The following is a 143,643-nucleotide window of genomic DNA, read 5'->3' on the forward strand; positions in this document are numbered from 1 at the left end:
AATGATTTGGTTGATCTCGTTGCTGAGGATGGCCTGATCCATCAGAACTGGGCCTCATATAGTATTGTTGTTGAAATATATAATGATCTCCTGCTCCTGCTCATTTCACTCAGCATCAGTTCGTGTAAGTCTCTCCAAGCCTCTCTGTATTCATCCTGCTGGTCATTTCTTACAGAACAGTAATATTCCATAATATTCATATACCACAATTTATTCAGCCATTCTCCAACTGATGGACATCCATTCAGTTTCCAGTTTCTAGCCACTACAAAAAGGGCTGCCACAAACATTCGTGCACATACAGGTCCCTTTCCCTTCTTTATAATCTCTTTGGGATATAATCCCAGTAGTAACACTGCTGGATCAAAGGGTATGCACAGTTTGATAACTTTTTGAGCATAGTTCCAAACTACTCTCCAAAATGGTTGGACCCGTTCACAACTCCACCAACAATGCATCAATGTCCCAGCCAAAGAGATCTTAAAGAAGGGAAAGGGACCTACCTGTATGTGCTAAAATATTTGTGACAGCCCTCTTTGTAGTGGCTAGAAACTGAAAACTGAGTGGGTGCCCATCAATTGGAAAATGGCTGAATAAATTGTGGTATATGAATGTTATGGAATATTATTATTCTGTAAGAAATGACCAACAGGATGATTTCAGAAAGGCCTGTAGAGACTTACATGAACTGATGCTGAGGGAAATGAACAGGATCAGGAGATCATTATATATTTCAACAACAATATTATATGATGATCAATTCTGATGGATGTGGCCCTCTTCACCAATGAGATGAACCAAATCAGTTCCAATAGGAGCAGTAATGAACTGAATCAGCTACACCCAGCAAAAGAACTTTGGGAGATGACTATGGACCACGACATAGAATTCCCAATCTCTCTATTTTTGTCCGCCTGCATTTTTGATTTCCTTCACAGGCTAACAGTACACTATTTCAAAGTCCAATTCTTTTTGTACCGCAAAATAACTGTATGGACATGTAGACATATATTGTATTTAACTTATACTTTAACATATTTAACACGTTTTGGTCTACCTGCCATCTCGGGGAGGGGGTGGGAAGGAGGGGAAAAATTGGAACAGAAGGTTTTGCAATTGTCAATGCTGAGAAATTACCCACATATATATCTTGTAAATAAAAAGCTATAATTTAAAAAAAAAAAAAAACCTCTTTTATATTTTACAACTGTCAATGCTGAAAAATTATCTTGTAAATAAAAAGCTATTTAAAAAAAATAACCTCTTTTACTTCCACCCTCTTGGGAGATCTCTAGACTTATAAGCGTTACCTAATTTACTAGAATTAGAAATTATCCCTGGGTGTCTGGTAATTTAATACACCAAAAGGAAAAAGGAGAATCCTCTGTCACCAGAAGTGAGAATTTCCTGGGGCTAAGAGATCAATGACTAGGTGTGGTTGGGCACAGGACCAAGGGAGGAGTGTGCCCTTGCCCAAAGGAACCCAGCCAAATGGTCTATTTTAGAGTCTGTTGAAATAGTAACACTTCCTTGTCAAAAAGGAGGAAGAGGATTGATAGAAGTTCCCAGATTACATCACGTAAGGATAATAAATTACAGATAGACTTCCTGTACTAATAGATATCACTTCTCAGAGGAGTATCACTACTGATGATGAGTAGATGTTACTAGATTTATTGAATGTAAATGATGCTTGTTTTTTTCTGGACAGACCATGTGTAATGGCTAAGGTCCAAAAGTGGAACCAAAACATCTTCCATGGAGAGCAGTTCATATGAACTCAACTGATAATAGGAAGCCAAGAAAGCATTAAACCACTGAGTCATTCATATTTGACTATAGAAACTGGAGGCTTTATGATTATGATTAGAAACCAGGTTATTGTTACCAGAAATTACTGGGAGGTTATCTTCAAAAACCTGGATTTATTATCAGTGCAGATTAAACAAGGAAATAGTAGAAACTATTGTTTTTGTAGGTTACATTTAGCACCTCCCAAATACATAAAAAAGACGCAATCTGGTAGCTAGAATTATACACTAGAAAATCACTATTCCTTGTAAACTAGCAGACAACAAATTCACAAACTACCAATAGAGACGAGATATTTTGAGAATTCAACAAATTAATCCTATTTGACCTGGAGAGTTATAACAGATAAAACTGATTTATATCCTCCCTGGGACAGCTAGGTAGTACAGTAGATAGAGTGCTGGACCTGCAAGCAAGAAGACCTAAGTTCAAATTCAGCCTCAGACACTTAGCTGTGTGACCCTGAATAAGTAATTTAACCTTGTGTGCCTCAGTTTCCTCATCTGTCAAGTCAGTTGAAAAGGGAAATGACAAATCACTCCAGTATCTTTGCTAAGAAAACCCCAAATGTGTCACAAAGAGTCAGACATGATTAAAATTCTGAACAACTATATCATCCCTATTCTGCTTTGGGAGTTAGTTATACAGAAGTTACTTTCTGTGAACAGAGAAAAAGATGAGTTTGCATCCTGATAGTGTTATTCAGTTATGAAAAGCAGTCATTTTACCTGCCTTTTCAATAGTCGTGAGAACATTAAAAATAAAATAATAATTGCAGGTAGTCTCTACTAGGTTTGTATCTGAAAGAGATCATAAAAAAGGGAAAAGGATTCCCATATCTGCAAAAATGTTTGTAGCAGTCCTTTTTATAGCAAAGAACTGGAAACCAGGTCGATGCCCATCAGTTGGGAACAGGCTGAATAAGTTAGGATATATGAATGTAATGGAATATTATTATTCTATTAGAAATATTCAACAGAATTATATGAATGTAATGGAATATTATTATTCTATTAGAAATATTCAACAGAATGATTTCAGAAAGGCCTGGAAAGACTTACATGAACTGATGTTGAGTGAAGTGAGTAGAACAAGAGAACATTGTACATAGCAGCAACAAGATTATACAATGATCAATTCTGATGGATGTGGCTCTTTTCAACAGCAAGGTGATTCAGGCCAGTTCCAAAGGTCTTGTGATAAAAAGAGCCATCTGCATCCAGAGAGAGCTCTGTATCACAACATAGTATTTTCAGGGTTTTTTTGTTGTTGTTATTTGCTTGCATTTTGTTTTCTTTCCCATTTATTCCTTTTTGATCTGATTTTTCTTATGCAGCATGATAATTGTGGAAATATATATAGAAGAATTGCATGTATTTAACATATATTGGATTACTTGCCATCTAGGGAAAGGGAGAAAAAAAAATTTGGAACACAAGGTTTTGCAAGGGTGAATGCTGAAAACTATCTAGGCGTATGCTTTGAAAATAAAAATCTTTAAAAATTTTTAAAAAGAATAATTGCAGGATAATGACATATCAAAAACCTATCTATCAGAACTCCATTAAAGAAGTTAAGAAGATATGATAATTGTTATAACAATAATATTCATTATTATAATTAACATAGTGACTTCAATACTTAACACAACTTGGTAACACAACATAGTAAGCACTTATTAAATGTTTATTGACTTTTAAAATTTTTAAATTTTGTCTCTGACTACACATGTATATTAATTTTTAAATATACATTTCTTTATGAATTATGTTGGGAGAGAAAAAACAGAACAAAAGGGAAAAATCACGACAGAAGAAAAAAAAAACAAAAAAGTGAACATCGTGTGTGTTGATTTATATTCAATCTTTATAGTTTTCTTTCTGGATGCAAATGACGTTTTCTACCCAAAGTTTATTGGAATTGCCTTGGATTATTTATTGACATTTAATAATAACACACCTGCGTTTAGTTCTATAGCAGTTTTCAATTTCCCCTTACCCAAAAATCCCTGTCACCTACATAGGGTAGTTTATTACCCTCCCCATTTTTTAAGAGTAGAAAACCAAATCCCATTTAAGGGATGTGACTTGTCTTTGTCACTAGCTAGTGAGTGTTTGACTCCTGGATTTTGTACCAGAAAGTAGAGTATCCAGTGCTTAGAGGGATGTTTCCTCTGATAGGGAACTCATCTCGCCCTTTCATTCCACTTTTGAATCACTCTAAGGTGACAAAAGGATTTTGTTTTCTAAAATCTGCTCTCTTGTAGTTCCTAATTGGTCTAAGTTTTGCCCTCTGGACCAAAGGAAAGAAGTTGAATCTCCATTCCACATGACAAACTTTCAGCTGTTTGAAGAACTCTGAAAGCCATTCCCAAACTACCCACTTCCTTCTTGCCTCCTCTACCCCCATCTTCTTTTTTCTTGTTGGCAATGTGATGGTGACAGATAATAACCGGGGTAGAGCAGAAGTTCTTAAACTTTTTCCACTTGTGACCCCTTTCCGACCAAGACATTTTTACATGATCCTGGGCATATGGGTGTAAGGGATGTAGAAGACCCTTACCCAAAATGACTACTCAGAGATCACTCAGTAGAAAGCAGAAAGGTTGTTTATTAAAACCTCCGGAGGGTTCCATCATGAGATAAGAAAGAGAAAGCTTGTGGTAGGAGAGCTAAAGAATTAGTAAAGATATACAGCTTTTATAGGTTCTGTTACAAAGGATTACATTATAAATTGGGGAACATTGAAAAATAGGTGCCCTCTTCCCTAATTGAATGTTAAACATTGGTACCAAAGGCAGATTAGAATGGAATGCTTTGTTTCCCTGATTCTGAAATGAATCATCAATCAGACCTTCAAACTTCAGATTACTGAGCTGACATCATTTAAATTAATAGTCTAAATATTGATAACATTGAACACGGATAAATGTCACCATTTCTAGTTAAGTGAATATATCTAAAGTTTTAAGTAAATATTGGCTTGCACACACCGTACTTATGTAGGTCAGAGACATAGAAATAATAAAAAATAAAATAGAGAAAAAGAATTCATACATTCCTATAAATTCTTCACCTTATCGCTGTATATAAAATAAGTATAAAAATCAAACATTTACTAATAATAGTTTATTTCAGAACAATTCTTTTGTATACATATAATTATTGCCATTTACTAAATCCAAAAGCAAATTTGTATACTAATGACATAGATGTGCTTGTTTATTTTTACATAAAGAATTAGATCTTGGTGGAATATTTGATACCTTTTACCGTTGTCAAGTTTTTCTAATCCTCCACATTCAGTTATTTGACCCCATATGGGTACTAGACCCACATCTTAAGACACTTTGAGAGGACATGGGCATGCTTGTAGTATATGTAATAGGGACCCAAACAATATGTAATCCTTGGCACTGAGGTTCTTTATTGATTACTTTCAGAAGGATAGAAGAGCAAAACTGTCTTAAGACTTATCCCAACTACTAAAGGAACTCCAGCTTTAAGACTTTGAAGGTAATTCTGTTATATAAGGGAACTTCCTATGTCAAGTTTTTTACAAGTGCTTCTAGTCCAGCCAGACCCTATTTCTGCTGACCAAAGAACCCTAGGGAAGCAAGAAGGAAAAGATGGATATCATTCTGAACATATGCAATCACAAAAAAAAACCAAAAACCCTATTGATTATACTGTGTGTTTTTAACAGGAAAAGAACACATGTGTGCAAAAATTTTTGTAGCAACATTCTTTCTAGTGGCAAGAAACTGGAAATGGAATGGATGCTCACCAACTGGGGAATTGCTGAATAAGTTATGTATATGAATGTAATGGGATATTATTCTTCCATAAGAAATGATGAGCAACCTGATTTCAGAAAAGCCTGGAAAAACTTACATGAACTAATGCTGAGTGAAGTGAGCGGAACCAAGAGAACATTGCACACAGTAACTGAAATTGTGTGACAATCAACTGTGATGGACTTGGATCTTTTCAGCAATGCAGTGATTTAAGACAATTCCAACAGACTTGGGATAGAAAATGCCATCCTCATCCAGAGAGAGAACTATGGAGATTGAATGTGGATCGAAGCATACTATTTTCACCTTTTTTCATTTGTTTTTTCTTTCTTGTGCTTTTCTCCCTTTTTTGTTTGATTTTTCTTGCACAACATAACAAATACAGAAATCTGTTAAAAAGGGAAAAATTTGCATTTCAACTACAGAGTATGCAAGTCTGTGTGCATCTCTAATAATTATAATGATGATGATAATGGCTTACATTTACATAGCATATACTATGTACCAGACACCATGTTTTTATAGTTAATATCATTTTTTGATCCTCAAAACAATTCTGGGAGACAGATGCTATTATTATCCCCATTTTAAAGATGAGCAAATTGAGACAAACCTAGAGTAAGTGATTTGTCCAAAGCTAGGTTTGCACTTAAGTATTCCTGATTCCAGGTCCAGTGTTCTAATCACTTCCCCATTTAACTACCTTATGCTTCACTATATTCTTGTATGTATCTGTGTGTATTCTTCTATATTTGTATGTCTGTATACCTCTCTGTGTTTATGCTTGGATCAGTGTCTCTGGATCAAGAGTAACCATATCAAGACTTCTTCCTCTGTTGGCTTCCTGACAAAGGGCCATTCTGGGAGGAAGAAGGCAAATGTTTGAGGACTAGAGAGCAAATATTTAAGCTCTCCTGCTACTTCCTTGTGTGACAAAAGTCATGTGGGGATAACTTCTGGGCTTCTACCTCTTCCAGGGAAGAACCTGAGCACACATGGTCAAAGCTGAAATAGGAGGTTCTCATCCTGGTACAGCAGGCCCAGGCAGGCTAGTATTCCTGTAAAACAGGAGAGAAGGCTGCCATCTCCCACCCTCTGTTCCCTGCTGAGATAGGGCCAAATGGCCCTTCTCCTGTCATCTCTTCAGGTTCAAGGCTGTAGGAAGCACCCTTGCATGCTATCAAGGGACCCTAGTCATGGGTCATGCAAGAAAGGGGGTATGAACAGGGTGTGGCTATCCTGAATCCTACTGTATTTACAGTGGGCCAAGGGACCTTAGAGAGGCCACAGCCAACCAGTTAGGAGCAGAGTTGAGACTAGAACCCAGCTTTCCTAACTCAGTAAAGATCTTTCCTGCACACATTTGCCTTACTAGCTGTTAGTCACTGAATGGCTGTGACTCAGACAAACTGAGACCTTACTTGGGAGAGATCACCACTGCATCCTGGACTTCTTGACCTCCCGCTGACCACTGGACTCGAGGAGATTAAGGTTGCTTAAGCTCTAGCCAGTTCACAGACAGGTCATCACACTAGTGCTATCATTGGGCTTCTTTGTAAACAAAGGAGGAAAGGGAATCCCCACAACAAGAACTACTCATCCCAAAGGAGGCAGGGATAATTACAGAGATTGCCAGAGCTATTCCTCATTTATCTTACTATTACCTTCACAAGTGCAGGACCCTGGTCAGCGACTCTAGTTTCCCCCAGACTCTGATATCCCCAGGCCTGAACTAGAATTTACTCCTTTTCTGGGTCCAAAGCACTAGAAGCTCAGAGGTAACAGAACCAAGGCCTGGTTCTTCACCCTGTCCAAACTCCCCTAAGCCCCAGAATTCCCTCCTCCTCAAACAGGGGCCAAGATACCTTCTGAGCCTCCCCTGGCTGAGCTCCAGGAATGTGTTTCAATCTTCCCAAGCAAAGGGGCTTTGTGTGGCTTTTGGCGGCTTCCTCTGAAGTCCCAGCCTGCCATTAGAAACGCCCATCTGTCACTGAGTTCAGGCTCCAACCCAACCCCACCAAACCCAACAGGGGGTTATAAGGAGCTGTTGACACAAGAGCTGAGTCAGCTCCCCCTGAATGGGATCCTCTTTTCTATTCTCCCACACCCTTCTGTGTAATCTAGGAGGTGGGGGGTGATGAAAAGGTCCTTAAACATCTTCTGGAAGGAGTACAGCATGTACTGACCGAGGCAGCACAATATGCTAGAGTGGATAGGGCTTCTTAGTTTGGAGTTAGAAGGCCTCCGTTTAAATCCTGCCCTTGGGGATTCAAGGCAATTCCGATATACTTGGGTTGGAAAATACCAATCGCATCTAGAAAGAGAACTCTGGAACCTGAATATGGATCAAAGCATAGTATGTTCCTTTTTTTGTTTGTTTCTTTCTTTTTGTGTCCTTTTTTTTTTTTCTTTTGGTCTTATTTTTCTTGCACAACATGACAAATATGGAAATATGTTTAAAAGAATCACATATATTTAATCTATATCAGATTGCTTGTTGTCTTGGGGGCAGGGAGGTAAGTAAAGGAAGGAGAAAAATTGGGAAAAGAAAGTCTTATAAAAATGAAAGCTGATATGCACAAAGGGCTATCAAATTGTGCATACCCTTTGATCCAGTAGTCTCACTACCCAAAGAAATCATAAAAGAGGGGAAAGGATCCACATGTGCAAAAAATGTTTGTGGCAGCCCTTTTTGTAGTGGCCAGAAACTGGAAATTGAATGGATGCCCATCAGTTGGAGAATGGCTGAATAAGTTATGGTATATGAATGTTATGGAATATTATTTTTCTATAAGAAACAACCAGCAGGATGATTTCAGAAAAGTCTGGAAAGACTTATGTGAACTGATACTAAGTGAAAGGAGCAGAATTTAAAAAAACATTGTACAACAATGATAAAGTGATGATCAACTCTAATGGACTTGGCTCTTTTCAATAATGAGGTGATTCAAAGCAGTTCCAATAGACTTATGATGGAAAGTGCCATCCACATCCAGAGGGAGGAAGATGGAGATGGAATGTGGATCAAAGCATAGTATTTTCAGTTTGTTGTTTTTGTTTGTTTGCTTTTTTGTGTGTTTTTTTTTCTTTTATCTTTTGATCTAATTTTTCTTGCACAGTATCACTATGGAAATATGTTTAGAAAAATTGCACATGGTTTACCTATATTGGATTGCTTGTTGTCTAGGGGAGAGGGAAAAAGGGGAGGAGAGGGAGAAAAATTTTGACGCAAGATTTTGTGAGGGTGGATGTTGAAAATTATCCTTGCATATAGTGGGGAAAATAAAAAGCTATTATTCCTCATTTCCCTCATCTGTAAAAATGAAAGGGTCCTCCAATTGTCTCCAAGTTTCTTTCTAGATTTAAATCCTGTGCACCTGTGATCTCCATTCTCCCTTTTTGTCAGGGAAAGGAGAGGCAAGGGAGAAGGAGCTCTCCTTCTTCTACATACTTCTCTGAAGCACATAGCTCTGACCCAACAAAACTATGAGCAGTCAGAGCAGGTAAAGACTGTCTCTCATTCCCTCACCCCAGCTGGAGCAATCAAGGATGCTTTCTGAAGGAAAATAACTCGATGTATATTTATTAGCTATGTGACCCTGGGCATTCATTTAACCACTGTCTACCTCAGTTTCTGAAACTGTAAAATGGAGATCATAATAGCACCTTCCTCTCAGGGTTGTTCTGAAGATCAAATGAGATGGTATTTGTAAAGGGGTTAGCCCAAGCCTGGCACATAGTAGGCAATAAACATATTGTTTCCTTCTTTTCTTGATTTAGGTCCTGAAGGTTTGTCAGGATCTGGCTGGAGAAGAAAAGAAGAGAAAAGAGACTGCTCACAGATAGAGGAATATTGCTAGCAAAAGCTTATAGAAAGACTGGTTTATCTGGTCATTGAGGAACAGATAATGCTAGTGCTCCGGGAGGAAGGGAAAAAAGATTTTCCCTCAGTGGTAGTAACCAGAAGCTGCTGCCCTTGGTATTATCAAGTTGTTGTGGTAGGAGCTAGAGCTGGAGCTGTCCCTGACTCATATCAAAGATGCAAATCCAAGAGAGGCTAATGGAGACAGGATCTTATTAGAAGTGGGCAAAGATGAGGAGGAGATTTGAAAATTTGCCCAAAGGGCTATCAAATTGTGCATATCCTTTGATCCAGCAGTGTTTCTGCTGGGTCTGAATCTCAAAGAGATCTTAAAGGAGGGAAGGGGACCCACATGTGAAAAAATGTTTGTAACAGTCCTTTTTGTAATGGCAAGAAACTGAAAACTGAGTGAATGCCCATCAGATGGGAAATGGCTGAATAAATTATGGTATATGAAAGTAATGGAATATTATTGTTCTATAAAAAACGATGAACAAGCATGACAGATTTGGTTCTTCCCAGCGATTCAGTGATCTAAGGCAATTCCAATAAACTTTGGATGGAAAAATGCCATCCACATCCAGAAAGAGAACTGTGGAGACTGAATGTAAATCAACACATGCTATGTCACTTTTTTTCTTTTTCTTCTGTTTTCTTTTTATCTCATGCTTTTTCCCTTTTGTTCTGATTTTTCTCTCCAAACATGATTCATAAGGAAATATGTAATAACAATAACAAAAAATGATTGTACATGTATACCCCCCAAAATACTGTTTTGTGAAAATAAATTTTTTTTAATGAGGACAAAAAAAAAGTCAAGACCCATTCTTTTGCCACCCCTCCTCGAAAAAAAGATGAGGAAGAGAGAGAGAGAGAGAGAGAGAGAGAGAGAGAGAGAGAGAGAGAGGAAAATCTGTCACATTTTTTGTTTCCCCACTGCAACTCTGTTTCTGGACTTTATTCAACTTCAAGTACCATCTCCTTTTCTTTCCCTCAAGAAAATCCCATGAATCATCTGGCGAGTTATGTATGGGGGTCACAAACAACTGAACAACCACTATCATTTCACTCTCTTCCCTTCAGGAGTGAAGGCTATGGCTGTGCATATTCCTAAGGAACATTCCAGATTTCTTTTTTCTTCCTGTGAGGAGAATCTACTCACTATATTAATTTATGTAACCACAAAAGGCTTGTAATGTAATCAGCTAGAGGGAGTTTCCCCACTTCAATTGATATAGTCATAGAATCAATCAATCAACAGGTAACATAATGAAGTCACAAAGTTTATAAAGCAAGTATTGATGAATAGTTCTATAACCCCACCTCAAGCCTTTAATCACTTTGAGAGAATTCTTGACTTTGGGCTACTGAATAAAGACATATTAATGTTATACTGGAAGTAGCTTATGATTGAAGAAGAGGCTCAAGGACAAGAGTTTATCAATTCAGAAAATTGACACAGAATAGGAGGAAAAACAAGATTTGAGAAATTGCTCTGGGAGAGGAGGGGAAGGATGGAATTTTCTCTCCATCAGTCTATATCCTCACAACTGCAAAGAGGCCAAAAAAGAGATCACACTCCTTTTCCCACCAGATTCTCAGCTCACAATAATTCATATGCTATACAGTCAGAGAAAAAGAAAACTGAAGACCCTAATTGTTTGCTTTAGTATATAATAATAATAATGATGATGATGATGATGATGATTTATATAGTACCCTAGGGCTTGTAAAACACTTTATAAATAATAATTTCATCATATATTTACAATTATCCAGAAAGATAGGTGCACTTGACATCTTCCATGACGGGTCTGTTGAACATCTGAATGGCTGACTGTTTTGATATTTAGATCCAAGGAATATGACTGATTCAGACAACCACAAGATATTTACAATGTGACATTATCCCCATTTTACAGAGTGGGGAACTGAGGCAAACAGAAGTTAAGGGACTCCCATACAGCTAGTAAGTATCTGCATTTGAACTGAGATCTTCATGATGCCAGGTTCAATACTCTATCCATTCCACCCACCTAGCTGCTATATCCCCCTGGGTTATCAATTCTGTTCCAGCAACTAGTAATGGAGTCTTCATTATCACATAATGCAGGTCTCTACTCGAAAAGAGTAGGACATCCCCTCCAAACTCCCAACCCCTCTAAGCTTCCATGAAATAGAACTAGCAGAGAATATCTACCCATTTTCTAAGGAATAGTTCCTATAAACCAGCTGAACCACTTCACATACTAAAGTACAAACAAGACTTGAGCAGCCCAGGGGCCAGATCCTATGTTCAGGATCCCACAGAGTTGGGAGAAAGCTCCCACCATGTCCTATGACAGTAATAGGAGGGGTTGTGAAAGAGTGCAGGGACCCTGGGATTCTTTACTTTGGGCAAATAATCAACTTGCATGGATTTGATTATTATCTTTATGCTAATGACTCCCAAATCTCAATATCCGGTCTCAATCTCTTCTCTTTCCTTTTTTTAATTAATTAATTTTTAATACACATTGCTTTATGAATCATGTTGGGAGAGAAAAATCAGAACAAAAGGGAAAAACCATGAAAGAGGAAAAAAAAAATAGACAAAAAGAAGTGAACATAGCATGTGTTGATTTATATTCCGTTTCTTTAGTTCTTTTTCTGGATGCATATGGCATTTTCTGTCCAATGTCTATTGGGACTGCCTTCGATCACTGAATCACTGAGAAGAACCAAGTCTTTCATAATTGATCATTGCACATTCTTGCTGTTACTGTGTATAATGTATTCCTGTTTTTGCTTGTTTCCCTCAGCATCAGTTTGTGTATCTCTTTCCAAGGCTTTCTAAAATCAGCTTGTTCATCATTTTTTATAGAACAATAATATCCTATTACCTTCATATAACAACTTCTTCAGCCATTCCCCAACTGATTATCCTCTAAATTTTCAGTCCTGCTTTTTATTGTTATTGTTTAGCAGGTTTTCAGTTGTGGAAAAATGCAATTTGGGGTTTTCTTGGAATGATACTGGATACTGGAATGATTTTGCCATTTTCAGTTCATTTTACAGATGAGAAAACTGAGGCAAATAACATTAAATGTCTTGCCCAGGGTCACATGGTTAGGAAGTGTGTGGGACTAGATCTGAACTTCCTGACTCCAGGTCCTGTGCTCTACCCATTGTGTCCATCAGTCCTGCTTTGCCAATTGTGTATTAAACATTTCAAACTGTTTATGTGGAAAATATATCTCACTCAACATAGCCAAAACAGAATCAGTGATCTTCCTCTCAAACACAACCACTTCCAAACTTCCTTATTTCTATGGAAGGTCCACCATTCTTGAGGTCTCTCAGGTTCATAACCTTGGTTGTCCCCCTTACTATTCAACTGATTTTTAGTGATTCCATATTGTCTTTTTAATCAAATATAAATTCATGTAGTTAATTTTAAAACACTCCTTACTTTAAAATTGGAGCCTTGATCCAAACTATATTTTCTTTTTAAAAAAATTCTCTACATTTTAAATTTTCTTTTTATTATTATTAGAATTTTTTATTTTCAAAACATATGCAAGGATAATTTTTCAACATTGATCCTTGCATAGCCTTGTGTTCCAAATTTTTCCCTCTGTCCCCCCACCCTCTTCCCAGATGGCAAGTAATCTAATATATGTTATACATGTTAAAATATATGTTAAATCCAATATATGTAAAAGTATTTGTACAATTATCTTGCTACACAAGAAAGATCAGATCAAAAAGGAAAGAAAATGGATAAGAAAACAAAATGCAAATGAACAACAACAAAAAGAGTGAAAATGCTATGTTGTGATGCACATTCAGTTCCCACAGTTCTCTCTCTGGGTGTAGATGATTCTCTTCATCACAAGATCATTGAAACTGTCCTCAATCATCTCATTGTCCAACCTATATTTTCAACTTTGTGCATTGCTTCTCCCAACACATCCATACATGCATAAAATACCCACACACACCCACAGACTCCCATCTCCACCTATGCTACATAGAATCCTTCTCAAGGGACTCGACATAATTGAAGCATCTTTCTACCCCCTCCCCTTTTTTTTTTTTACATGAATCTTTTCTAACTTTTTCTTCCTCTAAATGTTACTGTTCTTCCCAAACTATATTGTGATTAGCTACTTTGTATTTATTTGTATTGATTCTGCATGTCCCAGTACAGTGTCTCAAAAGTTTTAATGCAGTTTAAACTTTTAATAACCTTCAAAAGTATAAATGCTATAGACTTACCTAAAAATTATTTGAAAATTTAGTTATTCACAATAATACCATAGCTAACTATATCAATAACAAAAGCAACAGAAATCATATGATTATCTCAATAGGTATAAAAAAAGTTTTGACAAAATATATCACCCATTCCTATTAAAAACATTAAAAAGCATAGGAATAAAGGGAGCTTTCCTTAAAATAATAAGCAGTATCTATCAAAACCAAAAGCAAGCATTATTTGTAATGGAGAGAAGTTGGACACATTCCCATTAAGATCAGGGGTGAAACAAGGATGCCCATTATTGCAATAAGATGTTTCAGCCCAATTTCAATAGACTTGTGATAGAGAGAGCCATGTGCATGCAGAGTAGGGACCGAGTATGGATCACAAAATAGTATTTTCACCTTTTTTTGTTATTGTTGTTGTTGTTTGCTTGCTTTTTTTTCCTTTCTCATTTTCTTTCCTTTTTGATCTGATTTTTCTTGTGCAGCATGATAGATATGGCAATATATAGAAGAATTGCACATGTTTAACATATATCAGATTACTTGCTGCCTAGGGAGGAAGAAGGAGGAAAGAAGGGAGAAAAAAATTTGGAACATAAGGTTTTGCAAGGGTGAATGTTGAAAACTATCTTTGCAAATATTTTGAAAATAAAAAGCTATTATTTCTTTTAAAAAAACTTAGCTATTCAAAATTTTATACCTATTTAACTTTTGGAAATTTAAATAACATTTTTTTTTATTTTTATTTCAAAAGGAAAGGGTATCTTGTCATTATACACTGAATTCATGTCATTTTCTGAGTGACACTTGTCCAGACTTCTTGATATGTTGGGAAGGTTCTCTTGTTTCATCACTTTGGTCACCAGATCTTTCTCTATTAGACTTTTTCTTCTTGGGCCTCAAAACTGTTATGTAAGCACCAACACCTCATTTTCTGCACGATTTTAAGGTTAAGGCTACAAATGCCATCCTTTTAGCTATCAAATAGCAATTAATGAAAATTTTTTTCAAAGTTCAAAAATCAAGTAGAGCAATGGTATGTCAAATTTTTATTGTGAAAAATACCTATATTTTTAAAATGTGAAGAATCAATCTTCCAAATTTTGTTTTTTGCAAGTATGTAGCATTTATGCTTATGAAGTTATTAAAACTTAAAAACTGCACTGAGACTTTTGGAACACCCCATATTGTCTCCCATCATAATGTAAGTTCCTTGTGGGCAGAGCTTATTTCATTTATGTATCTCCAGTGCCTGGCATGGTACTCGGCACACATTAGGGATTTAATAAATACTTGGTGAAATTCCAATAAATTTGGATGGAAATTGTAATCCTCATCCAGAGAGAAAATTATGGAGATTAAATGTAGTTCAAAGCATACTTTTTTCACCTTTTTTTCTTCTGTTTTTTTTTTCTCATAGTTTTTCCCTTTTGTTGTGATTTTTCTGTCCCATCATCACTCAAATGGAAATATGTATAAAAAATGAATATATATGTATAACTTTAAAAAATAGTTGCTGCAAGAGAACTGTATGAATATGTACACATATGTTGTATTTAAGATACTTTAACATGTTTAACATATAAGAGACTACCTGCTATCTAGAGGAGGGGGTGGAGGGAAGGAAGGGAAAAGTTGGAACAGAAGTGTTTGCAAGGGTCAGTGTTGAAAAATTACCCATGTATATGTTCTGTCAATAAAAAACTATAATAAAAAAATTCCTTCTAAACAAATAGTTGCTGGTTAATAAATATTATTGCTATATTCCTAAAGAGACTTCCCTCTCCTTCCTTCCCACTGGTCCTTTGCCCAGATTCCTGATTTGTGAGCAGAGAAGTAGAATGACCTCTCCAGAAAGTATCCATAGAAAAGAAGTGGCCTCCTCTGCCTCTGGTGGCATTGTATAGCATAAGAAAAGAGTATTTTTTTAAACAAGTTGGAGATTCTGAGTTCAAATCTTAACTCCATTACTTGCAATTTTTATGCCAGGGTAGGCAGTTTGCTTCCTCTCCTTATCTTTGAGATTTGATAAGTATAAAATAAAAGCATTAGATCAAATGATCTCTAACTCTTCTAGGTCCAAAATCTATGATATACCCCAATTTCTATTTAAACCAACATTCACATTGATGTCCCTTCAAGTACCCTGATCTTCTAGTTTATCAACATCTTCAAATCCCATGACCTATGTAGATAGAGCTCTACTCTGTCTATAAGGATGGTCAAGCATGCCCTAGAATCTAATCAATCAAAAATTTTCTACTTCTAGGGTCTTGAATTCTGAAATTCCTGTTCTTATCACAATGTTCTATATTTCCACCTCTTTTTCTGATTCATTACTCCTAAACCTATTCTTCACCTTCATCATGTCTCTCTACTGCTTCTTCTACTCCTAACTTATTACCTCTGCTTGGATTTCATTTTACCCCTTTCAGAATCTTAACCCCATAGCTCAAGAATTCAACAATATACTGCTCCTCACCTTTGAATCCCTGTTTCTCTTTCCCATTGCATTTCATGCCCTTCTAAATCCCCATGTCTTCTCTGCATTCCATTCTTCTATCATCCATCTTGTCTTCTCTGCTTTTACTCTGAGGCCCTTGTCAGAAATGTTAAAGCTCATAATGAGTTGAGCTTACTGATGCTTCCTTCAAGAATGATAAAATGGGATTTTCTTTTTTTTCTTTATTTTTAAGCTATGTTGGGAGAGAAAATAAAGGTCCCAGAAGGAATAGGACTTTTACTTGGGGTGGCTGGCACCATGATAATTGACAACAGAGAGAAAACAGAGTTGCTCCATCATTACTCTGCTTTTTTTTTCTCTGCCAACGAGAATTATTGTTGTCCTGAAGATCACAGAATAAAATTACTATTAGGAAATTCATACCCCAGAGAAGTAAAGAAATAGTAGGGGAGCAGTTAGCTTCCCTTGAATCCAAGTTAGCTGACTCAGATGAAATATCCTTAAATACTGAAAAAAAAAATGGCCAAGATGATTGGCTGAACCATATCAGTGATATCTGATATACAAGATTGGAGAAAGTGCAAATGTTGTCCATATTTTCAAAAAAACGAGGATACTCTGCAAACCATAGGCCTGTGAACTTGATTTCAATGCTTGGTAAAATTCTAGAACCAATCATTAAAGAGATAGTTAGCAAATATGTAGAAAGAGAAATCAGGATAACAAAGATACAATGGCTTCATCAAGAATAGCTCATGGTAGATGAACCACATTTTCTTTTTTTACAATTGACCTAGATTTTAGTAAACTTTTTGACAAAGTATTACATAGTATTCTTGTGGAGAAGATGAAGAGATATGGATTAGATGAGAATACAGTTAAAATAGATTAAGCAGTGAGTAGTTAATGATTTAGTGTTAACCTAATGTGAAAGGGAGTGTTTAGGAAATAACCCAGGGATCTGTGTTGGACCTTGTGCTGTTTTATGTTTTTATGAATGATATGGATAAATTCGTAGGTGACCTGAATAATTGTATTACATTTGACACAAATCTGGAAGAGAGAGCCACCATACTGAATGACAGTCAGGTTCCAAAAAGATCTTGATAGGTTAAAGTACTGAGCTGATTCTAATAAGATAAAATTCATTAGGAGTAAATATGAAGGGTTATTTACACTTGGTTAAACTAAAATCAAATTCAGAAGTACAAAATAGGGAAGGTAGAGTCATACAGTAATGGTTCTAAAAAATATCAGGTTTTTAAGGACTATTACAAGCTCAATATGAGTCAGCATCATGAAGTGGCATCCAAATAAGCTAATGTAATTAGCTGCATTAAGAAGAGCAGAGCTTCCTGGAATATGGAATAAGTCTTACTATACTCTGACCTCATGAGTTCTCATCTGATTCATCATGAGTTCTGTTTTCAGTTATGGATGTCACAATTTTGAATGGATTTTGATGATCTGGGGAATACAGAGGAGGGAAATGGGGTTGTAAAGAACTTTTGGTCCATAGAATATGAGATTCATCTGAAGGAATTGGGGATTTTTAGTTTGGAGAAGAGAAGATTCATGGAAGAATATGAGAGTTATCTTCTTTTTTTATTTACAAAACATATGCCTAGATGGCAAGTAGTCCAATACATGTTAAATATGTTTAAAATATGTGTTAATTTCAATATATATATATATATATACACACACATATTTATACAGTTATATGATAGCTATCTTCAAGGATTATAAAAGCTATCGAGTGAATGAAGGATTAGTTTTGTTCTTTTTGATTTCCACGAACTGATGCTGAGTGAAATGAGCAGGGCCAGGAGATCATTATATACTTCAACAATACTACATGATGACCAATTCTGATGGATCTGGCCATCTTCAGCAATGAGATGAACTAAATCACTTCCAATGGAGAAGTAATGAACTGAACCAGCTATACCCAGCGAAAGAATTCTGGGAGATGACTAAAAAACCATTACATTGAATTCCCAATCCCTATATTTTTGCCCACCTGCATTTTGGATTTCCTTCACAGGCTAATTGTACAATATTTCAGAGTCTGATTCTTTTTGTACAGCAAAATAACAGTTTGGTCATGTATACTTATTGTGTATTAATTTATATTTTAATATATTTAACATCTACTGGCCATCCTGCCATCTGGGGGAGGGGGTGAGGGGAAGGAGGGGAAAAATTGGAAGAAGAGGTTTGGCAATTGTCAATGCTGTAAAGTTACCCATACATATAACCTGTAAATAAAAGGCTATTAAAAATAATAATAATAATAATAATAAAGTTTTGTTCTCTTTGACCTCAGAGGGTAGAACTAGAAGCAATCAGTGGAAGTTGTAAAGAAACTAGTTTGTGTTTGCTGTCAAAAAGAAGATCCTAATGTTTATGAGTTTTCATAAAATGAACTAGGCTACTAGAGAGGTGATAGGTTTACCTTCAAACAGAGTCTGGGTGATCTTTTATCGGGTATATTATAATGGGAATTCATTTATGGATTGAACTAAATAACTACTAAGTACCTTTCTAACTGTTAAATTCTATGATACCATCAAAGATATTTAATTTACAATATCAATCAAGTATGGGATGAATATTTATTTCATAAAGTGTCAAGATATTAAAAAATTCACAAATTCACATTGACAGAAATATAAACATCATTCAAGAACTTATAATTACTATCACAATATCTACTGGAAGGTTAAATCATAAACATCAGAATAATAAGCAATTTGTAGGACTGTTGAATACCACTTTTCACCTCAATTCTACCAAAAAAATTCTACAAAAAAAAAAAATAAGGCTTATAGAAGAAAGGTGATAAAATTAACTTGTAAGGAAACACAACTCTCAGATAAACTATTGAGGGAGAAACAAAAACTATTCTAAGAGCGGGGGGAAATATCTCAGACGAATGTACTGAAAACATTGTTTGAAGGCAGAGCAATAACTGAAGTCATAGTGGCAACAATGTTTTGAAGTCCATCAGTTCATTTGAATGTGACTGTTCTTAGATTTTTAAAAGTTGTATCTAATAGACAAAATTGTAAATCAGATAAATAAGAACTCTTAGAAGATTATATTAGAATTATTGCGTTCATTCATGTCCAAGTCAATGAGTCACTGACTACTAAGATGCCCTGATTTGAGACATGGGAAATCTGGTCTTACATGAGAAGCCAAAGGAATTTTAAGAACAAGCTGCAGGAAGAAGTAAACAAAAGGAATATAAGTAGAGTAAAAGAGGAATTGTAAGAATCCAGAGACAAAGAACATAGATTTCTTTTTAAAATTTATTTTTCTTAATAGTATTTTAGTTTTCCAATGTAAACAATATTCATTTTTGTAAGACTTTGTGTTGCAACTTTTTTCTCCCTCCCTCCCTTACCACCCCCTTCTTCAAGAGAGCAAGCAATCTGATACAGATTAAACATATATAATTCTTTTTTTTTTTTTTTTTTTTAATTTAATAGCCTTTTATTTACAGGATTTATACATGGGTAACTTTACAGCATTAACAATTGCCAAACCTCTTGTTCCAATTTTTCACCTCTTACCCCCCCCACCCCCTCCCCTAGATGGCAGGATGACCAGTAGATGTTAAATATATTAAAATATAACTTAGATACACAATAAGTATACATGACCAAAACATTATTTTGCTGTACAAAAAGAATCAGACTCTGAATTATTGTACAACATATATAATTCTTTTAAACATGTTTCCATATTTGTACAAGAAAAATCAGACCTAAATTAAAAAAAAACACACAAGAAAAAGCAAACAAAAAAAAGATGAAAATATTATGCTTTAGTCCACATTCAGTCTCTATAGTTCTCTCTCTAGATGCAGATGACATTTTCCATTCCAAGTCCATTAGAATTTTCTTGGACCCCCTCACTACTCAGAAAAGCCAAGTCCATCACAGTCGATTATCATACAATATTGCTATTATTGTGTACAATGGTTCTGCACTTCACTCAGCATCAGTTCACGTGAGTCTTTCCAGGCTTTTCTTAAGTCATCCTGTTCAACATTTCTTACAGAACAACAATATTTCATTGCATTCATATACCACAATTTATTCAGCCATTCTCCAACTGATAGTCATCCACCCCATTTTCAGTTCCTTGCCACTACAAAAAAAAGGTTATTATAAACATTTTTGCACATATGAGTAATTTTCCCTCTCATATCATCTTTTTAGGATACAGAGCCAGTAGTGCCACTGCTGGATCAATGAGTATGCACAATTTTAATATCCTTTGGACATAGTTCCAAATTGTTCTCCAAAATGGTTGGATCATTTCACAACTCTACCAACAATGCATCAGTGCCCCAGTTTCCCCGCTATCCCCTCCAACATTTATCATTATCTTTTCCAGTCATCTTAGCCAATCTGAGAGGATTGAAGTGGTACATCAGAGTTGTCTTTGTTTGCATTTCTAATGATTTAAAGCATTTTTCATATGACTATGAATTATTTTAATGGAAGACATAGATTTTTCAACTGAGATGACTGTAGGCACTTGCTAATTGGAAGAATCATTGCTTTATTGATCACCTGAAAAAGTTGCTGGAAGCTTCTTGGAAGATCTTGATCCTGCAGATGTATGCTAGGGTTTATTGCTCACCAGAGCCCTCTATTGCTCTCTCTAGTTTGAGAAGGAAAAACAGGAGAAAGACAGACTTTGCAATTGTTTTGCTGTAAGCTGTACATGACTCTGAGAGGAGGCATGGAGTTGATTGAACAAAACAAAATCCCTTAATATTTGCCATTATAACTTTGTAATTTCCAGCTTCAGGGAACTTATCAGTGAAAGAGCATGACATTTTATTCAGAGTCCTGTTAAGGGTAGCTGCAATGTAGCCCTATGGAGATGATCCACTTTTGGCTTCAAGAAGCCAGCAAGAACAAGGAAGTTCGTCTTCCCCAACAACAAACTCTCTTTAGTTATTTACATGATCTCACCCTTCCCTTCCTTTCTACCCAAAGGGCCTGTTGGCATATTCCCTCACAACAAAAACGAGGTCCTGTATGACTGTTACATGTATATTTCATAGTTAATTTTCTGTTAATTATAATTTCCTTCTAAAATAAGTAAGCCCCAAAGGGCTTCTATGTCCCCAGAATCTAGAATAGCATCTGGCACTTAACAGTAGTAGGCTCTTAATATAATTTGTTGAATGAACAAGTGAATGAATGAATGAATGACAGCCATTTGCCCAATCTAGTAAACTCTTTAATGACCATCACCAGGGCTGATGATTTCTTTGCTTTCTCCTCCCCTCCCTTCCTCCTCACCCTGCACTCAGTGTCAGTCCTAAATCTCTCTAGGACTATTATGGGAGAACTATTACTTCTTTGCAAACACCCCATTCTAATATTGTCCCACCCTGCTGCCTGAGGGCAGATCAGCTAGGCTGAAATAGTCAAGAGTACATCAACTATCCAGGCAATCTGAACCTTTTGAGGAGGGAGGGAAGCATGGGAGGGAGAAAAATCTGAAACTTGAAATCCTAAAAGTGAATGTTTAAAACTATCTTTATATGTAATTAGGAAAAAAAATTATTTAAAAAAGAATTGTTACTTCCACTTTTTCTTTCCATTCCTTTTATCATTCAGCCATCTAAAATACTAAAGCTATAAAGGAACTAGCAGGCAGTATAAATTTTGCTTCAACAACCTATTCTACGCAACTAGTAATAATAGTTAACTTTTATATTGTATTTTACATACATAATCTCACTTGAGCATCACAATAATCCTGTTATGTTATCATTACCTCCATTTTACAAATGAAGAAGCAGATTCAGAGACATATGCAGGATCATGCAGTAATATTTGAAGTGGGATTTTAACCCAAATTTCATAAATCCAGTCCCAGAAATACACTTATATTATGAGGACTACTACTTCAGGGAGACAGAAGATATTATATACTCAATAAATGCCCAGGCTAGAGACCTAGTGCTTGACCTGGAATAAGAGTGACCTGATTAAAACTACTGACACAGAGCAATTAGGAAGAGGAGAATGACTGGTAATTCTGAAAACCTGCTCACATTAGGAAATGGGTTAAAGAGGGAACAACATACACACATGTATATGTATGTGTGTATATATGTATGTGTGTATGTGCATACATACACATGCATGTATACATAGATGTATATATGTACTAGGAAGAGTGTGTAGATTAGTGGGGATGGGATAAAGAAGGAGGGAAAGAGTGAGGGGAGAAGATAAGGAAGGGATGAGGGAGTGGTGGGGAGGCTACATAATGGCAAAGCAAGTTAATAGATAGTAGAAGACTTAGCAGAGACAGAAAGTAAAAGAAATACACAAACATAATAACAATGATTAGAATTAGAATTTATTAGAAAAAAAAACTAGGGGTAGTAATCTTTGATCTCAAAATCAACCTTAAAAAAAGATTCAATCAGGGGCAGCTAGGTGGCTCAGTGGTTAGAGCACCAGCCCTGAAGTCAGGAGGACTCTCTCAGACACTTAACACTTCTTAGCTGTGTGACCCTGGGCAGGTCACTTAACCCCAATTGCCTTGGCCAAAAAAAAAATTAATTAATTAATTAAAAGATTTAATCAAGAGAAATCTTCATTACATGTTATATTGTTTAGATGTATGTATATGTACATGTCTATATATATGTATATGTATGTAAGTGAATGTATATGTGTATGTATGCTCAGGTGTGTATATGTATGTATACATAAATATATCTGTGCTTAATGTAGTCTGTTTTGGGGAGATGGGGGTGGGGGAGAAAAGGAGAAAAATAAAGTAAAAAATGCATAGCAGAGAACAAAAAATCTACAAAGAAGCAAAGAAAAGATGGATTGTAAAGGGCTGAAACTCTGAATAGGTACATTGGAATCAGACAACCAAGCCCTTAAGGCTAATTACCTATTGGACAATACTCTATTAGCATATGCTTGGGAAATGGCCCTTCCCACTATTCTGTGAAGGATCAATCTTTTGGTGTATACAGATAATTGTAGGTGGGGATTAGGGGGTGGAGGAAGACAAGCCAGAGGGACTTTGGAGGAGAAGGAGGAGAAGGGAGGTTGGTAGGTGGAGAGCTTCTGACAGTTTTGTTCATCTCCTTTACTTCTCCCCGTAAAGACCAAGGACTTTTGCTTATCCTGACTCTGGCTGATCCTGAGGTCAACAGGGAGCTGATCTGGACTTCACAATGGATAATTATAAATACAATGTCTTCTATTACTATATATGCTTTCTTAAAATGGAAATTTGTTACATATTTTGAATCATTCCTGATGTTCTACTGGACACATGACAATTTTTTATTTTTCTATCTTTTTTTTTCCTACTTTGTTTTTTTCTTATTTTGCATTTAAATTTAAATAAATAAAAAAAATTTAATAACTCAAAAGAAAAAGTAAAGGGGGGGAGCTAGATGGCACAGTGGATACAGCACCAGCCCTGGAGTCAGGAGGACCTGATTTCAAATCTGGCCTCAGACATTTAACACCTCCTGGCTGTGTTTCCTGGATAAGTCACTTAACCCTAATTGCTTCACCAAAGAAAAGGAAGGAATGTTTTAATAAGGTAAAAAAAAAAAAAAAAAAAAAAAAAAATTAACATGATATTAATTGGACTTGGAAAATCTATCCTAAATTTGAATGTGTGAAGATATTATTTCAAGTCCAAAAGGAGAAAAGACTAATGTGATCAACTTTTTGTAAGGTTTCAGGGATGGACAAAATACCCAGTGATGGGTGAGCAAGAACTACTGTATCTGTCACACGGGAATCTCAACTTTAGTTAGCAATATCCTTCTGATCAGTTCCTCCATTACAACCTCCCATTACATACATCCTTTTTGTAAAAAAGAGTTTAGAAAGCAAAATGACTTTAGGCTAAGCCATTTTCTCACCTGAGGATGATCTGAGGCATCAGCCAGTACAGTACTGTTGCAATGGTGATTGCAGTGGTGATTCAAGGAATCTTTGATTTTTGGTTGTGAATCCTCCATGGTCAATCTCTAGAAGGTCAGTGTCTAGAAGGTCAATCTCTAAACAGATGCCTTCCCCTTTGTTCTGAGTTGGCAAGTCCTCACAGAAGAATTGCTAGTCCTCCTCGAATATCCATTACATCCCAAGAGGAAAACCTAACCATCTCTGATTGCACAGAGAGGTAAAAAGTTTCTTATGTCAGTGTTTACAGACAACCAGATGTCACAAGTTAAATTGGTTTGAGGCATAATGACAAACAGATGCCTGAAATATAGCAACCTTTCCTTTCAACCACTCCTTTATACCAATTGAGAAGAGCTCAAACCAAATTTTGGGGCAAGTACAGGCAGTTACCATTATTAAAATCAATACAGTAGAAATCAGAGGTAATATTAATTTTAATCTTTTTACAATATCAGGATATAGGTAAAATATGTCATTAAGAATTTTCAGAACAATTCTTGGCTAACTATAATGCTAATTCTCTAGACTAACTACATTACTAACTTTCCTGAGACAGTTCTTAAACCTTGTTACAAATGAATAAAGAATGAATGAATAAAAAATCAATGATCAAAAACAATTTGTGTAAAGCATTATATTAAGTGTTGGGGATATAAATAGAAAAGCAAGACAATCCCTGTTCTCAAGGAGCTCACATTCTTATTTTTAATATTATTTATTTTTGTTTTTTAATTTTCAATCATATTTAATTTTTCCAAATATTTGTAAAGCTAGTTTTTGACATTCATTTTTGTAAGACTTTGTGTTCCAAATTTTTCTCCCTCCTCTTACCTACCCCCTCCTCAAGATAGCAAATAATCTGATATAGGTTCAATAGATATAATTCTTTTAAACATATTTCCATATTTGTCACCTAGTACAAGAAAAATCAGACCAAGAGGAAAAATCTTTGAGAAAGAAAAAAACAAAAAGGTGAAAATACTATGCTTCAATCCATATTCAGTCTTCATAGTTCTCTCTCTGGATGTGGATGGCACTTTCCATCACAAGTCTCTTGGAATTGCCTTGAAGCACCTTATTGTTGCAAAAAGCTAAGTCCATCACATTTGATCATCAAATAATCTTCTTGTGCTATGTATAGTGATCTCTTGGTTCTGCTCACTTCATTCAGCATCAGTTCATGTAAGTCTTTCTAGGCTTTTCTGAAATCATCCTGCTCATCATTTCTTATGGAACAATAATATTCCATTGCCTTCATATGCCATAACTCATTTTAATCTAATTCCCTAGCTGATGGGCATCCACTTAATTTCCAAGAACTCTCTCTCTAATGGGGGAAACAACATGCAGAGAAAGTTTCAGCTACAAGTGGAATGGAATGGTTCCATTATCTTTAGGGTATAGTAGCAAAGCAGAAGAGAATATTACCATCTCCATTTTTAAAAATGTACCATTTGACAGTGCCAGGGATTTTGGTGGTAAGAACATTCTTTTTCACATCTTTAGTAGCTATGGCTGCTAAGGATATGAGAACTGTAATACCTGCAAAGGAAATTACTCTATTGAATCTCTACAAAGAATGCTTTCCTGGACTATGACTATGTAAGGCAAGTTGTAAGCAGACTGCTGTTGTTCCCAGAGACCTTGGACTTACCTGCCCATGGACTACAGCTGGTCCATATTTAGTGATGGTGATATCAGGCTCTTCCACAAATGGTATAGAAATTGGAATCATGGCTATTGAACTGAAGAGTATTGCTATCGCATATGCTCTTAGGTACAGCGGACAGCTATCAGACCCCAGGTTCTTTGTCATCTTACCTGTTTTATTTACTTTTTCTGAGCAAATGTAAAATTCTAGAGAGTTCACTGTGCACTTTCCCAACCCAAGAGATAAAAGTAGTATCCAGATAGCAAAAGAACATCAAAAATTCCTGTTGGGCAACAAGGTGAAAAGAAAAAGAGAACTGCAACTTTCTTGGGAGTCATCTTTATCAAACCAAACCCTCAGGCAGGAAAAGAAGTGAAGGCAAGTGAGGTTCAGGATTGGGCAAACTGGAAATAGATATTTTCTTTTTCTTCTCTTTCCTCTTCAGTCCTTTCCTCTCACTTTCCTTATTTTTCCTTCTATTTCTTTTTCCCCTTTTCTTTTTCATATCTTCCAATTCATAGTTCTAATAACACATCTGTGCTTGCCTTTCCACAATTCTTCCCATATGTACTATTTCCATCTTTTGTCATTTTTAACAATTTGCTGGGTGTAAGGCAAAACTTCAGAGTTGTTTTGATGTGCTTTTCTCTAATCAGTGATGTTTTTAATTTTTTTTCTTTTGAACATGAAATACCAATTTTTCCTCATATACACAGTGGTTCTCTTCTTACATGTCTAATCTCTCTTCAATTTCTTTTGAATCTTTATCCAGGTCATACCCATTAACTGTTTTTTATTATTTTTTTTTCTTTTTCTTTTTTCCTCACTAACTGTTAATGTCTCCTGGGGTGTGCTGAAATCAGCTTTTGACCAAGTGTTAAATTTTCAATCTAGCAAACACTATAAATCAGGGCTTGACTTATTGCTTTGTCTAGATTTAAGAATGTAATGGAGATAACATTAATAGTGCATATTAAACTTAAAAGCATTTTGATTTTTCAGAGAGTTAGTGGTTAAACATTTGCCACCACACTTCTGGTGACTTCCCAACAATCTGTGTTGGGCCTTTTCTCTTCTCCCTCTATTCTATAGCTTGGTGATTTCATCAGCTCCCTTAGGATTGATTCAATTATCACCTCTCTGCTGATGATTCTCAGATCTACTTATCCAGTCCTAATATCTTTCTTGACCTCTACTCTCAAATCTCTAACTTCCTATTAGATATCCAGAACTGGATATCCAATTTTAAACTCAGCATGCCCCAAACTGAACTCATTCTCTTTCCCTCAAACTTTGTCCCACTTCTAAGTTTCCTTTTGCTGCTAGATGGATGGATGGATGAATAATACGAGCAAAGTAATTCTGAACAATAATATGAGCAAAGTATTTCTGAACAATAATATGAGTACAGTCTTCCATCACTTAAATCCAATTCACTTGCATGTCATGGCATCACCTTCCTGTTGTGATGGTCCTCTGAGAATGCAGGACAAGTAAAACAATAATACTACTATTAATGACACTATAACAACTGCTTATACAATTCACTCACCTTAGACATTCTGCTAACTCCCCCAGAGACAAATTACTATTGAGGGTACCACTGTTTTCCCAGCCACTCAGGCTAAGTTAACTTAGATGTCCCCCTCTATTCTTCACTCTCTCACCACCTTGACCCCTCACATCCAATTTGCTGCCAAGCCTTATCGAGTCTATTTCTAATGTCTCAAAATCTTCTCTCCTCTGGCTCTGCTACTGCCCTAGTACAAATATTATCCCTTCATTCCTGGACTATTGTCCTAGGTTCATCTTCCTTTCTCAAAGCATTCCTTACTCCAATTACTCCTCCACTCTGCTGTCGAATTGATCATTCTAAATTGAAGGACTGATCATGTCAGAGCCCTATTTAATAAACTCCAGTGGCTCCCTATTACCTCCAAGATCAAATATGAAAATCCTCTATTTGCCTTTTCAAGCCCTTTATAATCTGGACCCGCTCTACCTTTCCAGTTTTCTACTTGAAAGTCTACTTGACTCCCATTGATATTCTTCTATTTAGTAGCACTGGCCTCCTTATTGCTCCTCATACTGGACTCCCATTTCCTAGCTCAGATTATTTTCACTAGTTATCCCCCATATCTGGGGGGATTTTCAAGTATTTCTATACGTGAAATTCTTTTGCTCCTCTTTTAAGTATCCTGGCTTCCTTGGCTTCTTTCAGGTCTCAGAAAATCCCACCTTCTACAAAAAGTCTTTTCTAATCTTCCTCAATGCCAAAGTCTTCCCCCTTTCGAATATCTCCAATTTATCCTGAATGTATCTTGTTTTTACATTGCTCTTTGCTTGCTAAGTAACTGTGAGCTCCTTAAGATCAGAGATTTTTTGTTGTTGTTGTTGTTGTTTTGCATTTCTTTTAATCCCCAATGCTTACCCCAGTACCTAACACATAGTAGGAACTTCAAAAAAAAAGTTGGGAGGGAGTAGATTTTTTTTTTAATTTTACACTTAAATACAAAATGAGAAAAGAAAAAAAAAAATTGCCGTATACATAGTAGACCATAAAAGAGAATTCGATATTGACATATTTCCATTTCAAGACAACCTATATAATCAAATCAGTCAATACTTAAAGAAATTAATTTAGACTATTTATGAGGACAAATACTGAAGCTGAAGCTTAAATAGTTTTGCCTATAAATTGAGAAGATGGAACTCACCGGAAAAAAACCCTAATGTTGGAAAGGATTGAAAACAAATGGAAAAGGGTTTTGCAGAGGATGAGATGGATACATAGTATCATGGAAACAACAAACATGGACTTAGACAGAAATTGGGATTTCTCATAGCTGGAGTTTTTGTTACTTTTTTAAAAAACATGTTTATTTAAAACAAATACAAAATGAGAAAAAAAACAAAATAGAAAAAGAAAAAAAACATTGTCATGTGCCTAGCAGAACACAAAGGATTCAAAATATATAACAATAAATTTCCATTTCAAGAAAGAATAGGTAGTAATAGAAGACATTGTATTCATATCTATCCATTTTTAATTTGCTTCTTTGTAGATTTTCTTTTGTTCTCTGCTGTGCACATTTTACTTTATTCTTTTTTTCCCCTTTCCTCCTCCCCAAGCAGGCTACAGTTAAGTACAGATATATTTATGCACACATACACACACACATATATGTGCACATATATACATGCATACACATACATCTAAAACAATATTAGTGTAATTGAGATATAGATTTCTCTGTTTATTCAATCTTTTAAAAGTATAACTTTGAGATCAAGAATTATTACTGCTTTTTTTCTAATGAATTCTACTGCTGATAATTGTTACTGTGTTTATATATATATCTCTTATTTCCTATTCCTGTTAACTATTCTACTTTACTTCTGCCTAGTTAAGTCACCTTGCTATTTAACTTAACCCACACCCACCTTCATGGATCTCTCCCTTGTTTGGGACAAAAAGACCTACCCAAATTGACTACTACAGAAATCACTCATAGAAAGCAGAATTATTTATTAGAATCTCAAGAAGCAGACCCCATCCTGGCCTGTGAGCCAAATTTCACAGCAAGATAGGGCCACTACCTTGAAAATGTTCACGCTTTTACATATTTCAGACAAAGAACCCCCCAAATCCCACCCTCTATATATTGTAATTGGTCACATAAACCTTTATTCCCTACTTGGTCAGTGGAATGCAGTGGACAAGGTGATGTACAGCTTCTTTGGCCTGTAATCCCTTCTTTGGACAATGGAATGTAGTCCAGACCTTATCTAAAATCACATGACTCCAGAGAAGCCGAAACTGAGGCCTATAGGTTTGATCTACTTTAGCTAATAGTCTCAGATCAATATATGCTTAATCTGTACATTCTTCACCTTTCCACACACCCTTATCTTCTTTCCCCACCATTTCCCTCTTTTTTTTATTCCATTTCCATAAATCAACACATCTTGTCCAACTCCCATTCATCTATGTACCTTTCTGTAACCCCACTTATCTGTTGCCACCTTCATCCCTTAAAAAAAAAAAAAAAAATTATGTCAGTTTGGTATTATATGCATTTCTAGTCCTGGGTATGGGGGAATGGTACCTCTGGCCTCAGGTTTTCCTTCAGCTTTTCCCTCTGATCTGAAACCAGAAACCAAGAACTCTAGTTTACCTCCTGCCCCACTTTACCTCTGACTGACTCAGTTTTCTCAACTGTTAATGTTAGGATGATCTTCTACTTCCCAGGACTGTTGTAAGGATGAAATAATATTTGTAAAGTTCTATGTAAATTACTTTTATATTTGTTTTATATATACTATTAATAATAAGTAGAACATATTTATTTATATATACTATTAATAATAAGTAGAAGCCCATGGTAATAAAGTGAATACCTACTACACATCTACTTCATGATTTGACATGAGGGAAGCTCTGTGTTAGCATTTAACAATACCAGAGAAATGGAAAGATCATTTGAAGAAGAAACTTACCTTTAGGATTGATACACCCTCACAGCAAGAGTGGGATGTGGGTTGTGCCCCTATAACAAGAGAATCCTCCTCAGTGACCACTGAACTTTTTGACAGTGGTCACAAAAGATTGCATGATTGGAGATGAAAAACCTCAGAAACCATTTTAAGGAACTGTTAATCAATGGCATCATCATGGAGTTCCACAGCAATAGTGGGGTATGAAAGATTAGGAAAATCTTGTGTTTTGACTTCTGCCCATATAACAAAAGAACTAAAGTGGATCAGTGCATCATGGCATGAGTCCAGGATGCTCTTGTTTGTTTGCAAGTCAGTGGTTTTCAGCAAGAGACTTCTAGAGGGGATATTATCAGATTTCCGTGGTAGAGAAAAAAATATGGAGATAGACAATCTGACCAGCATGAAGCTACCAGTATGAATGTGTGCCCTCAGAGAATTTGATGGTTCCTGTCACTTTGCAATGAGGTATGCAGAAGAGTATGTGAACTCTCTGAATGGGGCCCCATGTACCTCAAAAACCTTATTGTTTTGGAGAAGTTGGAAGATCTCAAGAAAAAGACTGATCTGATTATCTAGAAAACATTGCTTTCAAGCTCTTAACAGTTTAATAAAACTGACAAGTGACAGTTTAATAAAACCCTCTTATTATATGTAACTTTTACGATGTTATATGTTACATATTACATAAGATTTATGTCTTTGTTCTAATACATATAATACTGTCATATATTTTTATATACTATGCATTATGTTTTTCCACATGTACTGCATGTTCACAGCACACAAATATAATTTGAATGCCATATATTACACAATGAGGTGGAGGGTGTCTCAGTTCTGGACTCAAGCAAACTAGGTTCAGTCTATGGAAGAAAAAACTCATGTACTGTGAATTTATTTAAACAATGACTGTCAGAGAAAATTTATTAGATATTTATGAGCATTGCTGCTTGGAAGGAGATCAAACCAGCAAAGTTTCCTATGCTAATTAGAATTCTCCTTGCCCAAAGCAAAATTACATTTTATAGTACCACATTAGACTTACATGTTAATAGTGTTCAAGAAACAAAAGAAATTTCTTCAGCAAGATAAAGATATATAGTGTAAATTCAGGGCTTTTAATTTGCCTAAATGGAACAACAACAAGGTGTGTCCTAAAAGAAATATTTTCCTCAAAGGATTATCTCTTTCACTTTTAAGCTTTCCCTTCCATTTTGGTCAAGGTAAATTCAAGAGATACTGCTCTCAAATTTTATGAAACAAAGACATTCTTACTTTCAAACTGCTCATTACCCTAATCTTAAATTTAAGGAATTAGGATTTTTTCTAAAGTTAATTGATCTTCTTAATATAAGAAACGATTGGGGTTTTGATAAAAATGAAATCAATGAATTTAGAATTTGTTATAGTTTCTATTCAAGGAAGAGATCTAAAATATTTTCTATTCAGGAGAAACCAAACTTTTCAGACATTGTCTTTTATTTTTGTCTATTATTTCTTAATGTTTCCTAGAAAAAAAAAATGTCTCAATGAACATGGTTCCAAAGTCCAAGGAGAACTTTAAGACTCTTTTTCTAATGAGAATGGTCAGGCTTTCTCATTGTTCCTGGCTCATGTCTAGAGTCTCCCCAAAGGGCACCACAAAGGTACTAAATGTACAATATATACATCATGTATAAAAATTTCCTGCACATAAAAATATTTAAAATACAAACGGCTTATGAGAAAGTGTTGACTGACAAAGACAAACTATGAAATCATCAATCATGACTCCTATATTTTCCCAAAAGGTCTATATTTAAACAAACATGAAGCAACTTCTTTAAGGTTCAGATCTTCCTGTAAGACAGGGCTGATGGTCAATTTATCTGAGAAGGGTATATAGTTGCAGAAAATTCCCCATGCTATCAGAATGAGGAACCTAAGGACTCTCCAACACCTGATTGTGCCACTCCCTAGCAATCTCTCTTTTACTCTTAGGTCACTTATGCACAAGGAAAGAAACTTGAATAATAGGGGTATCATTGGCCTAAAGTCTAGGTCCAGACTCCCCTAGGCAATAGACATGCCCACTGCCATCTGTGAACAGACATCCTAGCTGGTGGGAAGGAAAAGGACCGATACCTCCTCTCTCCAACCTGAAGTCCAAGAAAGAGGCGCTTTGAGTCCTCACACAATGAACAGACAAGGAATGAGAGTCCTAAAAGTCTCACTCACTAGTAGTCTCTAAGATCTGCATGGGCTGCTCTTCTCAGCATAGAGTCCAGTCCTCTTGCCATCACTGGGTCTAAGGACCAATATGGGGATTCTTCTTGTTCACGAAGCTCTTCAGCACTAAGCCACCTACTATCACCTGAACTGACCAACTTAGCTGCGTGCATGTTCCATAGAATTAGCTTCCGTATACACATCCCCAGCCATGTTACTCCAACCTAATTTCCTTCTCAATTAGATACTTGTTTATGAACTGTACTATACAGCTCGAGTTATTATATGTGATTGCATTATATATCAATTAATGATACTTATATGTGTTTAATTTTCAGGCTTTGCAAATTCTTCATTGGGAACAGAATGTAAAAAGGAATTACATCCTGCCCCCAGGACATAGACATGGACTAGTTTGCATCTTTATCTGTTGAACTGTTTTAATTGTTTTCCCAATCTCTATTACCCCATTTGGGTTTTTCTCAGCAAAGATACTGCAGTGGTTTGTCATTTCCTTCTCCAGCTTTGCAGATGAGGAACCCAAGCAAACAGAGTTAAGTGACCTGCTCAGATTCACTAGTGTTTGAGACTGGATTTTAACTCGGGGTCTCTGGTGTCCTAGCCATTGTGCCACTTAGCATCTCCAGAGACATTTCATTGAAAGATTTGGGAGATGGAGGCCAGTAACATTAGAGGCAGAATGACTTGCTTTGAAGTTAAGAGAAAAGGAACTTAATATAGCCAAAAAATATAGCAGTTCTCTAGTCTTTATGGATGCTAGTTTGGGGCCTGTCAGATTAGTTATGACCTATCACTCACTTCAGTCCTGTGTGGGGGTTTCAGGGACAGATCAAGGTCCAGCAAAACTGATCCTAAACAAAATGTATGGACTACACCCAAGGGAAAACCCTAGGAAGGAGGGAATCCAGATTCCAACTGCTTCCAGAGCAGGGCTTCTTAAACTTTTTCCACTTATGATCACTTTCTACCCAAGAAATTTTTACACAATCCTGATTATATGGGTATATAAAAAGTATACAAATTTACTGATGATAAGTCATAATTTTGCACTCCCACATTATGTGACCCCATATGGGATCATGAATCAATTTAAGAAACTTTGCTCCAGAGTAGGGGTTTTTAGTCTGGGGTCTTTGAGCTTTGTTTTTAATATTTTGATAAATCCATTTCAATAGGGAATTCCTCTGTAATACTATGCATTCATCCTATTCATTTAAAAACATTAATTGAAAAAGGGATCTGGGTATTCAGCAGAGGCCAGAGACACCAAGAAGCTTGAAAATCCCTGTTTCAGAATAACTAGCAACTTTAGCTGACAGCCGGTGCTGGGATAGGAAACAACTGACACGAATACTTTCCTTCTCCTTTTACTAAAGACAAGAGTGTCAATCAGTAGAGACTGATCCCAGCTGATTCATGTATACCCTGAAACTGAGAGAGAAGAGGATGTTGACTTCAGCTAACAAAGAGTCTCAGCCTTTTAGGTAGGTTGCGACTAGGGGCCACAAAATCATGGCTCTAGAGCTCGCAGGGACTTCATGCACCATCTAGTCCACCTCATTTTACAAATGAAGAAACTGAGGCCCTTGATTTGTAGGTAGTATTCAGTCAATAAGCATTTATTAAGTGCTTACTATATGCCAGGCACTATACTAAATGCTGAGGATACAGACAAAGGTAACAGATGGTCCCTGCTCAGCATGGGAACTTAACGGTCTAATGTAAGTAGTGAGCATTAGAAACAGTATTTGGGGGAACTGCTAAAGAACTATTTCACCTTTAATTTTATCTAGAATTTGAACCTCTGACTTTAGAGCTAGTGTACTTTCCATGATACTATACATTCTCTTAAGCAGAGTATATGTTTGCTAGAATCTGAGAAAAGTTTTTGTTTCTGTTACCATTTTTCTAAATCCATTAAAGATTTATTACAGTATGTTCTTGAATTAGAAGTATCAATGGGAAACAACCAGTGATGTAATGAAGGAAAGCTGCCAAGAGGATGAAGCCTATTCCATTATTCTGATGAGTGGAAACACTAACCTACACCTTACACAGAACAGAATGTTAACTGACAAGAGATGGATCCAAGGAGTGACCAGCTCTCTGACTGTTACAAAGGAGCCTCAGAAGCTTGGCAGTTACCTCACAGCAAAGATTCTTAAACTATGGGCCTTGCCCCCATGTGGGATAAGATAGCTGAATGTGGGGGTTGCAAAAAATTTGGCAACAATAAAAGTTATCAAATATTCCACCAAGATTTAATTCTTTGTGTATTCATTAGTACTAGTAATTCTATTGCATGCAAATTTGCTTTTGTCTTTAATAAATGATAAAATTATATGTATATCAAAGAATCATTTTAATTTCTTTATTCTTATCAATAAATGTTTGATTTGTATACCTATTGTATATATTGCCTATATATCTGGGGTTGAATAAAAGTTTCTTGGGTGAAAAGGGGTTGAGAGTAGATAAGATTTTAGCCCTGTCTTGGGACATCCTCTATTGTTGGGTGGCATGTAAGACAGGTAAAATCAAGTCAAATTTATTTTCTAAGTATTGTTCTAAGTAGTCCCTATCCTTGAGAAGCTCAAAATCTAACAGGGGAGAATGGGGTAGAAGGGTGAGCCCTTGACTGACAAGGCTCTGGTCACAGTTCTAAGATTCTGCATTTATCACTTCCCACTCAACTGGAAGCTGGTTCTTATACTAGTTGTGAAGTCACATTGTCTCTCCTTCCCAAGGTCCCTGGTGATTATTCAAACAAGATTCCGGTAGGTGTTGATATAACAGTCCAGAATTCTTTGGTCATCCAGGTCTCTAGCATTGATTCACTTTGGAATCTAAGATCAATTAAAATCATTTCTGCTTCAATTTTCTCATCTATTAAGTTGGTAAAATTACTACCTGCTTCCTTCCCTGGCTCCCTAGGCTATCCATTCATTTGAATATCCACTGAAGAAGACATTTATGGGCCACACTATGTTTGGCACGAGAGATGAAGATAACAGATTTAAAAAAAAAAAATGACAGGTCCTATCATTCCCACTAATGCTATAAAAAGAACAAAATAGGATGAGCTAGGATCAAAAGAAGGATCTACTCTCTTGAACAGGATGGGAACATCTAGCCTGCAGGTCCTAGAAGGCTTCGGAATCATCTGCCAAGGCAACCGCAGGGATGAGCTGAAAGCCAGGAACAACAACCTCCCACTGATTGAGTTGTATAAGTTGATAATTTTGTATGACCTGCAAATACATACATACAAAACTATCCAAATGGCACATACATGTATACACATCTCCAAATGGCCCTTGGCAGAAAAGATTCCCCATGCCTGCTCTAAGAAAAGATAGATTTTCTTTCTTTTCTTTCTTTCTTTTTTTTTTTTTTTGATGAAGCAATTGGGTTTAAGGGACTTGCCCAGAGTCACACAGCCAGGAAATGTTAAGTGTCTGAGGGCACTGGTTCTCTATCTACTGCGTCACCTAGCTGCCCCAAGAGAAGTTTCGGTGGAAGAATTCAGGAATAATTTTGTATCCAGTGGTGTTTCCTACGTTCTCCTTTGCTTTGTAAGACTTCAAGGAGATGGCACCTGAATGACACTCTAAAGGATAATAATTTTAGACATGAGAAATATTATTCATGCAGGGGAATGGTCCTTACAAATACTCACAGAGAAATACATAAGATCAAGGAACAAAACTAGTTCATTATGACTGGTGTATAGTTTGTGAAATGTAATAATGTACATTAAGGAGGGGAAAAATCGGAAAGAATCAGACAGAGGAGGATCTTAAAAATGTCAGGAAAAGGAACATTCATTTAATCTTACAAGTTAGCCCAAAAGATGGACGGAAGAATGAGATCCGACCTCCGCTCTGGTTTGGATGCTCTCCCTTCTCATCTGGTTTCTTTTAAAACTTAGCTTAAGCACCATCTTATACATGAAGCCTTTCTGATTCCTCCCAGCTGCTAGTATCCTTCCTCAAAATGACTTTATGTTGTCCATATTCCACATATATTTTCATGTGCGCATGTCATCTCTGGTTAAAATGAAAGTTCTGTTAGGGCAGAGGCACTTTGACTTCTGTCATATCTCTAGCACAATGTCAGGCATTCAGGAGTTTAATAGGCTTATTGATTAAGATGACTTTGGCACAAGTGTGAAGGATAGGAGAGGTGAGATCAGGGAACATATTAGGAAACTATTACAATAATTCAGGGATTGAATTAGGGAGGTGATAACGGGTGAAAGAAAAGAGATATGGAAGGTATCAAAGAGGGAAAGTGGACAAGCTTTGACATTTGAGTTGACATGGAGGATGAGGGAAAAGGAAAAGTCAAAGATAGTATCTTGGTTTTGAGCATAGATGACTGGGGGGAATGGCAGAATCAACAAGAGAAACAGGGTAGTTGAAAGGAAGATAGGGTTTAGAGGAGAATATGGCCAGTTCAGCTTGGGATACGGTGGAGTTTGAGGCATCAATTAGAGCCTTCAGGAAGAGACTTCCAGCAAGTGGTGAGATATATGTGGCTCTAGAGCTTAGAGGAGAAATTAGAGTTGACTATACAAATAATGAAGGCAACCAAAGAGAGGTGATCATTGAAACCACATACTGGGAGAAGAAATGCAAGGATGTCGGTCACACTTAGGGACCAGGGAAAGACCATGAACTAGCAAGAACTGACTGCCTCCTCAGAGATTTGATAAGAGCATACTCCTAGAAGGCAGAGGCTCTGTCAATTTTCATCTTTATAATGTCTGAATGCCTCAATTATAGTAATAACAAATGACTAATAAATACTAATAAATAAATATAGTAATAATTACTAACTAAAAAAGTAAAAATAAATAATAAAAAAGTAGCTAATGAATTCAATGCTTTGTGATTTGCAAAGTATTTAAATACATTTTCTCATTTATCTTAATAAATGTTTGCTGAGCTGTGCCCTACTATCAATCAACCAATCAGCAAGCACTTAACAAGCGCCTACAAACTTGCCAGGGATGCAAGGCCTGGGGGATACAAAGATAAAAATAAAGAGGTCCTGCCCGCGAGGAGATTTCCTTCTCTCAGGGGTGACGGAAATAAAAGGTAGTTTGGGGGAAGGGTACCACTTCCGCCTTCTAAGAGCTGGTGGTAGATGTGGGTGGATGGCGAACAAGAAGATGGTGGGATACGGAGTGGGAAAGACTCTTTGAGATCAAATTTAGTCTAGGCCCTAAGGACCTCGAGGCCCCGGATGCAAAAGTGCCAGTCACGTGGCCACTCAAGGGCGGGCTTGAGGTTTTTGCTCCCACTCATAGGCCCCTGGAAACATGGGCAGCCAGGGAGGAGAACTAGGGGAGAACGGGAGGAGCACGCACGCCAGGCCGGCGTTCTGCCCCGCCCCCAGCCGGCCTCCCGACGTCACAGCCCCGCCGCCAGGCCGGCGTTCTGCCCCGCCCCCAGCCGGCCTCCCGACGTCACAGCCCCGCCCCATTGTCACGGCGGCGTTGCCCGGCGCCCGGGTGGCCTGGCGAAGGCCCTCGGCCTGCCGAGGGCGCGAGAAGCCTCGCTCCCGGGTGCCGCGATCAGCTTCCTGCCTCTCGCCCCGACCATGTGGAGGCTGGTTTCCGGAGGAGAGAAGGTCTGAGGGAGGGAGGAGGAACAGGCGGGCTGATTTGCCCTAGGGATGAAGGTGGCTCGGTGGCGGCCGGCGAGAGGCAGGTTTCGACGCCCCAAGTTCCGGCGCTACAGGTCCCCACGCGCCAGGTTCCCGCGCTCCAGGTTCCCGCGCTCCAGGTTCCCGCGCTCCAGGTTCCCGCGCTCCAGGTCCCCGTACAGGCGCTACGCCAAGGAGCGGGCCAAGGTCCCGCCCAAAACCCGAGCCAAAGCACGCCATAAAGGCAAGAATGGCCACCGTTCCACGCTTCTCTTCTACTGGAGGAAGCACAAGCGGGAAGCCGGGACGGGCCACTTGGAGAATGGCGTGTCGGCGGCCCGCTCCGAGAATACCAAGGCGGGGGCGGGGCTGTGTCCGGAGCCCGGGGCGGTCTCGAAGGCGGGGCTGGGGCTGCGGCTGGGGCTGCGGCTGGCGAGGAGGCTGAGGGAGGCTGCCCGCCTGCGCTCCTACAAGGCCTCCTATCCCAGCATTCCTTGGGTGAGCAAGATGGCGGCGCCCGGCGAAGGTCGGCGTTTCTCGCCCGCCAGCCTCTTCTCCTTCCTGCCGGGCGGCGCGCGGACCCAGGAGTCCAAGGAGGCGGCGGCGACGGAGACGGCTGGGGCGGCCGGGGAACCCGCCGCGCAGAAGCGGCCCTGTCGGGCCTGCGTCGACTTCAAGACGTGGATGAAGACGCAGCAGGCGCGGGAGACCTCGGAAAACAAGACCCAGGTCGCGGTGAGGCCCGGTCGCTTGCGGGGGAGCGGGGCATGGCTGGAGGAGGGAAAAGCCCTCCCCGAAAGCCCCGGCTTCTCGGCCCCCACAAGCGGGGGACCCCCGTTTCCCCCTCCCCCATCCATCTCCAAACTGCTGTCACGCTCCTCTCTCCCCGGGACACACACCTACCCCACCTCGAACCTCCGCTCCGAGCACGTGGGCATCCCCACGCCCCCTTGTAGGCTCGGGCTTCTCTCTAGCCGCTGCGCCTCTTCTCCCGATGGGGCTTGAGCCTCTTAGCTCCTTCCCCTCCAGCCCGGAAAACCCAGGTGTTCTAGGTTCCCATTGCCCTGGTTCTCCGTGGAATCCCCACCGAAGCAGGAAACGGGAGCCGGCTGAATAAATGGAATTTTTTTTTTATCCCGGCCCACCCACCCCTGTTTTTTAGTCTGAAGTAAAAAAAAACGTAGGAGTTACAGCTTGAAGGATCCACTGACGTCACTTAGACGCTGACACAGAAAGAGCCGAATTCAAATCCAGCTGTGGTCAGGTCATTTTCTGTTGGTCTGATTTTTCTCCACTATGCCTGGAAGGGTGGTTGTAAGGATGTTTTTTGTAAAGGCATGACGCCTGGCAGCGTAGATTTCCTTTATGTGATTATTTCCCTCTTCCCCTCACTGTATAGTGCGGTGTGGTGAAAGTTGTGGGACCAATTCTGTCTCAGACATGTGCAGACTCCGCAAGTCACATAACTCTCAGAGCCTCCATTTCCTGTTTTGTAAGATGGAAATAATGCTTTTACCGTCATATAACTCAGAATATTATTACAGGAGAAAAATTGAGCTCTGGAGAGGTGAAATGACTTGCCCTAGTGGCTAGCTTGTTTGATAGGAAGAATGCTAGAATTAGTGCTTCGAGAAGTGCAGGTTTAAATCTTGCCTTTCTACTCTTAAAATAGCTTGAGGCCTTTAACACCTGCAGGCCCTGCTGCCTCCCCTCCTTTTCCCTTATCCTTCTCAAAACGACAAAACACTTTTTTTTTTTTTTTAAAAACATTGCTTCTTGTTCTTTGAGACAATTTTCCAAAAAACACTCTTATTCTTTTTCTTTTGCTGAGCCTATGGGTGAGTTTGCCTAAAACAAAGTAGAATCCTCTTGCCTGCGATTTTTTTCAAGTAATTTAGAACTTTCTGCTGGTTGCTCAAAGGAGTTTGTTGTTAAACAATTGGGTCTAGGGAATTAGTCTGAAATCTGATTTCTAAGCCTTCATCTCCCTTCCTTCTTTCCCAGTTGGAAAACAAGTTGCCAGCTGATTGCCCCCTGGATCGGGAAGAGCTGGGGCGAAACAGTTGGGCTTTCTTACACACAATGGCTGCCTATTATCCCGACTGCCCTACCTTGGACCAGCAGGAAGAAATGGCCCAGTTTGTACATCTATTTTCCAAGTTTTTCCCATGTCATGAGTGTGCTGAAGATATAAGGAGAAGGCAAGTCATATATGAATGTGCCACCATACTGATTTCCCATGTTTCATAAGCTGAGGGGAGGTGAGGGAAGGGCCCTGTGAATTTTAGATGAGGTCTTAGTGCTACATCTTGGGCCCTAATAAGATATCTTTAGCCTAAGAAAGGGTAGAAGTTTATGAGGCCCAGGTTGATTCCTAGTGGTAGAATTTAGGTCATCTATTTTGCCCAGGCTCTCTTTTTTGAGCTTGTGTACTATGTAGGTAGGCTGATAGGGGAGATGAGGTGCCTGACTTTTGGATTCACCTTTATCAAAGTTTGGCTTCTTCAACTTTGAGGTCTGTTTGCCTTCTTACTCTTAACTCAGAAGGCAGTGCAGAGAAAACATTTTCTAAGAGTTGTTCAGCAGAAGTGAAATGGGCTACCCTGGAAAAATAGTGAGTTCCTCCCTCATTAAAGATCTGAAGATCCTTGTATCAGCAGTGCTGTAAGGGTCAAATAAACCTCTCTTCACCCTCATTACTAGTGACTGTTCCAAAGAATTTCCCAGAGAGGGCTTCCTTATTCATGCCCACTTTGAAAAACAGTGTATCAGGGGACCAGAGTCTTTTCATATATACTATAATCCCAGACCTTTTATTTAAGGAATTAAAGGGTTAAGGGCTAACCTGTTTCATGGTTTTAGCAGGAACTGAAGCTGTTTCCCGTAGTTTACCTATTTTCCTAACTTGGGTATGACTCAGTAGTGGCAGTAGAAGCCAGAAGGGGATTTTGCTCAGTTCCCATGATCCTAACGTGTTAGAAGCCCTGGCTACCAGAAATGATTAGACTACTATAGTAGGCTCAATTTATAGCTGCTATTTATCCTTTTTGTAAAAGGGAATATAGTTGGCATAGATGTGCTGGGGCAAAAGAGAGTTCAAAGAAGTTCTGAAAACAGACCTTTGTTCAAGGATGTATGTTAATTTGCCCCACCCTTTTTATTCTCTGCCTGAAGCCTCAGGGTGAGAGTTTGAGAGACGGGCCTTCCCGAGGTTAGGAGCTTGTAAAGTTTTATAATAAGGGGTAATGCCCTTCCTGAGGCTTCATAGTTCTCTTTCCAAGAGTTTTATAAGATACATGCCAGAAAGGTTTATTGGATGAAAGTGTTTGGAGAAAATACAGGTTTCCTAAGAGCACACTCTGCTTTTAAAGGTTTAAGGGGATATCGAATGGTGTTTTCCCAATAAATCTGCCTGATTGTTTTGTCTATGTCTGAGGCACCTTTCCCACTCTATTCTTGTTAAAGTGCCTTCAGGGGAACTGAACAAATATGTGCAGGGGTTCCTCTGTGAAGTTCAAGGACTTCTGCAGGGGTGGCAGAAGAATCCTTGAGGGTCAGGATTACTTACAAGATTCAAGGAGAATTTCAAGAGTGCCAGAGGGCTGGGACCTAGCCATGGGCTGATCCTGCTCTCTTAAGTAAAAGATGCTATTCCATCTTTTAGAATAGCAAAGTCTCAGTAATAGTGAGGGCAAAAAGTTGTTGCTGTCAGCCAGAGCGAGCATTTCAGTCTGTCCTCTCTGTCTCTGTGCAGAGAAAGGGCAAACACTATAGCTCCAAGTACCATTTAGGCTTCATTTTTTTAAGCTAGATTATAAAGTACAGGATCCCATGAAAAATGGATGTCTGAAGTGCTATATGAAGACCAAGAATTAGGACTTTCTTAGAGAATCACATGGTCTAGATCACGGAAGGCCCAGTGTCTCCTGGGGGGGGAGGGGTTCATATTCAACCTGCTTCAGGGATAACATGATAGGATCCAGGCTTCCCTCACATGCACTCTTTCTTGATCCTCCCTGTGCTGCCCCGTTCTCCTGCAGGTTGAGCAGAAACCAGCCAGACACCAGCAGTCGGAGCAGGTTCACCCAGTGGCTCTGCCGCCTACACAACGAGGTGAATTTGAAGCTAGGGAAGCCTGCGTTTGACTGTGCTCGTGTGGACGAGCGATGGCGGGATGGCTGGAAGGACGGCTCTTGTGATTAGAGGGGTAGGCCCCAGGGGGAGGAAGGCATAAACCAGATTGTAGCATCCTCCCTCAGGGCTTGCTCAGTGTGAGATTATTAAAGGGCAATGCAGCCAGTGTTGCTGTCAGTGCCTTGGCTGACCATGTCTGTGAGCTTCATGGGCTGACAAGTTTCTGAGGAACCTCATTCTCCAAGTTATTTCTTCATTTTTAGTTCAGGAATGAATCAGTCCTTTGTTTCCCCCTTTACTGAGTCTGGTCTTTTGCTACCAGAGATCAGTGGCAGCCCATAGCAAAGGTCTGGCTGGGGTTTGTGATAACTTTTAATCAGCACAGCCTCTTCCCTCAAAGCTCAGCCCTCTCCTGTTCTCATCGACTGCCCATCCCTGATAGGGGCTGCTACAGATATCTATGGCCTTTTTGCCCTTGTGTCTCCTGTCCATGTCTGCAGCAAGGCCCTGGGGGGTCTGGGTTGGGGGGAGTGTGGCTAATCAGGGTCCTCATCAAAGTCCTCAGCTTCCAGCCCCTGTAAATGAACGCCCTGGCTGAGCTCATACACAGCCTTCCTCAATTTTTGTGTATCCACAACACAGGATGATCTTAGGAGGGGCCTGAAATACAGCTCTGTTGCAGTTTGCTTTTTTGGAGAGAAGCCTCAGGTGGAAATGTCTCCATTCTATGGGTTTTTTTTCCTTTAAACCATTTCATATTCACGTCATGATTCTCCTAATAAGGTTCTCATTGCCAAAGAGAGTCTGGCTGTCATGGAACTGAATGAACATGATTTATTTTCTGTAATTTGATTAAGGTCTTTGTGATTTGTATAGACTGGTGGGTGCCAGGCACAACCTAGATGTGCCTCCCAGGGCATTCTCTCACTCTGTGGCAGAGTCAAGAATAAAACCAAAAGTTACTCTGATTGAGGTGTCTGAAGCAGCTGTGTTATATGACAGCCTGGATCAAGAGCTTTTTGCTGGGGGGACACATATAGAGTTCCTTCCTGGTCTGCAGACACATATCTATGTGTGGGAGGAACTGAAGTTTTAGATCAGTCTGGTGAGTGGGTCCTGAATCATAAGAGTTAACCTGAACAGTTCTTCCCCAGGAATTGTCTGTTATCTTAAGCAGAAAGTGATTGCTGTCATTGATTACAAGAACTTTAGTCTTCCATGATTGTTTTAACCTCCCAGCTCTGATAAAGCCAATCTGGTAAGGTCCTGAGCTGTGGCTAAGGTTGGGGTGAGAGTAAGACTACTTCAGGCAGCAAGGGGTCAGTAGTCCCAGCCCCAGCTGCATGCCTGAAATCTGAGAAATTAGGGTAGTATCTCAAGTCCCTTAATCTGCTGTCATCTCTCTTGACTAAATAAATTAAATGTTTTATGCTCTTTAGTTCAGCCTGAATGATGTTGGGATTTTTCAAAAAAACTTAAAGAAGGCTTGCCAAGAAATAGGAACCGATGACTGTTAAAGGTCAGAGAGAAAGAGAGAGATCCGGTGTTTGAGAGTTGGGCTGCTTAGGCTACCCTCTCCACCCCCCCCCCCCCCCCCCCCCCCCCCCCCCCCCCCCCCCCCACTGAAGTGTGGTGATTGATTTTGTTTTGTTTTTCAAACAGAATTTGGCTAGAAAATCATAGGAATATCAAAAATCCCAAAAGCCTGGAAACAGCCAAGGTCTAGGACAAAGAGTCTTGATTCTGGGGTTGCTATAGATTGGTTACAGATGGATCTTGGGTGGGGACACTTTATGGCTTCTGTTTCTATCCCCAAAGATCCTCCCAGCTAGCTTGAGAATGTCCAGGTGAGGACATATCATCTCCTTCACCTCTCCTGTGTGTGCCCACCTCCATGCCCTGCATCTGCATTCTGCTTTACCAACCACTTAATCACAGAGTCACAGACACTCCAAGTGATAGGAAACCTTAAAAAATATCTAATCATAATGTCACGTTCTCTGAGGTTCTCTAGAGCTCTTTCCTCATGGTGGCCACATTAGGAGATACTTTGAGTTTGTTAGGGCCAAGAGGAAGAGTCTGAATTCTTGTTTCAATGGTTTGGGGGCTTGGTACAAGGTCAAAGATAGCACTACCAGCATTGCTTTTGGGGAGGTAGGAAATGAGTTTTCACTGTTTTACAGGTGGAGGAATTAAGCAGAGAAGTTGTGATTTACCTGTAGACGTAGTTATTTTTTAGAGCTGTGATTCAAAAACAGATTTCTTGACTATAAATCCAACGCTTCTCTTACATCCCAATGTCATCCTCTAATTTGCAAAGGAGATAAGCACAGAGAGGAAAAAGCACTTGCCTAAGGTTACCCAGTAAGTTAAAACTTAGCTGCTTTGCCTCCAGACCTAAGAGAAGCAGAAGCTCTATGCTAGTAGTAATCATCAGTAAGTAAATCCATTTCCCTTTCCTTAGTCTGACAGACTACTGTGCGTTCTACTTTAAAAGCCCAGAGCATTCCCACTATATTGCTTTTGATTGCTGGGAATGCCTTGAGCTCTTAGATAATTTTCAGTAAGTAGATAAGAGACTCTTTGAGTCCAGTAGTAGCTCAGACCTCCCTAGTTCAGGTTTTCTCTTAACTCGATCTGGCATAGACCCTTCTCTCTGAGCTCCCACCACCACATACACAGAAGTTATGACTGTTCAGAGTCCTCTTGCCACAGAGAACACTAGATTTGATGGTAGAAGTCTTAGGGTTGAATTGCTGCCAATTCCTGCCTGTTTTTGACCTTGAGCTAGTCACTTTATTATTTTCTTTTTCGTGCTTAAAATTAGAGAATTAGAGTAGGTAATATTTAAGTTCCCTTCCATTTTTCATATCTAATGATGTGATGAAAAAAACATTTTTATGCATAAGATAATAATGGAGAATTTCCATCCACAGAGAATGGTTATTAGGAGGTGGCAGTGAAATTGTCCTTTTTCCATTAAGAAGAAGGCAGTGTTATGTGCTAGAAACAATGCTGACAAGATTCTAGAAGCCTTAGTTCTTATCTAGACTTTCCTACTGTTAGCAGTAATTAACTTGCTCCCTTTTTTCTTTTTTAAATCAGTTTTTGTTAGTTTCTGTTCCTTACATCACCATTGGCATGACAAATAGTGGGTTTTTTTGAGAAGGGGGAGAAATCAATGACTGATGGAAACATTAAAAAAGTCTGAGAACATTTGATGAATAACACCTGTGGACCTTGCACCTCCACAAAGGTTGAGCTGAGTGTGTCTTCTAATATCTCTTCATTAGCATCTTTCATTTTGAGACTTTTGTTGTTTTGGTATGTTGTTCTTTCCACTTAACACTGTTAGTTATTGTGTATATTATTTTCTTGGTTCTGCCTTACTCTGCATCGGTTGATGGATATGTTCTATGTTTTTCTGTATTCATCACACATCATTTCTTACAGCATAGTAATATATTCTGTTACATGAATGGACCACTATTTGATTACCGGTGGAGTATATGGGGACTTTTTCTTATCAATGGCTTCTTTGGTATATAAGCCCAGCAATGGAGTCTCTAGTTCAAAAGATATGTACCTTTTAGTCACTCACCTTTCTCTTATTCCTCAGTTTTCTTCTTTTTTAAAATGAAGAGGTTGGAATAGGTAACCTCAGGACTTTTTCAACTTTTGACATTCTATAATTATCTAGGTCGATCTCCATCCCTATTCTGAGGGCTGAAAAAGGAACTTGGCCTTCATCTATCTACTCCTGATGGAACAGTGTGGGAAGACTGGCCCTATGTGACCCATATGTGCATCTGATATTTGCATCATGCAACTCATTGGGGCTAGGCTTGGGCCCTGCAGAAAACATTGGGAGATTTTTTTTTTTTTTTCTGTAGCTGGAGGAAGAGGGGAAAATTATCTCCACCCAATTGAATGCCAGATCCCTGTGGAGTCCTGGATATGAGCAGTGTGGCATACAGGAAAACACACAACTTAGGAGTCAGGAAGACATGAGAGTTGATCTCAGCCCTGATTTCTAGCTTTGGATAAATATTTTTACATTTGAGCCTGTATTCTCATTGGAAAGATTATAAATCTTATCCTACCTTTCTCATAGGCTATATAAAGGATCAATTAAGATAATGGATAACAAAATCACTTTGTAAATTTGAGCCCTATGCTCAAAGTAGGCTTCAACTTCTGGCTGATCCTACCAAAGGTAGGAACTTCTTTTTTTTTTTTTTTTTTTTTTGTATAAAAGGGCACTTTTATCTTGCGAAGGCTACTTTGAAGGAAACATTCTGACTGTCAATGTTGGGGTTGGAAAACATTCTTTTAAACTCATTTTTTTTTTCCTTCCCCAACTTTCCCTTTACTAAATCTCCCTATTAGTGTTAAGAGCATCACTATTCTCCCAGTCCTCCAGGGTCTCCCAGTGAAATTCTTGACCCCTTACCATCTCTCAACCTTATGTCCAAGCTGTTACCCACACTTATCAATTTCACCTTTGCAAAATCTCTCAAATAGGCCCCTTTCACTTTTTTATGACACTGCTACCACCTTGGTACAGGCCCTCATCACTTCACATCTCTACCATTGCAGTAACCCGTTGGTGGGTCTCACTGCCTCAGGTCTCTCCCCACTCCAATCTGACAACCACCAAGTGATTTTCCTGAAGGATAGTCTGAGTATGCCCTACCCCTATTCAATAGATCCCAGTGATTCCTTAACTCCTCCAAGATTGTGCTTCCACTTTTCTGGTGGTCCTATACACCTTGCACTTTTATATGTATTCTATCTGGTCACACTGGCCTCCTTGCTGTGCCTTGCACAAGATAGTCCATTCCTGAAAGGGCAATTTTACCGGTCATCTCCCATACCTGGTATGTTCTACCTCATATCTACTTCCTGGTTTCCTTCAGATCTCAGCTAAAAATCCTGCTTTTTATAGGAAGCACCTCCTAATCTCTCAACTCTAGTCCTGTCCCTCTGTTGATTATCTCCAATTTATTTGTATGTAGCTTGTTTGTACATATTTGCTTGTCTTTTCCCACTAGAGTGTAAGCTCCATGAGGGCAGGGACTGTTTTCAGCCTTTCTTTTTATCTCTAACATTTAGCAACAGTGACTGACACATAGGTGCTCAATAAATGTTTGTTGACTGACTGACTCTTGGCAACAGCCCTGTCTAAATTCAAATTCACAGAATAGAGTTTGTCTTTGTGTAAAGAACATAGAAAACAATAATAACAGACATTTATATAGCACTTTAGGGTTTGCAGAGCAACACATCATGTGATGAAAGACTTGTTTCCCATAGCAGGGAATGGGGTCTTGGGTCACCTTGACTCAGTAGTCATCCCTTTCCCTACAGTGCATAGATCAGCCCAGCTGTCCATATCCTTAACCTGTATTTGATCGCCTCTCAGACTTAGCCTTCCTACTCCAAAAACATTCTAACCCCCCTTGACCAAAGTCAGTTGGGGATGTGTGTTTGGGGTTTAATTTATATAGAATACATGAAGTTCAAGACTTAATCATTTAAAATCAGTCAACAAAGTTTAAGTACTTATTACATGACAGGCTCTTAGACTTTGGGGGTACAAAGAAGAAAACATTCCCTGCCCTTTGGGAGTTTACATTGTGTTGGTGGGAGGTGAGGAGAAATTGGGAGGATACAACTTGATTGTAGGTAAGTAAATGTAAGATAATTTGAGGGAAAGAACACTTACTACCCAGATGGTTCTGGAAAGGCATTGAGTTAAAATGAGCCTTCTTTTGGAGAGGAGTTCTTTGAGGTGGTGGAGGGGCTGAGCATCCAGGCCATGAGTGCAGCACCATTTGGAATGTTTAGGAAATAGCAAGCAGGTCAGTTTGGCTGAAATGTCAGGAAAGTTCATAGGAGTTAGGCTATAAATATTTTAGAGACTAGAGAGTCACTGAAGAATTCAAGTAACATAGTCTGGTGCATCTTGGAAATAGTCATCTGGCAGCTATGTAGAGATTAAGTTGGAAAGGAGAGACAGATTGGAAGTAGATGCATTGAGGGTATTAAAATGATCTAGGGGTGAGATGAGAGCCTGAATTGAATAGTGTAGTCTTAAGCTTTGAGATTGAAGGGAAAAGCCTATGGATGCAAGAGAGGTGGTGAGAACTGACGAATGTTGGCAACTAATTGGATAAAGGGATGAGCAGGAAAGGGAAAATGGACAATTACCCATCTCTCCAGAAAGCTCTTTGTAAGTCTTAATATAAAAACTCTTAGTAGAATCAGGGGAGAGCAAGGATGGTAGTGATTTGTCCAGATTACTTGAGTAATAAACAGCTATAAAACTGAATTTATAAATCCATGCTCTCTCCCCCATATTGTTATTAAGGACAGAATCTGCCCTTTTGCAATTACCCCTAGAAGTGGACAGCATAGTCACCTATCTCTGCAAGTATGGAGTTTCCATCCAGAAAAGAATCAAGGTTTGGGAACACCAGGACAACCAACTCAGGGACAGTCAAGAGGAATCAAATAGCATGAAATGTTTCCAGTAGAAACTCATTGGCTAGGGTCAGTGGATAACTTCTTCAAGAACTGGTAAAAATGTCATTGGGTCAACTCCAACTTATTTTTAACATAGAGGAATAAAAATGCTGTTTGGCTTCAAGTGCCAAAAGGATTTTATGGCATGGTGGATCCGGTAGAGTACCAGCAGGTCCCTATCTTATAAAACATGCTGTGGAATTCAAGAAACCAGGAATAGCTTCTCTTGGCCAGGATCAATGAAGGTCATATTGATACCTGCCTTCGTTCTCAGATTTGCAGACTTCTTTGCTTTTGCTATGCTCTCTCTGCCCCATAGCCTCAGGCTACAAGGGGAAAAAGAAAGGGGGGGGAGCTCTGGTAGTAACAAGGGTTAAGGATGTAAAATTTGCCAAATGACTGATTTGTGATTAGTCAGTTTGCAGTGTCCACTTAGCCCCCAGGCTCTAAATCTCTGAAATCCCCACCCCAAGGGTTGCCTGTCTCAGATGATGCCCCCATTCCTTCCAGTGTATCCATTGTTCTGTTTGATCTTACTCAGATCTACTCCAGAAACTTCCTTTGTAGAACTGGCATTGGGGTTATCCATGTCCCTTCTACATATGTGTGTGAGGGCAACAGTGTGTATTTAGCCTAGCCATCCTGCATCATCTGAATTTTTTCCTATCCTCAGAAATGTGAAAAGTGAAAGAAGAACTGAGAGAAAACTTGGAAACCACAACTCCAACCTCTGTCATTGCAGTTCTTATCCCTGAGACTCTGGTGGTCTCTCTGTTCCCCTGCCTCTTTCTCCCCTGGGGAGGGGGCTAGTTTCACATCCTTCTTTATTGGGTGGTTACTGAATTGGGAGAGAACACCACCTGGCCTCCGATGAGCTAAAAACTGATGAGTCACTCGGGCTATTTAAGGAAGCTGGTCTGCCTTTGGAATCCCAATACACAGCTAGGGCCCACTAGAAATTGCCTCAAAAGTCCAAAAAGGTTTCCATTTTGTGGAATGAGATACTGGATTCAAGACAGCCCTTAAGTCAGCGGAAACTTCCTCCATGGGACTGACTTGTCCCATCTCTGCAACGCTCTAGATGTTTCCCACAGACCTCCCACCTTATTAGGTGCCATTTCTCTATTGTTACCCACCCTCCCAGAGCCCCCTTTGAAAAGTGGAGCCACAAAAAGAGAATGGAGATCACCCAGGACTTTCTCCTGTGTAACTAAGAGACACCAAAATTATCTTTTCTGGACTCCCACAAACCATACTAGATGAGTCAACCATGGCTAAGAAATCAGCCCAAACTCATTTGCAGATGAGGAAACTGGATCTTAAATCAAATGATATACCCGAGGTCACACAATCAAGGTTAGAATTTAAGCCGTCCAGCTGTCAGCTGCAAATTGGGAGTCCAGGTTCTGTTCTGAATGAAAGACAAAGATTTCCAGATTTGGGGGGCGGGGCTCCAGAGTGATTTGTCTGATCCCAAATAGACCAAGTGGTTCGGTGCCATTTTGGAGAGTGCCCAGTAGTTAGGAGCGTGAACTCCCGGAGGCTTTGCCTTGGCTCCCGGGTTCTAAAAATGTCACTTCCCGTATGAATGAAACGAGTGGGACTTGAGCTCTCATTATTCCTGATGTCCTCTTTCCTCACTGCAGATTTTTGCTTCTGATTTCCCACCTCCCCCTTTAAATATAGAAAGGTCTCTGTCTCACTTTTATCCCTTACTCTCCATTTGGAAAGTGACCAATACTGGATAGGGAGAAGGGAGCTGAGCGCCTTCACCTCGGAGAAATAGGCAAACAACTGTAGCTATGAATTGGGGAGCTAGGGATCTTCAGTGGGGAACGACGAGTAGGGGATATCCAAGTAGTAGGTCAGTGGGGAATGATTAATGGGCAATAGTAAAGGGCAACAAAGTATAGATGACTAGTGGGGGATGGTCAGCAGACGCGGTTAGAGGATAGAAAGGGTGACCAATGAAGTATTGGGGGAGGGGGAGCGGTGAAATTGGTTAGGGCTTAGTGGGGGATGGTTAAGGGAACGATGGAAGTGGAGAGCTCGGTGGGAATGACTCTCAGTGAACAGAGCTTGAAGGACCTCTGCTGTGCAGTGGGATGGGGAGCAGACTGGGGAGGGGGGGTGGTTCTCCCTCGCACGCTCCCGTGGTCTTTGTGCGCACGCCCGCGGGAGGGGGCGCGCGTCAGGTTAGAGACTCGCGCTGCTCGGGTGGCGGCGGCGGCAGCAACAGCAGCAGTGGCAGTGGCAGTGGCAGTGTCGGCTGCATCCTTGGGGGCTCTGTCCGGGGCCAGCAAGACTGACTGACTGACGTACGAAGATGGAGGGGGCGTCTTTCGGAGCCGGCCGGGCTGGAGCCGCCCTGGACCCCATAAGCTTCATCAAACGCCCCCAGACCATCTTGCGGATCACGGCCTGGGTAAGGGCGCTCGCTGTCAAGCCGGAGGGTCCCCTGGAAGGAGGGGGGGCGATAAATGGGCCTAGGCAGGGGCGAGGGGAGCGGTGAGCCCAGGATCTGACTTCGCCTGGGTTAGTGCTGTCCTTCCCCGAGAAGACCTGGGGATGGGGGGTGGGGTGTCGGGGAGACAGACCAGCGTTCACTTTGCCTCGTAATGCGTAGGTGGGGTGGGGGTCATGGATCCTCTAAATAGTCCGGTGGGAACAGGTCCCGAATCCCTGAATCTGGGGTGGGAGGACACTGAGCACCGCACCCCCTATGTCCCTGCCCCCCCCCCCCCTATATATTTTTCAGCCAACCTGGCTGTCCCTCCCCGCCCAAGCTCTCCTGTTTTCTGGATTCTGGGGACTGGCGGGGGGGGGGGGGGGGGGGGGGGGGAAGTGCAGGACCGGCAGACATTTTTCTTTCCTTCCCCATCCTAGTTCATGCACATATAACGCTGAGGTTTGGGGGTGGGGTGCACTGCATACATGGGTCCTTCTAACACCTGGTGACTCCCACTACCTACCACCACCACCACTACACCGAGCAAGAAATGATCTACCTTTCCCCTCTTCCATATAGAACCAGGGATGTCCTCACTCAGATCTCAGATCCCTTCTGAGACCCTTTGGGAGGGGCCCTCAGAGGTTCCGATGACGTCACCCAAGGACTAGACCCAGGACTTGGGGGTGGGGGCAGCTGCTGCTCCTAGGGTGAGCTGTCCACCAGCTTCAGGAACAGGGAGAAGAAAGGAGGAGGAAAGGATGGGATTTGAGATTCCTTAGTAAATTCCCTACAACGCTGAGGAGGTGTCTCATTCACCTAATTACCTCTCTCTTAAAACCTTTAGTTTCCCCTTCCTGGTGGATAGTAGGCATTTTATCACCTTTCCCCTTCCACTCCCACCCCCCAGCTGTACCTATATTGGTAAACTTCAGGGGGCTCCAAATTCATGTGTTTGAATCATCCCTTCACCCCAGCTCTGCTTTAAGTCTCTCCCTCTGGACAATAGGCAGACTTCATTTCTCTGACAAGTGAGCAGCCTTCTCCCTCAGGTAAGCCAGAAATGACCTCACTGAGCATTCCAGGATGAGCCAGAGGAATATTTAATTTTTCATCCTCCCCTCAGTGTTGAGATGGGGGGGGGGGGGGTTCTGATGCTCCCTTTCCCCAAGGAACAGACAATTCACAATATAGCTCATTCCCACCCTTCCCTGTTCCCAGACCATGTGTTAAACATGTGTCCATGAGTTGCATATGTAAATTCATGCTTAAAAGAAACTTGATATTGAGATCCAGAGTAAATTAGGAAGTGGGTAGTTCATTTAGCCCCTTCCCTTTCTCTCAGGTTCCTATTTTCTGAGAGCCTTTATGGGAAGTAGAAACTGGAGGAATATTGTAGAGTCCTTGAGCTACTGGGGAGGTAAAGGGGAGAAGATGATTGAACCTACCAATTCGGTAAGTTATTTCTGTTGAGCTGCCCAGGTCGGGGCTGGATAGGAAGTGATTGATAACATGTATGCCACCTCTTCCCTAAAAGGGGGTCATCCCTGAGGGGTAGGGCCATGTTAACCCATCAAAAAGAGGACTCTCAAATCTTTTCCTTTTTCTATCTTCCCACCTCCAATAAGATGATTCCCATTGAAGTGGACTTGTATACAAAGTAAAAACACAATTCCTTTGAAAATTCCATTATTTATGAAATAATGGGTGTAATGTCCTAGACTAGATGCTGGGAGGAATACCAAGAGAAAACACTACATAGTCTATTCTTAAGGAGTTTACAATTTAGGAGGAGACATGAGATACCCAGTTTATCCAAAACTTAACAGTAACAGGGATATGAGAGTACAAATGGAAAAGGACGAGTCATTTATGTATGAATGCAATGAGTTCTCATAGCTGGTGGAATCGGAGAAGGCCTCTTGGAGGAAGGTGGAGCCTTGAAAGAAGGGATAGGAGAACAGTGTGTACAGGGGCATAGAAAGAGAATAAAATTGGAGAGCAGCCTGGTTTGATTGATATGTGTGAAGAGAAGTAGATGGGCCTCCAAGTTAAGTTGGGATCTTGAACAAAAGTCTAAAGAGCTGGTACATAATCTTGTAAGCAGTAAGGATCCATTGAAGAATTTTGAACAGGGCAGTGATCAGCCCTCTGGGCCTTTGGAAGATTATCCTGGTATCTGTGTTTTAAAAAAAAATGGAGAGGAGTAAACTATTAGTAAACATCACAACAGTACAAGCAAGAGATAATTCAGGTTTGATTTAGGGTGGGGTCAGTAGGAGTGAAAAGGAAGGGAAAGATGAAAGGACATTGCCAGCTTGGATGCCCCAGGACCTTGGGAGCTGCTGGAAAGTGATCAGAGGATTTAGAGGAAGGACCAGAAATATAAATGACTTTCCCAGGCAGGGATTTAAGAGAATGGGGATAGCACTAAACCTTTTGAGAGAAGCTGTTGTTTGATCTGAAGAAAGGGAAAATCCATTGAGGTTTTGAATTTTGTTCGGCTCCAGGTAGTCCAGGGCCAAATGCTGGCATTCCTTTCTATACTTGCTCCTTGACCACTGATTACCAAGGCTGAATCTGCCTCAGAACTACCTCTAGTGTCTTTGATTTTTAACATCTTGTGATTTTTGACAGCCATTTTTCTCAGTCTCAGGGACTTACCCCTCACCGCTGAGAAGCTTCTAAGGAAGACTGTTTCCCCATCCTGTTCTAGTCAGCTAGCATCAGCTGAAGGCTTATTCCAAAGGTCAGGGACTAGGTGTTTTGGTAGGTCTGGACTGCGGATTTGTATCAGAAGTTGAGATTTTTAGAAATTTCTGGTTTAAGGAATATAAAAGAAGAGGGGGGGAAAGGTCCTAGTTGGCAAAGGGCCTGATGACATAGCTTTTTTCCTGTAATAGATGATAAAATGAGGGCATGAAATTCATGTCAGAACCTAGCGCAATTTGGTGAACAAGGTCCTGGGAGTAGATGCTTAGCTCTTTATTGAGGCAAAGGAAAGGAATAAAGTTCTGAGTTCTACTAGAATGGGACTATTTGATGGAGGAGAAATGAGAAAAGGAGCTCCCAGGGGAAGGAGATTAGGTGAGATATCTTTTGTGTCAGATAGCAAGAGCTGCTCCAAGTCTGGAACATAGGGGGGGAAGAACAGGGTCTGAGTTCTTTAGAATCAGTTTTCCTGGGTTTGTTTCCCCCAAAACTGTTCTTGGTTCTGGTCCAGGCAGAGATGCTATCTTACACTGCCTGGGCAACAGGAATAGGTAGGACCTTTTGCATAGGGAAGCTCTGTTTGAGATAAACCTAACCTTAACTTCTTCCAGGAAGCCCTCTCAGATTGGAAGTAGGGCTGACAGAGGCTGAAACACTTGGGTGCAAGTTTTTGCATAAACCAAAAAGTGTCTTTGCAAGGGCTCAAGGGTAGGGTTGTCTAATCCAGTCCTACTCCCCTCAATATAATTGCTTCGGATGTTAGAATGAGCCATGAGAAATTAAGAGGGTAAGCACACACACACACACACACACACACACATTTTTTCAAGGGGAAAAGTCGAGGACCAGGAGTCAGAAGAAAGACCTGGTTTCTAATACCAATTCTTCCATCTTTAGATAAGTCACTTTCCCCTCCCCACATCTCAGTTTACCTGTTTGTAAAATGAGGGATATCCTTTCTAACTCAAATATTCTGTTTCTATAACCATTAATAGGGGCAAGTTTTAAACAAGGAAATGAACATAGAGGGAAGGATCACTATATTATCCATTGGAGCTTTCTGGTTTGGATAAGGAACACTATTTCCCATCTTACTACATACCTAAATACTATTCTAGAAACATCTTGTGGTTTCATTCTCCTCCCTATCAAGCAACAGGCACATATTCAGATGTCAGATATTACAAATACAGATTATAGGACTAGTAAATTCAAATATTGGAGATGAAGAATCCTTATGACAGAAATAGTGAAATGAAATATTAGAGATGAAGAATCCCGGGGTCCAAGAGAGTTCATCCAGATGGCAGAGCAGTTAGGTGGTCAGAGTCAGACACTTAAAGATCAGAAGTCTGAGATTAGCAATTCATGTTAGGGACAATTCAAAAGTCATTCTCAGCTTCGGGGGAAGGCTGTGTGTGTGTGTGTGTGTGTGTGTGTGTGTGAGAGAGAGAGAGAGAGAGAGAGAGAGAGACAGAGACAGAGAGAGAGAGAGAGCGCATCACAGAATTAGGAGGAACTTCAGAGACATCTAATGCAAACTGCACCTAAAAATGGATCTTTCCTATACCATATTCAACAAGTGTTCATATTTTGGTTAGAGACTTTTAGTGAGGAGGTAAACCCACTCCATCCTATGGAGGGAGTTCTACATTCTACTTTTGAATAGCTTCAGTGGATAGGAAGTTTTCTCTTATAATCAGCCTAATACCTTTTCCCACAACCATCCATTTTCCTTAATTCTGTTCTCCAAGACCAAGTAAAATAAATTTAATATCTTGTTTCCACATAAAAGTCTTCAACATATTTCAAGACATATTTTTTACTTAATAGTATTTTCTAATTACATGTAAAGATACTTTTCAATATTCATCTTTGTTCCAAATTTCCTTCCCCTCCCTTTTTTATGTATCTCCCTCCCCAAGACAAGCAATCTGATAGGTTATACGTATGTACTCATTTTAAATGTTTCCATATTAGACATGATATGAAAGAAAAATCAGAACAAAAGGGAAAAACTATGAGAGAAAAAAGTGAGAATAGTATGTTTCAATCCACATTCAGTCTTTGATAGTTCTCTCTCTGGATGTGGATGGCATTTTCCATCCCAAGTCTATTGCAATTGCTTCAGATATTGCTGAGAAGAGTTAGGTCTAGATGGATATATTGATTTCAATTCAATAAATACTTATATCACCACTGTGATATAAAGACAAAACTATTCCTGCCTTCAAAAAGGTTTTTACATTTGTTGTATATGTTGCTCAGTTGAATTAGATTCTTTGTGACCTCATTTGGGATTTTCTTGACAGAGACACTGGAGAGGTTTGTTATTTCAGCTCATTTTATAGATGAGGAACCTGAGGCAAACAGGATTAAGTGACTTACCCAGGGTCACCTAGCAAGTAAATGTCTGAGCCCAGATTTGAATTCAGGAAGATGTATCCTCCTGACTCCAGCCTCGGCACTCTATCCACTTTGCCATTTAGCTGCTCCCAAAGTGTGCTTACCAAATAGTAAATGTTAAATAATTTCCACAGGTTGACAGTGCTAAGAAGTGGTAGGAGGAAGGGAAAAGGGAAGGGAAGATAAGGAAATCATAGAAGGCACTTGAATCTGTGCTTTGAAGAAAGCAGAGAAGTGCATCCCTTGTATTAAAGAGGGAGAATGACCAATGTTCCATATTGATCAGAAAGAGAAAGTGTATACAGGGAAGTCAAATGAAACAGCTAGAAAGGTATGATATGATATGGCTGAGTGTAGAAGGTATTGAATGTCAGGTTGAGAGTTTTCTGTTTTCTCTTGAGAGGCAAAGGGGAGCCATTGAAGATGTTTTAAGTGGAGGAATGAGTATCAATTTGGCAGCTGTGTAGGAGATATTCCCATTAACTCATATTTTTTTCAAGCTAAGCTTCATGAGGCTCTTCATTATTCTGGTTATCTTACTCTTTGTGCCATCTAACTCCTCATTTCTAAAATTCAGTACCCACATTTGGACTAAATTCTAGAGGTATAGCATGACTAGGGTGGAATAGAATTATCCCCTCCTTTCTGACTGTCAGTGCAGCCCAAGATTGCATTAGTTTGACCACCTCCTTTTGCTTGTGTCACTATTGATTGATCAGACATTAAACTTTTTTTTTTTTTAAATTTAATAGCCTTTGATTTACAGGATATATACATGGGCAACTTTACAATTGCCAAACCTCTTGTTCCAATTTTTCACCTCTTCCCCCCCCCCCCACCCCCTCCCCTAAATGGCAGGATGACCAGTAGATGTTAAATATATTAAAATGATCAGACATTAAACTTGAAGACCACTAAAATCTCCAGATATTTTTTCAGATGAGCAGCTATCTAGCCATGCTGTTCTCTTATTCTTATGAAACTGATTTTTTTTTTTAAAATTCAAAGGATTTGTCCTTACTAAAGTTCATCTTATTTGAACTAACCTATTGAGATTAAAAAAAACAAACAAACAAAAAAAAACTTCGGACTCATCTGCTATGTTATTGTTCCTTCTAAGTTTTGTGTTACTGGAAAATCTAATACACATTTAGCCAAGTCATTGATAAAAACGTTAACAAGTCAGAATTTTAGGGGCACCCTACTAGATACCACTTTGATATAAGTATATTCAACCAGCTCTTCTTACACCCAATTCTACCCTAGCCCATATAATTCCATCTTACCCATTGATAATAGCAGAAGACCTTTTTTCAAATACTTTGCTAAAATCTGGGCAAACTATGCTTCCTATAATCCAACTGATACATAGACTGGGGTCTAGTATTCCTGCTCTCCCCCCCCCAAAAAAAAGGGGATAGCGTAATATAAATTTTTTTCTTGAAGCCTTGAAAGCTCTTTATTAGTATCTCCTCCAGATAGATGTTCAGTAATCATGCTCTTGAGAAGTGCATTCTAAAATCTTGCCAGGAATTCATCTCAAGTTTCCTGACTCATAGTTTGTGATTCCCTAACCCCCTCTCCCTAACCTTTCTTTTTATCTTTCCCCCTCCCCTTCTTTCCTTGCCTTTTCTTCCCTTCCCTTCCTTTCTGTCTCTGTCTCTCATTCTTAAATTGGAGCAACATTTGCCCTTCATTCTACTGGCACTTCTCCCATACTCCCATGATTTTTCCTTTTTTATTTTAATTAGATAGATTTTTCTCTTCTCTCCAGCCTACTCCCACCATTGAAAAAAAGGAGAAAAGACAAGACCCTCGTCATACGCCTAATCATGAAAAACACATTTTTGTATTGCTTGTTTCCTATAAGTCTGTCTTATTGTGTAGTCATCACTCCTCCATCAAGAGGTAGGTAGCATGCTTCATTATTAAGCTTCTGGAATCATGGATGGTATTGTGTTGGATCAGGAGTCTTCTAGTTTTCAGAGTGGTTTATTACTATATAATTTGTCCTGGTCCTGCTCCCTTTACTCTGCCTCACTTTATGCAGTCTCCCCAGAGTTCTCTTGAAACCAACCCCTTCTCCATTTCTTGTGAAACAGTAGTATTTCATTGTGTTCATATGCCATAATTTGTTCAGCCCCTTTCCTTCTTGATGGGACGAGTTCCCAGTTCTTCTGTACTACAGAAATTGTGACTAGAAATAATTGCTTTCCATAATGGCTTCCACTCATAGACTGACTGGTGGTGCATTGGTGTGTGGCTCCAACATTTATCATTCCCATCGCCACCCCCCAAGATGTTTTAGAGATCACTGGCTGCTGCCAGCAACCCCCTACAAATTCGCCTTGGCTTCTTGAACTCACTGAGGACAGTCGCCCTCTCCTCACCCGTCTGGGACTTCCTATTAGTCATTTTTGTTCTATCCTTCCAGTGTGTATATTAATTTCCTTGATGGAGAAAGCAAACAAGAGTCCACAAGGGAGGAGAGTGAAGTTGACAGAATATTGTCATGGCGGGCTTGGCAGGCAGTCGGGTAGATCAGGCAGCAGAGAGAGGGAATAAGGCAGGAAAGAAAGGAGATGGGCCTCCTGCCTTCTCACCAAATCATTAGCAGGTAGGGGGCCCAGGGGGCAGAGCACTGGGCCTGGGGTCAGAGAGACTCGGATTCAACTGTGATCTCAGATACTCGCTAGGTGACCCTGGGCAAGTCACTTACCTGTTGGATAATGATAGCACCTGTCTCCCAGGGTGGTTATGGAAGCAAATGAGACAGTCATTGTAAAGCACTTAGGACAGCGTCCCATAAATGCTGGTTATTATTATTAATCTGGAACCAGTAGCTTTTCCATGTCATGAAGACAGCATAAATGTTAAAGAAATTCACGGCCCTGTCTTCCTCAGCATTGAAAGTGTTACCACTACAAAGGTCTAACAGGTGAGCGTGTTAACACATCTAACATCTGGACCAGGCCTCCTGCCGTGACTTCTTTGCTTCTCTCCTCTTTGATCCTGGGCCTCAAGAGGGCGGTCTGGGGGCAGGAGAGACAGGGTCTCCCCGCTGAGGGAGCCTCTGAGCCCTAGGTGGATGTGGGTCAGCATCGGGGGGTTCCCCATGTCGCATGTTCCCAGGGCAGGGCTGCAAGCAAGGCAGGACTCAGAGCCTGGCTGGGCCAGGGATGAGGGAGCTGGGCTGTCCTCAGCATTAAGAACAGAGCCCACCCAGCTTTGCACCCATAATACACACACACACACACACACAGGAGCTCTGGCTATTGTCAGCACTGACCAGGTGCTTCTGCTGCTTTTTCCTCAGAGGCTTCAGGGGCCAAAGAGAGGAGCCCCGTCAATATTCCTGTTTCTTGATTTAAGGTTCTTGAGTCAGGAAGCCATAGAGGGGCAGCAGGTAGCCCAAAGAGAAGGCCCAGCCCGCCTTAATCACCCCAAGCTCCCTCTGTGCCTATGGCTCTGAGGGTGCCCTTTTTGGTGTCTTTGGGCCCCTGTGGGCCCAGCTTGTTGGGCCGGAGAGAGCCTCCCCCTCCACTGGGCCCTGCTCTTCCCCCAGGTGTTCTCCATCGTGGTGTTTGGCTCTATCGTGAACGAGGGCTACGTGAACAGTGAGAGCAGCCCGGAGCTGCACTGCATCTACAACAAGAACGAGGGTGCCTGTAACTACGGCATCGCCATCGGCATCATCGCCTTCTTTGCCTGCATCTTCTTCCTGGTCCTTGACCTCAACTTCCAGGAGATCAGCAGTGTCAAGGACCGGCGGCGGGCCGTGCTCCTGGATCTGGCCTTCTCAGGTGGGAGGCTGAAGGACTCATGAATAGGCACCAAAAGAATATAAGGGGATCTTGGGGTTCAGGAATCAACATGTGGGACTTTGGGATCATGGAAATCAAGATAAGGACTTGGGAGAGGCCAGGAAAAGTGTCCTGGGCCTGTATGGTCAGGGAGAATTTGAATTGGGAGTTTAAGATGGTTGTTTGGGGTTGGGGGGGGGGTGTCAGAATGAAGGCCTTGGGGGATCAGATTGGGGGTGTGAGGACTTCTGAGAGGGAGGCATTTAGGTTTTGAATTCAGGGTAGAGGACTTGGGGTCGTGGTAGGAATTGAAGGCAGCTGGGGGATGTTTGGAAGGGGCGGGGGTTTGGAATGGTCCCAGTAAGGAAGGGAAACATGGGGGTATCTGGAGAGGACAGGAAAGGGCATTGCTTATGGAGGGGGCAACATCTGAGGTATTTCCCCTTTGGCTTCAGGGCTCTGGTCCTTCCTGTGGTTTGTGTGTTTCTGTTTCCTGGCAAACCAGTGGCAGCAGACCAAGAAGAGTGAAGAAGTGAACCAGGGGGCAGATGCAGCCCGGGCCGGCATTGCCTTCTCTTTTTTCTCCATCATCACCTGGGTGAGTAGGGGCCCAGCATCCCCCAGCTCTGCCTCACTGAGAAGCCAAGGTTGGAGATGGCTCTCCATGCAGTGTCAGGGGCAGGAGCTGGGGGCCCTCCTCACCAGGGCCCTGAGGCACAACGACCTTGCCCCCTCTTTTTTCTGTCCTCTCCCTCTGGTTCTTGCCACGGTGTTGTTCTCTGGATGTTTCTTACAGCTTCTAGGCCTTAGAGAGGACCCAATGTAACCCATTTTACAGAGAAAAGCAGAGCCAGGACTAAATTGCAGGTGTCATGACCACTACTCATCCAACAATACTACACACTGCCCAATTTCTATCTTTTACTCTCCACCTCTTTTTTATCTCCTTTCTCTCCATTTTCCCTTATCATATACCTGACAGCTGCAGTTCCTTTTGCTCCTGAGGGAGCTGACCTTTGGAATCCTTTGTGGCCCCTTTAGGGGTTTTGGCCGCCGCCGCTACATTAACCATCTTCATTCTGGACCTCCCACCAGGTGGCCCTCGTGGTGAAGGCACTGCAGAGATACCGGATGGGCACCGATATGTCACTCTTTGCCACAGACCAGCTTAGTGCAGCCCCTGGCACCAGCTACCCTGGATACCCGACAGGCAGTGGCGTCGAAGGCACCGAGACCTACCAGAGCCCCCCATTCACCGAAACGCTAGACACCAGCCCCAAGGGCTACCAGGTGCCAGCCTATTAGTAGAGCTGCCCACCTCGTGCCAGGGCCTCGGGGTACTGCGAGCATGTTTGGGCTACAGCTATGGCCTGTCCCTGTGGGCCAGTCTTGTGGACTCTGTACAGTGGTCTCGGTTCTTGTCTCACCTCTTAAGGGTTAAGCAAACAAAAATAATTACACAGTGTTCCCTCTAAGTCTGAAAAGGAAGGAAAGAAGGGAGTTGGGGAAGAAAGGAGGCCAGTGGGTGGGAGGGAGGGAAAGGAGAAAAGAATAAAAATGCATTTGGGAAGGAACGAGGCAGGGAAAAGAAGGCTGAGAAAGGAGCAGAAAGGTAGAAAATCAAGTGGGGAAAGGAGAGTTAGGTGCATGCTGGAAGGGAAGTAGGCAATCAAGTATATTCCAAGAGGTAAGAGAAGGTGATAAAGAGGGAGAAATGAAGAACCATATCTGAACACAGATTGGCCTTAAAAAGTTAGAAAATAAGGGAGATTTTGTGATTGTGTTGAAGGAAACAAGGAGTGGAATTAAGTAAGCATGAAATCACGAACTCTGATTAGGACTTGCTGAGCCCAAAGCTTCTGATCTTTGTAGGATGGGTGCTACTAGCCTCCTAACCCCACCCACAGCTGTGCCCCTCTTGAGGGGCAGGCCTCTGAGTCTTCAGTACCTTCTGCTCAGTCAGGGCCAGCTCCCACCCACAGGCTCTGAATCAGGACCACCTAAGTTGGACATTCTGAATTTCCCCAGCTTCAGTCCCTGGCTAGAAGAGGCCGATCCCTCTTCCTCCCACCTCAATCCTATCTCTTTTGGCCTTCTCTAGTAAAATTCCAGAATGAGCCAAACCCACCTGGGTGCCCAAACCCTGCTCTGCTGGAGAGAAGACCCAGGGTTTGCAGGGTGCTCTGTCCCACCCCTCCCTCACAGGCTGAGGTGCCTGTTCCCCCATCCTGTGCCAGGCCCCACGGATTCTCATTCCCAAGTCTGAAAGAAAAGGACCAGCTGAGGAAGGGGAGCCCCATGACCCCTAACCAGGGAAAACCAAATGCAGCAATATTTTCCTTAGAGGGAACACTGACCCATTTTAGCAGCACAAAAGGTACGTGTGTCAATATTTTAGCTAATAATTTAAACGGTTCCTTAAATTGATTGTGTGTGTATGAGAGATACTGTCCATTGGGTATACTGTATTTTTCTATCTTCCTCTGTGTATTACCGTGATCGCAATGGGCTTTCCATGGATGGCAGGGCTATTCTCAGTGCCCCCAAACCCTTGGTGGCTCATTCCCCCAGGTCACTTGGTAGTGACATAGAAGTTGGGGCTGCTGCAGAAGTCTGGGCGTGCCCCTAGAAAAGGCAGGAGTCCAGGTTCCTGGGAGAATATCCCTGTTAGTGCCTCAGGGATACTTTTCCCATATCCTTTTTTGCTGGGCCAGAGGTTCTGCCCCTCCCCCCAAACTAGCTGCCACAGACAGAACTGGGGAACGGGAGGTGGGAGGAGACCACGAGACAACACTGAACGTGTGGTTGAGCACTCTGCCTTCTATCAAGGCCAGCTTGGCTGGGGTGGCACTGCCCTGCCACCCGCCTCCTTTGGCCTGCCTCCGGCTTTCCAGAAGGGGGAACTCCTTGAGGGCTGTCGTCCTGCCTGAAGGTAACACTCTGGACCTGTGCAGATTGAGGGGGGCTGAGCCAAGAACTCAGCAAGATGTACCAAAGGTGGTAGCGTGCCCCGAGGCCTGGCCCAATCCCTACTGCATGACCTGGACAACTCCCAGCCCTGGAGTGCCCAAATTTCCACCCAGGGGATCCTTATAGCAATTTTGGGTGTGGGTAGTACTGTTAAAATAGTGTCTGTTATAGTCTGTCTTATGTGCCAGTGGTGTGTCAGGTAGGGTTGTACGCCCGGCGATGCGGAATGTAACTTATTATATTCTTATGGACTCGTAGAAATCCTAGAGTTGTTGGTGTTATAGCTATAGAACATGCTAAGCCTTCCTGTATTAGCTCCCCAGATCTTACCCTCCTTCCCCTCCTCCCCACCTCAACCATTGTCCCATTTTCCCTTGGTCAGTAGGGGCCAGTGTTCGCCTTTGGTTGGGGCCCTGCTCTACCAACTGAAGCAAAACATGTCCCGTACTGCTGCAACTCTGAGCATCCCACCGACATCCCCATCACTGGCTTCTGCTCTCACAGGCTGGCCTAGAGCCTTTAGGGGAGCCTTCTCTCAAAGGATCAAGGAGTCAAACATGGATACCAACACTCCTCTTGCCTCCCTTGACAGCTAAAAATATGTCCAGGCTCTGTGGGAGTTCTCTATCACTTTACAGAGAGGACACAAAAGGGACCAGAGACCCCTTGGGCAACAACACGTGCCCCCTGCCTGACCTGGGTAGGGAAAAGTGTTGAGTGTTTGTTGAGGGTGGGAGAAAATGAAAGGGAGACAAGAAGTCTAGAACTCTGCCTCTTTTCCAGATTTAAGTAATTAATGTGAATGCATTTGATACATCATCGATAGTATAGAAGCTACAGGATGTCCAAGGCAGGCCCCTGTCCTTTTCTGATTTCCAGTTCTGAAAACAATGCATGCACATGGTAACCGTGCCCACCCTCCTCTCAGGTTGATAACTGTCCCTGGCTCAGCAATGTCTCTTCCCCAGAGAGAAGCAAGCACTCAGACATTTTCTCAACAGCAGGTGCACAACAGGTTCAGGTGATGAACTTTGTTTACAGGAGAATGATTTTCAGGCTGTCATGTCATCATCATCTCGAAGAACCCATCTCTCCCTATAACTTCTGCCAACTCCTCCCCACATCAGGTGGGCTGGTTGGTCACTGGCAAGCAACCAGGGGGTGCTCCCTCCCAGCCCACCCTCCTGGCCTCTTCCCTCCCTATTACACAGAGTTCATTAGAGGGACCACTCACTCCTTGCTGGAGCTCAGCAGCCTGGACTCTGTTGCATTTAACCCTTCAATTCTGTACTAGTTTTTAATATCAAATGGATACCAAATGTGGTTTGCCCATTTTAAGTTTTGCAGATACCTCTCTTTAAAGGCAGGCCGCTTCCCAAAGCTGCTGTTCTAAGTAAAACTATGTACATTGTAGTCTAGGGTGGTCTGTGTATGGAACCGTCAGTTAAAAAAAAAAAAAAAAAAAAGTTTACATTTTTTGGTATATCTCTTCTGAAAGAACAATCTGTGATTGATTGTGTATTTTCAGTGTCTGTGTCCCAACTGCAACTTATTTTCAATAAAGAGAGTGCAAATGAACTCAAGAGTGTGGTCTGGAGACAACAGGAATGCATTTTTTTCAGCAAGGGGATCAACAAGGTTAAGTAGCCAAGAGCTACGGACTGGAGTTCTGGTTCTATCACAGTTAGCTATCCTGACCTTCATTTAGCAAGACCCTAAAATCAGGGAGGTTGGGCAAATGAGGACCAAAATCCCCTGAACTACCGATAGGGACTTGAGTTGGGGGGCATGCAGTGGTTCTGCAGAGCCCTTCCCCCTCTTTCTTGCCTCTGAATCATCTTCCTGAAAGAAGGTTCCTCATGGGCTGAGGCTAGGATAATTTCTGAGGGGACAGCAGGAACCTATTTTTAGTAAATAGGAAGAGATAAAAAAAAAGTATTGCAGTAACTTCAAGGGAGAAATTAGTTTTTAAAATGAAGTTGGGCTTTTATAATCAAGAAGCAGGCTAAGAAAAACTAGTGTTGTGCTAGAAAATCTAAAATGGAAGAAAAACCACCAAAAAATGTGTCCACTTCATGGGAATAATAATAAAAAGACTGTTCAGGTTGGCCACATTATCCAGAGCCAAGCTAGAGGAATCTACTTTACTCATCCTTCCTTCCCAGTTACTTGAGGGATTATTTAATACCCAAGGGCCAAGTGAAAAAACAAAGTCTTGGCAAAGTAATGATCATTAGTGGATCCGATGAGCAACCCACCCTCAGAAAACGGCCCAGCCCCACAACATATCTGTAGCCAACAGTATAATATTTGCACCAAAAGGCCGGGGCTAGAGCTGGAGAGGTTACCAAGGCCCTTTAACAGCACACATGACCACTTTTGTTTTCAAATGGATGGGGATTGCCTATTGTCTGTGCAGAAGGAAGACAACTTCTTATCTCGACCATCTCTAAGCAAAGATCTGGTACAGAGTGCGGCCTAACAAAATTTGCTACAAATGCTACAGTTCTATCTCAGGATGGGCAGTCCTATGTCCTGGCCCAGAAGTATTAGAGGAGAATGGGTCGGTAATCATCACCCTACGTTGAAGGTTCAGACCTTGGTCTTCCCCAGCCAGGAAGCTATGACCTGACCTAGACACCCACCAGCTCTAGCCAACCAGGCCTCTTCATTCTAAAACAGATTTTGTGACTTGGGAATATCCACCCTCTTCTAGTGAGAAGCAGAGACTAGGACCATCAAGCAACAATGTGCAGCAGTTTTTAATGTTCCAACTCAACCTCATCGATACATCCAATAATCAGAAAGACGGCTGTTTTTAAATACAAATTAAAATAATCGCGACCACTGCTTAAAGAGAAAGCTTAGAACAATATTCTACATGCTGTACTGCAAAATAAATGTATTTGAAGATAAATTGTCTTATTATAAAAGGTCAAAGATTTTTCAATTCCCACATTCGGCTAATCCTGTAAAGATTATCCTAATTCAAGTAGCACAATTTTATTTCTGCTTTCCATTCTGAATGCTCTTTAATCACAAAAATACCGTTTTACACACTGAACAGCCTCACTCCCTCAAACATCAACCCCATTTCTTTCTCCTCATGGAAGCTCCTCTGATCTGTGTGACTGCAGGCTGTTCTGGGTCTGCCCCAGCGTGGCTCTGACACTGGCTTCAACCCCAGGGAAAGGCCCCCCAGGCTACAAGAACTATCCCCCCTCCCCCCCAAGTCACTTGATAAAAAGTAAAAGAATAAAGAGCAAGATCATCCCCATTCTGGGAGGAAGGCAGTCTTTTACTTGGCTCCGGAAGAAACCCAACTGTATTCCTGAACGGCGGGTGGTGGCGGTGTACTGAGTGGGGCAAAGTAAACCTGGCAGATGACCCCATCTGGCTCTCCCTCCCCTGCCCAACCTACTAGCCACCCTGGGTGGCCTGGTCTACTTCTCCTGAGGCATTTGGTGCTCTGGCGTTTTGGTTTCTGCAAAGGGGAGGAGAGTGTGGTGTGTAGGAGGTGTGCGTTGGCCCTGTGTGGGGCTGTCCCCGGAGGGACAGCCAGGTGGCCACACTCCTGGCAGCTGTGGCTTATCAGACCTTATTTCAAAAAAGTGCAAATAGAAGGTGTGGAGACTGTTCCGCTGGTCTTGGTGAAAGCTAACTGATAATTCTGCTGATGGCTTGCAAGGAAGGGAACTCTTCATCTTCGATATGCAGGGCTCTGTGGGTGCCCAGGTCATCCTGGGTTAGCACCTGCTGGCAAATGGGGCAGATGCAACAGTCCAGTTCAGAAGGTGTGCTAGCTGGCCAAGCACTCTTCTTCTTTCTTGATTTAGGTGCCCCCTGCTTCTCTTGGACCCGGAAATCATTGTGTGCCGACAGCAGCTCCTGCTGCTTGGCTGTGTCAGGCAGGAGCACCAGGAGCTCGCTGAAGATTTTTTTGAAGTTCTCCCCAAGGAGTTCCCGGCAGCTCTTATAATACTGTGCTGCAGAAATACGACCCTAAAGTCCAGGAAAACAAAACAAAACCATATGAAACCCCCAGCACCATTTCATTTCATTTTGTTCCCAGATACCCCATCAGCTTCTCTCCTCTCCCATCCCAATAGCCTCACTACCCACCGACCTGTCGGAATTGCCCCGAATGGCTTTTAAATTTGTTGAATTTGGACTCGTCACTCTGAAGGAACTCCTTTATGGATTGGATGAGCTGGATGTTCCTTTGTTGGAAATTCTCAGGTATCAAATAAGTTCCTTGGCAGGGACCTTGCCTGATATAAAAAGGGAAGAGGAGGAAAGAAGGGAGAGAAGAGAAATGTAGAAGGGTGGAAAAGAAAGGAAGAAGTAGGGGGAAAAAGAGTAAAAGTTAATCTCTGCCTATTACTCCCGGCCTCACCCTGGAAAATAAATGAAAAGAATCATTTTTTTTTTTTTTAAAAGAGCTGGAAGACCATCTCCTTCATTTTAAGGAGGAGAAGAGAGGCGCAGAGACACTAGGTGACGGACTCCCCAAGCTCTCAACCAGTGAGTTGGTGGCAAAACTGGGACTAGAACCCAGGTCTCCTGCTTCCCAGTGCGGGCTCTTCCCCTGCCATGCCATGGCCCTGCTGTGGGGCCCCTGCTCCTCCCAAGGCAGCTGCATCTGTGTCCAGCACATGTGTGTCACAGCCTTCCCACCCCACAGTGGTCGGGTGACGACTGAGGGCCTGTGTCCTCTGCTAATGGGAGCAGCTGGTGAGCATTTCACTGCAGAGCATGCGGGAGGGAGGGCCCGAGGGGTACTATCCGGAGAGTGACAGCACCTGAGCACACAGCTGCTGCAGCTACTTCTGGGGCATGTCCTTCATCCGCAGGGCGGACCGAGGAGCCAGAAGTAGGAATGTACATCCGGGGCTTCCTCTGAGTCACACAGACCCCACACCAAGAATCACTGAGCAAAATGAAATCGGTCCTCTCCAGGAGAGCTTCCAGCGACAGGGCTGGGGACGGCAACATCCCAAATGAAAAGCTTTAGTGGAAGCTGCGTTCTGACAGAGCACAAGTCTGTTACAAATGACAGCGGGGGAAGGAAACAGGACCTGTTTGGCAGAGCTGCTGGGACTGCACCTCCCCAGCCCCTATGGGTGGGCCAGCCCTGCCTGGATGACCAGGACAACACTTCAGGGACATTCAGAGATGAGATATGTTCCCACGGACAGTGGTGCTCCCTGCCCTAAGGTGACCCCATGGTCTCGGTTCCCTACCCACCTCCTCCCTCCCTTGAAACACAGATTTGGCTGAATCTGGTGTGAACAAGATGGAGCACTCCCAACACCTGTTAACTTACTCTTTAATGGAGGTGGAGATGGGCTCTGAGATGCTGTTGGGTGGGATGACGGTAAAGCCCGGAGGGGGCTTACTAATGGGTGGCGACAGTCCTGGAGGTGGCGGGGGGCTCTTTAATAGCACCACAGAGTTAAAGCCTAAAAAAACCACAAGAGAATAGGAAGACAATATGAAGGGACTATAGGCCACCACTAGGTGGGAGTGGGAAGGACACTTGCTTCTCCTTTCCCCTACTTGCTGCTACTAGAGCAGGAAAGGCCAGATTTTTGGGAATGACAGAATAAAGCAGGTAGCAAATACTGAAACCCAGAGGAAGGGTCCCACAGGAGCAAAATGACTACTGCTATGAAAAAGCCAACAAATGGCACCAGATAGTCACAAGAGAACTCCGTGGATGTTTCCAAAGAACCAGTGGCAACCACTGGTTAAAGCTACCGCTTCTAACCAAGGTACTGGGTAGTGGGACCATCCTAGTTCTGAGTTACTAGGGAATGGTAGTCAGGCCTCTCTCAGACTCCACAGGCCATCCCCATCCCATCAAGATATCACAAGAGCCTCTGCTGTGGAGAAACAAAGGGAACTTCTCTTAAAGCCATTCTGAGGACAGTCCAGACCTCTTTGGCACACACAGAACGAACCCATCCTACTGGTCGAGGGACACCAGCATCTCCTTAACAAATACCAACTTGCTGTTCCGAGCTGTAGCATGTCCTCAAGTACATGATGTTTTAGTACCAAGCTCGTAAGCTGTTAGGCAATGTTTATGCCCACCTTCCATGCCATGTGAGAGAGCTGCCTCCCTCTAAAAGTGAAACCAGCAACAGACTCACCAGAGCCTGACCTTTCACTACCAGAGACTCTGTACTGAAAAGTACAATCCTGGTGGGGACCTGGCTACTTCTGTCCTGATTCCTCTCACTTAGTGAAGGTTTTGTAAGAGACAGAGAAACTCGCATAACTCCCCCTCCCCCCAACACACACACACACACACACACACACACACACACCATTTCCATCAAACAGTACTTCTTTTAAAAATCCCTCTAACTCCCAGATTTCTTCCTGCACATTTTCAGAATTCTACCTACCAGAAAAATTCAATTTCCAAAGCTTTAACTCCATACAAAGGGATCTAATATCTCACACATGCGCATGCACACAGGACCATGGAGATGGGGGTGTATAACATATCTCCCTGTTCCCTCCTGGGCACACAGTGCTTCATGCTGAATATTAAAATGAAGGGTTTGGACCCCACTGGGTTTCGGTAGCCTTGAGATGATTATAAATGAGAGATGACCCAATGTCAGCATCGAGGCCACAGGAGGGGCATGCTATGGTATGCCTGTGGGGTCCTAGGACCATAGCTTTAAAGATAGCAAGGACATCAAGAGTCACCTGGTCTCCCTCTTCCTCTTCAACTGAGGAAACTGTGAACCTCAGAGAAGTGACTCCCCAGCTCAGACTCATTGCTAAACTATCAAGCAGGACTTGAGAGATCAGGACTTGTCAATTCTTAGCTGGGACATAAAGGAATTCTCCGTTCAGATAGAACAAACCTGCTAGACTGCCGGGAACTCACCCAGCAGGTCCCAAAGTTCCCAGTCTCAAACACGTTACAAGGCACTGACTGATAAACAACATTTCTTGATCCTAAAGGCCTTTAGGACTACTAAGCCAACACTCTGGAACCTGAGGGCTGGCCTCCTCTTCTTCCTCCCACCCCCTTGTGCCCAGGCAGGACACTGCCTGACTGCTGTTACCTGGTGGAGGCTGCATTCGGGGAGGCCCCGCGCTGCAGAGAGCTGGGAAATCTTCCTGAGGTAAAGGACACTGGTTAGTCATTGGTGGCTTTGTGAGCCCCGGAGGCTCTTTGGGGACACTGCCAACGGCTGCCTTTTCCGAATGTCCATTCACAATGGCCGTAGGCTTCTCTGACCCATTAGCGGTGGCCACAGGAGCCATTCCGTGTTCAGGACTGGGAGCTTTTTCTCGCCAAGCTGGCTTGGCAGCCACCTCCGACACCAGCGGCTGGGGTGGGGGTGAGGCCGAGCTCTGCTTTTCTGCCCCCATCTTCTTCTTCTTGCTCACTTTTATAAAAGCCTGAGAGGAAGACGCGGCCAGCAAGGAGGAGACATCAAACATGGTGGGTGCGTTGCGGAACTCCTGGGGGGTGAGCCCGACGCTGTCATCCTCATCGTCAGAGACCACGGGTTTGTTATTCTTCTTGCTGGCTTTGCCGCCTCCTTTGGTGACCAAAGGGGGTTTCTTTGGGAGCTGGCTGCAACTAGCCTGGACGGGCGCCGTCGGGCGGACGACGCTCTTACCGGAGCTATTGTTCCAGGCCGAAGTGATGCTGGACACAGCTTTGCTGGGCCTCATTTTTGACACCAGAGCTGGGAAGTCCTCCTCTTGGAAGGCTGAGGTCTTCTTGGCAGTGACTGTATAGGTGAGTGACATCCCCGAGGAGACAGTGGGAGCTGAGGAAGAGGAAAGGCTTGGGAAGTCTTCTTCTTTAAGTTTGACTGAAGCTGGCTGGAGGGAACTGGGGCAGAGCAAAAGATAAGATGTCACATGACCTACCAAGGTCATCAGAGAGCAGGGAGTTGGGAGATAGCCTGAACTTGGTGCTCCAGAGGGGAGGAGACCCACCACACATCCCTTTTTATGCACGGCAGGAGGCAGCAGAGGGCGTCACTCCTCAGATGGGCCCGTGTGGAGAGAAGAGATTCCAAAGCAAAGACCCTCTGGATGGGACTCAGGTGGGAAAGGAATGGGTGGCTATTTAGAAAAGGCTTAAGGGAGAACCAAAGGAGTCACTCGCAGCTCAGACTTCACAACTCCTTTAAAAACTCTGTAGGAATCTTAGTCATCAAAAAGAGCCCATGTTTGGGCCCCATTCCCCCACTTCCCTGTGGACTAGAAGATCCGAAAACCCTTAAAGGATCCAACCCATCCCTCTGTGCCCACAGGATCTTAACCAATGCTTCTGACCAGAGAACAGCTCAGTTGCCCCACATACCTCTGCAGAGCTCCCCCAGCTGCCGAACTAAACGACACAAAATCCTCTTGGCTTGCAGGACCATTAGCAGTGGCCTCTTTGGGAGCTAGGATCAAGGACAATAACTTGTAACATGAAATGATGGCAAGTGCTAAAAACCAGGAAATGTTCCTACAAAAATCTCTGAAATTGCATGTACTAGTCTTAGGACCTTAAAACATGTTCTCATCAAAAACTGTCCTGCAGCAGATGTCAGATACATCAGGAATCATGACTCAGAAAGGTTTTTGAAGAACTTATTCTAAACTTATTTCAGTTAAAAAGATTAAATATATAATCTAATCTATATTTCACACATTGCATTGATCTTAAAAATAAAGGATGGCCCATATATCAGAGTATATGCAACTTAATATTACTTTCTTCAAAGGAATACAATCCCTTAGCTGAGACTTTTTAAAAAGCCAAAAATTCAGCTTTCCCATACTTGATCAAGCCAACTTGACTGCATTTAAAATCCATTTTCTGCTACAGAGTAGGAAAGTTGTCCCTGCCTGTGGAAAACATTCCCAAACCAAGTGACAATGGCATGAGTTCTCCTCTTTAGGTTGAGATTCGAAGACAAAGAAGGGTGAGGTGCAGGAGCTGCCTGCTAACCACCATTGGTCACCTGAGGTCTCAGCAGAAGGCTTGGAGGCTCTCCTTGAGCTCCGAGTTTCTTCCAAGTCCTTCCCCTCGTCTTTCTTCGCTCTGCTGCCATCCTCTTTATCTTCAACCCATTTCTTTTCTTCTTGCCTACGTGCAGCTACTGATGCCCTCACTGCAGCTGCTACATCTCTGTCTTCTTCTTCCCTGAGGTGCAGGAGAAGGAAAAGGGGAGTCCTTTAGGATCAGCAAAAGAACCTAAGGATCTCCTATGAAACATGTGCCACGTTCTCCAAACAAGGCCTGATTCACAGCACCACCTGCTGGAAAAGCCTGGGAACTGAGATGCTAACCAACTTCTCAGCTGTTCCCCAACCCCCTTCCTTCAAGAACATGGGAGGGGAGGGGGGGGATGAGGTTGGAGTGATTATGAGCAAACAGGACCCCAGACAGCAAAGGGATGGAACTCAAGAGTCCTACTTGAGATTCAAGACCAGACCTCCTAGTGGGTTCTGGGCTACTTTACCCCTTCTCTCTGCCTCATTACATCCTTTAGTCAATAATCCCCTAAGTTCTATGGCTCTACCGATGTCACCACTTCTTGACCAGATCCTCCTGAGCTCACACTAAGACAAAGACAGGATTTTTCTCAAAAGGGTTTTTGTTGTCCTTTTGAGAAAAAGTAACACCAGCTCCAAATGCAAGGAACCTATAAAAATATACAAATATCCAGAGCCCAGAAGTGCCAAATTACAAAGGCCCGAGTCCATTATCCTAAACCCCAAGAGCTGGGCCCAATGGTCTGCACAGATTTCTCAGACGTGAGAGAATGCCACCAACCCCTGCTTTCCCTAGATGCGCCAACTCTCAAGCTCCAGGTACATCTTTCCTTTCAAAGTTGATGATTTTTCTGCTCCACCCTCAGATCTAAGGTGTAGGGTTTTTTTTTCACCCACTGTTAACAGTATATGTACAAGCTTTATCCACACTTCAGGGACTTCTTACTTACATTCCCACCCTACCTCTCGACACCTAGAGGTATTCAGCTGAAAAATCTCTACTGTGCATTTGTTCACATAGGCCCATAAACATTCTCATCAATAGTAAAGAAAAAGTCATGTGCACAGACCCATTTCACTCTCTGCTCTGACTGTGCCTATCCAATCAACAGTCAAAGTCAAGAGTCTCTTGGAGTAGGTTTGGAGTCAGCCTGTGAATGGTGGTGTTCTTTTTGCCTAGAGCATTTCTTTAGGATATTAGGGGAAAAGGAAGCAGAAATTTGGATTCTTCTCATAAAAAACACACTTTCTATGGAAGGATCAATGAGGCTCTAGGGTAAACAAGAAGTACCCAGAAACCTTCCTGGTGGCTATGCCCACAGGGTCTGCATCAGCACTAACAGCAACTTATCCCAAGGATGAAGTATGGACAAAGAAAGACTCTTAAGGCAACATGATACAGTGGACCAAGAAATAGTTTTGTAGTTAAAAGTAACCAGGTTCAAATCCTGGCTCCTTTGCTTACTAGCTGAGTTCACTTGGGCAAGTCACAACCTCATCTGTAAAATGAAGGGGAAAGACTAGATGAGATCCTCTCCAGCTCTATGGTCCTATGGCTTGAATTCAAATCTTCTTCTGTCACAAGCTGTAATGACACCGGGTAAGTCATTTAATCTCTTTGGGTGTGTTTTTCTATATGAAAAACGATGGGGCTGGACTATAGATAACTCCTATGATCAAAAGTAAAGACAGTGTTCTTGCTTTCTTTAACAAAAGGGAAGTTTCAATTGGGAAGAAGAAAAGGCATTTTCCAAAAAATTAATGCTGTAAAAACAAAAGGAAACAATAAAACAGTATTTTTTTTTTTAAAGGCAGGGACTCAGCTAGAAACAGAAATTCATCTATATGGGGGTGGCTATGAAACTTCACAAAAACAATAATGTCTCTGGTCTCTTTCCAGGTGCTAACTTGATGTATAACCATGGATCAAATCATCTTGCTTCTGTGAGTCTTTTCACTCTACAAAAGGAAGGGCTAGACCCAGTCTCTATATATCTCCTGTGAGTCTAGGATTCTCCCAGTCTGTACAGAATGGTGTTTTAGAGTCAGAGCACCTCAGCCAGCCCCCACTTCTAGCAGCTCCCCAACAAGACACCCATTGGGTTGCCGAGAGAGGAACTTCAACAGCAAGCAAAAGCCTCCCACCTCTTATACCTCCAGCTTCCTCGGCGGTTCTGCTGAGCTCCACGGCCCCCTGGCCTGTTGCCCCGACTCTGTCTGTTATGCCTGTCCACTTCTTCATAGTCATCCCCACCAACGACACCTAAAAGAAGGCAAAGGTCCTCTCATTCCATCTCTTCATTCTGCCCACAACTGGCACCTTCCCAACTCCCACTTGTTCCCCATCACTCCCCTCCCAGAGAATAGCCCAGCAAACTCTGAGGGCTTGTTTGCCAAGTTTCCTCTCCATACCCTCCCATACGGTGGATAGCAGCTGGTCCTTTACAACAACTCCAGGAAAGCAAGAATATGAAACCCACCCATTCCCCAAATAGACACTATGGACATTTTGAATCACTGCTTTAGTCTGAGATTGCATTCTACTGCTGCAAAAGGCCATGATAAGAGAAATGATTGCATTGTTTCTTCCAGTTCATTTTAAAGGCTTATAATAAAGGCACTAAATTAAATCCAATTTTCTTCCTATGAACATAGCATGAAAACTTAGGTTTTAAGTAACTATCATGCTAGAAAAATATAGAGGCAGCTAGGTGTTGCAGTGGATAAAGCACCAGTCCTGAAGTCAGGAGGACCCGAGCGAGTTCAAATGGAAGTCAGACACTTAATACTTCCTAATTGTGTGACCCTGGGCAAGTTTTTGCCTCAGGAAAAAAAAGTAGAACTATATAGTCTCCATACAATGAAACTCTGATCTTGTAAGCCATGACCCTCAGTGGATCTCAAGCTCTAGGACCCTCCCAAGAACAGACCCAGGTTCACTCACCCTCACCCCTCCGAGTGTGTCTCGGAGCATAGCTAAACTGCAGGTCAATCTGCCGGTTCTGCCTGGCCTCTGCTCTGCTCCTGCTGTGGCATGAAGTCTTATGCGCCTTGTAGTCGATTTCTGTACGGAAGGCGTGAGTGAACTGCTCAGTATTGCACCTTCCCTCCTCACAGAGAAAGTGCTTCTCACGGAAATGTTCCCGAAGGTATTCATAGTCACTGAAGGAAAGGGAAAGGGGGGTGGAGGTGGTGATATGGTTACTAGATCAACCCCCAACAGCACAACACAGCACCAATTAAGGCAACAAGGTAGACCTCAAGCAGCATTAGCTATTAATCCCAAGGTGGGAGTTCTACTCAATTTATCCCAATTGGGGGGGAGGGGAGAAGGGGCAGATATCACTATCCCAAAACATTGCTTAGGAAGTAAGAATAATGGTAGGGAACTTATTCTATCTTCAACACATCACAAAACTTTAAATGTTCTTGCAATAGACCAGATGGGACTAGCTAGATCTCCTCTTCTCATCTTCACTGCAAAAGTTAACACTAAATATTTATATAGCTTTTACCCCCCTACCTATAAACACAGAAATGTTTTATAAATACAAACTTGTTATTTTTCACAGACTTTTCACAAAAACAATGCTAAAAACATATCCCCATGCATCTTCAGGGGCAAAAAAACTTTCCCCTAATCCTCAAAGCTCCTATGCTGGAGAGTCAGTCCAATTATATGAATTAATGGATCTATGTTTAATTCTTATCAGTCCTTATTTTTAAAAATTCTTATCGGTCTTACTCATAAATCTAAGAAATCTGTTTTTTTTTTTTAAAAACACAAAGTAATTCTGTTCTCAACTTTTAACTTAGTTGCAAAAAGCAGCTTTAGTCTTAAAACATTTTATATTTCCAACAGAAACAAACATCAAAGGATTCTGCCATGACTAAAGTGGAATCAGCCAGGGATAACTTGACTTAGCCAATCCCTAAAGACAGAGATTTCAGGAACCATTAAAGCCACCCATCCTGAGAACCAAACCATAAGTTCTGCACCAAGCAGGAAAGAAAATACAAGGGAGGCCAATTTCTCATTAGTTTTCAACACAGAGCCTTGCATAATTTTCATATTCATGCTCTCCTTTCCCCCTCAATCCTGTATGTTCAGTCAGTCTCTGCTGGGGAATGACTTAAAGGCTTGCTTTCTCATCTACCTGTAATACTCTTGAGCGCCATCAGAGTCACAGAAATGGCAGAAATAGTGGTCTCTCCTCAGGTGTTTCAGGAGCTCATCATTGTCCAAATAACGCTCATCACAAAATTTACATAGAGGATGTCCCCGGTGGGATGTGTCATCTGGGTCTCCATGGATCCGATGGCGGGCAAGGTCCTTGCGGGAATACCATTTGCGTTCATAGGTAAAGATCTTAGGGAAGAAGCATGAAGGCATGTAAGCAGAAAAAATTACAGGGAATACCTTGCAGTATTACCTGCTAAAAGGAGCCAAACACCAGAAAGTGGAAACTGAGTGGATGCCCATCAATTGGAGAATGGCTGAATAAATTATGGTATATGAATATTATGAAATATTATTGTTCGGTAAGAAATGACCAGCAGGAGGATTTCAGAAAGGCCTGGAGAGACTTACATGAATTGATGCTGAGTGAAATGAGCAGGACCAGGAGATCATTATATACTTCAACAACAATACTATATGATGATCAAATCTGATGGACATGGCCATCTTCAGTAATGAGATGATGAATTAAATCAGCTCCAATAGAGCAATAATGAACTAAACCAGCTACACCCAGCAAAAGAACTCTGGGAGATGACTATGAACCACTACATAGAATTCTCAATCCCTCTATTTTTGTCTGCCTGCATCTTTTATTTCTTTCACAGGCTAATTGTACACTATTTCAAAGTCCAACTCTTTATGTACAGCAAAATAACTGTTAGGACATATATGCTTTAACATAACTTAACATGTATTGGTCAACCTGCCATCGGGGGGAGGGGATGGGGGGAAGGAGGGGAAAAATTAGAACAAAAGGTTTGGCAATTGTCAATGCTATAAAAATTACCTATGCATATAACTTGTAAATAAAAAGCTATAATAAAAAAAATTAAAAAAAAAAAAAAAAAAGGAGCCAAACAGCCTCCCATCTTCATCACTGATTCCTCAAAGACATTTTTGAAGACTCTACCCTTCTATCTCTGCTCATTAAAGAACTCAAAAGGAACACATGGCTGAATATTAGATATAATTTTCTCCAAGAAATAACTTAGAAATGCTCCCCACATGCTCCCAGTGTCTGATGTGGCAACTCAAATGGTCCAGGCCTTGGTGACATTCATTTAGATAGAGCTTTGTAATACAAAAGATCTGCTAGAGGAGCCAAGAAATCATTCACTGCCCAGTAGATGGCCTGTGCTCTCAATGATCTGTTAGAAATAAGAAATAATTCAGTAGAGGTGATGGATGGAGAAAGGGCTTTCTTTGGTCCAAATCTGCCTATTTAATGGGAAATGGCCAGAGGTAAGTCTGAAGATTATTATAATATTAATTATAAATGAAGATTATAGCAGTTAATGAGTTATAATGAGGCTTACACATATTCTCTTTTTAAAATGTATAAGTTATAAGTATAATGAGTTATAAGTATAAGTTATAAGTTAATGAGTTATAATGTAATAAGTTATAAGTTAGAATAGTATTTATGTGAATGGAAAGAAGAAAATAAATAAGAAATGTCATGGAGGCAAAACTGAAAGGACCTGGCAAATGGGGCAGAGAGAGAGACAGAATTATGGAAGAAGGAAGAACCTAGGTTGATTAAATTTGTGAACCTGGATGATTGGGAGAATCCTCAACAAAGAAACTGGGAAAAAGAAGTTGATGAAAATTTCAATTTGGGAATAGCTAATGAAAGATGTCAGTGGTACAGTTAGGTGAAGATATGCAGAACCCAATAGGAGATTCAGGGCAGAGATAAAAACTTAACATGTAGATCTGAAGTTTTGCTTTTTTAGCAGGTGTCTTATTTATGCTTTAACTCTCCTATAGAAGTACCAATACATGAAAGAGACAAGGTAAATTTTTTTTTTTGGGGGGGGAGGGAAGGAATCACTGTAGTCCAAGTCTTTAGGTCTATTGCCTACCCTGACCATATTCTTGAGGCCAAAATTTCTGGACCTACATTTCAGTAACTGGGGTGGGGGGGGGGGGTAGGGGTAAGGGTGAGAATGCAGTATTTTCCAAAAATATCCATTCCCCTTCCAAAACAATTATCATGAAGCCAGACTCCTTAGCTCTGCCATAAAAGCCTATGTCAAAGACATTGTTTCTCTTTTAGGGAAAAGAACACCTCTCCCGTTCATTAGCCCATCCCTCTTCCTTCTGTTCTCATTCTACTTTCCCCTTACAAGCTTTCTATACTTCTAAAATGGGTTTTGTTCTCTCACAAGACTGGTAATGCAGTGACCATTTGGAAGCCCAATACTGACTAATATGGACACTTTAGCCTGCATTTTTTCCTAACTGGCCTGGTCTGAACTTCCTTGAGTAACCTGATGTTCCTCTCCTTCTAAGGATTTACCATATTGATGACAGTGTACTTTAGCCCCACTGAAGCTCACTAATCCACCAGCTTTAGCTGCTGCTTCTGGCTATTTCTGCAGCAGAGGCTTACACATATTCTCTCTTTTTAAAATGTATTTATTTTTTAATTAAGGCTTTTTATTTACAAAACATATGCATGGATAATTTTTCAACATTAACCTTGCAAAAACCTTGTGTTCCAATTTCCCTCCCCTAGATGGTAAGTAATCCAATATATTACACATATTCTCAAAGCTAAGCTATAATACAATAGATGGTCCAGCTAAAAAACTTGCAAAGAGGAGCCACAATCAACCTGGGTTAAACTCAGGGCAAGCTCTCTCACTTTAGCTCCTTGGCAAATTGTGCCAGTTCTTCTGGGGAAGTGAGACTCTATGAGAACTCGTCTCTACTCTCCATAAGGTCAATCTTACTGACTTCTGCACAGATGTGAGGCTTTGGGAAGCTGCTCTTAGAAGAGCTATCTATCCTAGTCCTCCAAAGACTTTAGGGACCCTAATTTGACTGAGCTGAGCCATCATTCCCACACTGTAGTGAGGTTCATGGTAAGAAACCATTTCAAAGGTAGTAGAAGATACATCGTCCACTCATTAAGGCCTGATCTGCTAGGGCCCCACAGGTGAACTCTGAAGGGAGGGCCAGTTCCAACCTAGGCTTGGTTCAGTTTTCTTCACTACCCCTCATCCACTGCCCTGCCATCACATTGGGGTGGTGACAAATTGGAAGCCAGGTATCCAGTCATCTGGAGGGAGAGGAGTTTTAAAAATTTCTTTTAACCCTAAATTTTTTTTTAATAGCTTTATCTTGACTTAGGGTTAGGGTTTAGGGTTAGGTTTGTTCTTGATAATTATTTCTTGTTTAGTTTTTTTTTTTTTTTTGCTAATTATGACTTTTTGTCTATTATTCAATATTGAACTAGAAATGCTAGCTCGACAGCAATAAGACAAGAAAAAGAAATTGGGAAGAATAAAAACAGCCAATGAGGAAATAAAACTATCAGTCTTTGCAGATGATATGATGGTACAGAGAACCCCTAAAGAATCAAGTAAATAAAACTACTTGAAACAATGAACAACTTTAGCTGTTTATTACATAAAATAAACACACAAGTCATCAGTATTATAAAAGATTTTTCACACAAATCTAAATAAGTAGAAAAATATTAATTATTCGTGGGTATGCCTAGCTAATGCAATATGACAATTTTACTTAATTTATTCAGTATTATGCCAATAAAACTACCAAAGAATTATTTTATCAAGCTAGAAAATAAAAGATCAAAAATATCACAAAATCAAAGAAAAATGTGAAGAAAGATGGGGCTTTAGCAGTACCAAATTTCAAACCACATATAAAGCAGTAATCATCAAAATAATCTTGTACTGGTTAAGAAATAATGATGGATCAGTGGAAGAGATTATGTATACAACACAGTAGCAAATAACTATAATAATCTAGTGTTTAATAAACCCCAAAATCCGAAATTTTGCAACAAAAATTCACTATTTGACCAAAATTGCTGGGAGAGCAATTTGGCAGCAATTAGGCATTGATTCAGCACCTTAAAAAAATATATATATACACACACACAGGTCAAAATGGCAAATGATTTAGGAATATGTATATCATATATCATTAGTAAATTAGGGAAGCACGAAAAATTTGCCTATTAGAACAATGGATAAGAGAAGAGTTTATTACCAAACCAAAAAAAAAAAAAAAAAAAAAAAAAAAAAAAGAGAGATGATGACAGGAAGTCTAGTTAATTTTGATTATATATATATATATATATATAAATAAAAAGGCTTTTGCCTTTTTTTATATAAAAAACCAATACAGCCAAAATCAATAGAAAAGCAGGACACAAGGGAAATCTTTTATAGCAAGTTTCTTTGATAAAGGCCTCGTTTCTTAAATATGTAAGGAACGAAGCCAAATTTGTAAAAATTAAAGTCATTTTCCAAATGATAAATGGTCAAAGGCTATGAACAGGCAGAAGAAATCAAATCAGTAGTCAGATGAAAAGGAAAATGATAAATTCTGAAAAGAGAGTGGGGGGAAAATGTACAAAAATGTTTAAAGTAGCGCTCTTTGTGGTAGCAAAGATTTGGAAATTGAGGGACATCTATAAACTAGGGACTGAACAAGGTGTGGTTTATGGTTATGATGGAATATTAGCATGCTCTAAAAAGTGAGAAGTAGAGTCATATGAAAAGATTATATAAATCATTAAGAGAAATGCAAATTAAAATGCAAAAAAAAAAAAAGTTACTACTTCATACCTATCAAACTGACTAATATGACAGGAAAGGAAAATGATAAATATTGGAGACGATATGGGAAAATATGAACACTAATGCATTATGGGCCAATCTCACTATTCTGGAGAACAATTTAAAACTATGTCCAAAGGGCAATCAAACTGTACATATCCCTTTGATCCAGCAATACCACTATTAGGCTTGCGTTCCAAAGAGATCATAAAAAATGTACAAAAATATTTATAGCAGCTCTTTTTGTGATGGCAGAGAACTGGAATTTGAGGATGCCCATCAACTGGGAAATGGCTTGAACAAGTTGTGGTATATGAATATAATGTAATATATTGTTCTACAAGAAATGATCAACAGGTTGATTTCAAAAAATCCTGTAAAGATTAACATGAACTGATGCTGAGTGAAGTGAGCAGAACCAAGAGAACATTGTACATAGTAATAAGATTATATGATGATCAACTGATGAACTTGACTCTTCTATTCTAACAATATGATGAGTCAAGGCAATTCTAACAGACTTGGGATGGAAAATATCATCTACACTCAGAGAGAAAACTATGAAGACTAAATGTGGATCAAAGCATGGTATTTTCACCTTTTTTTGTTTTGTGCTTTTTTCTTTCTCATAGTTTTTTCCCCGTTTGGTCTGATTTTTTCTGTACAACATGACATATATCAAAATATAAAATAATTGTTTATATTTAACCTATATCAGATTGCTTGGAGAGGTGGAAAAATAGGGGGGAGAAAGGAGAAAAATTTGGACACAAAGTCTTACAAAAATGAATGTAAAAAACTATTTTTACATATATTTAGAAAAAATACTATTCTAAGATGAAAAAAAAGGAAATGAAGAATCAAATGATTTCAGAAAAGCCTGGAAAGACTACATGAACTGATGCTGAATGAAGGGAACAGAAAATAGAACACTGTACATAGTAACAAAGATTATGTGATGATCAACTAAGATGGCTTTAGCTCTTCTCAGCAATATAGTGATCCAAGACAATTCCAATACACTTCGGACAGAAAAATGTCATTTACATCCCAAGAAAGAACTATGGAGATTGAATGTGGATTGAAGCATATTTTCACCTTTTTTGATTTGCATTTTCTTTTTCATAGTTTTTCTCTCTTGTTCTGATTTTTCATTCACAATATGACTCATGTGGAAATATGTTTGAAAACTTTACATGTAATCGAAAAAACAAAGTAGTATTGAGGGAGAAAAAAAAGAAAACATGGAAACACATATAAATTGATGCTTAGTGAAGTAAACAGAACCAGGAGAATACTGGACATATTATGTCCAGTAGTCAGCAACATTATATAATGATAGAGGGAAGGAGAAAAAATCAGAACTCACAATCTTATAAAAATGAATACTGAAAACTATTTTTATTTGTAATTGGAAAAATACTATAAGACATTAAAATATTATTAAGTGGGGGAAAATTAGTTGGGGGGGGGAAGAAATTACAAGCTGAATAGTTTCATAAATATCTGGGTCAACTTAATTGAACCAATGGAAAGGGAGGTGAATAGAAGCAGAACAACATTATAAACAGAAACAGCAATATTGTAATCGTGATATGCACTCTGAAAGATTTATCAACTCTAATCAATACAATTATCCAATTTCAAAGGACCCATGATGAAAAATGCTCTGTACCTGAAGAAATTTTGATGAACTGAGCACAAATTGAAACACATTTTTTTTTTCACTTTATGCCTTTGCTTTTTAGGTTGTTTCCCCCTCACTCCCAAGATGGTTAAAGGGTAATAATATGTTTTGCATGGCTTCACACGTATTATATCAATGCTTACTTTCTCAATGGGTAGAAGGAGGGAATGGGATAGGGAGAATTTGGAACTCAAAATTAAAATAATAAAAAAAGAGAGAGAAAAATTAAAAACAAAATAAAAAAACTAAACAAGAAAGTTCTAGTTTTCAACTTAATTTTCATTCATGGTATCATTAAAAATTTTCTTTCTTTTCTAAACCATTCCAAGATTTTTGCTATCTTTCTAGGATTTATTGTCTTGTTTTCTTTTTTGTTGAGAATTCTGGCTCAAATTACTTTTAAAGCAAATGCTTTTAATCCAGAGTCTTTGAACTATTCATTTCTTATTTTATACATTTAAGAATATCATTCTGAGAAGGGATTCGTAGGCTTCACCAGATTGCTGGAAGGGTTCAGAACATGATTCCTTTCATGGGGAAATTCTTATTTTCCCTTGTCTTTTTTAAGTTATGAGGGTAGGCTAATGACAAGCCTTTTTTGGATCCTTTTTCTTTTCAATAATTCAATTAATTTTTTTCCCTAGCCTTTTTGAATTGGGGATTCAATAGGCATTCAGCTGGGGTCCCTGCACTGTACAAATTCTACCAGGAAAATTTTCCCCTTTAACCAGGTCTGAACTAAAGCCATTTCTATTCCTAATGAAATCAGTATTGCACACCCCACCCTCCATCCTATGGCTGAGCACAGAATAGATGTAGAAGGGCTCTCTTCTACTTCTTTTTTTTAATAGATTATTACAGCTTTTTATTTACAAGTTATATGCATGGGTAATTTTACAGCATTGACAATTGCCAAACCAGTACATGTTAAATATATTAATCTCTTCTACGTCTTTTGGAGCTTTGGTGAAGGTGGGAATACCTCTGGGGAAGGAAGGGAAGGAATTCAGACAGTTACTGTTCTATGCCAACAGACTAAAGGCTATCACAACCCATAGCTTGATACACAAGGTTCAGGAGGCTATTTAACTCTAGGTGCACCCAGAATGCAAAGTAAGCCTGGGGTGAAAAGGAGCTCTAAAAAATTTAATTCTCTGCAATATTGTAACAATGGTCAACTATGAAAGATTCAGTTACTCTAATAGAGACAAATATCCAAGAAAATTCCAAAGAACCTATGATGAAAAATGCTATTTACTCTAACAAGAACTGAATATGTATACTGAAGCATACTTTTTTTCATGTTATATTTCTTATGGTTTTGTGTTTTTTTTGCAACACGTCTAATATGGAAATGTTTTCACTACCTGAAACATAACTGATAGCATATTGTCTTCTCAAAGAATTTGGAACTTAAGTTTTTTTTTTTAAATGAATACTTTTTAAAGAGTATAACTGGAGAATGTCTAGCAAATTAAAAAATACATTAAAAAATTACTAGGCCAATTTGCTCATTGGGTGGCCTCTAAATACAGAGAAATTTGGAAGTCTTCCAATGAGAGAGGACTGAAATTGTGGGAAGGAATGAGCTCACCAATGGAGAAAATATTTAGCAGAACCTAGGACAGATACTTGGGGAACACTATTAATTAGGGAGCAGAAGGAAATAAAAAGAAGGAAGAATGATGAAACAGGAAAGAGGAAGATCCAGGAGAGAAGAAAACTGTGTCTAAGAATTGAGAAGACAAGATCTAAGAGGACAGAGTAACTTTTAGGACTAAATATGACATATAGAAAGATCAAAGATAAGGTTTGAGAAAAGGCTACCAGGGTTAATTACTAAACACTAATTACTAGTTCAGTTTTAACCCTGAAGAGACTATTTTAGTAATAGAGTGACCAGGCTAAGGAGTTGATAAGTAAAAAGATAGGGAAGTGGATGTGGAGAGAGCAGACTACTTTTTCTATAAGCATGAAAAGGACTCAAAATATTGATCAATGGTATAAGGGGATGCACTGAGTCAAGGGAAAAGATTTTTTTCATTTTTCAAATTTATTAAAAAAAAAAAAAAAAAAAGAATTAAGAAAAAAGACAAAGAGAAAAGAGATACCAAACAAAATGAAACAAAAGAGAACATTGTCATGTACCCAGCAGAACATCAGAGAGGATTCATAATATATAATGACAAAGACCGGTTCAAGAAACTGTATGTATTAGTATATTTTTAACATATTTAAGATATTAGACTACCTGCCATCTAGGGGAGAGGGTGAGGAGAAGGAGGGGAAAATTTGGAACAGAAGGCTTTGCAAGGGTCAATTTTGAAAAATTACACAGGCATATGTTTTGTAAATAAAAAGCTTTAATTAATAAAAAAGATAAAGTATATGTATTAGTAAAAGAAATTATATTCATAAGTGTCCATCTTTCCTTTACTCCTTGTAAATTGTTCTTTTGTTCTCTGCTGCGCACCATTTTTACTTTATTTCCCTCCTTCTTTCATTCCCTCCCAACATCCTCCAGGGAGGATGTAGTTAAGAAAGGATGTATTAATTTATGTAGATATATACATACATATGAATTTTTTATAGAAAAACACGAGGAATTTTATAGAAAGAAAGAAGCCTGAAAACAATGAGCCTGAAAATGAGAGATAATACTCAATAAAGCAAATTCCTAAAGGATTGTAAGGTGTGGGAAAGTCAAGAGCTAAAGCAAAGGGTTCAGTTTCTAATAAGAACTTTCTCTTCTGAGACTAGAGTAAAATAGGGAAAAAAATGAAAAAGAAATTTTGAGGTACAGAAGAGGGAAACAGATAGCACTAGAACTAAAGGCAAGAAGACCTGAGTTCAAATCTAATCTCACTCATTAGCTGTGTGACTCCCACCAAGTTACTTAACCTGTTTGCCTCCGTTTCATTTGTAAAATGGGGATAATAATAGTACCCACTTCCCAGGGGTGTTGTAAGGACAAAATATGTGCACATTGCTAAACAAATATGCTAGTTCCTATTGTTATCATGGAAGATAAGGGAGATGAGAGAAAGCCTAAATTTCAGAAGTAATAAACAAAGGGACCTCCTAAAATGGGTGAGTATATGTGTGCAGAAACTAAGATCTTAATGAGAGAGAAGGTTTGAACCAATTACAGTGGATCAAAGATGAAAAAAAGGGTTCTCTGCAGTCACAAGTGGTCAGCTAGATGGTATACAGATAAGAGCTAAGCCTGGAGTCAGAAAAATATGGATTCAAATTCAGCCTCAGATATTTGCTATGTGTGATCCTGGGCAAGTCACTGAATTGTCTGCCTCAGGATCTTCATCTGTAAAATAGGGATAATAATAGTACCTATCTCTCATCATTAATGTGAAAATTAAATGAGATAATTATAAAGCACTCAGCAAAGTACCTGACAAATATATGACATAAATATTTGCTATTATTAGGATGATAATGACTACTACTATATTATTCAGTACATTCCCTCGACAGGGTTCAATGATTCAGGAATAGGAACAGAGAAGTAGACAACATGGGGGAGGGTTACAGGAATTAAAGTTGATAAGATGTCAGGGTGCTCAAAGTTAACAGATATTCAATCACCAAGAATGAAGGCAAATGTTAAGATAAAGAAGGAATAATGTAAGAAGATAGATACTGAACTCAAAGGAAGAAGGGAAAATATCTCAAAGATTAGTAGACAACATCAGTAAGGATCTGGATAAAGTGATAAAGTTAGAATACTTTGCTTTAGTTTTTTTTTTTTAAATGTCTTTTTATTATTCTTTTAGACCTAACAAATGTTTTTGCTGAAGATTAAGTTCACAATAAGAAAAAATTTAAACTCTGATCCTATACATTTGTCCTTGTTGAAATTCAATGCATCCTACAAGTTCAGATGAACCTTTTCTCAACTCCCATAGTTGGAAATGATTTTCAGAGTACTTCTGACATTACTGTTAGCACTTCCCTAAAGCACTTAAGATCTATTTTGTATTACATTTGTGATAGTCTACTCAAGTATAAACCAAATCAATAACAATTATTTAAGAGCCTACAGAAGTAACGTTAACTTAACATAGGGGTCAGAGACACAAAGACAGAAATTAAAACAAATCCTTGACCTTCACAAACTAACATTCCATCAGGGAAGACAAGACACACATTATATATAGATGTAAACAAAATAAATATGGCCAGCAGCCAAAATAAAGAAGAAAAGTCTTATAAAAGAGAGAGTATTTGTACCAAGATTAGAAGAAAATTAAGGATAACTTAAACCTAATTTTTATGGATAACTTTCATCTTTATATAACTCATTTCTGAATATATTTCTTCTTACTGTTAACACAGAGAAAGTCAATCCTTTTAACAAACATAAAAAAAAAATCCCAACTAACACATCAAAAAGTTATAACCATAATCTCCCACCTCTGCAAAGAAAATAGAGAGATTCACATTCTCAACTCTTCTGCAAGGTCAAGTTTGGACATTAGTCACAAAGCATCCAGTCCCGCTTAATACTTTGTATCAACGTAGGTAAATCTACTTCCTCCGGTCTTAGCTTCTCAAAAGCAAAATGATGCCACTGTAGACTCTTTGCCAGCCACATCAGGTGGCTTTTGAAGCCAAGTTCAACCATACTACTTTTTTGCAGTCATCAAGGGAGAATTCCCTTGACTTTCTTTCAAGGGCATTCTCTTCTTTTCCCTCCAGGCCCAGCCTATATTGTCCCTACTCACCTTTAGGTGTTTCACACACAGCTTACAGCAGAAAAGCTCATGCTGCTTCCTCATGTGCTGCTCTAAGTCAACAAAGAGGCTGAAAGGTCGCTGTTCTGGACATAGGGGACATTCATGTTGGAGCAACTTCCTAAAAGGAAAACCAGCACCTCTGTCACTAGTTTTACTAACCCTAAATAAGAAATGGGGGGTGAAGAGAAGGACTAAGAGGAAAGAAGGGAAAGTTGCTTTATACAGGTCACCATAACAATGTCATAATAATTTTAGACTGAAGTCAACAGAACTAGAAGAGACCTTAAAGATCATCTAATCTAGTCCTCTTGCTTTTAGAAATGGGGAATTTTAAATGATGTCTGCACAGATGTAAAGTCCTCATTGTGTTCAAGACAAGAGGGCATCCAGAATAGGCTTGGAAATCGCCCTTTATTATTTGAGGACATGATCTGGGTTTTAGTTAAGTGAAGATAATTTTTTTTTTTAAAAAACAACTTTTTGCTTTCCTTAATACAGATGAAAGAGTTAGGAATCAGGAAGCATGGATTTTAGCCCCAACTCTGTCACTGTCACTTTGGGAAAGCTGCATATCCTATCAATTCCTCAGTTCTCTTATCTGTGCAATGTTATACAATCTTTCTACCTCACGAGATAATAGATTAAGAGAAAGTGAAAGTAATGTAGATATGATTCAAAAATTATAAAATGTCATAAAATAGGAAGGACTTTAGAAATTCTAAAGGAGCAAGGAATTTTTGTCTCACCTGTATAAAGCATAAACCTTTCCATCAGCAAAATAGATGTCATATTTTTTTTCGTACTGCAACTGGTGAATCGGAATTGTTGCAAATGCTGGAAGCTTCTTTCCAAAGACCACCTGAAAACCACACAACATCAAGATTACAAAAAAGGATTTGTATGTAATTGCTCTATGAAGTGAGTTTTAATTCCGAACCAAATTTAATTCATTTTAAGTCAGAGAGTGAGACTGAACCCTAACATAGATCTCCTTACCTAGAGTGGTGCAAGTTGTACAACTATTCCTCCATGACAGTGAGGGGGGAAGGATCAGCAGATCTTGCCAAAGGAACTTCCTCTTGGCATAAAAAAACTGACAATGCCACTCCTGAGTCCTCCCTTTTCTCTTCCAAGCTCAGCCATTCAATAATGCCTCCTCTCAAAGCACCACCTCCCATCTGCCTTGAAGAAGGCGCCTTAAAGGCCATGTTAACAAATCTGAACAATTTCCTACAGACACCGAAACCAGAAAGCTGGTTTGAAAATCCACCTCAGACGCTTACTAGCTTTATCACTTTCAGCAAGTAATTTAACTTCCCAAAGCTCTCAAATTTCTTCAATCTGTAATCGGTCAACTATCATTTATTAAGCACTTCTGTGCCAGGCACTGTATTAGACATGGAAGATAGGCAAAAATGAAACAATCAGGGAATTTATCTGGGGAGACAATATGTCTTACATGTATGTAAGTACATATGTATTCTGTATATAAAATGCATACATAATAATACAAAGTAATTGAGAGATAGAAGCACTAAAGGCAGAGGAATCAGTAAAGGGTTCAGAAAAAAAGTGGTCTCAGAGTAGCTAGATGGTATAGTAGATAGGTCCTCCTGACTCCAGAGCCTGCACTCTAACTTCAAATCCAGCCACATCCACTTACTAGCTGTAGGTTCTTGTGCAAATCACTTAACCTGGCTTGCCAAGGAAGAAAGAGCTGGTTTATTTTGAAAGAAAAGGTAGAGAATATATTTTCAGGCCTGAGGAACAGGACAGACAATGCAAAAGGCAAAATGGCAGGCAATGGCAGGAGTAGGAAGCAGGCCAGTCCAAGAAGAGGAATAACACCTAATAAAGCTAGAACCACACTATCAAGGGCTTTAAAAATGCCAAACAGAGTAATTTAAATCTGACTCTGAAGGAGTAACAAGTAAGAATAAGGAAGTGAACAGGTCAGATTTATGCCTTAAGACATGAGAACCATGGATCAGGGAGGGTACAATAATCCAGGAGAGAGGAAGTCAGGACCTGAATTAGAAGTAACCATGTAACTTAACCATGTTAAGCTGAAAGAGAATAGATATAAGAGATTTTATGGAGCTAAATATAAAGGAAGACTAAGAAAGGCTATGTAGGAGAAAAAAGTGGAGTTCAAGGTTGTGAGACAGGACAAATGGAAGGATGAGGATAGTCTTAACAGAAAATAGAAGGCTAGATAAAGTGTGTGTTTGGAGATAAAGGGAAAAAACTCTTTGTCTTAGATGTACTGAGTTTGAGAAGCTGTTAAGCCAGTTCAAAATGTTCAACAAAGCTATTCAGTTGGTGAGGCAGGGACTGGAGCTAAGAAAAACAGGTGGAGCACTTAGATGTGAGTCATTTGCCCAAAGAAGGTAACTGAATGGATTATCCTTCATTCTTGAGGACCACCTCAAAAAGGGAGGTAGGTGTCATACTCTGCAGGTAAATTGGACTGGAGTGAGGGATGGCTGGGCAAAGTCACTAGCCCCCCTCTCTCCTGCAGAGCCATCTGGATCCAATAGCCAGATGTCGACCAGGACGCCTGAAGATGGCCCTCAACTGAACTGATAAGAGCTGGTCATTGAGAGGGTAGTGAGAATCTGGAAGAGGGCCTGGGATAAGATCTTAGGATATGCTCGGAGTTCTTCAAGAAAGAGACAGTTGATAAGCTAGCAAAGAGATCAGAAAAGTAGAAAGTGAATCAAGAGGCAACTATGTCTCTTAGACTCAGAGGTGTTCCACAGAACACTGTAGAAAGGTCAAGAAGGATGAGGCCTGGTAATGGATCATCAGAATTTGCTGATAACTTGGAAGAGTCCAATTTTGAGTTGAGTGACAGTCAAAAGAAAAGGCTAAGAGGAGAAAGGAAAGGAAATGTATACTACTATTATAACTATTAGTATTTTAATCTATAGAATGGAAATAGCATACCTAAATCAGAGTTGTTTTAAGGATTAAACAAAACAATACACAGAATTCCTAGCAAATCTTAAAAGGATTCTCTAATTCTTAGCTGGTATAGGCAAAAGTGAAGCCCCCAGGTTTCTGGGCCTGAGAATGTATGGAACAGAAATGGTTCAATAGTAAAATTAATCTGGCAACAGAGTTAACAAGATGATGGGATGAGTGGAGCAAGCGATGAAATAAACCTCAGAAAGTGAGGGGTTTTTCATTCATTATGCCTCAGGTGATGCTATACTCAAAAACTATTTGCATTTGAATTGTTAGAGAAGCCAATGAAAACAATGACCAAAATTAATTCGATTACAAATCCCATTTCTTACCCCCTTCCCTCCCCCAATCTGTGAAGGTTTCCCATTTCTCCTTCCCACAGGAATCCCCAACTCAGTGGCTCACCAATCCATGAGATGCCTCAAGACTGACCTCCAAAGAGCAGTCGGATAGAAACACACTTTTGGTTTTTCCCTTGAATCTCAAAGTAGGTATTTTACTTTCTTGTAAAGCAGGGGTCCTCAAACTACGACCCGCGGGCCAGATGCAGCAGCTGAGGATGTTTATTCCCCTCACCCAGGGCTATGAAGTTTCTTTATTTAAAGGCCCACAAAACAAAGTTTTTGTTTTTACTATAGTCCGGCCCTCCAACAGTCTGAGGGACAGTGAACTGGCCCCCTATTTAAAAAGTTTGAGAACACCTGTTGTAAAGGATAATATCACAAAAGGATAAACACACCAATTCCATTGGTCTTTTAAATTAACAATTACCAAATTTACCAATTGAAGAAACTGAAAACTAATCACTTTCCAGCAATTCCCTAATCATGCACATTCTTTACATTCTTATTCCAGTTCCCCAGGGGGCACCCTTCCACTCACCTCCCGAGGCCCTAGATTCCTAGGAACTAAAGTTCACACTAATTTTTATTCAAATGTAGGGATTCACAAGTCTTCACTATCCCAGAGTGCAACAACCCCAGTACATACAGAATAGAGATCTTCAGGAGGTGGTATCTTACTCAGCTAAGATACTTTACCAAGGCCCTGCCAGGCACAGCACAGCCTCTTACCTTGTACCTTACTGATTACTGCCCTATTTCTTACCCTCTTCATTCCTAATCTTGAGTTTCCCAAGAGTTCAGGCCTGGATCCTCTGCCCTTCTTTCTGTATCTTCAGTTGATTCCCGGGGCTATCACCAGCTGCCTCCAACTTCTAGATAGATACTTCTGCCTCTGAAGTATCTTTCTAGTTCCAACATCACCTCTGGACTCTGGACTCTTGATATATATTTTTTTCTCTGTCAAAACTTTTAACATTTGGGTGTCCTGTTATATCTCAAATTAGGCATATTAAAGTCTGAAGAATTGACTAAATGACCTTTAAGGTCCCTTTCAATTCTTACTCATATGATTTTTGTTCTCATATTTTCCTCTCCCTCAAAGCCATCTATGAGCTAAAGGAATGTAGATTAATCTTAATAGCAGTAAAACAAAATCAGGAGACTGAATATTTTAAAGGGTAAAATCACAGACCATATTCCAAAATTAAAAATGCACCTTTGTCATAGAATAAGCTACAACTTCCTTCAACTAGCATGTAAAATGGAGATGTGACTGTTTGTGGTAGACTTAACTATAGACCACGAATCACATCTTTCTTAAGTCAATCAATACTTACTACAAGCACCTAGGTTAAGGGGAAGAACAAAAGTGAAGGCTTAGAAGCTTTGCTCAATGAATGGTGATGGACTACTGATGCCTTTACCATCACAAAAAAAAAAAAAAAAAGACATCCTCTTCCGCCTAATTTCTGGTCCCTAATTTAACCATTTCCTCGCCCCTACCCACCAGCCATTGTCAATTCAGTCACCAGAAAAAGAAGGAATCTTCTACTTGCTCTTCAGAATTGCCATCATTCAATTCAAATGGCATTTCTCCCCCAAAATGTGTCCAGTATGCTTTAGTCTTATATAGCTCCTATCTCCTCAAGATACTTAGCCTAGGGCTGGACCATAGTAGACATTCAGTACATATTTGTTGGTTGAAATGATGACACAGTTTAAAAATAGGGCTCTCACACCATATGCACCAAAATATTTATAGCACAACTGTTTGTGGTAATAAAGAATTGGAAATACAGTAGATGCCTATCAACTAGGTAAAGGAAATATGGTAACTTAAAAAAAAAAAAAACAACACTGACAATAATCAAAGAAAAATTGTCCGTCTTGGAGTGATAGAACGAGAGGAAAGTACAAGAGATCCTACAAAGAAAATACACTGTAATATTAGCGCTCAATTTCAAAACACACAGGTCAAAGAGAAAATTTTACAATAAAAAAAATTCCTAATTCAAATATGTTGAAGCTACAATTAGAATTGTACAGAATCAGAATTTACCAATAGTTACAATATATATATAGACAATCTAAAGAACTAGGCCTGTGGCCAAAAATACCACATCTAGCAAAACTAACCATAATATTGAACCAAAAAAAAGAAAAGAAAAGAAAAATGGAAATTTAAAAAATTTACAGATTTTCAGAACTTTTAACTTAATTTTACATAGAAAAGCCAACATCAAAAACTAATTTCAAGGGACTCAACAAGGAAAAATTGTTTTAAGTTTTTTATATGGAAATGTAAACCATATGTTTAAGACTGACAGCAGTAACTGAGTAATTCAAAAGAAAGACTGGGGCAGAGCTGAGCATGATCTGACTAAAAAGAAAAACTGCCTAGGAAAAAGTAAAAATAGTAATTATACTATAAGAATGAAGTACAGAGGAAGAAATGATACAGAGGCATTATCCAGTGGAGGAAGACTGGCAATTCTGAAAAGCCACTCACATCGGGAATGGGTTAAATAGGGAACAATACTATAAAGAAATGAGGGGGGTAGGACATAGGATAAGGTGAGCTAAAAGGGAGTGTAGATTTATGACAGTGGGACAAGATAGGTAGATTAATGGAAAAGGAATAAAGAGGGAGGGAAAAAATAGGTATAAAATAGGATGGGGAAGAGAAGGGTGTTTTAAATTAACATAAATTGACAAATATGCCTACATTTAAAATGTAGTCAGCTGGGGATGGAAGTGGGGAATAAAAAGGGAAAAAAGAATAAAGTAAAAACTGCACAGCAGAGAACAAAAGAATAATCTACAAAGAAGCAAAGAAAATATGGGACAGTCATGAATATAATCTCTTCTATTATTACAAATGCTTTCTTGAAATGTAAGTTTATTCTTACATATTTGGAATCCTCCTTGATGTTCTGCTGGGCACAAGACAATATGTTCTTTTTTATTTTCTCCTTTTGTGTCTTTCTTTTTCTATTGTTTTTTTCTTCTTCTGCATTTAATTTTAAATAAATAGTTTAAAAAAAAAAAAAAAAAAAGGAAGGATCGTACATGTGCTACAAGAAACAAATATAAAGGGAGCAGCTGGGTGGTGCAGTGGATAGAGCACCAGCCCTGAAGTCAGGAGGACCTGATTTCAAATGTAGTCTCAGACACTTAACACTTCTAGCTGTGTGACTCTGGGCAATCACTTAACTCCACTTGCCTCAGGGGAAAAAAAAAAAAGAAAGAAATATGATGAATAAAGAAAAACATGGAAAATTATATAAAGAACTTTGAAATGAAACAAAACTTGAAAAACAATATAAATGATAGCAACAATGTAAATAGAATAAAAACAAGATGCTATGAAAATAATGAACAAGCCTGGCCCCAAAAGAACTATCTGAAGACACTTATCCTGACTTCTTTGCAGACATGGAAAGCTATGGATGGTGAACACTGCATAACAGACTTTTTCAATGTTCTGGTTTTGCTCAACATTTTTATTGTTATTTGCTATAAAGAACTGCTCTCTGGGAGGGATTGGGGAGAAGGAAATAGGAAAAATTAAAGAGATGTAAACATAAGAGGAATAGAGAAGCACTCAAAATTCTGATTTGGAACTAGAACTTTAATAAAGAAAAACAAGATTACATTCTCATGGCTAACGCTTATATTCACTAGAAAAATAATATAAATAACAGATTTTTGGCTTATCACAAAGCCTGCCTCACAAAGATCATCATATTATAAAATTTAATATAACCACAAAAAGAGCATGCAAACAGATTTTATATGTAAGGAATTCTTTCACTGGAAAAAAACTACAATAGGGAAAAAACACTCTTTTCTTACAACTTTCAATTCTCATCCAGATATATTTAGACCTTGTAAACAATACTGAGACCACTAGTCTCACCTTTAGTCTTTAAGACAAATACCACCAAAGAGTTCTTCATTCCAATCTCCCTAATTAATGTAGAAGCAGAGAGGAGGGTCAAGAAAAATATTTGAAATTCTTAGCTCCTGAATTGTGGTCTATAACTTCTAAGATTCTATTCTTTCTCTCTGCATTCTAATACTGTCTACTGGAGACTGAGAAGCTTAATTATTCAATAAAGGCATTTTTAGACCATTTTCTCTCCTGTGGTCATCTCAGTAACAAATTCTTCTCTCCCCCCCCTCTCTCCCCCTTTAAACTTGTAAGCGGCTTACCTAAGAAAGTAGCTGAGGTGGTTAAAAATAACTGATTTAAATTTAACTCTGTCCTGGTCATCATGAATAAAAGAACCTACTTTATACTGAAACCTCAGAAATGCTGAAGATGCTGACCAAAAATCATGTTGAAATCTGACCATTCTTTCAAATAAATTAACATCTGGTGCCATTAGTATCCTTTGCCTAGAGATCGAAAAGGCCCAGGCCCAATGGGGTGGCATGGACAACAACAAAAGAAACTTCACTAATACAGGAGTGCTCACATGATATTCCTATATTTTATATAGGAAAATGGCCCAGAGAGTGTTCATCAAAGCTGCAATTTGGATAAGTAAAAACCTAGCCAACTAAAGAACAGAGAGGGCAGAAGTAGAACAGAGATCAAAAACTAAACCAAAATGACAAGCACAAACAACTGCAGTGTTTGGGGGTGGGGTGAGGGAAGGGAGAAAGCAGAGAGTTTCACATAAAGCACAAAATGGGTAGGTTCTTTTGAAAGTTGAGGATTAAAATGAAGCTACTTAGTGGTAGCTAAGGCTATATTGAAGCACTATTATTCAAACATCTACCTGCTACAAAGATTGGAAGATCCAATAAAAATTAGGAAAACTTCTCAAGTTAATTGCATACTTTGTGTCCATCCTCCCCCACCCCCAACCTCACATGCTGACACACAAGTTTGTACAATACAGTAACATGAACAATTATTGGATACAACAAACAGAACAAGAAAATACAAATTTTCTGTGATACCATCCCCCAAATATGGAAAATTCCGCATTTGAAAATCCTGGCCTTTGCCAGCCAGCAAAGCCTGTACTCTCCTACATTCTTGCCCCCCACCCCCCCAAACATCCATCTTAGTTCTTGTCTCAAATGGACTTCCTTAGTCAAAAATCCCTTTCTTCCTATAAGATCCAACTCAGGTCCCATCTCTCTCTTCCATCTTCCTAAAAGTTCTCTCTCCTGCCTCAAATTTCTCCTAGCTCTTTGTCTGTTCCTATCCTTTCTTTGTATCTAACCCTCTCCCTCACAACATAATTATTTGTGTCTATATCTTACAATTCTATAAGACTATAAGCTTCTTGAGACAAGGTCTATAGTATACTTATCTATCATAACCTGAACACAGCAGAAAACTGTGCACACAGCAGAAACTAATATGTTGTTTTACCAAGAAGTAGAGCCAGATTAGAAAAGGAAGAAATGATAATTCTATCCTAGTAAATACTGTTCTTTGCTATCTCCTCATAGGACAGCTTCTAAAGTTCCCAAAGATTCAACTATCTTTATACTATCTGTATAAAATTATTTATTCCCACATTAGATATTCAGATCCTACCTCTCCTGAGCTCTAGATTTCATATTTCCCAATAGCTGCTGGACATCTCTATCTAGATACCCCATAGTCAACTCAAAATTTTGAATGCCCCAAAGAGAACTCTTATCTTACCCCCTAAATATCTTCCCTCCTAACTCCTCCATTTCTGAAGAGGGCACCATCTTTCTTTCTGAAATCCAATTTCACAGCCTTGGAGACATCTTCAAACACTCAGCCCCCACATCCAAGTGCTAAGTATTGTATATCCCACCTCCTCAATTTCTCTGAAATCAGTTTCTTCCTCTAGTCCCGTAACTACTATCTTACCCCAAAGCTTTTATCACTTCACCTGAACTACTATCTGGTTTCCCTGAATCTTCTCTCTTTAATCCATCCTCATCCAACAGCCAAATTTATATCCCTAAAGTACAAGTGTGACTATATCATTCCTCTCTGTTAAAGAAAACAGCAGTATTCTTTTGATATTTAGGATAAAATACAAACTCTTTATCCCATCATAAAGCCCTTCTGATTCGTTCTGGCTCATTTTTCTAGAAAGGCTGATAGATACATAGACACAAAACTTCAGCCAAATTAGCCTTCTTGCTATTCGCTAGTTAGTACATTCTACCTTCCTACTTCTTCCCCCATGATTTATGGACTCCTAGCTCCCCAAAAAGAGCATTTCCCTGGCTCCCCGAGTTGTTAAATGATAGCTCTATTCTTCATTTATCTTGGAAATATCTTGTATTTACTTATCTGTGAACAGGCTGTAGCCTAATAATATAATGAAAGCTCCTAGAGGGCATCGAGTGTTTCACTTCTATTTTTGTACCCCAGAGCCCGCACAGATCCTGATACATAGAGTGGGGCTGGTTTACCGCTGGGGATAGATAGTCTTAGTGAAAGACTAACACACAAGACTTCCTCTTTTGATTCTCCTTCAATGAGTTCCCACGTTAAAACACTCACGCCCCATCTCTGAGAGAAAGATCCGTCTGACCTGCTAGAACTCACCCAAAGCATCCCATTAAAAACTGGGAGGGGATTTCACCACACTAGAAGTATTTTAAGAACAGTAAACGAGGGAGATCAAATAAGTTTTTTTTTTCCCTCTTAGAACCTGCACATCACAGTCACGCTGTAAAAAAATTGGCTGAGAAACTGAAACTCGTCATCACCCTCTATCTCTGTACCGTGCTGTCCAAGCAAGTCCGGACAAAGTAAATAATGTCTCTACTGAACTCGGAAACCGAGCGAGGGAGCAAAAAAACTTACAATACTTTGCGTTTATACAGTACCTTTCATCACGACCCTCAAAGCATTTCCACCCCTCAATTATTCTTTCAACACCTCCTTTGGATAGATCAGATTAACAACTCTCACTCCACCCCACTTTATGGTAGGGGAAAAAAACACCCGAATCTCCGAGAAGTTGAGTAATTTAATTTGCCCAAGGTCACACCCGATGACCTAGAAGTGGGAGCAGACTAGAAATTCACAAATTCTAAACCCGGTCCCCACATCAAGATGACTTTGGACCGGGTCCTCCTCCTCCTCCTCCACTTCTCCGCCGTCAGTACCGCCACGGAGGAAAAGGAAGCTCTTAGCAGGGGGGTCCATTTCTTTTTCTGCATTCATTTTCCCTTCTCCCTTGCACAACCGGGATGCTGCCCCCCCCCCCCCCTCCTCCTCCAGGGAGCGGCGAACTCGCTGCTCGCTCACTCTCTCGCTCGCTCGCTCGCTCACACCCAGCGAGTCTATTCTTCTCGTCCCCTCCCCGAAGCAGAAAGAAAAGACCACTCGCTGCTCGTTCCCTTCTCACCCTTCTTTAACTTTTCCATCGGTCCCTTTGCCCTAAGCCCGCCCACCAAACTTGGAGCCCGCGGCCAGCGCGGGCCCCCGGCCCCGCCCGGCTCTCCCCCGCCGACGCCGGCCGGGGCCACAGACTCTGCTCGGCCCGGGGCTCAGCGGGAGCCCACGCCGCCGGCGCGGCCCCGACAAGGGAAAATGGGGAGGAGAGTGCGCCCCCGCCCGGGCCGGGCCCCCGCCCCGGCCGGGCCCCCGCTCACCTGGCGCAGCTCCTCGCGGCACACGGCGCAGTAGCGCTGCTCGCACAGGACCCGCATCTTGGTGGAGCAGCGGAAGCACACCGGGTGGTCGCACTTGCCCAGCGCCGTGGCCTCCAGTTCTCCGCAGCACAGAACGCAACTCCCGCCGCCCCGCTCCGGAGGGGCGGCCGCCGCCGCGGCCCGAGACCTCCCGGGCCTCCCCGGCGCCGCGCTGCCCGCCGAGGCCGCCATGGTCCCGGAACGGGCGCGTCGGGCGGCGCCGCGCGGCCTCCGTCCCTGTTCCGTTCTGTCCCGTCCCGTCCCGCCCCGCCTGGTCCCGCCTTCTCCGCGCCGACGTCACCTCCCTCCTAGCAACCACGCCGCCCGGCGGAACTGTGCACTGCCCCTTCCGGCTGCCAGCGAGGCGCCGACTAGAGCGGCTCCGAAGCCACGAAATACTGAGGCTCCGTCTCCACCCCTCCCTCCAGCCGCCTGAAGCCCCGCCCCTCGCACGTGTCCCCGCCCCGCCCGGGGGACTGCGGGGCAGGGGAGCTGCTGCGCGTGACCTCAGCCTCTGTGACTCTCGCCCGCATGACCTCAGGCCCCATGTCCCCAGACCCCACGTCCTCAGTCCCCAACAATCCTAATCGCCACACCTCTAGTCCCCGTGCCGTACAACCCCAACCCCCATGTCACCAAACTCCCATTGTCCTTGTCTAAACAGCCAGAGTCCCCGCGTCGCTGTGATCCCCTAGTCCTGGTCTGTGCAGCCCCCCAGCCCCTGGTCCCTACGTCTCCAGTCCCTCACAGTCCGATCCCGGGCCTTACATCACCAGCCTCAGCCCGGCCTGATCCCGGTCCCGGATCCCCCACGGCCAGTCTTTCCGCTGCTCACACTCCCAGTCTCCCCAAAGCTCAGTCCCCAGCCCCAGTCCCGTTATTCCGGCCTCTACAGTCCTAGCTCCCAAACCCCGCTTCTAGAAAGCCACACTCTCTCACAACTGGCATTCCCCACAGCCGGTGGCCCTCCTAAACCGGCATTTATGAAGCGTCATCACCGTGCCCCGGCACCGTGTTGCGTGGTCCGGGTATAAGCCCAAGCAGAAAGGCAGGCGGATCTCCCAGCGAAAGCGTCAACCTTAAAAAACTTACACCCAAATGCTGAAGTCGCATAAAAGGAAAATAGAAAGGGATGGGAGAGGCGAGAGAGGAAAGTAGCCCCGCGTAACATTGTAGAGAATGTGCCGAAGGGATAGCAATGAGCCCTGGGGAGGAATGGAGAGGTGGGTCACCTAGGCATCTTCCTTAAAATGGAGGCGCTGGGAGGACCAGCCAAGCATGGTGGTGTGGGGCCATCTCCAGTGTGTCAGGTCCTGGGCTGGCGGGAGTTTTTAGGATGGAGAGATGTCAGGGGCATTGTAGAGAGTCAGGGGGGAAGGAGAGAGAGAGAGACAGACAGAGAGAGAGAGACAGAGAGAGAGAGAGAGAGAGAGAGAGAGAGAGAAAGAGAAACAGAGAGAAATAGAGGCGAGAGAAAGAGAAACAGAGAGAGAAATAGAGAGAAAGAGAGACAGAAAGAAAGAGAAACAAATAGAGAGAAAGAAAGAGAGAAAAAAGAGAGAAATAGAAGAGACGAGAGAAAGAAAAAGAGAGAAATAGAAGAGACAAGAGAAAGAGAGACAGAGAGAGAGAAAGAGAGAAACAAATAGAGAGAAAGAAAGAAACAGAAAAAAGAGAGAACTAGAAGAGACGAGAGAAAGAGAAACAGAGAAAAAAGAGAAAAATAGAAGCGACGAGAGAAAGAGAAATAGAGAGAAAAAGACAGAGAGAGAGAAAGAGAGAGAGAAAGAAAGAGAAAAGAGAGAGAGAGACAGAAAGAGAGACAGAGAGAGAGAAAGAAACAAATAAAGAGAGAGAAAGAAAGAGAAACAGAGAAAAAAGAGAACTAGAAGAGACAAGAGAAAGAAAAACAGAGAAAAAAGAGAAATAGAAGCGACGAGAGAAAGAGAAAAGAGAAAAAGAGAGAGAAAGAGAGAGAGAGACAGAGAGAAAGAAAGAGAAAGAGAGAGAGACAGAAAGAGAGACAGAGAGAGAGAGAGAAAGAGAAACAGAGAAAAAAGAGAACTAGAAGAGACAAGAGAAAAGAAAACAGAGAAAAAGAGAAAAGAAGCGACGAGAGAAAGAGAAATAGAAAAAGAGAGAGAGAGACAGAGAGAAAGAAAGAGAAAGAGAGAGAGAGAGACAGAAAGAGAGAGAGAGAGAGAAACAAAGAGAGAGAAAGAAAGAGAAACAGAAAAAAGAGAAAAATAGAAGAGACAAGAAAGAGAAAGAGAGAAATAGAAGAGACAAGAGAAAGAAAGAAATAGAGAGAAAGAGAGAGAGAGACAGAGAGAGAGAAAGAAACAAATAAAGAGAGAGAAAGAAAGAGAAACAGAGAAAAAAGAGAGAACTAGAAGAGACAAGAGAAAGAAAGAGAAACAGAGAAAAAAGAGAGAAATAGAAGCGACGAGAGAAAGAGAAAAGAGAGAAAAGAGAGAGAGAGAAAGAGAGAGAGAGACAGAGAGAAAGAAAGAGAAAGAGAGAGAGAGAGAGAAAGAAAAAGAGAAACAAATAGAGAGAAAGAAAGAGAAACAGAAAAAAGAGAGAACTAGAAGAGACGAGAGAAAGAAAAACAGAGAAAAAAGAGAAAATAGAAGCGACGAGAGAAAGAGAAAGAGAGAGAGACAGAAAGAAAGAGAAAGAGAAAGAAAGAGAGAAATAGAAGAGACAAGAGAAAGAAAGAAAAAGAGAGAGAGAAAGAGAGAGAGAGACAAAGAGAAAGAAAGAGAAACAAATAAAGAGAGAAAGAAAAAAGAGAAATAGAAGAGACGAGAGAAAGAAAGAGAGAAATAGAAGAGACAAGAGAAAGAAAGAGAAATAGAGAGAGAGAGAGAGAGAGAGAGAGAGAGAGAACTAAAATCCTCTGGCTCCAAATTGGCTATTTCTAATACTATTAAGTTTACAATTCAAAACTCAAATTCTCAGGGGTCCCAACTTCATTAATCTTAGGCAAACATTAACGAGGACTTCTGAGTAAGGGAATGAAGGAACTGTCCTGAAAACAAGTGTGACAGCTGATGTTAGCTGGATTCCAGAATTTGTAAGAAAGTGACCAAGGTATTCTTGGACCATCCTGAGAACAGTGGAAAAGACCATCTGGGAGAAGGAAGAAGGAGGAAAAGAAATGGAAAGGCCTACTCTTTGGGAGCAGCTGGACAGGGCTGGGTCATCTTTGTTTTCTGGGCACTGATGTGACTTCTTGGCTCTGCTGTCCTGAGAATCCACAGCTTCTTCCAGCCTTGATCATTATCCTTCAAGAAGGAATGATCCAGATTGATTTTTTCCAGTAGGATATGTTGATCTCTTCCTGAGATGAAATGGAAATTAATCCCTTCCCCCAGGTTCTGTCTTGTAGCTAGTGCAAAGGAATTATACAGTTTTACTTTGGTTTTACAAATTAGCAGGAGATAAAAATCCGAAGCCAGAGCCTCCTTTCAGAAACAGGGACAATCTCCGGACTAGCAAGAAAAAAGATACATTTTCTTCATGTATTCTGGAAGCTCTAAGAAGAATTACCATCTTGGGTCTAAGATCAAAGTTCCTCATCTGAATTCACATCTTTTTGAATGAGGTCCTAAGACCTCAGATTTGGCAAATTCAAATAACTCTAGCCTTGGGAAGTATGGGAAGGGTTTTGAGTTTAGGAGAAGTGGGATCAAAGCAGCATTTGGAAAGAGACACTTCAGTGTACAATGGGGAAAAGAAGGGAATCAAGGACAAATCTTTTTAATGATTTTTTTTTTTCAAGGAGCTTTTCAAAGAGATGAATCTTATTTTCTTCCAATGCTCAGAGCCTAAGATTAGGCCTTGAAGTTTTCTCAAACCAGTACCAGAGCAAGACCTGGTCAGAATTGAGAAATCAACCTGATTTATTTTGGATCTCTCAGTTTCCCCTTTCTTCATCTTCCTTCTTCATACACACACCTGGGGTACCTGATTGAGCAGTTCACCCTGTGTAGATATGATAGGATAGGACTATGCTTCCTTTTTTCCACATCTTGGAGGACTTGAATAACCTTATTCCTTCTACCATAGGATCTCCCTAGGAAATTCAATTTAACTAACTAATAATTAAGGCATTCAAGATAGAAGAGGCAATCAGGTGGCACAGTGAATAGAACACCAGGTCTGGAGTCAGGATAGGCTCCAGCATTAAGTACTTGTTAATCATATGACTCTGAGCAAGTCACTTAACCCTATTTGCTTCAGTTTCCTCATTTGTAAAATGATTTGGAAAAGGAAATGGCAAACCACTCCAGTAACTTTGCCAAGAAGATTCCAAATAAGGTGATGAAGGATCAGATACACCTAAAAAAATAACTAAACAACTAAGACAAATAGATGTGGGAGGTTCTATTCTCCTCCCTCCACCTTTCCAGATTGTTTACACCTTATACCTCACTCCCCTACTTTGTGACACTGCCTTTTTGGTTATTTCCTGCATAAGACTCCACCCACCCAACATTTTCACTGGCTATTCCCCATGCCTGGAATGTTTGCCCTTATTGCTATGTCCTGTCTTCACTGACTTACTTCAAGTCCTATCTAAAATCCTACCTTCTACAGAAAGTCCCTCCCTTTCCCCTTTAATTCGAGGATCTTCCTTTTGTTGATTATTTTCCTATTATCCTGTATGTAACTGTTTGCATGTTGTATCCCCATCAAACTGTGAGCATCTTGATTGTTTTCTACCTTTCTTTGCACCCTCAGTACTTAACACATAGTATCAGGCACATTGTAAATGCTTAATAAATGTTTATTGACTGACTTAATAAATGCTTATTGGTAGCTTAGGTGTTAGGAACTTTTCCCAACTTGTGTCTCAAAAGGCTTATGATTTAATTTAAAACTTTTCTTCTAAAAATAAACTCCCTAAAATGAAGAAAAGGAAACCACTAGGACTTTAGGATTATTACTCCTAGACTTAAAATAGGCTAATTATTTAATGGAGTCAGTCAACAGAACTCACAGTCTAATGGGGGAGATAACATGAAAATTAATATGTACAAAGAAGCTAAACATAGGGTAAATAGGAATAACCAACGTAGGTAAGAGACCTATACTGGTATTATGTTTAATGTAATGAATCTGGAATCACTAGTTTGCTACTATTTAGTAGAAATGTTCACATATCATTTCTTTTGCATTTAAACTGACTTTGCTTGCCTATAGGAAATGTGTTAAGCTATTTGTATATTTGTTTTATACCTTTGAAATGAATATGTCTTTGTAAAAGCTAAAAAAAAAAGGGGGGGGGGTGAAAGAGGAGAATCTTGAAAGACTTCCTGTAGAAGACTAGAATCTAGAACTTGAAGGAAACTGGAGAAGTCATATGACAGAGATATAAGGAGGACAGAGCTCCAAATGATGCCAATGACAATTCTGGAATATGGAGTATCTTGTGCAAAGAATAGCCAGGCCATTGTTACTGGATCACAGAATATATGGCAGAATTTAAGATATAAAAAGATTGACAAGTTGGGAGGAGGCAAGTGATTTGATCCTGGAGGTGATAGGGAGTTATTGAAATTTCTTGAATAGGACAGGTGACATGATCAGATCTGTGAATAAGGAAGACCACTTTGACCACTGAGTGGAAGATGAATTGAAGTAGGGAGAGACTTAAGAAAGACAAATCCATCAATAGGCTATTGTAAGTCTAATGTGAAATGATAAGGGCCTTCATCTTAATGTTAGTTATTTCATATCTGTCCTATGTATAGCTTCTTTGTACATATTTATTTTCACATTATCTCCTCTATTAGATTGTGAGCCTCTCTTGACTGACTCCATTAAATAATTAGTTTATGCTAGCCTAGAAGTAATACAATGACCCCTAACGGTGACAGTTTTGCAGGAGAGAAGGTATGTATTGGAGAGATGCTATGAAAATAAAATCAATATACCTTAGCAACAGATTGGATGCTCGGCGTAAGAGACAATGAGAAGTAAAAAATGATACCTAATTTTGCAAGCTTAGAAGATTTAAGAAGAAGGTGATGTCTTAGAAAATAATGGGGAAGTAAGGAAGAGAAAAGCATGTGAAGAGAAAGATGTATTCTGTTAGGATTCTTACAAAGTGCTAAGTAAGTGGAATTGAGGAGACAGTAGTTAAATCTAGTTTAGCATTGATTTAATCCTACAACAAATAATGGTTTCCGAGTTATGTAATGATTGATGTATACTCAGTGTACAACATATAATATATATGTATAATGGATTCATCCATTCCCTTTCCTTTAACTCTGTCCTTGACTTTTTAAAATCCTGGCTTCCATCCTCATTATTATACATATATAACTTATATATACTTATATATAACTAAAACTGATCTCTCCAAAGTTATCTCTAGATCAGGGCCAGACAAGCCCACTAGAAGCTCATTCGGAGGGAGCTAGCGGCAGAAGCTGGAAGAGACAAAAGACTAGCAGCAAGAGCCCTTAGAACCAAGGAGAGAGATAGGCCTTAAGAAAGCTAACTGGGCTATTTTGAAGGAAACAGATTTTAATTCCTGGCTGCATTTGAGGTGATTATTACACTGAACTGAAACAAAGGCTGCTCCCAGAAGCCCCCCAAGAAACCTGCTCCCAGAGAACATATTTTAGAGAAGAACATTACAGTATTCAGCCTGGTCATTTTGAGTTTAAGATGTCTACAGGACATCCAGTGTAATGGGCAACTGGAGATTCCAGACTAAAGATCTACAAAGAGGCTATGGCTGAACAAGTGACCTGAGAATATCTGCAGAAAGATAATAATTGAATCCATGAGAGCTGATGAAATCACTAAGTGAAGAAGTATATGAAAAAGGGACTCAGGTCAAAGCTTAAAGGACTATGGGTAGTGAATATGACCTGCATGAAGATCATGCAAAAGAGAATAAGGAGTGATTATATAGACAGGAGGAAAACCAAGAGAAAGCAGTGGCACAAAAATCTAGAGAGAAAAGGGCATCAAGGAGAAGAGTATTGTCAACATTGTCAAAGGCTGCAGAGAGGTTAAGGAGAAGGAGGATTAAGAAAAGGCCATTGGATCTCACAATTTAAAAAGAAAGATTTGACAATTAGGAGATCTTTGGTAACTTTGGAGAGATCAGTTTTAGTTGAATAATGAGGATGGAAGCCAGGATTTTAAAAAGTCAAGGACAGAGTTAAAGGAAAGGGAATGGAGGAATCCATTATAAAGAATCTTTTCAAAGAGTTTAAAGAGAAGAGATATGGGATGACAATGGGAATAGATGGATCAAGTGAGGCTTTTTTGAGAGTGAAGAAGATATGGGCATGTTTGTAGACAGTAGAGAACAGAAGATACTGTAGACAGTATCTAGAAGACCTAGATAAAGACTGAAGATAAGTGAGGAAGTAGAGTTCATAGAGTGAGCAATTTACTAGAGAAGAAGTAATGGAATGGTATCACTTGTGTGTGTAGAGAGGTTAGACTTGACAAGAAAAAGGACTACTTCTTCATGTACCACAGGAAATATGTGAGGGGATGGTGACAGAAGGTATATGGATGATATGAAATAAAGAGAAAGGAAAAAGAGGAAACTCTCAGAGAACAGACCCAATTTTTTTTTCATTAAAATATGAGGCATGGTTCTTAGCTAAGAGAAATGGGAAAGAGTAGTCATAGAAGATCCGAAGGATGAAAGGTTTGGAAGATATACTGTAGTAAGATGAGTTAATTAGGGAAGTAGAAAAGTTTTGCCTTGCATCAGTAAGGGCTCATTTGAAGTTAAATGACATAAATTTGTATTGGACTCAATCAGCAGTTTCATGACTTTCTTTACCTTCAGTTAGCAGCACAGCTGTGGGAATGACTCAATCACTAAACATTAAGTACTTCCTATGTTCCAAGTACTGTGCTAAGTACTCTAAAGTAAGGATAATGGAAGTGCTCTATGTCTAAGGCTTGGCAGGGCAAGAATAGTGATATTATAAAGGGTCAAGTGATTCAAGAGAAGAAGTAGTGTAGAGTTGTACTGGTTCATCAAGGGGTTGAGATTGATAAAAGAGGAGAGAATATATATAGTTCAGGGATGATGGCATAAGACAGAAGTGAGGGATCAGGGGAATGTGATTTGAACAAAGAAGCGTTTGACTTTGGAAGGAAGAGGGAGAGGTAGAACAACAATAGATGATAGTGATCAGGTAAAAAAGTTTTAGGGTTCATGATCTTGAAGTGGTACATTTTTGCATGATGGTAAAATCAAGGGCATATGTATCTTTGTATATCTTACTGAGGTAAGGTAGAAGAGTAAGTCAGGAGAAATTAATAAGATATGATGAACTTGGAGGATAGTTGTTAGGAGAATCAAAATGTATATTGAAGTTCCTAGTATGTGGATAGAATTTGGGGAGGAGAGAAAAATAGCGATCTAGGCTCTAGAATTCATTGAGGAAGGAATGATAGTATCTTGGAGATCAGAAGGCAATAGTTACCAGAATTTTGAATAGGTTGTGGATATGTATTAAGTGAACATCAAAATAAGAAATCTTACTAAATAATCATTTTGGAAGAGAGAGAATCTAAAAGTAGTAATAGAGGGCAAGAAGTATTCTAACTGCTTCTCCCAACCAATGAGTTGGAAAAATAAATGAAAGTGCAGTCAGTTCTGGAAAAGGTAGCAAGGGAGAGTATAGGATAGAAGTGAGGTCTTAGAGCCCTAAAATGTAAGGAGTGGAAAAGAAAAAGAATAGGCATTCTCAAGGGCACAGTGGATAGCTTTAGGGAGGATTGAAGGGAAGGGGGTAAATAATTAAAGGAATAAGAATAAAGGATCATGCAGTGGAGAATGTGTTTTGAATGATGATGTATAGGGGTTCAGAACTGTTGAGATAGAGAAGGCATGATTGGAAAATTTGGTAAGGGAAAATTTTAGATACTCAATGTTCATTGGGTTGTGGTCTCAGGGTAGAGACTCATAAAGCTTTGGGCAGTTCAGATAAGGTAAACCAGTACTTGGAACAGAAGAAATTGTTTCTTTCCTTTAAAGAAAGGAGATTAGGCTGAAAACTTGATGGAAAGATGCTTCTTCCCACACCACAAGGGTAAGATACTGGCATAATAGAATGATGAAGAAAATATATTAGACGTTATGATGGAATGAGTAGAACTGTGCTTTCTTCTCACCATAGCAGCAGGGGACTGGTACATTGGAATGACACTTCTCTTCTGGAGGATGCTGGACACCAGACAGGAGTTGTACCAAGTGTTACACTTGTACACAGCAAGTTATATTAATAAGGGAGATGATATATACAAGAAAAATGGTAGCACAATGACAAATGTGTAATTGCAAAGATGCCCAGACAAACTGCTATGAGAAATGGAGGAGCCAGTGTTTCACTAGTATCTTGGAAGATAGGAAGGATTTCAAATTCCTTATCTTTAAAATGAGAGGGCTAAACAAGGTGATTGCTAATGTTCCCTTTCCTCACCTCAACTTTTAAGTCTGATATATAATGGATCTCTACTCTGGTGATAAATGACTTGTAGGTATGGGCATAAGGGAAGACTTCAGGAAAAAGTAGCACCAGAGATGGGCCTTGATGGGGCAGGGGAATTTCAATAGACTGAAATGAGAAGTGGGTGAGTCTTTTCCAAATGTGGGTGCTGTCATGAGAGATACTGTGAACAAAGGTATGAATTAGGATGAAATTAAGGGATAATGAGAAGTTCAGTTTGACTGCAAGAGAGAGCAACTAAAAAAGTAACATTTTGGAATGATAGATCGGAGCCAGATTATAGAGAGCTTCCAAAGCAAGATAAAATAGTCTGGGCAGAATAGGTCCTTTTTTCATTACGGATGGGAAGATATATAGATAAGATTAGTGAAAATGATTGGTGTAATTTTGGGTATAGCTCCTTAACACCAAAGGAATTGTATCATCTTCTATATCCATTCTTATGCAGCTTACTAATGATTAGTGTATTCAAAGTTTCCCAGGATCTGCTTGTCCTTATTTGATCCATTTGTGAAGAGCTCTAAATCTCTTTGTTCACCTAGATGTGAAAAAAGAACTAGCCCAGGCTACTGTGAACCACTTAGAATCAGCATTTATAAATGAAACTGGAAGGAAAACAAACAAAACAGAATGGAAAAGGTCAGTCAACATTTCTATAATAAATTATTGTCTTCATTAATGACAGTTAAACCTATCACATCTGTACTCTAACATCTAAGCCCCAATGTACTGCATGAAGAAGTGAAAATGATTTTAAATCAAAGACAGATTAGATGGACCAGATCAAACACAAGCGAAAGAAGAAATAATATCAGATTCTAGCAAGGCCCTTCACAAACTATCTTTGATCTACCATTCCAGTCTTATGTTATACCACACCCTTTTAGAAATTCTATTATGGGCAGGACTAGTTTCCTGGGACCAGAATGTGTATTGCTTCATACCTCAGGATCAAAACAAAGTTTGAGAAATGAGTTAATACACATCTCCTTGAATCCTTTTTATGTACACATATACATTTGGAATAATATCAATAAAGATGTGAAGTCTTGAAATACCAAAGTACACTCGAACACTGATTGGGATAAGAAGTTTGTTAGACAACAGAAAGTCACTGAAGATTTTTTTTTTTTGAGCAGGTTGGTGACATAGTCAGATCCTGGCATTAGGAAGATGTTTTGGCAATTTGTGTGTGAAGGATAGCTAGAAGAAGGTGGAGACTGGAGACAAGGAAACTAATTAGAAAATTATTATAGTAGCCTAGGAGAGAGGTGAGAAGGTACTGAATTTGGTGGTTTTAGTGGCGTAGGAATGAGGGCATGGATGAAAGAGGTGTCTGGCAGGCAAAAAGGATAGAATTTGACAATTGATTATATGTGAGAAATGAGGAAAGAGGAGAAGTCAAGAATGACTCTGAAGTTTTAGGTTTGAATAAAGGAAAAAATGCCTGGGCCTACAGAAATACAACAGTTTGGAAGGAGCCACAGGTTTTTGGAAGATCATGAATTTGATTTTTTAAATAGCTTTTTATGTTTCAAAATACATGCAAAGATAGTTTTCAACATCCATCCTTGTAAAACCTAGTGTTCCAAATTTTTCTCTCCTTCCCCTTCATCTCCCTCTTCCCTAGACAACAAATAATCCAATATAGGTTACACATGTGAAATGAATTTGATTTTAAACATAGTTTAAGGTGCCTGGTGGGGATATCCAGCAGACAAAATGTAAATTTGATAATGGATATCAGGGTACAGGTCAGAACTAAAGACATGGATTTAGGAATCATCTACATAGATTGATTATTCACCTTATTTGGACTAGAGACCATCCCTTGAGAATTTAATCATTTCAATTTCAGAAGTCCTACCTTGTCCTTCTGTTCCTCCAGATTTGAGAGGAATGTCTCACATGGCCCACTAAATCAGTTTGACCTTAGCCATGCTTCACTTCCCTCTCTAGTAATCTTCATACCAAGTAATTTATTGCTACATAATTATTCCCTCATCCCCCTCCATTTTTTATCACATATTACCTTTGCAACTGTAAAAGATCTGTCATTTTACTCATTATCCCTCTATTCCTTATCCCTACAACTTCCCATGACAAAACACTCTTCTCTAGCCACTTCTTCTCTATATGTATTGTCTCTTTCTAATTGAATATAAGCTCTTTGAGGAAAAGGACTTTTTTACTTTGTATTTGTATCCTCAAAACTCAGAATAATGCTTAGTGCATAGTAAGAAAAACAATCTTTTTCATTCATTTATTTGACAATTAAATTAAAGGGTAAGGATAAATAAGAACATCAAGGTTAAATGTGTAAAAACAAGAAAGCTAGGGACAGTGTCTTAGTAAACATCTATATGTACAGACTTGAAGGAAGATGAAGAGTCAATGAGGAAAACCAAGAAAATTCTGGTCCCTGGAAATGGCACAGGAACCAAGAGACAAAGATTTAGTGATTCTAACTATGTGTCTGCTTAAGGACATAATGTTCAGAACTGGAAAGGCTATGCCTTAGATGGGAAGATTGAATGCACAAAATATTTTGTAGAGAAGTAATTGTATATATGTGTTTTTCTTTTAGCCGTTTGTTATCTTCCCTCTTTTCAGATATTTTGAGAATGTCTCACTCAAAACTCCCAAAATTGTGTGGTATCTAGTGTAGATTTCTCATGCATGTACGTGGTTTGCCTGGATATTCCCCTCTTGGCTTTCTTTAATGTTATGTTCACTTGCTTGTGGACACTAAGGACTAAGATGTTAAGAGTTCAAGTTTGGTGGCTTCACTGTCATCTACAAAGGAAATGGTTTGATACACCATAGTGATATATCTTTTGCATTTTTTGTTATTGTCCTCCTGGTTTCATCTTTAAGTACTCTTGAGATGATCTGACTTGATTGAATCAAGCTTTCTAAAAACCTATATTTCTCATAGCTACCTCTCATAGTTATCATGTTCTTTCTCCATTAGGTTTCCCCATAATATTCTTGGATTGATTCAAAATGGAAATCTTTTCCCTATTCATTACAGATTCTACTTATGCACTAGACAAATCACTAGAAATCAAATACAAATCATTTAATTAAACTACCCTAACAACAATAACAACAAAAAATTAATGGGAAAACCCATGCCAAAAAATATTTCTTAATCCTTCTTAAATCAATGGGAAACAATTCCACGCACAGTCACCTACTTTAGGAGGGACAAAAAAACAAAGTTCTGAGAAAAAGGAAATACAAGTATCCAGATAGTGTCTTGCTTCCATAACTCATATCCCAAACCTAAGGGAATATGCCAGGATTCCCACAAGTATACCATTATCTTCTTTATTCTACTTTAGCTGGCAATATTGCTTATAATATTTTATCCTCATCTTATTCTATGAAATTTTGCAAATAAATTCATGTGCTATCATGTCTTTCTACTTGACAAAGAAATCGAGTATTTATTTGATGTGTGATTTGAGTTCTATATTTCCTCATTATGGCAATTGCTTCATATTAACTAAATATCTGTGAAGAAATAATAGTCCTCCATTGCTTAGAAAAATGCAAATTAAAACAACTTTGAGATACCATCTCATATGTGTCAGATTGACTAATGGAACAGAAAAGGAAAATGCTAATGCTAAATTTTGGAAAAGATGTAGTAAAATTGGAACACTAATGCATTGTTGGTGGGGTTTTGAACTGATCCAACCATCAACCATTCTGGAAAACAATTTGGAACTATGCCCAAAGGGCAAACTGTGCATACCCTTTGATCCAGCAATATCACTGCTGGTCTATATCTCAAAGATATCATAAAAAAGGGAAAAGGACCCATCCATACAAAAATATTGATAGCAGATCTCTTTGTGCTGCCAAAGAATTGAAAACTGAGGGGATGTCCATCAACTGAGGAATAGCTAAACAAATTGTGGTATATGAATGTAATGGAATAGTATTGTTCTATAAGAAATAATGCACAAGTGGATTTTAGAAAAATCCGGAAAGGCATGAACTGAGGCTGAATGACATGAGCAGAATCAAGAGAACATTATACAGAGTAACAACAACATTGATGATCAACTTTAATAGCAATATAATGACCCAAGATTATTCAAAAGAGTCATGATGGAAAATGCTATCCACATCCAGAATAAGAATTATGGAATCTGAATGCAAAATGAAGCATACTATTTTTCACTATTTTTTTTCTTTCTTCTGGTTGGGAGGAAAGGGAGGAAAAATGGAAATCAAAATATTATAAAAGTAAATCTTGAAAATAATAAAAAAATAAATCTAAGCTAACTAAATTAATAAATAAATGAAAAATTGGACCTAGAATCACATCCTGCCTTAAACACTTATTACCCATGTAATATTGCCCAAGCTCTCCATCTGCTTCAGTTTCTTCATCTGCAAAATGGATTTAATAATAACCCTACCTACACCCCCCCCCCCAAAAAAAGAAGAAATGATGATAGTCTCTATCTGTCTCTTTATCCCTTTATGGGCAAAAATAGTCTGTTTGAATTTATCCAGTTGAAGCTGCTTTAACTATATGTCATAAAGTCTTCCTTTATCTTCTTTTCTAATTCAGTTCTAATTTTCATTTTTGCTCTAACAAGTCAATGATTTTACTACATATACAGCTGATTGAAAAAATTCTTTATCAGTACTTGGACATTTCCTTTCTGTTTCCTATCAGAATTTAATTCATTCTCACTCCTTTTTTTTTTTTTATTTTTATTAAAGCTTTTTATTTACAAAATATATACATTGGTAATTTTTCAACATTGACCCTTCCAAAACTTTCTGCTCCAAATTTTCCCCTTCTCCCCATCCCCTCCCTAACATGTATTGGCAGTCCAATACATGTTAAATATGTTAAAATATATGTTAAATCTAATATATGTATACATATTTATACAGTTATTTTGCTGCACAAGAGAAATTGGATTAAGAAGGAAAAAAAAAAACCTGAGAAAGAAAACAAAATGCAGGCAAACTACAACAGAAAGAGTGGAAATGCTATGTTGTGATCCACACTCAGTTCCCACAGTCCTCTCTCTGGGTGTAGATGGCTCTCTTCATTACTGGACAAGTGGAACCGGTTTTAATCATCTCATTGTTGAAGAGAGCCATGTTAGGATTCTTACAAGGTGCTAAGTAAATGGAATTGAGGAGATAGTGATTAAATCTATTTGTGATGACCACGTATTTTAAAATCAGCCAGAGTCAGGAATTCAGGTTAAGGGAAAATCTTCATTCTTTATTCTCAGTAGAGGTGAAGAAGAATCGGAGGTGAAGGGGATTGGAGGTGAAGGGGGCGATCGCAATGTGTGCAGCTGCAACAGGAAGACAACCAGCAGTCTCTCCCCGCCTCTCTTCCTGCCCCTCTGCCTCCACCCACCAAAATCATCATTTCCTATACAACACATCAGGACTTGCACAAAGAGTGGGCAGGGGCCATTCTTTCTTCAAGCATATATATTAATAGAGTATGGTCCAATTACTATTTAGCCTCACGTGCTTGGGACCTCAGTGCATCAACTCGAGCTTCAGCCCATTACATAGTTTAGAACTGATTTAATCTTACAACAAATAATGGTTTCCTAATGATAAAATGATTGGTGGGTACTGTGCACAGCATATAAGCAAGAAGCTTTCAGGGCCAGAAAAGGACAAGCACACTAGAGGACAAGCCCACTAGAAGTTCTCAGAGGAGGAGACGATTCATTCCAACTTCCACCTTTGTGCTGGCTGGAGGCTTTGGATTCGGAGAGAGCTGGAGGCTGAAGCTGGTAGAGGCAAAGGACTGATGGCAGGAGCTCTTGGAACCAAGGAGAGAGATAGGCCTCTAAGAAAGCTAACCAGGCCCCTGGAAAAGAAACAAGACTTTGAAGAAAACAAAGGATTTGGATTTTAACTCCTGGCTGCATTTGGGGTGACTACACTGAATTGAAACTAAGGCTGCCTCCAGAAGCCCCCCAAAAACCTGCTCCCAGAGAATATTATATTTTAGAGAAGAATATTAAATTTTAGCACCCAACATGGGACTTTATTGGAAAAGTTACTGGAAGTGGCATGCCATTGCCATTTCCAGCACATTTTATAGATAAAGAACTGAGACAAATTTGGTTAAGTGACTTGCCTAGAGCCACACAGCTAGCAAATGTCTGAGGCCAGATATGAATTCATAAAGATGAATCGTCCAAATTCCAGGCTTAGTGCCCTATTCATGGAGTCACCTAGAGGTCCTTAAGGTATAATATTCTGCTATCAATAGCAGTAGAAGTTAGTCCTGCCCCTATGAGATGGATATTTGAAAATGAAACAGGAGTTTTTACTCCTTTTGTGGTTGAAAAAATCCCCATCAATCTGTGGGGAAGAGACATTTTACAGCAGATAGGATTACAATTAAGTACTTTGGTTTTTTAGGCAGGGCTGCTGTTGAAGGCCTGCCTGCACTCTCACTGGTTCCTATTTAGTGGAAAACTGATACACCAGTGTGGGTAGAACAGTGGCCCTTAACAAGTGATAAAATTCAGGCCTTAGTAGATATAGTGCAAGAGCTACTTGACCAAGGACACTTACAACCTTCTCTAAGTCTTTGGAATTCCCCAGTATTTGTTGTAAAGAAGAAATCTGGAAAATAAAGGATGTTGACTGATTTAAGAAGAGTAAATGAACAAATGGAAACTATGGGAACTCTTCAGCCTGGACTTCCATCTCCTACTCAGTTGCCTAGAGAATGGCCTCTTTGGGTTATAGACATTAAGGATTATTTCTATTCTATCCCTTTAGATAAGCAGGATATGAAAAGATTTGCCTTTTCAGTGCCCAGTGTTAATTTAGCTGAGCCTTATAAAAGATATGAATGGATAGTTTTGCCACAGGGAATGAAAAATAGCCCTACTATGTGCCAAATGGATGTTGCTGCTGCTCTTACTCCAGTAAGAAAAGCATTTCCAAAAGTAATATTGTTACATTATATGGATGATATTTTGGGGTGTGCACCTGAAGAACAAATGTTGGAAGCATGTCTACAAAAGACCATAGAAACACTAAGGAACTACAAATTGTACATAGCTCCAGAAAAAATTCAGACATGCTCCTTTTCAATATTTAGGATATGAAGTATACTCTAAAGTGTTTACAGTACAAAAACTGTCTTTAAGAACAGAGAAGCTAAACACCTTAAATGATTTTCAGAAATTGATAGGAGATATCCAATGGATGCAACCAGTGTTAGGCTTGACTACCAATCAATTGCAACCTCTATATGACATTTTAACTGCTTTAAACTCACCACATCAACTTACAAAAGAAGCGCAAGAAGCTTTGAGAGAAGTTGAACTGGCTTTATCCAATGTGGTTGAAAGAGTCACTCAAAAACCCTTGGAAATATCAGTTTTTGCTACACAAGAGGCACCCACAGCAGTCCTTTATCAAGGAGACAGTGTGATAGAGTGGGTGAACTCCCAGCACAACCAGAACAAAGCCTTACTCCTTACCCAGTGCTTGTAGCTAGAATTTTATTAAAGGCCATTACGTGACCAATACAATTATCTGGGATAAGACCTGACAAAATATACACATTTTATACTAATACACAAATTAATATATGTTGTGAAACCATCCCAGAGTGGCAAATTTTATTGGCCACGGTTCCAAATTTTACACATGGGTCTCCATTAAAGATAACCTGGCTATTACATAATTGGCAATGGATTTTTGAAGAAAAGGTTTCTAAGGTTCCTCTTAAAGGACCAACTATATTTACAGAAGCATCCAAACAAAATATTTGTGCTGTATACTCTCATGATTTACCCATAAAGAGAGTAGTCACAACTCCTTTTCAGTCCACTCAGCAGAATGACTTGTATGCATTCATGTTAGCTCTTACTTATTATCAAGGAGATATAAATATAATATCTGATTCAGTCTATTCAGTAGGTGTGGTACAAAGAATTGCCACAGCCCAAATAACATTTGCAGCTTTTAATATTTATCAGCTCTTTAAGGAACTTCAAGAGTATGGGGACCAAGTTAACACCCTGGATACTTTAGAATCAGCCAGAGTCAGGATAAGCAAAAATCCTTGGTCTTTATTCTTGGTCAAAATGAGAAGAATCAACACATGAATCTCCTTTTCCTCATCATTCCACCAGGAGTCACACTTGCTTGTTTTACTCCACCCTCTAATCCCTCCTCCAAATCTCTCTATACACCAACAGATCAAGCCAGCACAGAATAGTGGGGCAGGCCATTTTCCAAGTATATGCTAATAGAGTATTATCCAATAGGTATCCAAGTGTATCTGCTCAGTTTCAGCCCATTACATCTCCCAATTTCTTTTGTTTTAGAACACAGATGGTCATACCATCCCTGACTTCTCAGGGAGGTGAGAACTCCAAAAAGGAGGTGATCACGCCCTCCCTGATTTCTCAGGAAAGGAGGTGAAAACACCAAAAAGGAGGTGATCACACACACCCCGCCTTGACTTCTTAGGAAGGAAGGTGAAAGCACTAAAAAGGAGATGATAAAACCCTCCCCGACATCTCAGGAAGGGAGATGAAAAGCACCAAAGAGAAGTGGGGATTGCTAGCGAGTTTCTGGGCTGAAGGATCTTATTAGAAACAGGTAGGCACAAACCCATCAGCATGGGAGGTATTACACAAGCACATAGCAATAACTCACAGGCTATTAGTGATGACTCCCTGGACAGTCAGCACAGGCTCAATGTGGTGTAACAAACATGAATTGTACACGCAAGTAGTGATATACAAACAATATGAATCAACATGGTGTTGTAAAAGATTTCCAGAAGTCCTAGAAGGAGGGTATGTAAACAACAGTCACACATATGCCTTCTTCAACAGCCAAGAGATAGTCCAAAACCAATCTATTGTCCACTGCTTCACATGTTTTTCTATAACTTGCAGGATTTTTCAAGGCCAATTGTATTATGTTTTATATATATAATGTTTGTTTCTTTGGAAATTGAATCAGAACCATTATAATTATAATATTTACATAGCTGATCTCCTACAAGTTTCCAAATATCTGCCCTTACAGCTTCTTCACTGAAAAACCAAGGGGATATACATTCTAATGTATCCAGGAATCCATCAATCTGCTCCCAAGTCATAATTAAACCCTGTATCTTTATCAGTCTGAGTATGCTTCCTACAGATCTCCTTTGGGGTGAAGTTGGGGGTGGGGAAGAATCTTTTCCTAATATCTGCCCCAATTCAACTAGAAAAGGTTACTAGTTTAGCCCTTAACAAAGTAAGTTGCCTGTTTGTCTAGTAAAATACTCACCCTATTTCCTGGTCACCAGAGACTTCTTCAGTGAAAGTAAGGTCTTTGGTCCCACATTGGGCACCAAATGGGACTGAGTTAACACTCTGGATACTTTAGAATCAGCTAGAATCAGGATAAGCAAAAATCCTTGGTCTTTATTCTTGGTCAAAATGAGAGGAATCGATACAGGAATCTCTTCTTCCTCACTCTGACAGAAGTCACACTCACTTGGCTTATTCCACCCTCTAATCCCTCCTCCAAATCTCTCTATACACCAACAGATCAAGCTAGCACAAAATAGTGGGGCAGGCCATTTTCCAAGTATATGCTAGTAGAGTATTGTCCAATAAGTAATTAGCCTTAAGTGCTCGGCTATCCAAGTGCATCTGCTCAGTTTCAGCCCATTACACAAGAGCAAGTGAGAAAGCATCCAGGTAAGATTTATATCTTGCATGTCCACTCACATAGTGGACTTCCAGGTCCTATTTTTGATAGAAATTCAAAGGCAGATAGCCTTTTAACTATGTTATCCAGTACTCATTTATTTCAAGAAGCCCAAGAATCTCATTCTAAATATCATCAGGCTGCTTGAGCTTTACGTTTACAATTTGGGATAACAAAAGAGGAAGCTAGGAGCATAGTAAAAATCTGTACAGCTTGCCTTCCTTGTAGGAGAGTTGGAAGGAAGGCAGGCTGTACAGTTGCTCCCTCCAGGATTTGAGAACCAGTGAAATCTGGCAAATGAATGTGACCCATTATAAATCTTTTGTTCATCTGTCTTTTATCCACGTTGTGGTAGACACCTTTTCAGGATTCACTTTTGCAATACCAACAGCAAAAGAGATAGCCTGAGTGGTCACTGAATTCCTTATCCAAGCATTTAGAATTATGGGTGTGCTACAAGCAATAAAAACAGATAATGGACCTGCATATACTTCTAAACATTTTGCACACTTTTGTGTACAGTATAAGATTTTACACATCACTGGCATACCTTTTAATCGTCAAGGTCAGGCAATAGTGGAGAGAAGAAACAGAGACATTAAGATGCTCCTCCAAAAACAAAAGAAAGGGGGAGCCACAGGTAACCCTAGAGAACTTCTAAATTTAGTTCTCTATACCATTAATTTTTAAATTTTTGATAAAGATGTACTGGCTCTGGCAGACAGGTTTTATAACCCACCGGAAGGGCATTGTCCAGTGCAAGCAGCTCCACTATCTTTAGATAATTGCCAGGTGATGTGGAGAGATTCAGAAAGTGGTTAATGGAAGGGACCAGATAAGTTAACTGCTTGAGGGAGAGGATTTGCTTGTATTTCTACAAATGGAAAAGGAATCAGATGGGTGCCAACAAGCTGTATTCGCCTTGTCCATCAGAGAGAGACAGAAAAAGAGAAAAATCTGAAAATAAAGGAGAAGACCTAAAAACAAAATCTGTAGGAATCATTGGATTCCCTGAGATGAAAAATTGTTGATAAACATTGTTGCAGGATTTGAAAACCATCAGGAATCATTGGATTCCCTAACACAAGATGAGACTATTGCAGGACTTCAAAACTTGCAGGAATTATTGGATTCCTGGCACATGAACTAATGGACAATAGATTCCTTTTGGACTATTTCTAGGACTTATGGACATGTATAAATCCTCATGTTGAGTCATTTTATTTGTTACATCCTTACTAGTCTGTGTTATATTGCTATGTGCTTATGTAATTTATGTAATTATGTGTAATACCTCCCATATCAATGAATTTATGTATACCTGTTTCAAGTGAGCCCCTTCAGAAACCTGCTAATCTGATTTGATTTCCCATTTCCTTTGGTGTTTTCATCTCCCTTCCTGAGATGTCAAGGAGGGCGTGATCACCTCCTTTTTATGGTGTTTTCACTCCTTTTTTGAGCAGTCAGGGAAGGCATGATCACCTTTTTGGGGGTTCTCACCTCCTTGAGAAGTCAGGGAGGTCATGGCCACCTATGTTCTAAATCAAAAGAAAGCAGAAAATGTTAGGATTCTTACAAGGTGCTAAGTAAGGATTCTTACAAGGTGCTAAGTAAGTGGAATCGAGGAGACCATGATTAAATCTACTTTAGCATTGATTTAATTTTACAACAAATAATGGCTTCCTAGTGATATAATGATTGGTGGGTATTCAGTGTGGAGCATAAAAGCCCTCAGGGCCAGAAAAGGACAAGCCCACTAGAAACTCTCGGAGGGGGAGACAGACTCATTCCATCTTCTACCTTTGTGCTGGCTAGAGACATTTGGAGGGAGCTGGAGGCTGAAGCTGGCAGAGGCAAAGGACTAGCGAGCGGCAGGAGCTCTCGGAGCCACGGAGAGAGATAGGCCTCTAAGAAAGCTAACCAGGCCCCAGGAAAAGAGACAAGACTTTTAAGGAAACAATAAAGGATTTGGACTTTAACTCCTGGCTGCATTTGAGGTGATTATACTGAACTGAAAGTAAGGCTGCCTCCAGAAGCCCCCCAAGAAACCTGCTCCCAGAAAATATTATATTTTAGAGAAAAATATTACAGAGCCATGTCCAACAGAATTGATTATCATATAGTCTTGTTGTTGCTGTCTCACTTCTTTCTCAAGGAATTCAGTATTTGGCTCATAGTCTTCCTTTCTACCCCATCTCCTCTTCTTATGCTAGGGCATTTCTAACATGGTAATCCCACTAAAACTCTCATCAATGTGTTTATTTTTAATAGACAAAGTATACTATTTATTCAAAGCAATGTCATGTATTGAAATGGCATAGCAAGAAAAAGAAATAAAACCTCAGGGCCATTCTTCCACAAATCCATCAGGCAAAAATTAAATTGAACATGAGTCTAAAGCAGAGGTGCATGAATAGAGAATCACATATGTAGGGAACAGGTGTGGCCAAAAAATTGAGGCTATTTTCTGAGAGCTCCCATCTCTCCTCTACTTAGTAAACTGAACCTGGACTATTAATGCCTCTCTTTCTCTCATAAGGGCTAGAACAAGGTTTCTCAGCAGCAACACCTTTTTGGAGAAGACTTCCTGCCTTCAGTGTAGAGAGCAAAGTCCCAGAGTTTGAATTCTGTGCCCCAGCAACAGGAAACTCTATCCTTACCCTTAAGTCCATTAGTCACTGACCAGGGCACAGTGATAGGGAATTCCCCTTCTATCATGTCTCTTGACATGCTATGACAAGGATTAAGAATATGATTCCTAAGTCCAGGACTTGTGTCTCAATGGAAAGGAGTTATTTTACTATCATGGTCAAGACAAGACTTGTACCCCTATCAATACAGCCTCACAATGATAAAACTGACAAATGACAAAAAAGGAAAATTTTGGAGAGGCCATGGAAAAACAGAAATCTTAACAAACTTTTGGTAGACCTCTGGATTGATCTAGCCATCCTTGAAAGGATTTTGGAACTACTATGTACCTCCAAAGTCACCAAACTACACATGCCCTTTGACCTGCAATACCAATATTAATCCAATACTTATATATCTTATTTTAATTACTTATATTTTAAAAAGAAGGAAATGACTCTATGCAAAAAATATCAGCACTATTTGCTGCAACAAAAAAAATGGAAACAAGTTAAATGTCCAACAAATGGGGAATGGTTGACAGGTTTTTGAGTGTAACAGAATATTAATGTTCTATAAAAAATGATAAAAAAGCAGGGGCAGAGAGCTGGCTCAGTGAATAGAGCACCAGCCCTAAATTCAGGAGGACCTGAGTTCAAATCTGATTTCAGACACTTAATACTTCTTAGCTGTGTGAGCCTGGGCAAGTAACTTCATCCCAATTGCCTGAGCAAAAAAAAAAGAAATGATAAAAAGGGACTCATTCATGGAACCCTGGGAGAACTTATTTGAATTGATGAAAAGTGAACTGAGCAGAACCAAAAGAGCAATTTATATAATTATGATATTACAAAAGGAAAAAATCCTGAGAGATTTAAAAACTATGATTAAGACCATGAACACATAATTAAGACTCCAAAAGACTGACAGATATAAATTTGAAAAAGAAAAATAGTTTTTGCCTTTAAGGAGCTTACAATTGGGGGGGAAGACAAAACAAAGGGGAAAAGAGATGTGGGAGTCATGGAAAGAAAGCATTTAGGATTTAGGGGCCTGATGGAGTCCAATGCAAAGGAATGCAAGCCAGTAGCCTTGGACTTTTCTCTAAATGGAAATGGTTTGGGAGTTCTTTGCACTGGTTGCTAGCCCTCCAATCAAAGGGATAGAGGATCCTAAGGGTCCTTAAAATGTATGAATGCCCAAAGTGATGAAATCTTGAAGGATGATAAATTTCTTGATGGCAAGATTTCCTGGGGCCATGGTAGAGTTTCAGTCCAATGAGTGCCAGCTGGCAGGAACCAAAGATGCAGAATGACATACATAATCAGATACTGCCAAGGTATTGATTTGTTTTGTTTGTTACAAGGGTAGGCTTTCTATTTCTATTTTTGAAGGGAAGACTTATTAGAGCTACTTATTAGGCTATTGATTATTACTTATTAAGCTACTGATAGTGAGAGCAAAAAATAGGAAAAATACAAAATTAATAAAATATTTTTTTAAATATACAAAAGAGAACAAAAGAAAATTTAGAAGGAAACAGTCATTTTGATATTACTGAGTTAAATTTATACTTTTTTTAAAAATTAGATACAATTTCAAAGTGTTATGTACAACTTCTTTTTTCTATTCTTTGTTTAAGGAAATGTTTATGTTTGTGAGATCCAAAATAAGGAAATTTTAAAATTCAAATATCAATTTCATCTTATGTGACATTCATGCTTGCCCATATCTTACACCTAACTCTCTTGAAATTTTCTTAATATATAAGTTGAGACGTCTATGGAATCTACAAACCCTTTGACTTATTTTCTTTTTTGACCTTGAAGCATATTTTCCAATATGTTTGTTTTGACCTATGCATCAATGTTATAAAATATTAAAATATATGTTGATTTAATTTGAGAGGGTTTTACCAATTTCTTCATAAATTTCCTCTATTCTTCATCCTCTGTAAAGAAAGCCATATAGTATGCAGTTACATTTGTGTTGGTCTTTTTTTACTCATCATTAGCAACAGAAGGTGAGATGACCAAATAGCTGATGAAATAAGGTTTGTTGTTCAATTCAATTAAAAGCTCTAAGCTCTAGAGATATATTGCAAATGATGTGTGATTGAGTCCCATTTGTAAAATACTATGGGGTAGAATATATCCCAATGGTGAGAGAGAGATGTATCCCAAGGGGTAACCTAGTCTTTCAGGAAGAGAGCTAATGCTTTAACTACAAGTATTTAAGAAATTGTCTTGCTCCTCTACTATAGGTTATAAAATGTAAGTAACATCAGGTTTACTCATACAGAATCCTAATAAGCAGCTTGGTGATAGTCACCCAGATTCTGATTCCAGATCACAAAATCCAGCAATTTACTGGACAGCAGCTGTAACAACTGACTAACCTATGCTCACGATCTATATAAATGGCCTTTCATTGGAAGGATTGGTAGACACTGGTGCAGATCGGACGGTCATTAGAGGTGCCAGCTGGCCCAGTCACTGGCCAAAGATTAAAGCAGACACCTACATGTCTGGTGTAGGAGGATCAATAGCAGCTGAAGTTAGTGCTGCCCCTATGAGATGGACTTTTGAAGGCAAAACAGGAGTTTTTACTCCTTTTATAGTTGAAAAATCCCCATCAATCTGTGGGGAAGAGACGTTTTACAGCAATTAGGGTTAAAAATGAGTACTTCAGTTTTTTAAGCAGGGCTGCTGTTGAAGGCCTGCCAACATTTTCACCTGTTCCTATCCAATGGAAAACTGATACACCAGTGTGGATAGAACAATGGCCCTTAAGTAACGATAAAATTCAAGCCTTATTAGATATAGTACAGGAGCAGCTTGACCAAGGACACTTAAAACCTTCTCTAAGTCCTTGGAATTCCCCAGTGTTTGTTGTGAAAAAGAAATCTGGAAAATGGAGGATGTTAATGGATTTAAGAAAAGTGAATGAACAGATGGAAACTATGGGAACTCTTCAGCCTGGACTTCCATCTCCTACTCAGTTGCCTAGAGAATGGCCTCTTTGGGTCATAGATATTAATGATTGTTTCTATTCTATCCCTCTGGATAAGGAGGATATGAAAAGATTTGCCTTTTCAGTGCCCAGCGTCAACTTAGCTGAGCCTTATAAAAGATATGAATGGACACTTTTGCCACAAGGAATGAAAAACAGCCCTGCTATGTGTCAAATGTATGTTGCTGCTGCTCTTGCTCCAGTAAGAAAAGCATTCCCAAAAGTTATGCTATTACATTACATGGATGATATATTGGGATGTGCACCTGAGGAACAAATGTTAGAAGCATGTCTACAAAAGACCATAGAAACGCTAAGGAATTACAAATTATACATAGCACCAGAAAAAATTCAAAGACATGCTCCTTTTCAATATTTAGGATATGAAGTATACCCTAAGGTGCTTACAGTTCAAAAACTGTCCTTAAGAACAGAAAAGCTAAACACATTGAATGATTTTCAGAAATTGATAGGAGATATCCAATGGATGCAACCAGTGTTAGGTTTGACTACCTATCAGTTACCACTGTTATATGACATTTTAAGGGGAGACAGTGCTTTAAATTCACCACGCCAGCTTACAAAAGAAGCTCAAAAGGCTTTGAGAGAAGTTGAACTGGCTTTATCCAATGTGGTTGAAAGAGTCACTCAAAACCTTGGAGATATCAGTTTTTGCCACACAAGAGGCACCCACAGCAGTCCTTCATCAAGGAGACAGTGTGATAGAGTGGGTGAAACTCCCGGCACAACCAGAATAAAGCCTTACACCCTACCCAGTGCTTGTGGCTAGAATTTTATTAAAGGCCACTAAGCGAGCAGTACAATTATCTGGGACAAGACCTGACAAGATATACACCTTTTATACCAATACACAAATTAATGTGTGCTGTGAGACCATCCCAGAGTGGCAAATTTTATTAGCCATGGCTCCAAATTTTTTACATGGGTCTCCATTAAAGATAACCAGACTATTACATAATTGGCGATGGATTCTTGAAGAAAAAGTTTCTAAAATTCCTCTTAAAGGACCAACTATCTTCACGGATGCATCCAAACATAATATTTGTGATGTGTACTCTCATGATCTAACTATAAAGAGAGTAGTCAGAACTCCTTTTCAGTCCACTCAGCAGAATGAATTGACTGCATCATTCTAGCTCTTACTTATTATCCAGGAGACATAAATATAATATCTGATTCAGCCTATTCAGTAGGTGTGGTACAAAGAATTGCCACAGCCCAAATAAAATTTGTAGCCTCTAATATATATTAGCTCTTTAAGAAACTTCAAGAGCAAGTGAGAAAGCATCCAGGTAAGATCTATATATTACATGTCCATTCTCATAGTGGACTTCAGGTCCCATTTTTGATGGTAATTCAAAGGCAGATAGCCTTCTAACTATGTTGGTCAATACCCCTTTGTTCCAAGAAGCCCAGGCATCTCATTCTAAATATGATCAGGTTGCTCGAGCTTTACGTTTACAATTTGGAATAACAAGAGAGGAAGCTAGGAGCATAGTAAAAGCCTGTACAGCTTGTCTTCCTTTCCACGCTCCGACACTGCCTCCAGGGAAAAACCCTTGTGGTTTAAGACCCAATGAAATCTGGCAAATGGATGTGACCCATTATAAATCTTTTGATCGTCTGTCTTTCATCCACGTTGTGGTAAACACCTTTTTGGGATTCACTTTTGCAATACCAGCAACAAAAGAGACAGCCTGAGTGGTCACTGAATTCCTCACACAAGCATTTGCCATTATGGGTATGCCACAAGCAATAAAAACAGATAATGGTCCTGCTTATACTTTGAAACATTTTGCACACTTTTGTGCACAGTGTGAGATTTTACACACCACGGGCATACCCTTTAATCCTCAAGGACAGGCAATAGTAGAGAGGAGAAACAGAGATATTAAGACGCTCCTCCAAAAACAAAAGAAAGGGGGAGCCACAGGTAACCCTAGAGAACTTCTAAATCTAGCTCTTTATACTATTAACTTCTTGATTTTTGACAAAGATGCACTGGCTCCGGCAGACAGGTTTTATAACCCACCGGAAGGTCAGTGTCCAGTGCGAGCAGCTCCACTATCTTTAGATAATCGCCAGGTGATGTGGAGAGACCCAGAAAGTGGTGAATGGAAAGGACCAGATAGGCTAACTGCTTTGGGGAGAGGGTTTGCTTGTATCTCTACAGGTGGAGAAGGAATCAGATGGGTGCCAATGAGCCATATTCGCCTTGTCCATCGCAGAGAGACGGAGCAGACCCTTGAAACAAAGGAGATGACCCAAGAAATATCGGGTGGTTCTGTTGCTGATTGTGCTCACCATTGAAAGAGCTTGGCAGTTATGGCGTTTGACTCATGGACATCAAAGACTGTTGGACTTAAAAACCCTCAGGAATCATTGGATTCTTTGAGACATGATAAGATTGTTGTAGGACTTGAAAACCCTCAGGAATCATTGGATTCTCTGAGACATAGGACTTGAAAATCCTCAGGAATCATTGGATTCTCTGAGACATAGGACTTGAAAACTCTCAGGAATCATTGGATTCTCTGAGAAATGATAAGACTGTTACAGGATTTCAAAATCTGCTGGAATCATTGGATTCCCTAACACATAAAAAGACTTTTGCAGGACTTCAAAAACTCAGGGGGATCATTGGATTCCCTGACATGTGAAGCAATGGACAATAGATCAGTTTTAGACTATCTCTTGGCTGCTGAAGAAGGTGTATGTGTGACTGTTGTTTACATACCCTCCTTCTAAGACTTCTGGTGATCTTTTCCAACACCATGTTGATATTTATTGTTTGCTATTCCGCTACTTGCGTGTACAATTCATGTTTGTTACACCACATCGAGCCTGCACTGACTGTGGGGAGAGTCATCCCTTAATAGCCTTCGCTTATTGCTATGTGCTTGTGTAATACCTCCCCATGCTGATGGATTTGCATAATAAGACCCTTCAGCCCAGAAACCTGCTAGCAACCCCCACTTCCCTTTGGTGCTTTTCATCTCCCTTCCTGAGATGTCAGGGAGGGAGTGATCATCTCCTTTTTAGTGCTTTCACCGCCTTTCCTGAGAAGTCAGGGAGGCTGTGATCACCTCCTTTTCGGTGCTTTCACCTCCTTCCCTGAGAGTTAGGGAGGCTGTGATCACCTCCCCTTGGGGCTCTGACCTCCCTGAGGAGTCAGGGATGGCATGACCACCTGTGTTCTAAAATAAAAGAAAGCAGGAGATGTAATGGGCTGAAGTTTGAGTTGATGCACTGAGGTCCCAAGTATGTGAGGCTAAATAGTAATTGGGCTATACTCTATTAATATACATGATTGGATAAAGAATGGTCCCTGCCCGCTCTCCGTGCAAGTCCTGATGTGTTGTATAGGAAATGACGATTTTGGTGGGTGGAGGCAGAGAAAGAGACAGGAAGAGAAGCTGGGAGAGATTGGGCCTGGGTTCCATTTCTCCTAGCTGCTGGTCGTGTGGCTGCTGATCTAGCTAGCTTCTTGACTTAGCTGCACACATTGCTATCGACGATTCTCTTCCACCTCTGATCCGTCTTCACTGAGAATAAAGATAGACGATTTTCCCCTAACCTGAATTCCTGACTCCTGCTGATTTTAAAATACGCGATCTTCATAATACACACACACATACACACCAGATCACACACACATACATTTCACAAATCTATTTCCAAATATAGTTTAGGTTTCATTTGCCATTTAGATTCTTATTTCCTTTATTAGTCCACATGACCCACAAGAAAAGCAAATACAATAAATTTTACTATGTAGCACCTGTGGTACCTAGCCTCTGATATGTAAGATACCTCTGACACATAAGGTTTCCTGAGCAGGTCCCACATTCAAGGTGCTTTGTGGGTCTATATTTACTCAAAAAGATAGCTTCCAAACTCCTATCAATGTGTTTACTTTTTCACTTGTCAACCATGTGATATAATTAGTTCAAAGTAAAAGCATTTCATGAAATAGCATAAGATTTACAAAAAATTTCCTTAAATTTAAGGCACACTGCCACATATATACAATATATAGAGTGAGAATACAATTGTCCCTTCAACATCAAAATTAGGGGCATTCAAATTAAGACAACTCTAAGATACCACTACACACCTGTCAGATTGGCTAAGATGACAGGAAAAAACAATGATGATTGTTGGAGGGGATGCAGGAAAACTGGGACATTGATGCATTGTTTGTGGAGTTGTGAACGAATCCAACCATTTTGGAGAGTAGTTTGGAACTATGCTCAAAAGTTATCAAACTGTGTATACCCTTTGATCCAGTTAGTAGTTACTACTGGGATTACATCCCAAAGAGATTATAAAGAAGGGAAAGGGACCTTGTATGTGCACGAATGTTTGTGGCAGCCCTTTTGTAGTGGTTAAAAACTGAAACTGAATGGATGTCCATCAGTTGGAGAATGGCTGAATAAATTGTGTATATGAATATTATGGAATATTACTGTTCTGTAAGAAATGACCAACAGGATAATTTCAGAAAGGCCTGGAGAGACTTACACGAACTGATGCTGAGGAAATGAGCAGGACCAGGAGATCATTATATACTTCAACAACAGTACTATATGATGACCAGTTCTGATGGACCAGGCCATCCTCAGCAACGAGATCAACCAAATCATTTCCAATGGAGCAGTAATGAACTGAACCAGCTATGCCCAGAAAAAGAACTCTGGGAGATGACTAAAACCATTACATTGAATTCCCAATCCCTATATTTATGCACACCTGCATTTTTGATTTCCTTCACAAGCTAATTGTACAATATTTCAGAGTCTGATTTTTTTTGTACAGCAAAATAACGTTTTGGTCATGTATACTTATTGTGTATCTAATTTATATTTTAATATATTTAACATCTAACTGGTCATCCTGCCATCTAGGGGAGAGGGTGGGGGGGTAAGAGGTGAAAAATTGGAACAAGAGGTTTGGCAATTGTTAATGCTGTAAAGTTACCCATGTATATATCCTGTAAATAAAAGGCTATTAAATAAAAAAAAAAAATAGGGACATTCATCCCCATAATCTAGAAAATCCACATAAAATTTTTTTGACCCTCCCTTAGTACCAGAGAGGAAGTCTGATTTTATTTTTCTTTTTTCTTTTTATGGGGTATTTACAATACCTTATTGTAAAATTGAGGTTAACTATTTGCTCATAGGCTTTGTATTGTAACAATAATATAATAAAAATAGCATAATAGAAATTCAATTCATGACATAAAGAAGTTATATTATAGGCATCCACCACAGGTTATAAAGGAGTATTATTTATTATGAATTAACACACAGGAGTTAGCAAGGAAAGGAATTTTAACAGTTAACAAAGGGAAAGATAACTTCCCTAATGGAACTCACAATTAACCAGGAGGAACACTAGGTCTACTCTTCACTGGACCACAGTGCTTCAGTAGGGTCTGCTAGTCACACAATCTCCACTGTCATTGTAATCTTTTCTGGACCAGATTAGCCATCTCAGCTTTAATCCATTAGGAAAGAGTGCCCCTAAACCTCTCCCTGACAAGAACAGGCTGACAGATCTTTAGTTAGAGTCACCAAACCCAGCTAACAAAAGCCAAGTAACAGGCTAAGTAATATCAAGCCTTTCCTTTTTGTGATTTCTGTCTACACCTGAGAATACAACACTTAGTTACAGGCATTTATCCAAGGGTTCAATCTGACATGTTTCCAAGATCTTCTCTGCCTTAGTTACATTTAACTTGTACTAGAACAAAAAGTAGGCTCAGGGAACAAGGTCACTGTTCTCTACCCTTCTAGGAGAAATCTTGTCTTTATTATACATATTTGTCAGTAACAAAGTTTGAATGTTTTAATGTGCATTGTGGCCAGAAAAAACCTCAGTGTCTCTGCAAATGCCTGAATTAAAAAGATGTAAAATTAAGTATTGAGACTCCCCCAAATGGCTAAATATTTCCCCCAAATTATAAGGACTTAAAATTTCACATTTTCACTCTTCCCAAGGGAATGAATCTCCCAGAACCTATTGATCCCTTTGTCTCTCCATTTCTATCACTACCGATACCATAGTCACAGTATCAAAGAATATTCTGTACTATAAACCTAACAAGGAAAATTAAAACAACTTTTTTTGAGAACATTTTAAAAAAAATAGAAAGAACCCCACTCAACCCCAATGGATGACTTGTAAATTCATTAATGGACTACTGGAATGCTAATAATCTACCCAAAGGGAGGTAGAGATGCAATCTATAATTACTTCGTGATGGTCTTTTTCCCCCTCCATTTTCCCACCTGCCTCAAGTCATCATCCCTAATCACAGACTCTAGAGAGGTTTCTGAGTCCCAAAGGCCATAAGAGAGAGAAGAGAGGCCCATAATTTGTGAAGAGTGGTGGTGGGTGGGCACTTGATGCTAATGGATTTTCACTCTGAGCTGGACTGTAGGCAACACACAATTTCCCTAATGTCCTTGAAAATGGTAGGAGGTGAAGCAGTGGGATTCCCCTCCTATTTTTAATACTCTTTTAGGACCATCATACATACACTAGAACATACCCTCTATTCTTATCATGATATCAGAACTTTTTTTGTCTTCATCCAATTTTTCCTCCTCTCCTGAGAGGATGAGATGATGTTCTTTCTAAGATTAACTCTTTCACTTCTATTCCAATCTCCTTTGGATCTTTGTTTCACCAAAGATCATCCCTACTCTTTTCTGCAACTTTCATTTTTACCACTTTAGAATAGAATGTCAGTCAGCAATGTTGCTACTGGGCTTATGTCCCAAAGAAATCTTAAAAGAGAGAAAGGGACCTACATGTGCAAAAAATGTTAGTGGCAGCTCTTTTTGTAGTGGCTAGAAACTGGAAACTGAATGAATTCTCAATTGGAGAATGACTGAATAAATTATGGTGTATGAATGTTATGGAATATTATTGTTCTGTAAGAAATGATCAAGAAGATGATTTCAGAGAGGCTTGGAGAGACTTACATGAACTAATGCTAAATGAAATGAGCAGAACCAGGAGATCTTTATACACAGCAACAGCAAGACTATACGATGATCAATTCTGATGGACATGGCTCTCTTCAATAACGAGATAATTCAAATCAGCTCCAATTGTCCAGTAATGAAGAAAGCCATCTACACCCAGAAAAAGGACTGTGGGAACTGAGTGTAGACCACAACAGACTCTTTCTGTTGATGTTTGCTTGCATTTTGTTTTCTTTCTCAGGTTTTTTTTTTCTTTCTTGATCCAATTTTTCTTGTGCAGCAAGATAACTGTATAAATATGTATACATATATTGGATTTAACATATATTTTAACATGTATTGGACTACTTGTTATCTAGGGGAGGAGGTGGGAGGAAGGAGGGGAAAATTTGAACAAAAAGTTTTGCAAGGGTTAATGTTGAAAAATTATCCATGCATATGTTTTGTAAATAAAAAGCTTTAATAAAAAAAAAAAGAAAACAAATAGAATAGGATGTCAGAGTTGGAAGGGACTTTAGAAATAATTTGGCCAATTCCTTCATTTTTTAAGTGGGAGAATGGAGGCTCAGAGAGAGAAAGCAATCTGCTCCAACTCACATAGTAGATTAGAGGTAAATCCAAAACCAGGACTTAGATTCCCTGACTTCCAGACCAGTTTTCCTTATCTATGGCATCATCTCATCTTCAGGCTCCTTCAGTGCCCAGCACAAGATGTTTGCCGGAAATTATGTGATGATCTATTGTGATAGACTTAACTTTTTTTAATAATGAGGTGATCCAAGACAATTCTAATAGACTTTTGGTGTAAAGTGCCATCCACATCGAGAAAGAGAACTATGAAGACTGAATGTGGATCCACGCAAAATATAGGATTTTCACTTTTTGTTGTTGTTTGTTTGTTTGTATTTATTTTCCTTCTCATGTTTTTTTTTTTTTCTCTTTTGATCTGATTTTTCTTGCACAGCATGATGAATATGGGAATATGCTTAGAAGAACTGCACATATCTAACCTATATTAAATTGCTTGCTATCTTGGGGAGGGAAAGGAAAGGGAGGAATAAAAATTTGGAACACAAGGTTTTACAAAGGGGAATGTTGCAAACGATCTTTGTATGTATCTGGAAAAATAAAATGCTCTTAATAAAAAAAAAAAAAAACCCAAGATGTTCGCTTGTTGATTGATAGGTAGAATTATATAACTTCAGAACTGGAAGGAATTTCAGTAGTACTCTAGTCCAACTCTTGCATGATATATTTCTGGTGGGGGGAAAAGTGGGGGAAAGAGTGTCAGCAAAGCAGATTCCAGTCAGGAGATTAGTTTGGTTGGAATCAAGGATTTACATAATGGAGATAACATGGGAAAGGCAGATTGGGAGTCCAACTGTGGAGGCTTGTGAAGGCCAACCTAAATCTGAACCTTATTCTGTGGGTAAGAGGGCGATAGTGAAGGTTTGCTTTTAGCATATGAGTAATGTGCACAGACTTTTGTATCAGGAACATTACTCTGGAAGTTATATAATAATGATTGGAGAGGATATGAAATTGTAGTAAAACCAATTAGAAGAAGATGGCTCCTGGCTCACTCCTATAGTCTCTACAACTGAAGAAGCTTAAGTTTGTGGATTGTTTGAGCTCACCAAAATAGTGATCTCTTGAGTGTAGGAGGTCACCAAGTTGCATAAGAAGGGTGTATTGGTCTAGGTCAGAAAAAGTCAAAACTCTTGTGCTAGTCAATGGGATAAATAGAATGTTCCTAACAAGAGGAGAAGGAAAAGGAGGAAGAGGAGGAGGAGGAAAAAAAACAAGAAGAAGAACAAGAAGGAGAAAAAGAAGAAACAAAGAAAATTTCTTAATTAAAAAAGAGATGGAAAGAAGGGGACTGTCCCAAGATCTTTTATAGAAATAAAAAGGAAAGGAAAGGATGAAAGTGTGTATGTACAGGACCAGCATGTAGTCTGTGTATTTCTGTGACTCTCTCTACATCTCTCTGTGTCTGGCTAGCTGCCTGTGCTTTGTGTATGTAAGTGTCTGCTTGGGTAATAGCCTAAGGCTGATGTCTGTCTATAGCCTCTACTCCCATCCATTTGACAAATATAACACTTGGGATTTTGTTTTAAAGCAGTTTGACATGCTGAATTGTTTTATCTTCCCTAAGCCTGACTGGGATATGTGTGTGTGTTTTGAGGGGGTGGGGTGAGCTGAGGAAGAGCTCATTCTTCAGTTAGGACTCCTCCTTAGTAAAAAAAAAAAAAAAAAAAAAAAAAAAAAAGGTTGTCCAGGGAACTCAAGGACAAAATTGTCCTCTCCTCCCCCACTGTTGCCTCCCTACTCCCATGCTCACCCTTGCCCTCAGAATGTAGGTTGAGGAGCAGTAAGCAGGACCAATTGGTTCCTGGGACTTCTGGCTCAGAAATAGTATTGGAGTCATTCAATAGCACAGTTTCCTCCCCTTGCCCTTCTTTGCCTCATTTTTTATCTAGCTTTAATCACTAAATGGACATTGTCTCAGAAAAACAGACTTAGGAAAGACTGCATCTTAAAAAGGCCAAGATGCACTGCATTTGGGGTCATCTCTAGTCACCCCAATCTATACCTTGCCACTGTACCTAGATGTTCTGGAGGAGTGTAGCTGGATCTTTGCACTCTCCCCCCCCCACCCCCACTTAAATCCATTTCACTTGCAAGTCACAATGAGATCTCCTTCCTGTCATGGTCCCCTTTAAGAACAAAGGACAATCTGGGGGAGGGGGTGGAGGGAGGGAGGGGAAAAATCGGAACATAAGTGAGTGCAAGGGATAATGTTGTAAAAAATTACCCTGGCATGGATTCTATCAATAAAAAGTTATTAAAAAAAAACCAGAAACTGCCAAGAGTTATTAAAAAAAAAAAAGAACAAAGGACAAACAATAACCCTTCCCCTAAGGCAGGTGACAGATTTCTGTGTCAGGCAGGGACTATATAAAAGAGGGGGTGTTTGGTGACACATTCTGAGATACTAGGGCCTAGGGAGGAAGCATTTTGTAAGCTGTATGCCCCAAAGCAGCCTGAAGCTTCTGGTTTTCATTCCCATCCAATGATGCTAACACTGTCATTCAATGGCGATCAGGTGCCAGATACTATGGTGTCTAAAAAGTACCAACTGAGCCAGAATTCAGAGGAGTCTGGAGTGAATTGGAGGGAGGCACAGCTCTTCCCATGGGAGATGAGGTAGCTGTGGCCTGAACCATGGACTCTCCCTTCAGATATGCTACAAGGTGTTTTCTTGAATCCATATGTCTTAGTCAACAACATCATGCCTGGAAGAGGGATGCATCATGGTGATACATCATGGCCAGAGAAAATAGTGACTAAGCTTGAGGTAAAATGACTTAACTTGAAAGGAAAATGTCTGGTTCTGAGGGAACAGCCCTGAGAAATGACCCAGTCTGGTACCTCAATACCTCTGTCCTGAGGAGCCCCTAGGGGATTTAAAAAGAATTCCTAAACCCAGAACTAAGGATAGCTAGGCTTAGTGTTTTATTTCACAAATGAGAAAATCAAGACTCACAGAAAGGCAGGACTCTATATAAAATTATTTAGTATAGATTATGTAATACATATTACACTGTACATGTATATTACATAGTATATATTACATAGCTACATTATATTAAGTAATAATCACCCTATTACATATAGAACTATATGTAATATATAGTCTATATTATAACAATATGGTAATATATAGTATGGCATAGTAAATATATGGTATATTTCATCACAGTATGATCTGTAAGCACATCCTATTTCCCTAAAGGATGTTTGATTCAAATGAACAATCCAGGTCTTTGACTGAAGGTTAAAGCATTTTGTTGCCAGCACAGCTTGTGAACTACAAGTGATAGCAGCAGAAACAAAGGGGCACATTGAGGACACGGTTATAGATTTGGGGAGGTCTGGAAGAGAAGGATTCCAGTGCTTGGGGAAATCCAACCTCTCTTAGTTTAAGGATTGAAAGGAGGGGAGAGGAAAGGGAGGACTGAGGCCTTAAGATTAAGAAATCAACACTGGGAAGAATAAGAGGAGTGAAAGGAGGAGGAGGAAGGGAGAGAGAGAAAAAAAAGAGAGGGGGAGGGAGAGAAGGAGGGAGAGAGACAGACACAAAGAGAAACAGAGAGAGGTGGGGGGGAGAGGATAGAGGGAGAGAAAAAGAGAGAGGGGGAGAGAGAGAAGGAGGGAGGGAGAGACAGACAGACAGAGAGAAACAGAGAGAGGTGGGGGGGAGAGGATAGAGGGAGAGAAAGAGAGGGGGAGAGAGAGAAGGAGGGAGGGAGAGACAGACAGACAGACACAGAGAGAAACAGAGAGAGGTGGGGGGGGGAGGGGGAGAGAGGGAAAGAATGAGCCGCCCACCTTCCAAATCCTTTACCACTTCTCATCAGACTATCCCCTAAAACCCAGGGGGACTCTCCATCTCCCAGAGAGGGACTCCAAATGAAATAAAACAAGTAGAGAAGAGATGGTAGGAGGGAGCGTGCCTCTTCTGCCATGTTCCCCCCCTTTACCCCCTTCAGCGCTCAGTTATAAGTTGAGTGGAGCCCGATCTTGTACAGTGGCATCTTCTGCTACTCTGCTGTCACCCGAGCCTGCTCCAGCACCAGAAGCTGCAGAAGCATTCTGATTCTCCCTTGGCATCGAATCCCAGTCTCAAGCCCAAGACAATGACCTAGTCAATCGAGAGCCTGATTAGACTTTAGCTGCATCCCTTACGGACCCAAGCTGAGCCCGGGCCAGGTCTCCTGCGGACCTGACCTGGGAGAGACCCCTTGACAACTCGAGAAAGCGCCGGGCTGCACCTTTTGCCAGCCCCGGGTAGTTCCCAGACTTATTCCAGCGAACCTCAGGAAAATCCCAAGCGCATCCCTTGTTGATCTCAGTCTCACTCCCTGCCTGCAACTGCTCCCAAGTTCACCTCCGGTGGACTCCGGGAACGCGCTTATTTAAGCTTCACCCTCCCTCTCTATCGTGGGCAGCTCTTAAGCGCATCCTTTGCAGACCCCGGAGAAACCTTTAGCTTCATCCTCTACTCATCCAAAGCATTGCCCAGGTGCATCCCCAGGCTTCGTTTCTGCGGAACTCGTTAGTTCCTCGACTGCGGCATTCAAGTAAGTGTGCATTCAAGACCCGAACCGGGCTCAGGGGGCGAGGAGCCCACGCCCTGGCGCGCTTTGTGGGTAGGAAAGGGCTAGCGCGCTCTGCCACTCCCGGGATGTCCTGGAGGTCGCTGCTGCTGCTGCTGCTCCTTAGCTCGCCTGCCGGTGCTTGGTACAAGCACGTGGCAAGCCCCCGATATCACATAGTGGGTCGGGCTTCGGGGCTGCTCATGGGCCTCCGCCGCTCACCTTACATGTGGCGCCGCACCGTGGCGTCGAGCCCGGGCCCGGTAAAGAGAGATGCGGACCAGGAGCTCTCTGCTTGGACTGACAGCCTTCCTGCCTGGAACACGCTCTTGGCGAATATACGAGGAAGCACAGCGGAGGCGCGGCGTGGGAACCGCAGGGAGCTAAAAGGGGGCCGCCCAAGCTGGAACCGGGGTTCAAGCGGTCCTGATGGTGAGGAAAGACTCTGGGACAATGTACCTGCCGGAGTCCCCCGAGTCTAGCTCGTAGGCTTCTGGCGGCTGACTCCACATCCCGCCCTCGACAGGTACTTCAGGTTGGGACTGAAATTGGGACTGGTGGAGGCAGGAGATATGATTGGGAGCTAGCCGTGGAGGGAAAATGTTACTATGAATGAGTTCTGACCCTATGAAAGTGTGACTGCATGTTTAGTGTGGGAAAAAGGATGGGTGCAGCCCCAGTTTGCCCTAGGGATTTGTCTGGGTCAGTTCAGTATCCCATGTGTGTTCAGGGTTGTTTGAGCCCCAAATTTACTAGAGGCAGAGAGGCAGAGAATATAGATGCTTGATACTGGAGCTTTGGGGAAAGGGAGGCTTGGAGATATGAAGTAAATGTTTGCATGGAAGCATATATCTAAGGCAATTTTTCCTCTCGTGGGGGAAGGGGCACGTGGGTTTTCCCATTTTTACTCAGCTCAAATTCCCTACTTTCCTTACAGAGCCTTCCGGTAGGAGACAACATCTGTGATCTCCTTTGTCTGTGGAATTCCCAAACTCACAAACCTCTTTCTGATCCCAGCTTTGAATGTCTCCAAATCCCAGAGCTCCATTTCCCCTGCTTGGTGTGCTTGTTATGAAGTAGACGTTGAGAGGGGAAGAGCCGACGGATCTCAGAACCCTCAAGGACGATTCAACACTTACTGGGATCTCCAGTTATATTTCCCTCCTTTCTTCCTTTCTTTTAAAGAATCTTTGTCTCTTTGTTGATGTCTGTGTACCATCCCTATCTCGCTATGACAATCTGCTTTCATTAAAAATGACAATTTAAAACGCATCTGATTTTCTCTGCTTTTCTGCTTTCACCCCGAACCTACAGATGGTTTTGGAGGAGGCCAGTAGGGAAGGAATCCAAAGCTCGTTCTTTCTTCCCAGTCCCTTGTGTACTTTGGTATATTGCCCTACAGTGCAAATAGTGGAGTTATTTTCTGGTAAATGTCATCAGCCCACGCCCCTTTCTCTAGGGAGAATCCAGTTCTCCTCTGTCAACTCTTACTCAGGGCAATGGTTAAGTTGGGAACTATTGCCACTTCTCTCACCTATCCCCCTTCTAAGCTTATTAGCCTTCTATCAATTTTAAACTTAACCAAAGGAAAGGGATGAGAAGGGTGGGCAAAGGAGTAGGAACCAGATTTGTCTGTCCTGGGACTCTCTGAATCAGAGCAGAGCTCTAATAGCTGGATAGGATATCTGGAGAGAATCTGAGGCTGGTTTCTTCCCAGGTAAGTGGATCCTCCCTTTTTGTTCTTGGAAAGAGTCCGGGACTCTGGGCTATGCTGTCTCTATCCCTTCTAGAAAAGGTCTACAGCCCAATACTTCTTAGAGTTGTCTAAGCAGGGGTTTATATAATCAGAGCTGGGCTTTCCCTCCCTGAGTCTCAGTTCAGAAGAGAGGATCTCTCTCCTGGAATTAGATTTAACTATTCCTCAGGGTTCTCTACTGGCTAGTGGAACAGGTAAATTTTTTTTTTATGATAGCTTTCTACTTTCAAAATACATGCAAAGATAGTTTTCAACATTTACCCCTGCAAAACCCCATGTTCCAAACTTCTCATCCTTTTCTCCCCCCCACCCCTTTCCTTAGACAGCAAGTAATCCAATATAGGTTAAACATGTGTGCAATTCTTTTAAATATATTTCCACATTTATCAAGCTACACACAAAAAACCAGACCAAAAAGGAAAAAAATGAGAAAGGAAAAACAAGCAGAACAAAAAAGGTGAGAACACTATACTGTATCCACATTCAGTCCCCATAGTCCTCTCTCTGGATGCAGATGGCTTTCTCCATCACAAATCTACTGCAATTGGCCTGACTCACCTCACTGCTGAAAAGAGCCAAGTCCATCAGAGTTGATCATCCTTGTTGCCTCTGTGTACAATGTTCTCTTGGTTCTACTCATTTCACTTAGTATCAGCTCATGTAAGTTTCTCCAGGCCTTTCTGAAATCATTCTGCTCATCATTTCTTATAGAACAGTACTATTCCATAACATTCATATACCATAATTATTCAGCCATTCTCCAACTGATGGGCATCCACTCAGTTTCCAGATCTTTGCCACTATAAAAAGGGCTGCTATAAATATTTTTGCATGTGTGGATTCTTTTCCCTTTTTTATAATCTCTTTGAGATACAGACCCAGGAGAGACACTGCTGGATCAAAGGGTATGCACAGGTTGATAGTTGGGACAGGTAATTAATAAATTCTCATCCATCTTACCCCCAGCTTGTCCCTCAGGTCACTCTAATTTCTTGTTAACATTTAGGGGTAGCCTTGGAAGAAGACAACAACTCACGCACTTCACAGTATTTTTCACTCTCCTCTTCCCCTCCAAAATTTGGAACATTTTTGTTTCAGGTCTCACCACTGTCCTCCAGAAGCTCCAGAAGAGAGCGCTATATTCCCATGAAAATGTCTGGGTAGTTCGTGTCTTGGTTTTAGCTAGGTGAGATGACATTTGAACAATGAGGTCTTTTGGTCTATAGGGGGGGCAGGCTCATTGCAGAACTAAATGGTAACCTTGTAACTAGGTAAGGGAAAGCAGAGCTGACCCCTGTGCATCCCATCTGGCCAGTAGGACTTCTTGTACTTTCACTTCTTTGTCTCCTCACTTTTGCTGAATGTGGGCTATGTGCAGATTCCTTTGGCCTGAGCTACACTGGCTCTAGAGATTGAGGGGAACGCATGTAATCTTTGGAAAGACTCAAGGAGTTTACAATCCAGTAGAAAAGATGAAACACAAATATAATTCAATAAATCATAAATCAAGATCTGGAAGGGACCTTAAAAACTGTCTAAACCTTTTCTAAACCCTTTACACATAAGAGAACTGAGACCCAGGAAAGTTAAGTGATTTGCTTAAACTAAGGCAGAAGCAGGATTCAAACCTCGATTCTCCCATTTCATTATTAGTGTTATGCCAGGATCCTGGCTATCTTCAATGTTTCCACGCCATAAACATTTAGTATCTATTGTGAATGGGCAAGACGGCTTCCTTCTGCAATGTTTCGTCTTGACTTGGAAATAAGTTTGGGTTTTTGAAGCTTATGTTAGCAGAAGAAAAACTTCAGACAGGTCCCACTAACTTGGAAATTAGATTTAACACCCCAGTGTCCATCTGTATGATCATCTATAGAAGACTAGCCTAGCTCATTTTAAATTTGTTCATCACTAAAGGGCAGATCACCAAGTGGTGGTTTTATTCTGCCACAACAGATCATGGACACCATTTACTACATTGTGAGGTAGGTTGCCACCTGCATTGGTGAAAGATCTACCTAAGCTACTTACTTCATAGTATAAGTATATTCAAGTATAGAGACAGGGACTGGATCCATCATCGGTTTACAGAACTCTCAAGATACAAAACTCCCTCATTGATACAAGCCTATGTTTTTGCTGTAATTTGCAATTTTAGGCAGATGCTCAAAACACTGAGATTTCAGGTGCTAACTCCACAACGCCTCTCTTGACATCATGAAAACATTAAATTATGAACAAAGTGCTGTTCATATAGTCAGTGAGAATTATGGAGCTAGGAGTGGAGAGATCATATACTATTGTATTAAGGGGAATTAGGAAAAAAAAACAAAACAAAAAAAAAACCTTGAGCACCTGAGCTTGCTGTTGAAAGATAGTAAAATTTCTAGAAGAAAATATTCCAAGTGGAAGATAAACTGCTTACTACTTGGATCATAGACCATGACCCAAAATAATTAACCCTTTTTCCTCTAGAGTTCTCACCTCCCTGCCCTGATCAGTGAGTACCTCACATCACCTGCTTCATCTAAGTTAGCTACAGTCTTGCTTCATTTCACTTCCAGACTCCCTTCCCAGGAGCCACTGGTCCCTCACCATGGAATCAAATTGCCCAGCTCCATGGAAGTGCCCTAGTCCAGCAGATCAAGAAATCCCTGTTTGCCTGGATAATTCTTGGTTAGATGTGTTTGAGAAGGGGATCGTTAGTCAGTGTAGACTAGAGGATCCTTATTGTCGACTTTGATTAGATGATCTCCAAATTCCCCACCAGTTCTGAGATTCAAAGATTTTGTGTTATTCTACCTATATATATATACAACTATGTGCTTTGTCTATTGGCCAGATGTCGGTCGGCCAGGTATCTGTTCTTTTCTATATAATCTCTTTTTTCTGCTGCATTGTCTCTTTCTACCCTTAAAAATTCTTATACTTTTAATTTTACATGATTTTAATTTACTTGATTCCAGTTTAATTTACAGATTACATGCGTCCCCCTCAATCCCTAGAGCCAGTGTAGCTCAGGCCAAAGGAATCTGCACATAGCCCACACTCAGTAAAAGTGAGAAAGAAGTGAGAGTACAAGAAGTCCTACTGGCCAGATGGGATGCACAGGGGCCAGCTCTCCTCTTCCCTGCCTGCCCTATCTCCTCAGCTGCTTTCTTTTAAAAAATTGTTTTCAATAGTATTTTATTTTCCCCAAATATATGTAAAGATAGTTTTCAGCATTCATTTTTGTAAAACTTTGTGTTCTAAATTTTTCTCTCCCTCCCCACTCCTCTCCAAGATAGCAAGTAATTTGATATAGGTTAAATATGTGAAATTCTTTTAAACATGTTTCTGTATTTGTCATGTTGTGCAAGAAAAATCAGAAAAGGGAAAAAACTTGAGAAAGAAAACAAAACCAAACACAATAAAAGTGAAAATATGATGCTTCAATCCATATTCAGCGTCCAGACTCCTCTCTCTAGATGAGGATGGCATTTTCCATCCCAAGTCTATCGGAATTGCCTTAAACTACACCATTGTTGAGGTCAGCTGTTTTCTTAAAAGACTTCCAGTCCTCAAGAGTTCTTAGCCTCATTTGCTTGGCCTCTTTCAGGATGGAAATCCCTTTCTTAATCTCTTCTTGAGTGGTTTCTCCTAGTGCCTAGAAACACTAGGAATTATAAACTAGACTTTGGTAGGGAATTAGAGGAATGCTCAGTTCAAGCAAAAAGACATGCCAAACTCAATGGGCCAAATCTACAGAGGTTTGGAGTTGTTCTTTTATCTATCTTCTCTATTCAGACTCCCTAAGGAGCCAAACCCTGACTTTTCCCTGTTCTTCCCAGGTTAGTGTGGGAGAAGAAGCTTCCATTAATTTCTCCCTTCCTGGCCCCTAGCCTGTGGAGGTTTTGTGGGGGAGTCCCTAGGTGTAATGTGCTTTCTAGAGACTCCAAATTGGATTACAAAGCATTGCATTGCTTTCTAGAGCCCCTACACCAAAGTGATTAAAATATCCTGCTTTCTAGAGCCCCCAAGTTGGGGTGACAACACTACTGTTGCTTTCTAGAGTCCCCACACTGGGCTGATTAAAATATCCTGTTTTCTAAAGCCCCCATGCTGGGGTGCCAAAATATACCTTCCAGATTATCTCTCTGGAGGACCTTGGGACCAGCCCCCGAGTCCTTGATCTTGGAGGAGTGATGAAGGCAGGAGACTCATGAGGATGGCCAAAGATGGAGTCCATCCCTTTCAAGTGCTCTCAGCCCTTAAATACTTTAGTACAATTACATCACTACAGCACACTGAGCGTGTGCCAACTGTAGAACCATTACATCACCATATGACACTAAGTATATGCCAACTAGAGTAATTTCATAATTACATCACATTGAGTATATGTTTAACTAGAGAACTATTATTTCATTAGTCACACTGAGTAAACACCCTGTTGTAAGTATCTTTGCTTCAAATATACCTTTCCCAGAATTCCCCACAATTTGCTGTCCTCTACACCCAGGGATGGTAAGTCATTAACATTCCAAGGTGCTTAGAAAACCCTTTTCTCTTGTACTTGTTGGCCAGGAAAAACTCTGACCTAGAGCACCTGGATGAGAAGAACTAGAAGATATAAAACACAGTGAGAGACAGTCTCTACTTTGGAAAGGCTAATTCTATCCTGGACATACACAAATAAGAGTAATTAGTAATTATATCTCTATTTCTTTCTATTTTCTCAAAACTTTCTCTACTCCACCCAACTAAAGTAGCAGAACTAAAGGGGGACTCACAATGCCTCCTGGGACATTACTCAGTTGAATACTGACTTTTTTTGGCATAGATTTAGATTCTGCTCTCCAAAAGGTCATTTAGTTCAGGCCCCTGCCTTTGACCTACCTTTGGTTACCTAAGATTAATTAATATCCTGAGCATCAAACAGCCCTTTATTCCCAGCAGCTATGGATCTTCTTTCACCTCATAAGCAATCTACAATTTCAGAGTCACTAAGCAACTTTCTTCTAGTCAATTCTTTCTTACTTGTAACAAAAATATCTTGTCCCTCTACACCTTTCCAATCTTCTTTTACCTTATACCATATCATATTCTCTTCAGTCCAGTGACACTGGTCTCTTTGCTCCCTACACAAGACACTCCATTTCTTGATTTCAGTTAGGGGTCTGTGAGCTATGGTTCTTAGTAGAAGTTGACCAAAAGAATCACTTGATCCAGGGTGTAGCCTTAAGTTTACATAGAAATATTAATATTTTTATTATTATATTATATAATAATATTGATACATATTAAGTCTACATGTAAATATAAGCTGATTTTGTATGCAAAATCAGGTATAATATAGTAGAGAAACTCATTAGAAGAAATCTACCTAATCATAGTATCTAGGCTTTCTAACCTGATCCTTAACTGGAGATCTTCAAGTTATATGACCCATGGTCCTTTTTAAAAACAAGAATCTTCCCTTCTCCCGCTTATCTTAGTGAAGTTTCACTTTTCATTGTCCTCACACAAAAAATGTTGCTATTCATACTCCTGGGCTCTCTGGATCAAGCCCATTAGTTCATTCTTCCAATTTCAGGCTTACTCCCAGGTAATTGAGAAGTCTCCTAATAACATAGTGGACTAGTGGTATTCCACTTACATTCTAATCTAATTCAACTAAGTTTTTCCTCCTCCTTGTTCAAAGGAGTGAATGGTATAGAATTATCATATATAACTTTTTTCCTCTGCCACTTTCAAAATCAAAACAGTTGAACCTGATCTCTAAATCACCTCCAAAGTTCAGGAAAGATGACATTTTCCTCACAGAGAGTTCACATTCTTAGAGCAAGAGAAGTCTTACACATGAATTATAGAATACACACGAGAATGTGTGATTCAGAGCTACATTATCCAATGCAGATAATATCAGTCTGTGAGAACTCAGTAGAGGGAGATTAGCATGAGTTGTACCAATCAGAAGATTTTTCTAGAGGAAGTGGTACTTGAACATGTCCTTGGAGGATTTTAATAGGCCTAGAGAAAGAAAGAGAATATTCAAGTGAAAGATGGTTATGTAAAGAAATTCTGAGGAGAAAAAAATTGGTATTTACAACAGAGGTCCACACCTTCCTCTGAGAGATTTCCTGACTCCCTCACATGTTAATCCTGATCTGCTGTTGTTTGCCACCAATTTTTGTCTAGCTATAAGGAACTGGATTTCAAAGATTTTGTAGATGGTACCTGGATGTTAATGTCTGGTTTAAAATTGTACTCTTGCTCTATGGTGAATATGGTGAAGTAAGGAGATCAAAACTTAGCACAATACCTGCCATATTGCTTAATAAATGCTTGGTTTTT

At 40.2% G+C, this 143,643-nt stretch overlaps 3 protein-coding genes across 10 annotated transcripts; 2 read left to right on the top strand and 1 right to left on the bottom strand.

Annotated features, from left to right (window-relative positions):
- Positions 1 to 38,030: 38,030 nt before the first annotated feature.
- On the top strand, positions 38,031 to 47,411 carry GFER (growth factor, augmenter of liver regeneration). Of its 3 annotated transcripts, XM_031945832.1 has the most exons (4): positions 38,033 to 38,937; positions 40,207 to 40,403; positions 42,243 to 42,315; positions 46,037 to 47,410. In XM_031945832.1, exons 1-4 carry the CDS (start codon positions 38,233 to 38,235, stop codon positions 46,064 to 46,066), a joined length of 1,005 nt encoding a protein of 334 aa, XP_031801692.1. In that variant the 5' UTR covers positions 38,033 to 38,232; the 3' UTR covers positions 46,067 to 47,410. The 3 variants fall into 3 exon arrangements, with proteins under 3 accessions (XP_031801693.1, XP_031801691.1, XP_031801692.1); XM_031945833.1 differs by lacking the exon at positions 42,243 to 42,315 and having other exon boundaries at positions 38,031 to 38,937; positions 46,037 to 47,411; XM_031945831.1 differs by lacking the exon at positions 46,037 to 47,410 and having other exon boundaries at positions 38,031 to 38,937; positions 42,243 to 43,765.
- Positions 47,412 to 51,063: 3,652 nt separating this feature from the next.
- SYNGR3 (synaptogyrin 3) lies at positions 51,064 to 64,782 on the top strand. The gene is made up of 4 exons (XM_031945834.1): positions 51,064 to 51,289; positions 59,997 to 60,234; positions 60,690 to 60,832; positions 61,330 to 64,782. The coding sequence occupies exons 1-4, from the start codon at positions 51,191 to 51,193 to the stop codon at positions 61,537 to 61,539; spliced, it is 690 nt and encodes a 229-aa protein (XP_031801694.1). The 5' UTR covers positions 51,064 to 51,190; the 3' UTR covers positions 61,540 to 64,782.
- A 1,160-nt stretch (positions 64,783 to 65,942) lies between these two features.
- Positions 65,943 to 99,783, bottom strand: ZNF598 (zinc finger protein 598). 6 transcript variants are annotated; one of them, XR_004230834.1, is made up of 13 exons: positions 98,442 to 98,755; positions 88,263 to 88,375; positions 87,505 to 87,634; positions 76,392 to 76,603; positions 75,179 to 75,396; positions 74,380 to 74,497; positions 72,201 to 72,382; positions 71,552 to 71,636; positions 70,293 to 71,074; positions 68,531 to 68,666; positions 68,007 to 68,183; positions 67,331 to 67,475; positions 67,148 to 67,206 (listed from the first exon to the last, which is right to left on the bottom strand). XR_004230834.1 is itself a non-coding variant. In XM_031945830.1 (12 exons), exons 3-12 carry the CDS (start codon positions 87,556 to 87,558, stop codon positions 66,862 to 66,864), a joined length of 2,277 nt encoding a protein of 758 aa, XP_031801690.1. In that variant the 5' UTR covers positions 87,559 to 87,634; positions 88,263 to 88,375; positions 99,713 to 99,783; the 3' UTR covers positions 65,943 to 66,861. The 6 variants fall into 6 exon arrangements, 4 of the variants coding, with proteins under 4 accessions (XP_031801690.1, XP_031801688.1, XP_031801687.1 ...); XR_004230833.1 differs by having other exon boundaries at positions 68,007 to 68,247; XM_031945830.1 differs by lacking the exons at positions 68,007 to 68,183; positions 98,442 to 98,755 and adding an exon at positions 99,713 to 99,783 and having other exon boundaries at positions 65,943 to 67,206.
- Positions 99,784 to 143,643: the final 43,860 nt, after the last annotated feature.

The sequence above is a fragment of the Sarcophilus harrisii genome, chromosome 1 (assembly GCF_902635505.1).
Source record: "Sarcophilus harrisii chromosome 1, mSarHar1.11, whole genome shotgun sequence".
Classification (NCBI taxonomy): domain Eukaryota; kingdom Metazoa; phylum Chordata; class Mammalia; order Dasyuromorphia; family Dasyuridae; genus Sarcophilus; species Sarcophilus harrisii.

Excerpts from the sequence above, each read along its gene's own strand:
- SYNGR3 (XM_031945834.1), top strand. The coding sequence starts at position 51,191 with ATGGAGGGGGCGTCTTTCGGAGCCGGCCGGGCTGGAGCCGCCCTGGAC. Across the intron at positions 51,290-59,996 it reads TCTTGCGGATCACGGCCTGG|GTGTTCTCCATCGTGGTGTT; the intron begins GTAAGGGCGCTC and ends CTCTTCCCCCAG. Across the intron at positions 60,833-61,329 it reads TTTTCTCCATCATCACCTGG|GTGGCCCTCGTGGTGAAGGC; the intron begins GTGAGTAGGGGC and ends ACCTCCCACCAG.
- GFER (XM_031945831.1), top strand. The coding sequence starts at position 38,233 with ATGAAGGTGGCTCGGTGGCGGCCGGCGAGAGGCAGGTTTCGACGCCCC. Across the intron at positions 38,938-40,206 it reads AAAACAAGACCCAGGTCGCG|TTGGAAAACAAGTTGCCAGC; the intron begins GTGAGGCCCGGT and ends CTTCTTTCCCAG. Across the intron at positions 40,404-42,242 it reads GCTGAAGATATAAGGAGAAG|GTTGAGCAGAAACCAGCCAG; the intron begins GCAAGTCATATA and ends GTTCTCCTGCAG.
- ZNF598 (XM_031945827.1), bottom strand. The coding sequence starts at position 98,672 with ATGGCGGCCTCGGCGGGCAGCGCGGCGCCGGGGAGGCCCGGGAGGTCT. Across the intron at positions 75,397-76,391 it reads GGCGCTCAAGAGTATTACAG|TGACTATGAATACCTTCGGG; the intron begins GTAGATGAGAAA and ends CCTTTCCTTCAG. Across the intron at positions 67,476-68,530 it reads ATCTCCACCTCCATTAAAGA|GCAAGGTCCCTGCCAAGGAA; the intron begins GTAAGTTAACAG and ends TTTTTATATCAG.